Source organism: Chlorocebus sabaeus, chromosome 20 (genome assembly GCF_047675955.1).
Source record: "Chlorocebus sabaeus isolate Y175 chromosome 20, mChlSab1.0.hap1, whole genome shotgun sequence".
NCBI classification, from domain to species: Eukaryota; Metazoa; Chordata; class Mammalia; order Primates; family Cercopithecidae; genus Chlorocebus; species Chlorocebus sabaeus.
In genome coordinates, this window is record NC_132923.1 from 28,007,218 (window position 1) to 28,151,396 (window position 144,179).

A 144,179-nucleotide genomic window follows, 5' to 3' on the forward strand; every position below is an offset into this window, starting at 1 on the left:
AGTTTTGTACCTTCTGGTGGTTTCCTCTTGCTCATGAACATCCTTTTCTTTCAGACTGAAGAATTCACTTCAGCATTTCTCATAGGACAGGTCTGGTATTGATGAAATCTCTCAGCTTTTGTTTGTCTGGGAAGGTCTTTTTTTTCCTCCTTCATGCTTGAAGAATATTTTTGCTGAATGTAGTATTATAGGGTAGAAGTTTTTTTCCTTCAGCATTTTAAATGTGTCATGCCACTCTCCTTTGGCCTGTGAGGTTCCCACTGAAAAGTCTGCTTGCTGCCAGATGTATTGGAGCTCCATTGTATGTTGGTTTTTTGTTTCTTGCTGCTTTTAGAATCCTTTCTTTATCCTTAATGTTTGGGATTTGATTATTAAATGCCTTGAGGTAATCTTCTTTGAGTTAAAACTGCTTGGTATTCTATAATCTTGTACTTAAATGCTGATAACTTTCTCTAGGTTTGGGATGCTCTCTGATACTATTGCTTAGAATAAACTTTCTACCCCTGTCTCTTTCTCTACCTCTTCTTCAAGGCCATTAACCCTTAGATTTCCCCTTTTGAGGCTATTATCTAGATCTTGTAGGCATGCTTCATTGGTTTTTATTTCATCTTCTCTGTGTATTTTCAAATATCCTGTCTTCAAGCTCACTAATTTTTTTTTCCTAGTTGATCAGTTCTGCTATTAAGACACTGATGCATTCTTCAGTATGTCAATTGCACTTTTCAACTCTAGAATTTCTGCTTGATTTTAAAAAATTATCTTAATCTCTTTGTTATATTTATTTGATAGAATTCATAATTCCTTCTTGGTGTTATCTTGAATTTCTTTGAGTTTCCTCAAAACAGCTATTTTGAATTTTGTGTCTGCAGGTTAACATATCCTTCTCTCTCTAGAATTGGTCCCTAGTGCCTTATTTAGTTTGTTTGGTGAAATCATGTTTTCCTGAGTGACCTTGATGCTTGTAGATGTTTGTCAGTGTCTGGGCATTAGAGAATTAGGTATCTATTGTAATATTTGCAGTCTGGGCTTGTTTGTACCCACCCTTCTTGAGAAGGCATTCCAGGTATTTGAAGGGACTTGGGCCCCAAGCCGAATAAAGCTGTATTTCTTGCAGACTTATAGAGGTACTGCCTTGGTGGTCTTCGATAAGATCTGGAAGAATTTTCTGGATTACCAAGCAGAGACTCTTGTTCTCTTCCCTTACTTTCTCCCTGTGCTGAGCCACCTGAAACTGGTGGTGTAGTGATGCAAGCACCCCTGTGGTCACCACCACTGGGACTGCACTGTGTCAGACCTGAAGCCAGCACAGCTCTGGGTCTTGCCCAAGGCCCGCTGTAACCACTACCTGGCTACTACCTATGTTCACTCAAGGCCCTAGGGCTGTACAATCAGCAGGGGGCAAAGTCAGCTAGATTTGTGTCCTTCCCTTCGGAGCAGCAAGTTCCCCTAGGCAGGCCCAGAGATGAGCCAGGGACTGGAGTCAAAAACCTGATACATTTATCTCATATTCTAGTCTACTGTGGCTAAGCTGGCACTGAAACCATAATACGAAGTCCTTCCTGTTCCCTTCTCCACTTTACTTAGGCAGAAGAGCCTCTCCCTGTGGCCACCACCAGCCCAGAAGGGGGTTCTGCCAGGCCACTCCTGATTTTCACTTAAAGCCCAAGGGCTCTTCAGTCAGCTTGTAGTGAATGCTGAAAGGCTTGGGACTCACCTTTCAGGGCAGTGGGCTCCTCTCTGGCCCAAGGCAGGTCCAGAAATGCTGTCCAAGAGCCTAGGTCTAGACTTGGGAACTGCAAGAGCCTGTTTGTTGCTCTACCCAACTGTGGGCAAGCTTGTATCTAAGGGGCAAGACAAAGTCCCATTTACCTTTCCCTCTGCTTTTGTTAATCAGATGGAGTCTGTTGCCATAGCCACCACAGCTGGGAATATGTTGTGTCTCACCTGAAGTCAGCACATCTCAGAGCCCAAGGCCCATGATATCCCACCTGGGTATCATTTCTGGTTATACAGGGCCCAAGGGCTCTTTAGTCAGCAGGTAATGAATCCTGCCAGGACTGGGCCCTTCCCTTCAAGACAGTGGGTTCCCTTTCAGCCCAAGGTGTGTCTAGAAATGTCGTCCTTGAGCAAGGGCCTTTAACGGGGGCCTTGTGACTCTGTTCAGTGCCCTATCCTATTGCAGCTGAGCTGGTATGCAAGACAAAGTCCTCCTTACTCTTCATTCTTTTCTTCTTAAGCAGAAGGAAAGAGTCACTTTTGCCACTGTGAACTGCACTGCCTGGGGTTGTGAAAGCACTCCCTTAGACACCCTGCCTGGTGTCTCTCTAGGTCACATACTATCCTAGTCCACTGGCTCAGAGCCAAGCCCAGCATTAGGAAGTGCCTAGGAATTGCAGTCTTTGTGTCCTGCACTGCCTTTCAACTTTACTACGACCCCAGAGCACTTTGACTTGCAGTGGTCAGGCTTGCTAAGAAACTCAAGTTCTGACCACTGGGATGGGTGATTCCCTGCTGGCTAGGTCTGGTCCAAATGTTCCCTCTATGCACAGGCACTGCCTGATCCCAGCACAGCTTTGCTCTCCTCTCCACTATGACAGGGCAGCATTGAGTTCAATGTAAAGTCCCCCAGTCACTGTGCTCTCCCTCCCCCAAGTGCATAGACTCTCTGTGCCAGGGGATGAGGGAGGGGTGGTGTTGGCGATTCAGCACTGTCTTTCTGACCCTCTTCAATGCCTTTTTCAGTGATAGGAAGTTAAAATCAGGTACTGTGATAGCTCGTCTGAGTTTTGGTTCTTGTGATGGTGCTTTTCCGCATATAGATAGCTGTTAAAATTTGGTGTTTCTGCCAAGGTGCAAGGGGCAAACAGTGTAGGCTTCTGTTCCACTATCTTACTCCACCTTCTTATACAATATTTTAAATAATGTTGTGCTTGAAACAAAGTTCTAACTGCATTTTGGCTGCGACCCATCACATGAGGTCAGCTGTGGAATTTTCCACTTGTGGCATCATCTTGTGTGCTCAGAAGTTTCAGATTTTGGAGTTTTCAAATTAGGGATGCTCAACATGTACTTTTCTGAGGTAGAAATTTGTTGTTTGTAGACTTGAACACTCTCCCTACATTTCGGTAGTTTCCCACATAATGATATTCATCTTACCCAAATGGAAGCCTCATCCCCACCACCTAAAACATTTTACAACCCAAGACTCTTGAAGCTGGAAATAACCTAGGCTCAATCCATCAGATACATGGATTTGAGAATTAGATTCAGAAGCCAGTCATGGTGGTATGCATCTGTAATCCCAGCTACTTGGGAGGCTGAGGCAGGAGGATTGCTTGATCTCAGGAGTTTGAGACCAGACTGGGCAACAAAGGAAAACATCTCAATTTAAAAAATAAAATAATGAGTAGGGTTCTTTAGTTGTCTAAGAGATTGGGTGAGAGTTCAATAATAAATTATTTTTCGGCCAGGCACGGTGGCTCATGTCTGTAATCCCAGTGCTTTGGGAGACTGAGGTGGGTAGATTACCTGAGGTCAGCAGTTCGAGAACAGCCTGGTCAACATGGCTAAACTCCATCTCTACTAAAAATACAACAATTACCTGGGCATGGTGGTGAGCGCCTATGATCCCAGCTACTTGGGAGGCTGAGGGAGGAGAATTGCTTGAACCTGGGAGGCAGAGGCTGCAGTGAGCCAAGATCTCACCATTGCACTCCAGCTTGGGCAACAAGAGTGAAACTCTGTCTCAAAAAAAAAATTACTTTTCTACTTAAACCAGCTTGAGTTAATTCCATTGTTTGCAATTAAGAACCCTGACTGAATACATTTTTCTTTTCCCTTCCCTCCCTCCCTCCCTCCCTTCCTTCTTCCCTCCCTCCTTTCTTTTTCTCTCTTTCTCTGTCTCTGTCTTCCTCCCTCTCTCTCATTTTTATTTTTTTCTGGCACAAGTTATCCAGGCTGGAGTGCAGTGGTGTGATCATAGTTCACTGCAGCCTTGAACTCCTGAGCTTAAGTGATTGATTCTCCCACCTCAGCCTCCCATGTAGCTGGGACTATAGGCATGGACGACCACGCTGGCGAATTTTTAAATTTTCTGTAGAGATGGGGTCTTGTTACGTTGCCCAGGCTGGTTTCAAACTCCTGGCCTGAAGTGATCCTCCTGCACTGGCCTCCCAAAGTGCTGGGATTACAGGTATGAGCCACCATGCCCAGCCCGGATACACTTCTAAGTATACAAATGTCAGAAATCTTTTCTCTTCATTTCATCTACCCCATCTTTGTGATCAGACCATCAATTTGGTGTTAAAGATCATTTTAGTTTTAAAAAACAATGTTAATTTATACACTTCTTTACAATTTTTAATTTTTCACTTCTTTCACCAGAATGACCCCCTAAAGTTGGTAGGTCTTACTAATCCTCATTCTATAGATAAGAATACTGAGATGCAAGAAAAGTACTATATAGGTTAAAAAAAGAAAGCTCAGCATTTTGGGGCCTTCAATGTGCTCAACATATTTCCTCTCTGTATTAGTCCATTTTGTGTTGCTATAAACGAATACCTGAAACTGGGTGATTTATGAAGAAGTTTATTTGGCTCATGATTCCGCAGGCTGTGCATGAAGCATGGTAGTAGCCTCTGCTTCTGGTGAAGGCCTCAGGAAGCTTCCATTCATAGCAGAAGGTGAAGGGCGCAGTTGTGTCATATGGCAAGAGGGGGAGCAAAAGCAGGGAGGGAGGTCCCAGACCTGCCCTCAACATTGAACATCAAATTTCAACATGAGATTTATAGAGAACAAATATCCAAACTATATTACTCTCTAACCATTTATATCTGAGAAGTCCTGCTCTCCCGAGTCCAGAGAGGCAGCCCTAAGTCCCCTGTAAGCCCAACCCTTTCTCTAACCCTTACATGTGATTGAACTAGGAAAGGAGACTTGGTCGAAATTAGCCAATCAGATTCCCTCTTGAGAAGTGAGCCCTGGACCCACAGAACTACATGTGATAAGTGTGAGAGTACTGCTGTAGACTCCAGGGCTGAGGTTACCACCTGCCCAAGTCCCTGCCGACCTGTATTGGGAGAATGGAATTGTGATGGATAATTTTATGTGTTGTCTGAGCCATGGGACTTAGATATTTGGTTAAATATTCTAAATGTTTCTGTGAAGGTTATTTATTTTTTTTGTGGATGAAATTAATATTTAAATCAGTAAACTTTGATTTAATCTGCTGAGGAAATCAGCAGATTTCCCTCCATAATGTTACTGGGCCTCATCCAATCAGTTGAAGTCCTTAGTAGAGCAAAGCCTGACACCTCCCCTCTCCATCTACTCCTACTTCCCCAGTCTCACCAACACCCAGCAAGAGGGAATTCTTCCAACCGACTGACTTCGGACTTGAACTGAAACTCTTCTCTGGGTCTTCAGTCTGCCCATCTGCCTGCCCTACAGATTTTGGACTTGCACCTCCATAATTGCATGAGCCAATTCCTTAAGATAAGTCTTTTTTCACATATATACACATACCCTGTTGGCTCTGTTTCTCTGGAGAATGCTGACTGATGCAGGGATATCAGACTGGTTGTGCTACTGTGGAAGCAGTTTTCCTCTAGATGCTGATCTTGGCAGGGAAGATCCAGGTTTTGTGGGGCCTGAAGCTTATACAATGTCAGTACCTTCTATAAGAAAAAGCATAAAGAATTATGGATATGAAATTACAACTTTGCATGTCTGACAACTGGAAGAATTTTGCAGACTCTTTTGGAATTATGCATTTCCAATCTTATTTCTTCTCCACTACCCTCACGGGTTCAGAGCTGGCCCATAAGACACACTCACAGTATGATTCAACTTCTGGCCCTGCACCTTCCCATCAGGATGCCAGGCAGCTCAGTGGCCATTCTTACATGGAGACAGCCAGCAATAATTTCACTACTGTGCAGAAAAAATATCCAACACTTGGAAACAGATGATTTCACAGTATTTAACATTTTCTAAAAAAATTTTATTTGTAATTTTGGAGACAGGGGTCTTGCCCAGGCTAGTCTCAAACTCCTGGCCTCAAGCAATCCTCCTGCCTCAGCCTCCCAAAGAGCTGGGATTACAGGCACGAGCCACTGCACATGGCTGACATTTTAGTAACATGCCAGAGAATTAAGCCTGTCTCACAGGCATATGGGTCTCTTGGGGATTGTAACTTTCTCTGAGTCACTCCTTACAAACATGAGAGTCCGAACAGTTAACAACCCTGAGAAGTTAGAGGTTAACTTGTAGAATATTGATAAGGTGAGAGCATGTTTTTGTTTCTTGCTTGATAGAGAAGATGCTCCAAGTGTGCTATTATTGCTCCATAGGTTATTATTCAGTTATATACATCATTCAGTGTTATCAGTCTGCTTGGGTGGCCATAACAAAATACCACAGACTAGATGGCTTAAACAACAAAAAATTATTTTCTTACAGTTCTGGAGGCCAGAAGTCTGAGATCACAGAGCTGGACTTTTATACATCCACACCAGTTAGTCATTAGCAAAGCACTACCCAGGAAAACATAAATTTTCAGGCACTTCCAGCTCTCTGTACACATGGACAGGGCTGCTGTCTTTAGTCAGTTTAAATGGCTCACTGGGCCTGGAGGATTCACTTCCAACATGGCTCACTCACATGGCTGGCAAGACAAGGCAGTGCTGGCTGACAGCCTGGGATAGCGGGTGAGTGGGGATTGAGTTTTTCTCCATGTGGGCCTCTCCGTGGGTTCCCTTAGTCTTCTTCACAGAATGTCATTTGGGTTCCAAGAGTGGATGCGTTAAGAAACAGGAAGTAGAAGCTGCCAGTTTCCTAAGTCCTAGGCCCAGAAACTAGCAGAGGTATTCTATTCATTGGTGAAATCACAAAACCTACACAGATTCAAAAGGAAAAGAAATAGATCCCATTTCTCTCAATAGGTGAGAAGGAATTCGTGCATCTTAGTCTGTTATAGTCTTCCTTCTGGACACAAACTATTTACATTCTTCTTACATGGAATATACAATCACCCTCTTCCCAAGACTTCCAGATATTCTATCCTGTTAAGCATCAGGCTCAAGCTGGCATCCAGAGTAACTTAAAAAATTATTATTAGTCAGGCGCGATGGCTCACACCTGCAATTCCAACACTTTGGGAGGCTGAGGCAGGTGGATCACTTGAGGTCAGGAGTTCGAGACCAGCCTGGCCAACATAGTGAAACTGTGTCTCTACTACAAATACAAAAATTAGCTGGGATGGTGGTGCATGACTGTAATCCCAGCTGCTTGTGAGGCTGAGGCAGGAGAATCACTTGAACCTGGGAAGTGGAGGTTGCAGTGAGCCGAGATTGCGCCACTGCACTCCAACCTGGGTGACAAAATCAGACTCCGTCTCAAAAAAAAAAAAAAAAAAAATTTAAATTTTGAAATTAATTTTTGTTTTTTTTTAAGACAGGGTCTCATTCTGTTGCCCAGGCTGGAGCACAGTGGCATGATCATAGCTCACTGCAGCCTCAAATTCCCAGGCTCAAGCGATCCTCCTGCCTCAGCCTCCTGGGTACCTAGGAGTACAGGCACCTGCCAGCACAGCCAGATAATGTTTTTTTTTTCTTTGTAGAGACAGGTCTCAGTATGTTGCCCAGGCTGGTCTTGAACTCCTAGCCTCAAGCCATCCTCCTGCCTCAGCCTCCCAAACTGCTGGGATTACAGTCATGAGCCACCTCACTCAGTCCAGGATAACTCTTGATTACCTATGGTGTGCCAGACACCTACACCTGCTGGACTGTAAAAGCTACGAAAGCATTTTTATCTATCTTTTTAATTCAAACCAGTGCTTAATCCATAATAAATACTCTACACATTTACCAAATAAGTAATCATTTAACTCTCATTTTTCAACTTTAAAAAAACCCCTACCACTCAGAGAGGATGTCAACTTCCAAAGGTTATACAGGAATAGTAAAATCAGGATTTAATGCCTATTTGACTAAAATCCACTCTAAAAAGACATTACACGGTCTGTAACTCAGTAGGACTTACCTGGTGTATGAAGAAAAGATGAGTTATAATGACAAAATGAGACGACAAAGGCTAAGCTATTAGCTGTGGGAAGGAACAGATGGTAGATGACAGCTTGAAGAGGTCAAAATTTGGTGACTGTCCAAGTGTGGGAAGGACAGAAGTGGATAGAGCCAAGGATGATTTTTCAGACTGTAATAAGAGTAGGAGGCCAGGAGAATGATGAAATAGGCAAATTTGGAGAGGGAACTGGACCTGAGGAGTTCAAGTTGATAAATGGGTTGACCAGCAGGTGAGGCAAAAACCCTCGTTCCAGGAATGCTGTATACATAATTTAATAGCTTTTAAATTTTCCTTTAAACTTTTGAAACTGTGGTAAATATACATAAAGCCATCTTAACATTTTTTTAAGTTCAGTGGCATTCAGCGCAACCATCCTATCTACAAAACTTTTCCATCACCCATTAAACAACTCTCAATTCCCTCCTTCTCCCAGCCCGTAGAAACCACCATTCTACTTTGTCTCTATGAATTTGACCACTCTAAGTACCTCATATAAACTGAATCATGCAATATTTGTCCTTCTGTGACTGATTATATCACTTAGCATAATGTCAAGATTCATCCATGTGGCAGCAAATGTTAGAATTTTACTCCTTTTAAAGGTTGATTTTCCTGAAACTCTGTGATTGGAAAAATAAAGGCTGAATATTCCATCGTATGTTTATATCACATTTTGCTTATTCATTCATCCTTTAATGGACATTCGGGTTGTTTCCACATTTTGGCTACTGTGAATAATGCTGTTACGAACTTTGGTGTACAAATACCTGTTTGAATTCCTGCTTTGAGTACATACCCAGAAGCGAAATTATTATTTACTCTCAAACGTTCTCTTTTAAATTATATCCTGTAGTAAGGTGTACACTCCTTTAATGAAGACAGTCTGCTAAAACTAGGTTCCCCAAGTCAACAGGAATCTCTCAAACTGTAATGTGAAATTATCACTTGAGTTTTTTTTTTTTTCTTTTGAGGCATGGTCTGGTTCTGTCGCCCAGACTGGAGTGCAGTGGTGCAATCATAGTTCACTGCAGCCTCGGACTCCTGGGCTAAAGTGATCCTCTGGCCTCGGCCTCCCAAATAGTTGGGACCACAGGCAGGCGCCACCACGCCCAGTTAATTTCTTTTTTTTTGGGAGACGGGGTCTCACACTCCTGGGCTCAAGTGATCCGCCTGCCTCCCAAAGTGCTGGGATTACAGGCGGCAGCGACCAAGCTGGGCCTTATAATTGAATTTTTGAAGCTTATTGTTAGTTATGTACTTCTTTATCCATGACACTAGACCCCCAAATACCAAAAATAAGATTGGTGTAATTTATCACTGTGTTACCCTTAAGCTGTTAGCATAGTGCTTTGCTCATAGTAGGTGTTAAATGTTTGAAAATACAGTTCCAATATATCATTTATGGCATATTAATAGGTTATTAATTCAGTAGTAAAAACATCAGCTTTTGCATCTTTTAAAATATGTCAATCTTTTTTCCCTAAAGAAGGCAGCTTCGTCCCTCTCCTCACCCCCCAATACTCTTCCATCACACACAGGTAATAAAGTACTTATATATATTAAGTAGTCTGCAGAGGGAAGGATGGCAGGATACAATAACTTTTCTAAGAGATCTGACAGTTCTATCCACAACACTCGGGTAAAACTATTTCGGGGGTCGGGTGGCGGGGGTGGGGGACGGGGCGTTGGGAGCGGAAAGAACGTTTTTCTGAGCGCAGGTATCACTGGGCCAACTTCACCCAGCCTACATTCCTTTAAGGCTCCCGCGGACTGCTCTGGGATCAAAGCGGGGGCTGACTGGGACTCCATCCGCCGGCCGCCTCGCGTGGAGCCTTGCTCCTCCTCTTGCCGCCTTCCGCTGGCCGAGACCGTTTTTAGGCCTTTGCCACGCTTCGGGAGCGCCACGAACCCAACAGCCGCCCAAGCCGCCTCTCGGCTCGCGGTCTGCGGACATGCTCGGAGTCGGGGGCCTCCGCCAATAGCTGCCGTGCCGTGCCGGGTCGCAGCCGCACGCTAGCGGGGTCAACGGCGCGGCGGGCGCAGGGGTCCTCGCCGCCAAGGTTCGGACGAGGACCTTGAAAATGGCTTCCGGGCATACGCCACAGCGGCCGTTACCAGACGCAAAAGCGACGCCTCGGAGCCGAGAGGCTAGAGGGACACAGCTCGGCGCAGCATGGGGCTCCCGGGGCTCAAGGCCGACCGTGAGAGCGCACGAGGTTGGCGAGCCCCGCGAGGCAGCCCAAGCGCAGGTGTGGGCGCCGGGGTAGCCGCGGCAGTAGCGTCACGCAGCGAGGCCGCGCGTGCGCGGGCGTCAGGGCGGCTCTGAGTTGAGGACGCCGGCGGCACGGCGCCGAGCTTTGCTTTTTCGGTTGGGCATGTTTCTTACCGCAAGGTGATGGAAGCGACGGCCATTACAAAGACAGAAGCGTTGGCTTCAGTGAGCAGGGTTTCGTAATACAAGTTGGTGACTAACATGTTGCCTAGATTCGGGACTAAAGTCTAGTCGTTGGAGACACATGTGCAGTAGAGAACCAAAATTTAAATTCAAGTTCGTGAGAGAACTGGACAGATGTTGGAGCATCTCTAGTTTATCAAGGACACTTTTTTCCCCCTCGAAATTTCATTTTGACGATGTATGGAAAAATTCTTGAAAAAATTTGAAGTTGAGGGTCTTAGCAATGAAATGGGCAGAACTCCTAAGATTGCTCTGTTTCTAATTGAACTATTAATGATAGTAAAGGGAGAGGATGAGTGTTTTTGCTCTCAGTAGGGTTTGAGATAGTGAAAAGTTACGCTTTCTGAGCCTGTTTGCGAATGTCTGAAAAAATACTGGATACATTCTGTGGATTAAATGGTAGTCCACATTTAATCCACAGATTGGCTGCTGTGAATAATGCGGCTATGAACTTCGGTGTATAAATATCTGTTCCAGTCCTGCTTTCGTGTTTTTTTTTTTTTTCTTTTTTGAGTACCCAGAGGTGAATTCATTATTTACTTTTAAGTGTTCTATTTAAATTATATACTGCAGTAAGGAGTAAGAAAGAGGCTTTCCTTCTTCCTTACTGAACTAAGCAGCTATTTCCTTCAGGCAACTCCTTACAAAAACGGTTTTGTATTTATTACAGCTGAGTCAGTGTTGATTCTCTCAAATAGAGCCTGAAGGATAAATCTTCATTTTTGTTTCAACAAAACTTGGAAACAAAATGGAAGAAAATAATCTACAGGTAATGCCACCCTTCTTAGCTGTGTATTTGACTCTTAAGAATTATCACCTGGATGTATTGTGAGATAATTGCAAGCAAAATTGATCACGTTTAGGTCCTAGCATTTCCTGGGGTGCTGGTTGAGGTAAACAAGGGTATACATAGATGAAAGAGTCACACTTGGTGTATGTAAGTAAATGTTTTTATTTTTATCACTAGCTGTTAAAGTAGCAAAATCTATTTTAAAAACACTCTAAGTAGTGTTTCCCCAGTGTGATCGTGCATGTGGATCACCCAGGGATTTTGTTAAGCTGCAGATTCTGTTTAAGGAGGTCTAAGACGGGTGAGGCCCACACTTTTGTGTTTCTGAAGTTTCTAGGTGAAGATGCCACTCGTTTGGAAACCACATTGGGAGTATCTAGGGTGTAGCTCCCTGCTGTCCAGTAGCTACACATGGCAAGTGGGCATTTGAAATGTGGCTAGTGGAACTGAGGAACTGAACTTTAACTTTTTTTTTTTAAGACAGGGTCTTGCTCTGTTGCCCAGGCTGGAATGCACTGGCCCAGTCATGGCTCACTGCAGCGCTGAGCACCCGGTCTCATAACTTCATTTTTAATTTTAAGTTTAAAAATGGGTATTTGATTACATTATTGGAAAAAAGTATGGAATAACTTGGGTACGTGAATGTATATTTTAAATGTAAAGTTTTAAAATCGAATACAGACAAGTATTTCTGATGAAACTTTTGGAACTGAGATGCAGAAGTACAAAATATATAGCATACTGGATTTTGCAGACAATGTGAAAAACAAGAATCTAAAATCTCACTTTTATATTGATTTTATATGGAAATTATATTTTCGATATATTGGGTTAAATATTCCAATTCCAATTATAATTCCAATTATTGGGCTACAAGAAAGTTGCCTACTTGTATTTATCTATTGAACAGTGCTACACCAGATATCAAATACCCTTTGGACTACTTTTATAATACTGCTTTGTAGGAACAGTAACAGGTGTTACAGATTAATCTTATAAATCCTGTTTTTTTCTTGGGGTCATGGTAAAGAAAAAATTAGTCTGACTTTATTGAGGACTGTTGCAATAAGAAGATTGCGAGGATGAAGATTTGACCACATAGGGTGATCAGATAGCCGGGGTAGAAGATTCTGTCTAAAGTGACTTAGAAGTATTCTTATTAAAACTGGGTTAGGCAGCCCAAAGACAGGATTGGGGCCAGGTTTGAGGTCTATTCAAGAAGATGGCTCAGAGGAACCTGACTAAAGTTTGGTCAGGGAGAGAGAGTCTTTTGCTGGCGTGGTGGAATGTTCCTACAGATGTCCAACTACTCAGGAGGCCGAGGCAGGACGATTGCTTGAGCCTAGGAATTTTAAATTAGCCTGGGCAACATAGTGAGACCCCACCTCTCTTAAAAAGAGAGAGTGTTGGCCAGGGGTCTCACTTAAAAGAGAGAGTGTTGGCCAGGTGTGGTGGCTCACGCCTATAATCCCAGCATTTTGGGAGGTGGGCGGATCACAAGGTCAGGAGTTCAAGAAGAGCCTGCCCAACACTAAATACAAAAATTAGCCAGGCATAGTGGCATGTGCCTGTAATGTAATCCCAGCTACTCGGGAGGCTGAGGCAGGAGAATTGCTTGAACCTGGAGGGAGGCAGAGGTTGCATTGAGCTGAGATCACGCCACTGCACTCCAGCCTGGGTGACAGAGCAAGACTCTTGTCTTGGAGAAGGAAAGAAAAAAAAAAAATATATATATATATATATTTTTTTTCAGTCATTATAAATATTTTCCAGCCTCCTGCCTACTTGGACCACAGGCTTTGGCAACTCACTTCATAAAATGTCCCTTGTGGTTAGGAGTCTTCTAATTGTTTTCATTGAATACATTCATTAGTAATGTTCCCTTCAGCTGAAACTAAGCTATAGGGAGCATAGAGCCAGATTCTCACGTAATAAAAGGCATGAGGATGCTTAGATGAACTGTGGAGGAAATGCAGTGCTACCTAATGATTTTAGGACAAGGGGTATGTGAAGTCCAGTGTGTTTTTCAAAGTGATTGGGGGAAATAAAGGATTTTTTTTTCTTTGCCCCTTATTTCATTTCTGAAGTCATGCATGATTTAGAAACTGTCTTTTTTTGTTTGTGAACTTTAGTGCAGTAGTGTGGTTGACGGTAATTTTGAAGAAGTTCCCAGGGAGACGGCAATTCAGTTTAAACCTCCACTATACAGACAGCGGTACCAGTTCGTTAAAAATTTAGTGGATCAACATGAGCCTAAGAAGGTAGGTATTTGTCTTTCCAAACATTTAATTATTAAGACTAGTAGACTAGTCTTATGAGGTGTTTTGTCAAATGGATTAGTATGGAGAGACTTTTCACAGGGATTACTGCAATAGGGAGAATGCCGTAACCACAAGATCTGCAAGTGTCTTAAGAGTTAAGCAAAAGAGGTTTTTCTTTTACTGGAGAAGTGAACAAAGCTAGAAACTAGGGAGGTGGGATGAAAGGGTGGTTTGAAAGGACAGTAGAATGGGGAGCCTTAAGGAGAGGGCTGTTTCCTCAGGCTAAAGTTCAGGGCCCTGGGGAAGAAGGAAAGTTTGAATAAAGTATGGTTAAAAAAGGAATTTTCTTCCCATTGATCAGTGGGGACAAGTATTCATGATAATCATTTGAGGCAAAGAATGGAAACACAAGGAATCTTATCTAAGTTTTATGGAGGAGGGTCATTCTTTGGTTCTTTGCGGTGAGCCCTTTCCTGGAACACAAAGCATAGGTGGATTCCTTTAGCAGATACCAGAAACACAGGGCTCAGATAGAATTCAGCATTGTCAGGTTCAAATGTGAAGAAAATCTTGAGATTTTGTAGTTGGATATGATCCTGTAGGTACTGTATTTCTAGAGCATTTAGTTAGAATATCGGGCAAACTGGTATTGTAGCCACAGCTATTGTGGTTCTTTCAAAATTAGATGATAATGGGCCGAGTGTGATGGTTTACACCTGTAATTCCAGCACTTTGGGAGGCTGAGGCAGGTGGATAGCTTGAGACCAACCTGGCACCATAGTGAGACCCTGTGTCTACAAAAAATAAAATTAGCTGGGCATGGTGGTGCGTGCCTGTAGTCCCAGCTGCTCAGGAGGCTGACGTGGGAGGATCCCTTGAGCCCAAGGAATTGAGGCTGCAGTGAGCTGTTACCACCTGCACTCCAGCCTGGGCAACAGAGCAAGATCCCGTCTCAAAAAGAAAATCAGATCATAATGAGCCTACTCAGTTAACTTCAGAGGAAAGTCATAATTGCATACAATCTACATACATACATCCATACCTGGTTACTATACTAATGAATTGGATGTGAATTAGATGCGGGTAAGGTGAATTTCTAGATGAAAGCTTTCTTTTTCTGCTTAATATTGAAAACTTAGTGAAGATTCCTGTGTGTGAAGGTTTCCCTTAACTGCACCACTACTGTTTCTACATTTGCACACAAAGGCGCAGGTATTAGTTTATGTCTTTGTAGCCATCTATGCATGTGTATTCAGGTAAAGCATCTAAAATTGGCTTTTTGGCAGCTCAAAGTTCAGTATGGAATTTCAGATGGTTTGAGGTAATTGTTTAATCAAATAAATGTGTGGGGGTGAAAGCAAAGTTTTAGAAAGCTTTGTTTGCTGAAATATGCTGAGAATATTTAAGACTCCAAATTCTGATTCTGAATGGGAAAACTGTGTACCTAATTGTTTCTCATTAGTTCAATATAGACAGTAACAGTTGTTCTGGAATAGGAATGGACCTTTCTATTTTACTATGATCAAATAGAAATTTGCCTGTGGGCTTATAAAGTCTCAGGTTAATTTGTGTGTGTGTGTGTGTGTGTGTGTGTGTGTGTATGTATGTGTGTAGAATCTTCTGCCTAAAAGATCCTTCCATATAATACTTTTATTATTTTATTACTGATATATACTCCCCTCTCTCCTCCTCAAAAAAAAAAGTTTTTGATCATGCTTCTCTGGCTATAAATGTCTTTGAAATAACATTCTGTCTCATCTACAGGTTGCAGACCTGGGATGTGGTGATACTTCACTCTTAAGGCTGCTAAAAGTCAATCCATGCATTGAATTGCTTGTTGGAGTAGATATTAATGAGGATAAATTACGATGGAGAGGGTAATACCTACTTTCTGAAAGAATTATGCATTAATCTAAAACTAATGGCATTATTAATTGAGTTTAGAGAAAGTGTTGATTTTATACTTGTTTTAAAAGATTGGGGCTATTAGGGATTTTCATCTCACTGAATGATCAGGCTTTGCCATAACACTAAAAATACCTGCATTTTATTGCTACCGACTTAAAGTATAGCCTCAGTTAAATGATTATAATACTCAAAGCATTGCAAACTAAAATTCAGATAGCAGAATCTCATCCCACTTCAATGCTGGACACTGATAATTTATAGCAGAGAATTTAAAATGCCCCAGAACACTGAGGCCAAGGCTCCAGGCCACCACCTCCATTTTGAACCATAGCATTTCTCCTATCTCTTGTGCATATAGTATATATACATTAGATTTCCACAGATTGCTTGAAGAATATTCTTTTTCTAAAGAACAAAAATCTCAAAATCACTGAATCAAAGTAAGCTGGAAAACCAAAAGTATTACAAATGAAAACAATATAACAATATTAAATATTCAAAATCTTTTTTTCATTGGCCAGTAGCTTCCCACTGTGAGAGGAAGTTTCCCCATGACCTGGTGTTTAATATATCAAGACAAAGAAAACAGGCCATGGCAGACTTACATCAATAGAGGTAGAAGATAATTGTCAGAGGATCTGAGTTCTGTAGCTGGTGAGAATTTTCAAATAGATTGTATTTAGAAAGTTTCTTCAATAATTATTTTGCAGGGATTCGTTAGCTCCTTTCATGGGGGATTTTCTGAAACCTCGGGATCTGAATTTGACCATCATATTGTATCATGGCTCCGTCGTGGAAAGAGACTCTCGTTTGCTTGGATTTGACTTGATAACATGTATTGAATTGTAAGTTTTAAACTGATATACTGTATAACTGTTCATTTGCAAAACCTGAATAAGTCTCAGTGATCTTAGTGTCCTAAATATTTAGATCTTGATTATTGTACGGAAAACTGCTTATTGGTTGGGAATATCTTTTTACTCTGCTTTTCCAGCATTTTACTTAGAAATTTCAAGTATACAGATAAAAATTGCCATAAATACGCAGTACCAAGAATACCTATACCCCCCTTTATCCAGATGTTAACATCTTCCTCACTTTTTAAATAATTTGTACATTGCACCCTCCCTGTTCTGTTTCCCCCTCCTCCATCTCCCTTTAGAGTTTTTTTTTTTTTTTTCCCTGAATCAATTAAGGGTGTACCCATGGCCCTTTGCCTCTACTGAAAAATTCAGTTTAAAAGTTGGAGGCCTCACACTACTTGACTTGAAAATATACTACAAAGCAGTAGCAATAAAAACATTGTGGTTCTGGTATGAAAACAGAGACATAGACCAATGGAACAGAATAGAGAGAACCCAGAAATAAATCCATGCATTTACAGCCAACTGATTTCAACAAAGACACCAAGAACATACGTTGGTAAAAGGACACCCTTTTCGATAAATGGCACTGGGAAAACTCCATATCCCTATGCAGAGTGAAATTAGACCCCTATCTCTCACTTGATACAAACATCAACTCAAGATGGATTAAAGAGTTAATTGCAGACCCAAAACTATAAAAGTACTAGAAGAAAACAGGAAATGCTTCAGGACATTGGTCTAGGCAAAGATTTTGAGTAAGACTATAAAAGCGCAGGCTACAAACAGAAATACACAAATGGGACTATACGAAACTGAAATGTTTCTGCACAGCAAAGAATAGAGTGAACAGAACCTGTAGAATGGGAGAAAATATTTGCAAAGTATTCATCAAGGGATTAATATTTAGAATATACAAGAATCTCAACGGCAAAAAAATAACCCCAAATAATTAAAAAATGGGCAAAGGACCTGAATAGACATTTCTCAAAAGACATACAGATGGTTAACAAGTAGATGAAAAAATGCTCAACATCACTAATCATCAGGGAAATGCGACTCAAAACCATAGTGAGTTATCTCATCCCATTTAGAATGGCTGTTATTAAAAAGACAATAAATGCTGGCAAGGATGCAGAGAAAGGGAACTCATATAAATTGGTGTGAATGTAAATTAATACAGCCGTTATGGAAAACAGTGTGGAGGTTTTTCAAAAAACTGAAAATAGAACTGCCATGTGATCTAGCAATCCCACTACTGGGTATTTATCCAAAGGAAAGAAATCAGTTATATTGAAGAGAGATTTGCACCCCAGTGTTTATTGCAGCACAGTAGCCAGGATATGGAATCTACCTAAATGTCCCTCAGTAGATGAATGGATAAAGAAAATGTGGTATTTAGGCTGGGCGTGGTGGCTCACGCCTGTAATCCCAGCACTTTGGGAGCCCGAGGCAGGTGGATCACCTGAGGTCAGGAGTTCAAGACCAGCCTGGCCAACATGGTGAAACCCCATCTCTAGAAAAATACAAAACAATTAGCTGGGCGTGATGGTGGGTGCCTATAATCTCAGCTACTTGGGAGACTGAGGCAGGAGACTCACTTGAACCTGGGAGGTGGAGATTGCAGTGAGCTGAGATTGCACCATTGCACTCCAGCCTAGGCAACGAGCAAAACTCCGTCTCAAAAAAAAAAAAAAAAAAAAAAAAGGGATATATGCACAATGGAATACTATTCAGCTGTAAAAGGGAATGAAATTGTCATGGATGAACCTGGAGGGCATTAAGTGAAATAAGTCAGGCATAGAAAGATAAATACCACATGTTCTCATATCTGGGAACCTAAAAAATGAGCTTAAATTTAAGTGTAGAGTAGAATTATTGACTGGGAAGGGTAGCAAGGAGGAGAGGATAGGGAGTGATTGGTTAATGGATACAAAACTACAGCTAGATAGGAGGAATAAGTTTTATTGTTCTACAGCACTGTAGGGTGAATATAGTTAGCAGTTGTATATTTTCAAAGAGCTGGAAGAGGATTTTGAATGTTCGTAGCATGAAGAAATCATAAATGTTTGAGGTGATGGAGATCCTCATTACTGGGACTTGATCATTACACATTGTCTACATGTATCAAACTATCACTCTGCATCCTATAAATATGTACAGTTCAGCTTATTTCCAAGGCAAGGGGTGTTATGTAACCAGTCCCCTGTCCCCCATTTTTAAATAAGAATATTTTTTTATTTTGGGCTCCCATTGATTAGATTCAGCTTATGCATCTTTGGAATACTGCAGAATGCTGCAGAGGTTATTTGGGTCTTTCTCTTGGCCTCCCATCTGAAGCACATAATGTCCATCTGTCCCTCCTTGATGATACTAATTTTGATTCCCCGTCTCCTGCTCCCCGGTCAAGGTGTTTGCTCCACTGTGTAATTACTGTTTTGATTTTGCCTTTTTCTCTCAGGACTAATAGGGAGACATATTGAGACCATGTAGATACTTTGTCACACATTCGTATTTCCCCCTAGATTTAGCATCATCAGTGATTCTTTTCTGATCCAATCTTTATGACAGTGGAGGCAAATGATGTTTACTGTGATTCCAGTGCTACCTCTAGACATTTACCAGTCAACCCTTGGCATTTTACCGGGAGCAAGAACCCTCCCTCTCCCCACTTATTTATTTATCAATAAGTGAACTCATGAATTCTTACTTTTTGATGGTTTATGATTTATTACTGCACTTATTTTCTTATTCAAATTGTCCCAGGGTTGGCTAGTGGGGGCCCCACTGAGCTGGCTTCTGCGTCTTGAGATAGGTCTCGTTTTTGTAAGTACTCTCTGACATCCCAGATGTGCCAGGCCTCCCTCCTACTTTTCCTTCTCTGGTCCTGGAATAACTTATTTCTCAAAGGAGCTCTGTTTCCTTTAAATGGGGATTGGTATTTAGGAACCTAAGGTAGGTTCCTAAGATAGACTTTTAATAGTTAAAGGGCTTGCTCTGTGGTCAGTTTTGCCTGGTTGTGTGTTCAGGTTGATTTCTCATTTTTATTTATGTTTGTATGTATGCATTTATGTATTTTGAGACAGGGTCTCGCTCTGTCACCCAGACTGGAGTGTGGTGGCACGATCTTGGCTTACTGCAACCTCCACCTCCCAGCTTCAAGTGATTCTCTTGCCTCAGCCACCTGAGTAGCTGGGATTACAGGCACGTGCCACCACGTCCAGCTAATTTTTGTATTTTTAGTAGAGATGGGATTTTGCTATGTTGGCTAGACTGATCTCGAACTCCTGGCCTCATGTGGTCTGGCTGCCTCGGCCTCCCCAAGTGCTGGGATTATAGGCGTGAGCCACTGTGCCTGGCCTGATTTCTAATTTTTAGTAATATGTACTGCTCCTCCAAAGCAGAGAGTTTACTTTGTATTTTTTTTGTATTTTCTATTGCCTGGAACATATTAGTTATAGGAGACAAAATTGAATGAAAAACAAAGGAGCCATATATTAAGTTTACAACAGCAACTGGCAATAAGAAAATCTCCTCTTAGGTATTTTGGTCTCATTCATACTTAAATATATCCAGTTTGTCCTTCTTGAAGTTAGTGTTTCAGTTTCCCGTGTACCTCTTCTATTATTTTAATTTTTATTGTGGTAAAATACACATAACAGAATTTTCCATGTCAACCATTTTAAGTGTACAGTTCAGTGGCATTAAATACATTAGCATTGTCATGCTGCCACACTGCCATCCATCCACAGAACTTTCTGTCTTGCAAAACCAAAGCAATTACCAACCTGTTAACAACTCCCTGTTCCTGTCTCCCAGTAGCCACCATTCTATTTTCTGTCTCTATCAGTGGAATCAGGCATTATTTGTACTTTTGTGACTGGCTTATGCCACCTCTCACAATATCTTCAAGGTTCACCCATATGCTGTAGCATGTGCCAGAAATTCCTTCTTTTTAAGGCTGAATCATCCATGGTATATGTATATACCATAGGCTGTTTATGCATTTATCTGTTGATAGACACTTGGGTTGCTTCCACTTTTTGGCTATTGTAAAAAACGCTGTTCTGAACATGGTATACAAATATCCATTTGTGCTCTGCTTTCAATTATTTTGGGTATATATCCAGAATGGAAATGCTGGATCATATGGTAATTCTGTTTTTAATTTTTTTGAGGAACTACCATACTGTTTTATATTGTTTTCTGTAACAGCTGCACCATTTCACATTCACATTATGGACCAATAACTTACTAGTCTAAGAATGGCAGTGACTTGGCTCCTTGAAGTCACTAGGAACCAAATTCCTGTGTCTTGTTCTACCGTCCCCTGGAGTGTTAAACCTATCTGTGGTCATAGCTGGGTCACAGACATATTCTCCTGGTTAATAGGAGAGGGGAAAATCACAGAGGCATGTATGCTAAATATTTTAAGACCCAGAAGGGGAAAACATCTCTTCCATTCACCCTCTGTTTGTGAGAACTTAGGCTTGTGTTCACACCTGGCTGCAAAGGAGGCTGGAAATGGATCCTGTAAACAGGCAGCCATATGCCTGTGACAACTCTTCCTATGGAGGAAGAATAGAGTAGAATTTGGTGGACAGCTAGCAGCATCCACCACAGAAGTCCTTGCCAAACTGCCTTCCTTAGGAGTTGTACTGATTCACATGCCTATTGCTCATGTAGGAGGGTTTATTTTCCTACCCCTTCACCATATGACTTTTCCAGTGTTGTCTTTTCCTACTTGATCTTTGACAGTCTGCTAGGAGGAAAGTAATCTCAGTGTACTTTCAACTTATATTTTTCCTGTATCACATTTTCACCTGTTCCAGAGTTCAGAGCACTTCTCTGAACTATGTGTTTTTTTAATGAATTTTTCTTATTGGATTGTTAATATTTTTCTTACTAATTCATATGCTTTCTTTTTATGTTAGGGAAATTAGCCCAGTTAATATGATACACATAGCAGATATTTACCCCCACTTTGTTTTTTGACTTTATTTTTAATGACTTAAAAAAATAACATGTAAAATTGATGATTTTTAGGTGGTATAGTTGTGTGAATTTGAACACACATAGTTTAATGTAGCCATCACTATGGTCAGGGTACAGAACAGCCCATCACCCCAAACACCTATTTTGTACTACTCCTTTGCCATCATTTTCCTTTATTTTCCATCACTATAGTTTTGTCCTTTTGAGAATATATGACAATAGAATCATACAGTTGGTAACCTTTTTTTTTTTTTTTTTGAGATGCAGTCTTGCTCTGTCGCCCAGGCTGGAGTGCATGGAGTGCAGTGGCGCACCCTCGGCTCACCACAGCCTCTGCCTCCCAGGTTCAAGCCATTCTCCAGCCTCAGCCTCCCGAGTAGCTGGGATTACAGGAGCGTGCCACCGCGCCCGGCTAACTTTTGTATTTTGAGTACAGATGGGGTTTCACTATGTTGGCCAGGCTGGTCTTGAACTCCTGACCTCATGATCTACCCACCTTGGCCTCCCAAAGTGCTGGGATTACAGCCGTGAGCCACCATACCTGGCCACAGTTTGTAACCTTTGAGACAATCTTCATTTACTTTGTGATGGCTTTGAGAGTTTTCTAAGTTCTTCTGTGTGTCAGTAGTTGGTCCCTCATAATTTCTGAGTAGTATTCCATTGTATGGAAGCTCCACCTTTCATTCTTTACCCATTTAAAGATATTTGGATTGTTTCCCGTTGGAGTGATTATGAATAGAACAATTATAAACATTCACATACAGGTTTTGTGCAAAGATAAACTTCACTTCACTTGTGAGTGGGATTACTGGGTAGGTCGTAGGTTTAAGAGTCTGTGTATGTTTTGCTTTTACAAATTTCCCTCTGTGCTGGGCGTGGTGGCTCATGCCTCTAATCCCAGAACTTTGGGAGGCTGAGGTAGGCAGATTACCTGAGGTCAGGAGTTGAAGACTAGCCTGGCCAACATGATGAAACCCCATCTCTACTAAATATACAAAAATTAGCTAGGGGTGGTGGTGGGTACCTGTAATCTCAGGTACTCGGGAGGCTGAGGCAGGAGAATCGCTTGAACCCAGGAGGTGGAGGTTGCAGTGAGCTGAAATCATGCTATTGCACTCCAGCCTGGGCGACAAGAGTCTCAGTCTCTCTCTCTCTCTCTCTCTCTCTCTCTCTCTCTTTCTCTCTCTTTCTCTCTCTTTCTCTCTCCTCACACTCTCTCTCTCTCCCCTCACACACTCTCTCTCTCTCTCCTCACACTCTCTCTCTCTCCTCACACTCTTTCTCTGTTTCTCTCTTTCTCTCTTGACTGAGTTTTGCTTGTCGCCCAGGCTGGAGAGCAATGGTGCAATCTCGGCTTGCTGCAACCTCTGCCTCCTGGGTTCAAGCGATTCTCCTGCCTCAGCCTCCTGAGTAGCTGGGATCACTGGCGTGCGCTACCACACCCAGCAAAATTTTGTATTTTTAGTAGAGACAGGGTTTCATCATGTTGGCCAGGCTGGTCTTTAACTCTTGACCTCGCGTGATCCGTCCACCTTGGCCTTCCAAAGTGTTGGGATTACAGGCATGAGCCCCTGTGCTGGCCTGAAGAATTGTTCTTAGGTCATGTAAGCATTATTACATATTCAAAGAAGGGAGAAATCGATATACAGATGGAAATTGTTTTTGATAAATCAATTAGAAAAATATGTGCAAGTGAAGCTAAATTTTATTATGTCTTTCTCATTGACCGTTTTAGAATAGAACATTTGGACTCAGGTGATCTGGCCAGATTTCCTGAAGTGGTATTTGGGTACCTGTCTCCATCCATGATTGTCATCAGCACACCAAACTCTGAATTCAATCCCCTGTTTCCATCGGTGACTTTAAGGGATTCGGATCATAAATTTGAGTGGACCAGAATGGAGTTTCAGACCTGGTAAGTTCAGAAGGGTTTTTGTTTATTTGGGATCCTGTTGGAGTTTAAAATCTTAGGAAATAAATATTGATATACATACATTACCTAAATTGTTTTGTACTTTCTTCCAATAAAAATGATTCCAACGTGTGACTTAGTAGGTAATAAGATCACAAAGGAACCATTGCATTTGGGCAAGTATGGAAAGGGAGGAGGTGTAGTCACTGGGCACCTTTTATGTGAAGGCATCTGTAGTACTGGCATGGAGATGAGGAACAAAACAGAGGGAAGGTTTGGGGCAGTGAGAATGAGCCTCATGCCGCTCCCTGGGGTATCTCCTGAGGCTTAGTCATGTTTTCTGGTGTTGTTGCAAACCCAAATGGATAGTTGGGTTGAGCCCTTGTGGTCTCCTTGTCCACCCCTATACCCTGCCCATGATGTTCCTTTCCTCTTCCATATTCTTAGGGTAAATTGGAAACTGACACTATATCCTTGCCTTGATTTCTCATAGAAATAAATTAGGAATTTGTAACTTAGAAGTATTTATGTTAATTGTATTTTTCATGTTCTATTGTACTGCTGACCAGAAATGGTTCCTTATTTAACAGTAGCTCTACATTTAGAAAAATGATTGCTGTCCTTGTTTTGGTTTCAGGGCTTTATATGTGGCAAATCGCTATGATTACTCTGTGGAGTTTACTGGTGTTGGGGAACCACCAGCTGGAGCTGAAAATGTTGGATACTGTACCCAGATAGGAATCTTCCAGAAAAACAGAGGAAAGGCAACAGAAGCATGTGTTTCAGAGCAGCATGATCAGCATGTTTATAAAGCCGTGAGTATTCTTTGTGAGATATCTGTCAGGGCTAGAGGTACATTAGGATGGTGAACTTTTTTGGGGAGTAAGAATCCCCAAAGTAGAGATGAGTATAAATGACCTTGCTTTGTGGTTCACCCTAGGAGAATTCTTCAGGCCCATGACTTCTGTCCGAGTTAGCCTACGGTATCCTTTGAGACTGCCTGGCCCTTTGGTGTGTTTCAAGGCATGTTAAAGGGAATGATTGCTGGGGTTGTCTTAGAATACTTCAAAGTGGCTGGGTACAGTGGCTCACACCAGTGATCCTAGCACTTTGAGAGGCCAAGGCAGAAAGATTGCTTGAACCCAGGATTTCGAGTGCAGCCTGGACAACGTAGTGAGATCTCCATCTCTACATAAAAACACCCAGAATACTTCAAAGCAATACTTCAGCAATCTCTTTTTGTAATCTGTTAGGATTATCAGTAGTAAAAAGGAAAGCCAGCAGCAGTTTCTCCCCGGCTTGGCTTAGGACATTACTCTTTGAGCCTACAAACTTCTCAGACCCTTTTGGTTTAAAGAGAAGAAGAAGAAACACATCCTCCCCCTTTTTAAAAATTTATTTAATTAGGGGTCTTGTTCTGTCATCCAGGCTGGAGTGCACTGGCACAATCATGGCTCACTGTAACCTTGAATTCCTGGGCACAAGTGATCCTCCCATCTGAGCCTCCCAAGTAGCTAGGACTACAGGCGTGCACCACCATGCTCAGCATTTTTTTTTTTTTTTTCTTTTGTAGAGACAGGGTCTCACTATGTTGCCCAGGCTGGTCTTGATCTTCCATCCTCAAGCAATCCTCCTGCCCCACCTTCCTAAAATGCTGAGATTAAAGGTGTGAGCCACTGCATTTACCCACATTTTCCCTTTTAACTGAACCATTTTTCGTTTTTTTGCCCTTTCCCCTGTAATATCAAGTAGAAATACTGGGTTCGTGTGACTTGGTAGAAACCTGGCTGGGAGACATTGGGCATTAGCATTAGAAAGCAAATCAGATAGTTAATGTCTGTGTGTCAGTAGTTTGATTCCCATTATAATTGAGTCATTTACGATTAGTAGGATCTGACATATTTTCAATACGTACATTTATTCTTACATGGCAAAAAAGTTGTTGATGGCTTTGAAAATTTTTCCATGTATTTTCCATATAAGTGTTTTGTCTTTTCCCTTCAGGTTTTTACCACCTCATACCCGAGCTTACAGCAGGAAAGATTCTTTAAACTTGTGTTGGTTAATGAGGTATCCCAACAAGTGGAAAGCTTAAGAGTGAGCCACCTGCCAAGGCGGAAAGAACAGGATGGGGAACAGGGTGATAAGCCCAAAGACATTGGCGGCTCAAAGGCCCCTGTCCCATGCTTTGGACCAGTCTTCACAGAGGTTGAGAAGGCCAAGATCGAGAACTCTCCCAAACCCTTCTGTGTTGGAGATAAATTTTTCGTACCTCTGCAGAGACTCCTTGCTTATCCCAGGTTGAACCGCCTATGTGCTAATGAAGAGATGATGAGATCCGTCATTGCTGACTCAATTCCTCTGAGCAGTGATGGTTCTGCAGTGGTGACTGATCTGTGTAATTATTTTGATGAACAGTTTGAGTTTTGAACCATGTTTATTTCCTGAAATTTCAGGGTCTCAGTGATAGTTGTGCTCACTTAGAATTTAGGTTTTTTTTTTGTGTGTAATCCTAATTCAAGTAATGTTTTTAAAGTTTCACTGCAAAAGTCTGTGTTCCAAGCCATTGGACAGACCTGCTTGACATATGGCCAGACTGCAGTAAGCCCTGAGAAAGATATTAGGGTTTAACTAAAAACGGGTGCTTTCCTTTGATCTTGGACTTTTTTGTTTTCTCAAGAATAAAAAAGTTGGATGTGGTAATATGTTAATTTTGAACTTACCTATATTTTTTGTGTTAGAGCCATGAGTTGATTGTTGTTAGTCTCTTCTCACATTGCTGTGAAGAACTACCTGAGACTGGGTAATTTATAAACAAAAGAGGTTTAATTGACTTCCAGCTCTGCAGGCTGCACAGGAAGCATGCGGGAAGCTGGGGAGGCCTCAGGAAACTTCCAGTCTTGGTGGAAGGACTTTGAAGGGGAAGCAGGCACATGTTACATAGCTAGAGCCTGAGGAAGAGAACTTGGGGAGGTCTACACACTTCTAAACAACCAGGTTTAACAACAAGAATAGCAAGGGGGAAAATCCGCCCTGGTGACCCAGTCACCTCCCACCAGCCTGCTCCACCAACACTGGGGATTACAATTTGACATGAGATTTGGGCAAGGACAGAAATACAAACCATATCAATTGTGATATTAAAATTGAAAAGAAAGTTATCAAATATAGTATTCAGAACCTTTTCTTTGGGGTAAGAGTAGCTTTAAAATTTTTCTGGGATTCTCTGTCTCCTTTATGCCAAATTCTAACCTGTGTAATATTTAGCCTAGAACATTGATGAAACAGCAGTGCAGGTGGTTGGAGGGCATAGAAGCCTCTTCATGATGTAATTGCTATCCATGTTTTTTTTTTTTTTTTTTTTTTTTGATATACATAGAAAGATTTATTCTTTTATTTATTTATTTATTTATTATTTTTTTAAAATTTATTTATTATTATTATACTTGTAGGGTACATGTGCATAACGTGCAACACCAAAAGCAACAGCAGCAAAAGCCAAAATTGACAAATGGGATCTCATTAAACTAAAGAGCTTCTGCACAGCAAAAGAAACTACCATCAGAGTGAACAGGCAACCTACAGAATGGGAGAAAATTTTTGCAATCTACTCATCTGACAAAGGGCTAATATCTAGAACCTACAAAGAACTCAAACAAATTTACAAGAAAAAAACAACCCCATGTTTTTTTTTTTGTTGTTGTTGTTCTTTTTTTGAGACAGGGTCTTGTTCTGTTACCCAGGCTGGAGTGCAGTGGCATAATCACGGCTCACTGTAGCCTCAGCCTCTGGGCTAAAGTAATCCTCTTACCTCACCTTCTCCCCACCAGTAGCTTGAACTACTGGCATGTACCACCATGCCCAGCTAATTAAAAATTTGTAGAGATAGGGTCTCACTATGTTGCCCAGACTGGTCTTGAACTTCTGACCAGTCTGCCTCAGCTTCCCAAAATGCTGGGATTGTTTTTTGAGCACCCTATTCTCAGGATGGAATTGGGGTGGTAGTACTAATGGGAGAAAGAAACAGCTTCACCTCATGGGGGAAAACAGTAGTTTAAATGAGATGCTAGGCACAGGAGTCCAGAGGTAAGCCCCAGCATGGGGAGCTCTGCCACTTTAGGGACCCAGATGTCCATCTTGCATGTTGTGGCTACTTAGCATGCCACCCAGGAACAGAGAGATTTGAGCTCTGGCTACTATTTTCATATTCTAAAACAGCAGAAAGAAGTGAAGGGACAAAGGGCACACACAAGCTGTCTGGTAAGGCTTACTGTGGGTTGTTACACAACACGACTGCTTACTTCCTGTTGATCAGAAGGAAGTCTTCAGGCCACACAAAGGGAAGCTGATGTATTAGTCTATTCTTGCATTGCTGTAAAGAAATAGCAGAGACTGGGTAATAAAGAAAAGAGGTTTATTGGCTCATGGTTCTGCAGACTGTACAGGAAGCATAGTGGCTTGTGCTTCTGGGGAGGCCTCAGGAAACTTCCAATAATGGCAGAAGGCAAAGGGTTGGTTCGGGGTGAGGTGTCTCACATGGTGGGAGCAGGAGCAAGACAGAGTGAGGGGGTGGTGCTAAACACTTTTAAACAGATCTTGGGAGGACTCTGTGATGAGAACAGCACCAAGGGGATGGTGCTAAACCATTCACAAAGGATCCGCTCCCATGATCACTTCCCACCAGGCCCCACCTTCAACATCAGGGATTACAGTTTGACATGAGGTTTGAATGGGGACACAAATCCAAACCGTATCAGCTGGGAAATGTAGTTTTTATTCCAGGAGGTCATGTGTCCACTTGGTCTGCCAAGGAACAAGGGGAGAAGGAACATTGTGGCAAATAACCATCTGTGCCACAGCTGGGACATCCTGACCAGTCTGGAATGGGGGCTATGCCGACGCAGAGTTGGTGCCTGGGAGAGGGCTGGGGGGAGTAATTCTCAAGCTGAGTTTCCAAGGCTTAATAATTCAGCAGATGGGAAGGGGATTTGGTGAGGGGGGAGAGAATGAAGGGATTCTGATGAGAACCATCTTTTAATCACATTACGTTGGTAAACCAGCTGTTTTTTTCTGGGAATTTCTAATACTGCTATCAGACTTCCCTCATGAATGCTCAAAGGTGCACATGAACAAGAGATTTGTAGCCCCACCCTATTCCTGCTCTCAAAGGCCCTCTGTCTGTCCTTACCTTTCTAGTGAAAACCTCTGCAGTTTTCACTCTAGAGTTCCCTTCTCATCATTGGTCTTCTGTGGTAGAGCCAAGGTTTCTAGCCAAGACCAGCTCTTTCTCCGATCTTTCTTGAAAGTTCATCAGTTAACTTTGTTCAAGCCTAATCACTGGAGCCCCTACATGGAAATATTTTAAGTGCTCATGACTGCCATGGGGGCTGGAGCTACTCTTTCCCATGGCCTTCCCGCTCTCTCTACGACTTCTGTACCTACATTCTTCTTGAGAAGTGTGTCTTTCTCCTAGACTGGATACAGGCCTTTCTTTCACACTGAAAGACTCATTAATACTTGAGGTCAGGGGTTGCCAAACATGCTTTTAGGGCTAGATAGTAAATCTTTGCAGGCGATCCAGTCTCTGTCACAACTATTCAACTCTGCTTGAGTCAAAGCCATCACAGACAATGTGAAAACAAGTGGGCTCAGCAGGAGACAGAGTTTAATCTGCAGTCTTCTTTGAGAGAAGGTTCTCACTGCCACTGCCCACCTCCCAGACTAGATAGGAAATCTGCACTACCAGGTATTGAAACCTCCTTGGCCCTTGAGATCTGAATAGAATTTGCCTCCAACTCCTATTTCCATAGTCTGGGTAACTCCAAAACTCTGAGACTTCTATGATTTCCTGAAAGCTTAAGTTATCACAGCACTGCCTGCTTTCAAGTTCAGTTCCATACAAGTGAGATGTGAATCTCAGACCCTTCTATGCTGCCCTGAGGCTTCTCAAACATGTCCTGCCTTACCCTCCTCCTCACCCGGCAGCAGCTCCCAGCTAACCTTCCCCAGCTGCCCTCGCTTGCCCCACCCTCTCCCCTCCTCTCCTGTGACTGCCAACCTCCCGCTCCACTGCACGCCCAGCAGTTCAACTCCCTTCAAGTGTTCTCAGCCCTCAGTTCCGCCAGTGATTATCAAGGGAGAACTCCAAATAAAGCCAATTTCCTCAACTAGAGTTTGGGTGCCAAGAACATTAAATCTTTATCTCGTTATGCCTGGTCCCGTGGAGACTGTGTGTCGAGCAGTTGACAGGAAGTCAGGGACTGAGCATCGTCAGCAGTGGCAATGTGGTCTTTTGAAGACTGAGAACCATGGGTTTCTGCCTTCATGGAGAATGCTAGGTGCTAACTATGGCAAACATGACTTATCATTACATATGTGAACCTCTTAAAATTTGAGACAGGTCTCAGTTGATTTAGAAAGTTTATTTTGCCAAGGTTGAGGATGCGCTCCCATGACATGGTCTCAGGAGGTCCTGACGACATGTTCCCCAGGTGGTCGGGGCACAGCTTGGTTTTTATACATTTTAGGGAGACATGAGACATCAATCAATATATGTAAGATGTACATTGGTTCCATCCAGAAAGGCGGGGACAACTCAAAGCAAGGAGGGGGCTTCCAGGGCACAGGTAGAAGAGAGACAAATGGTTGCATTGAGTGTCTGATAAGCCTTTCCAAAGGAGGCAATCAGATATGCATCTATCTCAGTAAGCAGGGGAATGACTTTGAATAGAATGGGAGGCACGTTTGCCCTGAGCAGTTTCCAGTTTGAATTTTCCTTTCAGCTTAGTGATTTTAGGGGACCAAGATATTTTCCTTTCACATATATAATGCACATCCTTGGTGATATCTAGGCAAAGGGGACAGTTGGGAATATTGCTGAGGTCTAGCAAGCTGCTAGAAGCTGGCAGTCAGAAAGGTGTATAGTAAATGTTAAATACAAGCTTTTGAAGCCAGCAGCATGTATTATATACCTTTTATCTTGAAAGTTAACAATTCGTGTCCTCTATTTCTCCGTTGGGTTCTTACTGTTCCTGCTGAATTGTATATACTCTGCCTGCACACTTTTGCCTCCATTGCTGAAACAATCTCATTTCTTTCTACCTGCTCCACTTCATCCTGCGTGCTAGATTCAAGCTATAATTAGTCAGATTAAGCTGTGATCTGATTTTATTGTCTTACCCAACAACACGACTCCCTGCTCCCACACATCACCCTTGACCCATCAGAGCCTTTGCTTTCACTGAACAGGCTCTGTGTGTTCTCACTGCTGTGTCCCGCCTGGCCTTGTAAATATGTGCTTTACCATGCTGCCCAAGCAGTGCCTTTGGGTAGAAATCTTCATGGAACTGTACTTACAGAATTTTTCATTAATCCCACACCAAAGGAAACAATTTTACTTTATTTAAGCAAAATGTGCAATGCTTCAAAGTCTGTTGAAATTACTTCAAATTTTAAAAATTACTGAAAAGATACAAAATGTGTTTTTCCTTTGGTGTAAATTTCATGAAATATATGTGAAATAGAAGCAGACAGGATCACTTGAGACAGGTAGACTTGAACTGAATCATCAGACATTTAAGGCCAGAAGGTGGCACACTTTTCCTATTTTAAGTAGCTGCACATACTCGCTTTAAGAATTCTCCAACATAAGATTAAAAAAAAAAAGATGCCAAAAATCTTAGGCATGCCAACTTTCTGCAGAGGTTTGAGATTTTCTGCAATGCATACACTAAGGAAAAACAGTGTTGAAATGGTTTGAAGGTCTGCAGTGAAGTCAATTTCTTAAGAAATGGTTGAGGTGATACCTCAACCTAGCTGGGTAATAAATGCATGGGAAGGAGGTCTAAACATTCATTTGGTAAATTTTCTGACATTTCCTATTAAATAGGTTCACATGGAATAGAGATCACTGACCCAGGGAATGTCTAAATTTATGCCTGTTTAGGTTTCTTAATTTTTTTTTTTTTTTTTTAGACAGTCTCATTCTGTCGCCTAGGCTGGAGTGCAATGGCATGATCTCAGCTCACTGCAACTTCTGCCTCCCAGGTTAAAGCGAGTCTCCTGCCTCAGCCTCCCAAGTAGCTGGGAACACAGATATGTGCTGCCATGCCCAACTAATTTTTGCATTTTGGATAGAGACAGTGTTTCACCATGTTGCCCAGGCTGGTTTTGAACTCCTGAGCTCAAGCGATTTGCCTGCCTCCCAAAGTGCTGGGATTACAGGCGTGAGCCATTACAGGCACCCACCACCATGCCCAGCTATATATTTTTTTGTATTTTTAGTAGAGATGGGGTTTCACCACGCTGGTCAGACTGGCCACAAACTCCTGATCTCAGGTATCTACCCACCTCGGCCTCATAAAGTGCTGGGATTACAGGCATGAGCCACTGCGCCTGGCCTAGGTTTCTTAATTTTTTGTTACACTTTGTATAATGTGGAATGGATTAACTCCGCCAGTGATTTCCTACCTATCATACAAATGGAAGGAAAGATTTCATTATGTGCTGCTATGATAAGTGATGCATAGGTACAGGAAGCGAAGAAGTGAAAACTGGTGAAAGAGAAAGGGAAGGACAGACAGAGAAAGAGGAAGAAAATCACCAGGTGTCGAAGAAAGGTGGGCCAAGGTAAAACAAGAAGGCTAGGTCTGAGAATTCCATGCTGGAGATGTGGGCAGATCAGAGTCCTGCCAGGTTCTGCTATGATCTGGTACAAAGTTATTCTGGGTGATCCTCTGTACTGGGGAGGAGTGTGGAGGGTTTCCCATAGAGTGTACATACCCTACTCTCTCCTGACAAGAGACAGGGTGCTTTCTCTTTAGTCACATAACCTTTTAAAATCTGCACTGTCCAGGGAGGCCCTGACAATCTGCAGAGAAGAATCTGGGTTCAAACTGACATTAAACTATAGTTCTTTATCAATATTAAATTGCTATTATAATTTGAGTATCAGCAGAGGGACACTGTTGGCATTGTTTTTGCTCTCTGAGGACGTTCTGGTCTAAGGGAATAGAACAGTCTATACGAGGATATAGGTGACACTAAATACCATTTGTTAAGTGATGATCTTTAATAGTGAAAAAATGTCAAGGCTACAGTAACCAAAACAGCATGGTACTGGTACCAAAACAGAGATATAGACCAATGGAACAGAACAGAGTCCTCAGAAATAATACCACACATCTACAGCCATCTGATCTTTGACAAACCTGAGAGAAACAAGAAATGGGGAAAGGATTCCCTATTTAATAAATGGTGCTGGGAAAACTGGCTAGCCATAAGTAGAAAGCTGAAACTGGATCCTTTCCTTACTCCTTATACGAAAATTAATTCAAGATGGATTAGAGACTTAAATGTTAGACCTAATACCATAAAAATCCTAGAGGAAAACCTAGGTAGTACCATTCAGGACATAGGCATGGGCAAAGACTTCATGTCTAAAACACCAAAAGCAACGGCAGCAAAAGCCAAAATTGACAAATGGGATCTCATCAAACTAAAGAGCTTCTGCACAGCCAAAGAAACTACCATCAGAGTCAAAAGGCAACCTACAGAATGGGAGAAAATTTTTGCAATCTACTCATCTGACAAAGGGCTAATATCCAGAACCTACAAAGAACTCAAACAAATTTACAAGAAAAAAACAAACAACCCCATCCAAAAGTGGGCAAAGGATATGAACAGACATTTCTCAAAAGAAGACATTCATACAGCCAACAGACACATGAAAAAATGCTCATCATCACTGGCCATCAGAGAAATGCAAATCAAAACCACAATGAGATACCATCTCACACCAGTTAGAATGGCGATCATTCAAAAGTCAGGAAACAACAGGTGCTGGAGAGGATGTGGAGAAATAGGAACACTTTTACACTGTTGGTGGGATTGTAAACTAGTTCAACCATTATGGAAAACAGTATGGCGATTCCTCAAGGATCTAGAACTAGATGTACCATATGACCCAGCCATCCCATTACTGGGTATATACCCAAAGGATTATAAATTATGCTGCTATAAGGACACATGCACACGTATGTTTATTGCAGCACTATTCACAATAGCAAAGACTTGGAATCAACCCAAATGTCCATCAGTGACAGATTGGATTAAGAAAATGTGGCACATACACACCATGGAATACTATGCAGCCATAAAAAAGGATGAGTTTGTGTCCTTTGTAGGGACATGGATGCAGCTGGAAACCATCATTCTTAGCAAACTATCACAAGAACAGAAAACCAAACACCGCATGTTCTCACTCGTAGGTGGGAACTGAACAATGAGATCACTTGGACTCGGGAAGGGGAACACCACACACCGGGGCCTATCATGGGGAGGGGGGAGGGGGGAGGGATTGCATTGGGAGTTATACCTGATGTAAATGACGAGTTGATGGGTGCAGCACACCAACATGGCACAAGTATACATATGTAGCAAACCTGCACGTTGTGCACATGTACCCTACAACTTGAAGTTTAATAATAATAAATAAATTTAAAAAAAAAAATAGTGAAAAAATGTTTGTGGGTACATAATAGGTGTATATATTTATGGGGGGTATATGAGATATTTCGATACAGGCATGTAATGTGTAATAATCATATCAGGGTAAATGGGGTATCTGTTACTTCAAGCATTTATCCTTTGTGTTACAAACAATCCAATTATACTTTTTTTTTTGAGACGGAGTCTTGCTCTGTCGCCCAGGCTGGAGTGCAATGGTGCCATCTCGGCTCACTGCAACCTCTGTCTCCTGGGTTCAAGCGATTCTTCTGCCTCAGCCTCCTGAGTAGCTGGGATTACAGGCGTGTACTACCACACCCAACTAATTTTTGTATTTTTAGTAGAGATGGGGTTCCACCATGTTGGTCAGGCTGGTCTCGAACTCCTGATCTCCAGTGATCCGCCTGCCTCGGCCTCCCAAAGGGCTGGGATTGCAGGTGTGAGCCACTGCACCCGGCCCAATTATACTCTTAAAATGTACAATTAAATTATTTTTGACTATAGTCACCCTTTTTTTGCGAGCAAATGCTACGTCTTACTCATTCTTTTTTGTACCCATTAACCATGCCCACCTCTCACACCCTACCCCCCAACTACCCTTCCCAGCCTCTGGCAACTATCCTTCTACTCTCTATCTCCATGAGCTCAATTATTTTAATTTCTAGTTCCCACAAATAAGTAAGAACATGTGAAGTTTGTCTTTCTGTGCCTGGCCTATTTCATTTAACATAATGGTCTCCAGTTCCATCCATGTTGTTGCAAATGACAGGATCTCATTCTTTTTTATTGCTGAATAGTACTCTACTGCATTTATATACCACATTTTCTCTATGAATTCATCTAAGTGTTGATGGACACTTAGGTTGCTTCCAAACCTTGGGTATTGTGAGTAGTGCTGCAATAAACATAAAATTGCAGATATCTCTTCAATATACTTATTTCCTTTCTTTTGGGTATACACTAATAGTGGCACATTTAATAAGCATCTGTATGTCCAACACTAGAAATGAGTATATGTGTACAGATGCTATACAAAGGCAAATTTTGGCTTGACGGACCACTGAGTGCCTAGAAAGTAGCATACTCTTAACAATAATGCCCATGTCTTTCATTACAACCCAATAGAGTGTTGGTGTTATGTCTATCCTAGATTAGAAAATAGGTTCAGGCCAGGCGCATAGGCTCACACCTGTAATCCTAGCACTTTGGGAGGCCAAAGTGGGAGGATCACTTGAGCTCAGGAGTTTGAGGCCAGGTTCAGAGGGGAGTGCGTATTCAGACTCAGGTTTGTCTCACCCAAAGCCCAGGTGCATGCCACTGCATGGGCTGCCCCAGGGTTCAAAGAGAAGTCCGCCACAGGGGGCATTCAAATCTGTCCCATGCTCCCTGGTAATAAATAAAGAAACCCTCAGGGATAAGTTATTTTGGTCCTTTCATTTCTGTTTTCTTACCTTGGCACAATTTTCTGATGGAATCTTAACTGATATTTTAAAAGATAAAGAACATCTAAACTTTTAATATATGATTTTTATTGAACATGTTCACCTTTACATTATTACAAACATTTTACAGATAAAAAATGTTTTTGTAAAAAAAAAAAAAAAAAAAAAAAAAAGGAACGTTTCCTGGATTATCACTGTATAGTTGAAACAAAGAAATAAAATATATAAATATGAAGATCATTCTCCAAGTATTACAACAGAATACTGATGGAATCACTTCAACAAAGTTATTCATAAACATTTGCATGGTTACCCACACATTGTGTCATCTTCCAAAAAATCAAACACATGAGAGGAAGGGGAGCCTCAAATGAGATGTATCTAAATGTCTTTTCTCCATGGGATTCGGTCAATGCATATCAGTAAGATAATTTCTTTGCTATATATATAAGATAAACATTTGAAAATGCAGAATACATTGTGTAAATTAAAAATTTTGTCAGCTTTGTCGTATGGGAAGTAACTACATGGACCACCCACACAAATGTTTAAAATACACTGTGTATATATTATCTTACAAAAATCGCATATGTAAGGGAATAAGGCCTTTATTTCCAGAGCATCTTAACATAGGATTAATACAGGTATATTTATCTTTTATATTTTAGACTTCAAATTCTTTAACATCTCAGCTATTAACATTATGCATAGTACCTAAAACAACATATGAGTAGTGGCATAACACAATTTCAACTATAGTACTTGGTTGTATTCACATGACGTACCATCTAGAAGTGACCAAACAGAATTTCAGAACTGCCCAATTTAAAGACCTGTTAAGAAAATAAAATGCAACCCCGTCATATGAGCCCAGTTTGTCTCTCAGAGTGTTGCTACATACGCTGGAAGCCTGACACTTCGGAGTATGTACTTAAATGAAGTATTTGATAATAATGTCAGCTTCAGCTTGCAAAGTGTTCTAGTCAGCATAGAAATCTGAAAGCCTAAAATTACTTCTGTATGTTAATTAAAACTAACTGCTGTTTGAATTTGAGTATGTTTTATTTGGAGGCTAGCTGGAGATTTTTTTTCTCCCTTCTAGCAACCAATTGGCTACGTGGTCAACCTCTGTGGCTCACAGTTTTGTAAAAAAAAGCATATACAAAAGAAACTAGGCTGGGCACAGTGGCTCACGCCTGTAATCCTAGCACTTTGGGAGGCCAAGGTGGGAGGATCATTTGAGCCTGGGAGTTGGAGGCTGTAGTGAGCAACGATTGCGCCACTACACTCCAGCCTAGGTGACCGAGCAAGACCCTGTCTCTCTTAAAAAAGGAAAAAAAAAAAAAAAAGTGAAAAAGAAAAAAGAATCCAGAGTTTGGATATTATTCTGATAGTGTTAAGCTGGAATGGGATGGTGGAGTGGTGGAGTTTAGGACTCTTGGTCAAGACTTTTTCAAGATCATAAGCACTAATCCACATTAGCTGTTGGTATAAGCAGCCTTCAAAAACACCACAAAGGGGAGTCAACCATTCGAGTGTAAACTGATGGCCCAAGGCCTTCTCTGCCCTCTACTAGCCTTCATGACCTGTTGGGTCTCAGTGAGCAGCTCACGGCGCAGGAGGTGGGTCTCCTGACTGGCCTGTGCATTCTCCCAAACAAGATATTTAAGACTCTTCTTTATCTCGTCACAAATACACAGCTTTGAAATACCATTAGTCTTTTTCTCTAGGATATAATTAGAAAAAGTATTGTATACATCTGCAAATTCTTCAACACTGGGTGATTTGAAATTTGACTTTAATATTTAAAAATACATTTATTAATCTAAATTTTCAAGTCAAATTTTCTAAACTCAAAACATAAACAGAAGTGGACTTATTATTTAATAAACAGATTTTTTCAACGGCTACATGGTTAAGATGTTCTTAACCATGCTCTCAGAAAAGGAAAATCAGAGCGTAAGGCAGACACTTAGGCAACCCTTAGCAAGTATTTTGAAAGGACTGCACTGAAATTTGAATACAAAGTGTGCCAATGGAACACAAAATGGAATAAAATGGATCCAGACTTTTGATGACTACAGAAGACATAGACATTAGTTCTTTTTTCTTCCTAATCAGTGTTTCTATTTATTAAAATATGTTATATTTACTACTACATAAATCAAGATGTATCTGATGGCTGCTAAGATTATAAAGGCATGATTTTTATGCTTTTCAAAATCTCTCTACTTTTTAAAAAGAATTCTGTACCATTTAAAATACTGAGAACCAGTCTTGTATAGAGAGGTGTCGGACCAAGGGCAGTCAAGGATGAGTAAGATGGGCACCGCCCTGACTGCAGCACCTCTTACATGTCTAATGAATGTTCTCACTAAACCCCACTTACAATCTAGTTTTATCATTTTCAAAACTGCAAAATCATCTGCACAGCACCAATAAAAATATAGCCTAGAAATAATATTTTGAAAATAGAAAAATATGTTTTTAAAAAATGTCATAATAAATATCTCTCTAAATAATATCTTCATATCTCTATAAAAAACTTTCTTTGATTTTTCCCATAATATATAATGAATGGATCAGTTCACGTGAAGACAGAATGCAAGTCTTTACCACCTAAGTCCCTTGGTTAGGCTAAAATGTTCAGGTCATTGTTTTATCCTTAAAAATAAATCTTAAAAAATAAAAAGTATAATAACTCAGAACATTCTCTCTCTCAGAGTCTCTCTACATTCAAAATATAAAACAGGGTATCATCTTTTAAAAAATTCCAGAATCTCTTGGTTAATATAGTATTGGATTAATGCAGAATACCCAATCCTTGAAATATAAAAAACAGCAACAAAAGTCCTAATATTAACTATTCAAAATTTTCCAAACCTTTAAATTTGGATATTAAAATAATATAATTTCCTCCTTATTTTTGCCAACGTGAAAACACCTAGACCAAAGTCATTCTATTCTGACATATTGTCTTTCCTGGATATGACTCTGAAAGTAAGAATTGGGGAATTACTGGTTATACAGATTCTACATTTTTCTTCACTAACAGTGATTCCAAGAAAGTTTAGATCTTTCCACGTGGAAACTGTCATGAAAGGACAGAAAAACTCTAAGGTTTATCTGCTGTGCTGCTCAACTGGATCCAGACCAGGTATTCTTATTTTAAAAGCTATATTTGATGTATGTTATATTCTACTCTTGCCTCAAAACAACTAACTTTTGACACAGTGGAGAAGAAAATAGTACTTACAGAGAACTAAAATGGAAACCCACCAGTTCGCATCAGTCACGGCAAGCAGCTGTCATGCTGCTACCCACCACCACTTTGGAAAACTGTTAGCCTCAGATAAATCTGAATTTACACGGAAAAGGCTTCTCTGTTTCTGACCAGATTACAATTCTCCTCTTTTTCTACATTTTGACTCCTGAAACCAGTAGACCTTACTATTCAGTGAGTTAAGACAGCTCTTCTGTTAGGGTGCCCAACACAGTGGGTGTTAAACTTATTTTGAGCCTTTTATGTAGTGCTTGGGGGTGATTCTGCAGCTCATCTAATATTAATGACAATTAACAATATATACTGCATAAAAACGGCATTACATCCATTCACGTATCTCAGACTGAAATGCACTTGTTATTTCATTTATGACTGATACACTGAGAATTATGAATAAGCACATCACATGTTTCAATTGTAGTCTAACATTTTCTCAAAGCATGAACACCCACGCTTTATACAATGCTGTAGGTAGTACAATAGGGAAGATTTCCAGAACAGGAATTGTGCCTATCTTGACAAAATCTATACGGTTTAAGTTATATTCATGTACTGTCTCTCAAACTAAAAAAAACAAACCATAGAGCCCAAATCTATTGAGCATCTTGATCACAGATTTTTACACTTGAATCCTAAAATGATACTCTGATGGGTATAATGCTGTTTTCTCCACTGGGGTGTTCTATAAGACAAAGCAGGCTTTTCATTATCATGTGCAGTGACCACAGAAGCCAGGTGCTTCCAAGGCACACAGCAGCACGGTGCCTGGAGACTGCCATGCAGATGTTCCCCTTTGGTGGCTGGTACAGGACGGTGGTGGGTCCTTCCAGAGAAGAAATCAGCATTGGCTTTCCTCTTGATAGTTGAGGTTCATTTTCTATTAAGTGCTTGAATAAAATGCCTTGATACATCAACTACTCACATCTTAAATCCACAGGGAAATGTTTTCACCGGCTTGACTTCTAGCGTTTGATCACAACTTGTTCATAAGCTCCAGACCCCACCCTAAAACAGTAGAGGAAAAAAACTTCAAAATTTTGAGCTGTAGTGTTTGAAACCGTTTCAAGTAACCTTGTCCCTGGAGAGATGGGGCATTAGGTATTTTTCTACTAGATTTGATTTCCACAAGGTTTAAAGGCATCGTGGATAGAAACTATGTGAGATATTAAATGTTTATAATTAATACATTGGATTAGTGTAGATCCTGATTCTCTTGCACTTATTCCCAAAATAATCTATTAGAATTTCCCAATTCTTGACCAATCAACAAACGGTGGCAAGAAATGCTCCTCAAACATGTTTATCTATCCATTCTAAAATCGGTCTCATCCAAGAGCATATGTTGACTCTGGCAGTGCATCAGGACTCCCACTGAGTTAATGATGATGGTCTTCAGCTGTCATAATATTGTGGCGTTTTCATGACAGGGTTTCATTCTGTTGCCCAGATGGAAGTGCAGTGGTGTGATTAAAGCTCACTGCAACAAGAACTCCTGGGCTCAAGCAATCCTCCTAACTCAGCCTTCCAAAGTGCTGGATTACAGGCATGAGCCACATGCCTGGCCCATTACTGCCTAAAGTTATCACCAGGTACCCATTTCCCAATTTGTCAAGATGTCAGGGTATACCTTACTACTGGTCATTTCACCCTGAGTGTGCCTGAGTTTAGTAAGCCCAGAAGCAACCACCATGACTAGTGTCTCCCTTAATGACATTTTAAGAGGAAATTCTAAACAATGGAAGTAAGGTAGCAGTGATTACTAGCCCACCATGGACTTGACTGGACTTCTCAGTTGACTGCCCAGAAACTCCTTTTCTCATAGATTCATTCTACAGAAGAAGTAGGAACTTCCTCAACAGAATGCCAGTGAGCACCCATTCATACCTACAGAAAATCACAATTTGAAGAAACCATGGTGGGCAGCACGGCACACTGGCTTTTAGATGCCCTTTTAAAAATGTTCTGCCTCTGGCCATGATGAAGTAACAGGAACCAGACTTTCCCTCCTGCCTTATATAATTAGAAAACTGGATAGAATAAGTGAAATGACAGTTTGCACATACTAGACAACAGGCAGTGCAGGACTGTGGTCCCAAGAAACAAGAAATAAATGAAGAGAGCCCAACAACCGCCCCAGCTAGCTGCCTGAAGCAGTTTCCTTCAGGATCCTCCGAGCCTGCAGTGCAGAGAGGAAGACCCCAAATACAGCCTGCTGGTCTCTCTGAGTGGAGGAGTCAGAGGTCAAAGCTCAGAGGGGCTGGGGATTAGAATTTGTAGATCAGAATAACAGAAGGAGGGGTTGGGGAAAACAATGGCTTGAGAATTCCAAATTTGATGAAAACTGTAAACCCATAGATGGAAAAGCTTGATGAACCCCAAGCAGAATAAACACAAGGAAAAACATACCAAGGCACATCATAGCCAAAGTGCTAAAAACCAGTAATAAACAGAAAATCTTAAAAGCAGCCAGATACATATAAAAGACAAATCACATATGGAAGAATAAAATAAAAATACAGACAGACTTCTTGTCAGAAAAAATTTAATGTCCCTAAAGACAAGCAGGCAGGTGCACGCAGGTCCCAGTAAGAAAATCCAAGTGGGCCAGGCTGTATCCTGGGCAACACAGCAAGACCTCGTCTCCACACAAAGTTAAAAAAGAAAAGCTGGGCGTGGTGGCTCACACCTGTAGTCCTAGCTACTCAGGAGGCTGAGGCAGGAGGATCACTTGAGTGCAGGAATTGGAGGCTGCAGTGAACTGTAATCACATCACTGCATGCCAGCCTGGGCAACAGAGTGAGACCCTGTCTTTCAAAGATGAAAACCAAAAAACTTTACATAAGTCATCTAATTTAATCTTACATCCTATGAGTTCAGTATCTTATTTATCACTCTCATTTTACAGGCAAGGAAACTGAGACTTACAGAGGTCAATAATATCAATCAATAGTGGAAGAGCTAGGACTTGACCCCAGGCAGTCTGATAAGACAGTCCATGCTTTTGATCATTTACTATTTAAATTCCTCTTGGTTGAAGGCTTGGCACAACAGCTCATGCCTGTAATCCTAGCACTTTGAGAGGCTGTAGTGGGAGGATCACTTGAGGCCAGGAGTTTGAGACCAGCCTGGACAACACAGCGAGATTCTGTCTCTACAGAAAAAAAAAAAAAAATGCCGGGTGTAGTGGTACCTGCCTGTAGTCCTAGCTACTCAGCCGGCTGAGCCTGGGGTTGAAGACTGCAGTGAGCCGAGAGTGCGTCACTGCACTCCAGCCTGGTGACAGGATGAGACCCTATCTCTTAGAAAAAAATACCATTTGGTTGGAACTATATTTTCTGCTGTTCCTCTACTTAAATTAATAAAGACCGGGTTTACTGAGTATATTATGTCATTTGCCCTTTAAAATTACTCCATGAGATAGGCATGGTTATTCCTACTTTTCAGCAGAGATAACTAAAATTATACTGAAGTTAAGTGATTTACTCAGGCCCCAAAAGTGGTCTGGCTAGGATGTGAACCCAAGTCTCTAACTCAAAAACACATGTTCTCTCCATCCTTCATACCACTGTCCTTATAAATGTTACTTTTCTACCTGGTTCCCCCTGCTACTGGTCTCTCCTTGCTCTGATCTACCCTTCAAATAATAGCCAGTTATTTTTCTAAAATGCCAATCTGATAGGTCACTTCCCTGCAAGGACAGCCAATGGCTCCCCACTGTGAACATGAGAGTAAGAAACTTTGTTATGGCAAGTGAGGCCCTTTACAGCCTAGCTCAGAGATGCTTGCCAGCCTCATGTCCCTAAATACCTGTTCACAACCCCCTCTCCTCAGAAGAACCTGAACTATGTTATATTATTAATGAGTCAGTAAGATATAGTGGTTAAGTACAATGGGATTTGGACTCAAAGAGACATGAGTTTTAATCTTGGTTTTACCACTTAATAGTTTTAAGGCCTTGGGCAAATTACTTCTTCTTCTTCTTCTTTTTTTTTTTTTTGAGACAGTCTCATTCTGTCTGTTGCCCAGGCTGGAGTGCAGTGGTACAATCTTGGCTCACCACAGCGTCCACCTCCTGGGTTCAAGTGAGTCTCCTGCCTCAGCCTCCCAAGTAGCTGGGATTACAGGTGCCCACCACCACGCCCAGCTAATTTTTGTATTTTTAGTAGAGACGAGATTTTGCCATGTTGGCCAGGCTGGTCTTGAACTCCTGATCTCAAGTGATCCACCCGCCTCAGCCTCCCAAAGTGCTGGGATTACAGGTGTGAGCCACCACATCCAGCCTAAAATTACTTCTTTGTATCTTTGTTTCCATTAAAAAAACACCAAACTAATTGTAGTATGTTGTGAGCACTGAAAGATACTATATAAGAATTGGATAAAAAAAATATATGTACCTGTGCTTGGCATAGAACTAATAAATGCTCAATGCTACCTATAATTGCTATATGTTTATTATAATTATATATAATAATTACTGTACTTATAAACTCATTCTATTTGTTCCCATTACCAGGAGTATTCATATTCATCATATTCACCTTATAAGCCCCCCACTTATTTTTTATTCTTCCAAAGTCTCTCTTCAAGTGTGAACTCTGAGGTCCCGTTTCTGTTCTCTCAAACTTCCCTCTACTTCTCTCTATTACAGTATTTATTATAATGTTACGATTTTTAGTTTGTCCATCTCATCTGTAAGAAAGAGTCAGACAGTAAATATTGTAGGCTTTGTGGGCCAGAGTGTCTGCGGCACCACTCAGCTCTGCTACTGTAATGCATCAAAGCAGCCATAAACACTACATAAATAAACAGGCATAGTTGTGTTCCAATGAAACTTTGTAAATGCAGGCAGTGGGCCAATTTGGCCTATGAGTTATAGCCTGCCAGCCCCATGTGCTAGACCATAAGTCGGCAGAGGGTAAGAGCTTGGTCTTTTCTACTTGCATCCTTACCCAGAAATTGGCCCAAGAAACAGTTACTGAATTTAATGAGCAGATGAGTCAATCAAAGATCTAAATAGTGTTACATTTTCTGTAAATCCTTTTTCACATTACTCCCTGGAAGTAGCTTTATATGTCTCTCTCTTACCTACCTATGATATCTGATTGTAGTTAATTATTGATGTAGGTTTTTGCTGTTAGTCTATTTTTGAGCCTTGTAATGTGCTGGACAAATAGGAGGTACTCATTAAAATATTAGTAAAAGAAATGAATGCAAAATTCTTTTAGGTTTTGAGCATGAGAGAATAAAATAACTGTCTTGGTCCAAGGGGTTCCCCCCTGAAACTGTGACTCACTCTGTAGTTTTGCAGGGACCCCACATAAATACAACATGGAATGGAATTAGGGGTGCACAGAAGTGTGGGGAGCAGGTTGTAAGGAGCAAGGGAGTGATTAGAATTCCTACACTGTCCTCGGTGTCTGTGCTCACTGTTATCTGCCGCAGTGCTTATAATGAGTGGTAAGTCTGGCAGGTGACTTTTCTTCATCTGCATCTGGATAACTAGCAAAACAGTATTTGGTTTTCAGAACTTTTCTTAATATGTATGGCAGTGGGGTAGAGAAAAGGAGAGTACAAGAAAGGTTAACAGCAGCTTAAGTTGCTCAGTGGCTGTGTAACTGCTCAGAAAAGATAACACCATTGACTGAAAATGTAATTTTGCTTTGCTCTTCCTAAAATATCAGACTAGTGATGCACAGTGGCACATGCCTATGGTCCCAGCTACTGAAGAGGCTAAGGCAGGAGGATCACTTGAGCTGAGGAGTTTGAGGCTACAGTGATCTATGATTGCACCACTGCATTCCAGCCTGGGAAACAGTAATGTCTCTAGAAAATAAATTAATAAAAAATTAATGTTTTAAAAGACTAAGAACTCTTTTCTAAATGTCCTTTTATATCGCAACTTTCCCAATGGCCTACTGGTCCTTGACTAATACACTTTAAAAATACTTCTAAGGAAATTAAAAACTAATTTATAAAATATAATGTCAAACATATCCAGAATAAAGGAAACTGAGAGTTACACTAAGAGCTGTAACTCTTCTCAGGTAACTACTACTGCGTTTCCTAGCTTCAGCCTAATACAAACTTTGCAACCATCATCCTCTACTCATGATTAAAAAAAAAAAATGAGTCTATGTTTTAATAAGACACTATTTGTACTACTTACCTATTTGGAAGATGATGACTGCCAAAGGTTGTACTTCCCCCAGGGCCCACAAATAGCCTTAGTCCTTCTTCTGCAATACACATTTAAAATGTTTGTTACATGTACAATTATTAGACTATAGTCAAATAGTATTGATATTGTAATAATCCATATTTTACAATTCAGTTTATTAAAGAAATAAACAACTTAAAAACCAAAGTTACATATGTGTTTTAAAATAGGCAATTTAAAAGATACTCTAAAGGTTATTTCTCACCAACTTTTCTAAAGCTCTTTCTCTTTCAACTGAGTAATGGAGATAGCTCTTCCTACAAATTTCCGTAAGTAAGGTTTAATTATTTCTCTTTACACCCAGCTACATAATGAAAACAAGTCCATTGTTAAGTGCTTTCTATTCACATCAACATGAGTAATTATATCTTTCAAATTGGTGGCATACAAATTTTCAGTTTCAGTGAAAATTCTAAGGAGGGAATGAAGGATTCCATTATTCACTATTATTGTTCTAAGACCACCTCCAAATTACAACAGTGGCTTAAAGCACTTATAACAAAAGCAGATGTAGATACCTATCATTAGGTATACAAACGTAGACATCTGGGCATAATTAAAAACACAATACATGTTTTATTTAAAATTGATCACTTTTAACTAAAAAGTGTTCTTTTTCTAAATTCAATATTCATTCTCATTAATAAATGAGCTACAAAGTTATCTTGAGATTTTTATAGGCATGAAATTTACTATATAAATATGCGACAGTCATATCATGATGTTCTGAGCCTCTTTACCGCTGACTACACAGATTAGAAAAACCTGGATTACAGGAATCTATGCTTAACAGTTATCTACACACCTTCGGCACTGGAATCAAGGCTGAAGTCTTGACTTTGTAATATTTTCTCCACAATGTCATCTGCATCCACTCTGGTGTCATCAACTCGCTTCAGCTGAGATTCTACAGAATCTTGTTTCACTGGGCATCTTTGAAAAGAATTACATTTTTTCCTTTTTATTATGTTATGAAAACAAAGTTTTTTTAAAATTAAAATTTATTCTTTAAACTAAAAGGATACCTGTTGAGTTTTTCTGAAGCTGTATCTTCTTTATCAGCTGTATCAAGATTTGGCTCAGTGATTTTCTGCTCGATTTCATCACATGGCTCTAGAATACTTTCAACTCCTGTTGATGTGCTTCCCACTGAGGTATTTCTTCTGTGGCAGAGCTCAGAGAAACTAGATGACCGGGAGTGACATGTGCTATACCCTGTCAGAGAAAATCACCTTGGATATCATACTCATATCAAACACTCTGCAATCTGACATCCTTCCCCCACACCACAGCAGTTTCAAGTCCCTTTGGAACAATAAGGAATTCAACTTCACTGTTAGCCTCTACCTGATACTTTTGACTGCTGGCTTGCATAGCTTGATGTTCTAGAATGTCCACAGGCACCAAGTTCGTCTGGAACAGAGGCACTCTTTGCTGAAAGATCTGTAATATGTCATAACATGATGTCATTCTTATTGCCAAAAAGTTAACGGTCAACTTGTATTCTAATCTGCAGACTTTATAAACTCTGCCAAGTTCATTATCAAAACAATAAGCTACAAAATGAGAGATATCCTCTTAAGTCAGTACAATGGAAATAACTGTATTGCAAGAAATACAAAGTATTTAAATACCTTAGTATTATATTTTTCATAACATTAAAAAAATTATTTCGGTCCTTATTAGTTCAGTCCATGCAATAAACTCCTGTTTTTCAAAACATTTAACAGCACTCTATCTTAAAACTGCTATAGTTTCAGTGTTCAGTATTCTCCAATAAAAACAACTCTGATGTATTCTTCTTTTTTTTTTTTTTTTTTTTTTGAGACGGAGTCTCGCTCTGTCACCCGGGCTGGAGTGCAGTGGCCGGATCTCAGCTCACTGCAAGCTCCGCCTCCCGGGTTTACGCCATTCTCCTGCCTCAGCCTCCCGAGTAGCTGGGACTACAGGCGCCCACCACCTCACCTGGCTAGTTTTTTTGTATTTTTTAGTAGAGACGGGGTTTCACCGTGTTAAACAGGATGGTCTTGATCTCCTGACATTGTGATCTGCCTGTCTCGGCCTCCCAAAGTGCTGGGATTGCAGGCTTGAGCCACCATGCCCAGCCTGATGTATTCTTATAAATATTCACAAAATTGGTAGGTTTTAGTGTGGTTTCTAAGCAAATACTGCTTCCTTAAAAATCCATCACAACAACAAGCTAAAGAGTACTCTATTACTTTAATGTTAGTGTTGCTAGTGCTAGGCTATAATTTGGGCAATGTCTGTGGCTTAAATCAACACAGCATGGGATGTTGCACTGAGAATAAAAGTTCTTAAGAAAGTGATTATAGTATTTAGATTCAAAGTAAATGTACAAAAGGCAGTGTCAAAGCCATTTCTAATAGTTTCTGATCATGCATATATTCCAGGTGCCAATTATATATTTTCAGAACCAGGCTTCTTCCAGAGAATGCAGAATTGTGACCATTTTCCCTAGGGCACAATCATATTTGGAAACCAGAACTGTTTTTAACATAGAAGCAGAAGGAAAGCAACTGAGTAACATAGCAATTATAGCAACCATTCTATAAATGATACTGCATGCAGTTGGACCAACAAATGCTGCAAAACAAGGAAGCTACTGGAGTAACTTGGTCCTTCTGCAAAGGTTTGTCATTTCTGGACAGAGTATAAGTGGCCCAAGCATCTCTACAGTGGTCCAAACCCAAACATGCAGCAAAATCTGAACTCAAAAAGTTAGTTCATATCAAGAGTTATGCAGCGCTCTTTACTTCTGGGTTTGGCTCAGATCGTAAGTCATCCACATATCTTCTGGTTTTCAAAATTTATTCATTCAATCAATATTTATTACTATTTTATCAAGTCAGGTGCCTAATACTGTACAAGGTATAGGAAGTACAAAATAAGTAAGACAAAATACAAGCTTAGAGTTTAGAGGTAGAAGCAAAACTTATACAATGTGGTAAGTACAAAAATACAAGCACCAAAAGGAAGCTGTTAAGAGCTCCAAAGGACAGTGCATCTGACACAACCTGGTAATGGGGGAAAGACCTCACAGAGGAGGTTAACCCCAGGACTTGAGCAATGTTTGGGAACTTCTGAGCAAGGAAAGGCACCAAGAAGAGCATGCCTTGTTTGTAGGGAAGCAGATTGGTAAAGTTGGCATATAGGGTAGTGTAGTATAACAACTGAGGGCAAAGAGGCTAGAAAGATGAGTAGATGCCTGTTGATGAAGAGCTTTCTATGAGTTTAAAGAAGGAAACAGTTCAATGGCTTCAAGGAAGGGTGTGATATGATCAGATCTACATTTTGGGAAGAACACTTTGGCAACAGGATAAACGGGGGGCATATGAGTGAAGGTTTTCATAGTAATCCGGCTGAGAGTGAGAGATGTTTCATAGGTACAAAGAGCAGGACTCAATAACAAAGCAGAAGTTTGTGTCAGGAAAACTGAGGTAGAAAAGACAGGAGGAAAAGGTAGGAAGACTTGTGCTAGATATGCGGAATTAGACACCTAAGGATGCCTATTCAACAGTCACTCAACATCTACTGTGTCCCGGGCCTTCTGCTGGAGATACAGAGATAAGTAAGACCTGACCATGAAAAACTTAAGAGTCTGGCTGGGGAGAAAGAGAAACAGATGGATTTCAGTGTAACATTTGGTATGAAGTGGACCTTTCCCCAAAGCATTTGATCACATTTACATCAAACAATCACGTTTACATTTATGTGACAGATAAAGCCAAGGGTATAGATGGCATTGCTCAAGGAAGTGAGGGGACCAAACCCTGTGGAACATCAATATGTAAAGGGAAGTCGGAGGAAGATGAAGAAGACTCTAAGAAGCTAGATAAGGAAAGGTCAGAGAGGAGCCGAGGGAAGAGAAAGCGTCAAGAAAGAATAACTGGCCATCAGATGAGACCAGAACAAATATCCACAGGAGTTGACAATCATGTATCTGGGGATAGCATCAAGAGAGGGCAGACAATGGAAGCTAGATGGCTACTGTGTTTAGGAATAAATGGACAGTATATTCTTTCTAGAAGTTTGGCTATAAGAAATGTGCAGTACATGTATCATCTCTTGCTGATCTCTCTCTCTCTCTCTCCACACACACACAGACAGACAGAGAGAGAGAGAGAGAGAGAGGTCTCTATATATTTGGGCTAGGGTGAGGAAAGACACAGAGCATGTGAGCACATGTGCCAGCCTGCTGGAGCCTAAGGGAGAGCAGTAGATAGAGAAGGATGTAGGGCTAAGGAGTTTTTGTTTTTATTTTTTCAATATGAGAAAGAATTCAGAGTATTTACATGCTGAAGAAAAGGAGCTAATGGAATGGTTACAAGTTCCCAAAAGATCCACTGATCCCAAAACAAGACATTTCAGAGTCACCATTATTTATAAGAAACCATATATTTGCATATTTTAAAAGGTAGTGAAAGGGTTAATTATATCACTTCACCTTTCTTTCCCTTCTTTCCAACAATACATCCTGTTCCCGTAATACTGAAGACAGAGGGAAGCTCCAAAGTCCTTTTCCTCCTGTGACCTTGACATTTTTCCCCACCACGCTTTTACTTCTGGAGCAGATTCTGACTGCTGCCAGAAGTGTGCCTGGAAATGTGGATCTCAAGGTGTGGTGAGGGACTAGCAGCATCAGGGTCTTGTGGGAATGTCTTAGTAATACACAACTTCAGGCTCTAAGCCAGATCTACTGAATCAAACACTCCGGCTGCTGCGCCAGCAACCTGTGTTTTCACAAGCCCTCCAGGTGACTCTGATGCACACTAGGGCTTGAGAACCACTGACAGAGGGAAAGCTATTCATGGAAGAGGAGCAACACCTGAGAGGCAGAAGTTGCTTTACAGAAGTTGCAGGGTAATGGAATGGGAAAAATGAAAAAAATCCTGTAGTATTCTGTTGTACTTGTGGGGGGTAGATGCATACAGTGATGATCGGAGTGTCATTGTAACATCTAGTTTTTAATCTGTCAGAGCACAATACTTTAGACTAAATAAAGCACTGGACCAACCAAGAATTACATAATTAAAAGTGCTGATTCTTATTGGCCTGTTTCAAGTCAAATATCCACACAATTTTAAATCTGGAAGGGCTTTGGGAATTTTTAGGGCATCAAGTAGTCTCTCACAAATTACAAAACCAGTAAGCCACACATCCATACCTGCTATTCCAAGATGCACTTTGAGAGTCTCTCCACCTTTTCTATCTTCTTGCAAAGATTCAGATTCGCCAGCAATTGGTATAGACATTGAAGTGGAGGGAGGCCTGTAAAAAACATTTGCAAACTGGAGTTGTGGGGGAGCCTCAAAGTTGGCAACACTGTCATTGATTGGTAAGCTGAGGAAGCCCTGGCATAAACTGCTGGGTAATGTTACCCCTTTGAGGGTGAAAGTCATAAAGATCAGCAGATAACGTATAAGCATCTTTTCAAACTTGAATAAAATTCATAAGAGAAAAAGGTTTTTTTTTTACATAACAAGAAAAGGGCATTGTCTCCATAGAGTCCTAAAAAGGGAGGCCTCTGTCAGTGTGAACCTGGCACTGATCAAGGGAGTGTTGCTCTAACTGTCAACTCAGGACGGCACCTTTCAGCTGAGGAAGGCAGTGCCAAGCCCTTTTGAATCAGGCTGGGAGGAGAATGCCTCGTGCCTCCTGCTTCAGAGCCTGTGCTCCCTGGCTGGCTCCACTCGCTTCTTGAATAGTATCCACAGTTTTATCTTCTACCTTCATCTCTGTAAACAGTTCATCTGCCCAGGGAGAGTCTACAGAGAGGCCCAGTTGTTTAGATTTGCTTTTTGGATTGGATTCTCTGGGAGTAGTAATGGATCTGTTTTCATTGGTTAATTCAAACTCCTATTCCACGTAAAAGCTGTGAAGCAAGGAGGGGTAAGTTTAATTTCGAACAGTTTTTTTTCTGTAAAAAATTTTGGCCAGGTGTAGTGGCTCACGCCTGTAATCCCAGCACTTTGGGAGGCCGAGGCGGGTGGATCACCTGAGGTCAGGAGTTCCAGACCAGCCTGGCCAACATGGTGAAACCCACTCTCAACTAAAAACACAAAAATTAGCCAGGCATGGTGGCGTGCATCTGTAATTCCAGCTACGTAGGAGGCTGAGGCAGGAGAATCACTTGAACCCAGGAGGCAGAGGTTGCAGTGAGCCGAGATCGTGCCACTGCACTCCAGCTTGGGCGACAGCGAGACTCTGTCTCAAAAAAAATTTATTTTTTATTTTTTTATTTTTGTAGATACATAGTAGGTATATATATTTATGGGTTACATGAGATATTTTGATACAGGCATGCCATGCATAATAATCACATTAGGGTAAATGGGGTATCCATCACCTCAAGCATGTATCCTTTCTTACAAACAGTCCAATTATACTCTTATTTTTTACTTATTTATTTTGAGACAGGGTCTCGCTCTATCACCCAGGTTGGAGTGCAGTGGTGCAATCATGGCTCACTGCAGCCTCCACTTCTTCAGCTCAAGTAATCCTTCTGCCTTAGTTCCCCAATTAGTGGGGACTATAGGCACACAGAACCATGCCTGGCTTTTTTTTTTTTTTTATATTTAGTAGAGACTTTAAATTTTTTTTGTAGAGATAGGGGGTCTCCCTATGTTGTCCAGGCTGGTCTCGAACTCCTGGGTTCAAGCAATCCATATGCCTCAGCCTCTCAAAGTGCTGGGATGACAGATGTGAGCCATGGCACCCAGACTCTTTCAGTTATTTTAAAATGTACAGTAAATTATTGTTGACTGTCGTCATCCCATTGTGTTTTCTTTTTATCATAGGGATTTTTATTAGAAAACATACCTAACCTTATAAAAACTTTTTTTTTTTTTTGGTAGAGACAGGGTCTTGTTATGTTGCCCAGGCTGGTCTCTAACTCTTGGCCTCAAGTGATCCTCCCACCTTGACCTCCTGAAGTACTGGGATTACAGGTATGAGCTACCATGCCCAGCCAATCCCTAACCTTTTGAGGCTGATATTGCAGAGGAAAACCACATCTTCCTAGAAACTATCCCTCGGTGACCTGAGATAAAACAGGGAGGTGGTTGAAGGAATAATGAAGCTGACCTGCTTTATGGCAATTCTTAAATTCTTACCCTGTTATCTTAATGGAGTTCTCAGGCTACTCGGATTCTTGGGGATAGAGACATTTAAGATTGCTATTAAATCTACTGCATTTATGGACTATTTCCAGCCTAGGATCTCCTAAATTCTAGACTTAGATATCCTATTGAGACACTTTCAAGTATTTGTCCTTGAAACTCATATATATAAAACTCAATATATACCCAACTAAACTCATATTTCCCAAAACCTGCTTTCTTCTTTTACTCTCTCTGTAAATGTCACTGTAATCCACAAAGTCACCAAAACTAGAATTATGGATATCACCTCTGCCTCCTTCCTAATAACATTTTCCCATATCCAATCAGTTTCCAAATCCCAGATCCTCATTTAGTATTTTTCCTACTTATCATCTCGTTTCCATCTTCACTAATTACTTGAGTTTTGGCCTTTGTACCTTTCTCCTGGCTGACTGCAAGGGTCTCCTTGCTGGTCTGCCAACCTCTACTCCATGCTACTGTCACTGTGGTCTTTCTGAAACATGCCTCTGAACATGTTACTCTCTTATTTAAAACCCTTCCATAGCTTCTTTGGCATAAAACTCAAATCCCTTAGAATTTGCAGTCTGGCCTAGACCTGCCTCTTGGATTACCAACAGCTATCTTTTCTTTTTTCTTTTTTTTTTTTTTGAGACGGAGTTTCACTCTTGTTTCCCAGGCTGGAGTGCAATGGCCCGATCTTGGCTCACTGCAGCCTCTGCCTCCTGGGTTGAAGCGATTCTCCTGCCTCAGCCTCCCGAGTAGCTGGGATTACAGGTGCCCGTCACCATGCCTAGCTAATTTTTGTATTTTTATTAGAGACAAGGTTTCGCCACGTTGGCCTGGCTGGTCTCGAACTCCTGGCCTCAGGTGATCCGCCCACCCCGGCCTCCCAAAGTGTTGGGATTATAGGCATGAGCCACCATGCCCAGCCTGTATTTTCAAATAATGTAAAATAGCTTTGTGGAAAAACAAAACAAAACAAAACACACTGCATTAAATATTTCATGGGAAAAACTAATACAAAGAAGAAACACAAAGAACGGAGCCTTAGTCATAGTCATTAATCATTGACAGCTGACTCATGCCTGCATGTCTAAAAATTCTTACCTTTTTAATGCCAGTTTCTTTCACAGGTGACCTGATTACAGTGTCTCTATCCCCTCTGTGTCTTACACCTGTTTTCCAGCCCTCAGCCCTCCCAAACATTGGCCCCTTCCCTCTCTATTCCCCTCTGGCTCCATTCTCCCTTCCAGCCTGACTCCACAGCCACAACTCTTTAAGCAACACCTTCAATTTGGCACCCCTTGTTCTGCGGCCTCAAGTTGAAGAACTGCAACCCTTGATAATATCAGCCATCTGTACTAACTGCTCCATTACTGGGGCAACTAAGCACTATGGAGAAAATTCATTGGCTATGGTGACTGATAGTAAAGCAAATTTAGAATCCAAAATCTTAGCTGGGCCTTGGCAGCTCTCTTAGCTACCTGGACAACTCAGTCTTGTTGAATAAATAATCACTGAGTGCTTGCCATGTGCCAGTTTTTATTCTATTACCTCTTTTGTTCTGAAAATGCTTTTATATCCGTCATCTGAAATCACTTAATGTAGATCAAGTACAGAAAAAGAGATGGGATTAATTTGACTGCATTATAGTAATGTTAAGAATGTGTGAAAAATGACCTCATAAAATGACAATATTACCTACTTGACACTTCTTAAATATTCAATGTCCTGTAATGATGGCATAAACTTGTGCAAACTGTTTTCTGTCCTGGGGTGTCCCTACCTACCTCCTGTGCTTAGTAAATTCCTAGTCATCCCTTAAACTTAGCTCAGCATCCCCTTCTCAGTAAAGATTTCCCTGGTTTCTAAGGAATTGTGGCTAGGGATCCTATCCTGTGTGCCCCAGTGACATTGTATGCTGTTTGCCTGTCTCCCACATAATCAATGAATCCCTTCAGAGCAGGGGCTGGTCTTTTCTAGCTTGTTAAGTCTTGGCATGTGGCAGGCAATCAATACACATGTACTGAATGAATGACTGCATCCTGGGACCCTGGAAGAAATAATTCCTTAACCTCCTAGTCTCAATGTCCTTACTCAAAAACATGGATATTTACATTACAGAGTTGTTTTAAAAATTGAGAGACTGTAACATTCATGAAATCATTTTCACAAATGATAATTTCCTTCCTTTTGGAATATGAACACGTCAGAACCTTGCTATTCGAGAGACTTATATCACCCCTAGATCTGCTTTGCCACCAGATTCCCAAATGCCAGCAGAGTATACAATTTCTCTCTTAAAATATCTTTTTTCTTTATCAGCACTTTTCAGAGTGAGTTTCATTCTTTTACAAGAGTTGGTGGATATTTGATGAGTTGTAGAGAACTATGAAATAAAGTTTAGGGTAGGTGGTTAGGCTGACTTACCAGCTGTCTTCTTCATAAATTCTGATCTTACAGTATAAAATTGGTGCTTCAAAAGAATTATACAATCTATGTCACAGATCTTCTGCTCAGAAAATATTAAAACTAGGATTTAAACTTGAGACTAAGGATCTGCTGTACTCTTGTTTCTCAAGTAAATTAAAAAAATTTATATCATGAAAAATTTAAAGATAGACAAAAGCAGAGAATAGTAGAATGAAGCCCTCCAGCAGTTATTTATATCTTCGTTCTGGACAAAGATACTCAGTAAAGTCACTCAATTGCTCTGTGCCTCAGTTTCCTCATCTGTACAATAAGAACTTGGATTACAGCAATACTTTTAAAACTGGTTTCATGATATCTTTTAGGGTCTTGTAGAAACAGACAGGGGAGAGTGCCCAGTAGAAAATTTATTCTCATCTTACCTAAGTTGGAGGGGATATAGAGTAAAATTTTATATACTAGGATTCATAATATATTTGCTTTATTTTTTGAGACAGGTCTCACTCTGTCACCCAGCCTGGAGTGCAGTGGCATGATCTTAGCTCACTGCAACCTCTGCTTCCTGGGCTCAAGTGATCCTCCCACCTCAGACTCCTGAGTAGCTGGGACTACAGGTGCACCACCATGCCCGGCTAATTTTTAAATTTATTTTTTGGTAGGGACAGGGTTTCACCATGTTGCCCAGGCTGGTCGTGAACTCCTAAGCTCAAGTGACCCACCTGCCTTGGCCTCCCAAAGTGTGGGATTACAGGCATAAGCCACCATGCCTGGCCTCATATTATATTGAGGATTTTGTAGCTAAATAATCTGAAACAAAAAATCACTGGATTAGACAACTTCCAACATTCTTTTCAGCTCTAAAGTAATGTGATTTTACATATTTGATATATATTTAAATATAACCTGATAAAATGAATTTACTTTTTACATCAGTAGCTAAAATGTTTTTTCTCTTCAGTACATATTCAGGATGTGCAAGTATATGAATGTGTTAGAATTTCCCCTTTTTCAATGACATTTGAACAATTTCAAGGAGAAAAGAAAAACTATTGAGGATTTGATTCTCGAAAAATACTTTTAGGTATTTGGAATTAGGTAATGTCTGCTTATTTTTATGAATTATAAAAGTCTTTCTCTGTAAACTCCAGATTGTCAGAATTAAATTTATGGAGATAATAGAAAACATTAGATGATCTATTTTCAAGTTCTTCAATATGTGAGTTTAAGTAGAGAGAGAAAAGAGCAGAGAAAGGGCAAGAAAGGGAATATCCATAAAAAGTTCATGAGAAGGAATGATCAATTTATTTTCTTCTGCTAAGTTTTGCTGCTCATTCTCTTATTTTACCCTAAATCCTACTCCACTAGAAAAACAAACTGTTACCCGAGACACCAAAAATAGTATAGCAAAATTGGTTTGATCCCAAGAAAGCAGAAAATAAAGGAGTCAGGAAACCATGGTTTCTGAGAAGACAGCATAGGAAGGCTAAGTTATAGGAAGATGTGTGGTTTTAATCAAGAATTGATTTTTTTTTTTTTTGAAACAGGGGCTTGCTCTGTCGCCCAGGCTGGTGTATAGTGGTGCAATCTCGGCTCACTGCAACCTCCACTTCCCAGGCTCAAGCAATACTCCCCTTAGCCTCCCAAGTAGCTGGGACCACAGGCGTGCATCACCATGCCTGATTTTTGTATTTTTTGTAGAGTGATCCTCCTGCCTCAGCCTGCCAAAGTACTGGGATTACAGGTATGAGCCGCCGCGCCCGGCTAGGTGTTGCTTTCTAAGTTACAGCTATTAAAAACATGAAGTTGATATACAGGGAGGTAATGTTTTCTTTAGTTTTCTATGTGTATTTTTCTGATATTTCAATGATATCAATGAACTTTCATTTTTAATCATTAAGTGTCCCCAAGGCTGCTGAGAAGCAATCCTGCATTTCCCATTCCGTTCATGCTGACACTCTGTGAGACTTCTGCATACCTTCTCCTTTCTTCAAACCCCTTCCTCTATCTTCCCTGTCCTTGCTCTTCAATGAGCACCTTGTTTCCTACTGCACTAAGAAATCAGAAGCAATTAGAAAAGAACTTCTATATGCTTCCATTTCTCCTCTACCTGCGTCAGTAGCTACGTTCTCAGCCTTCCTCCCTTCCAACAATGCAAGGATGCTGTTCTAGCAACAGTCCCTTTTCTGGATCATCAGTTTCTCCCTCTTACTGAGCCAATACTATTGGTACTCAAATATGCTATACCATCTTCCATCTTAAAAATGAATAAAACCTGCCCTACTCCAAATCCTCTCTTTACTTACGACTCCATTTTTCTGTTTCTTTTTTACAGCAAAGCCCCTCATAAGAACTGTTTATACTCACTGTCTCCAATTTTTCTCCTCCCAAAGTCTCTTTAACCCACGCTCAAAAGGCTTTAGTCTAAGGGCATTCTACCAAAGTGCCTGCCAAAGTCATCAACAGTCTCTGCACTGCAAATTCCAAGGGTCAATCCTCAGTCCTCATTTTCTGAAACCCACTACAGCAGCGTGTGACGCAGGTGCTTATTCCTGCCTTTCTGAGGCCATTTCTTCATTTGGTTTTCAGGACAGGACTCTGCTTTGCTTTCTTCCTCCGATCACACTCATGGTTTCTTTGCTCCTTCTTCTTCCCAGTCTCCCTGACCTCTAACACGCTGGGGTGTCCCCACCTCAGTCTTTGGTCCTTTTCCATTTCTACTCGTTCCCTCTAGTTATTTATTCAAGTCTGATGGCTTTAATTACTACCTGTATGCGAATGATGTAATAATTTCCACACTTCTATCTCCTGCCCAGATCTCCCTACTGGACTCTAGTTGATCTATCCAATTGCCTACTTGACATGCCCCGCTGGATGTTAAATAGGGATCTCAAATTTAAAATGTCTGACACCCAAACTCCCAACTTGTTATCTCATCTCAACAAATGAAAGTGCCATTTGTCCAGTTACTCAGGCTCAAAACCTTGGATTACTGAAATAGCCTTTTATCTACTTATTTGTGCCCCTGTCCCCTTTGTTACTCCTACAGATTGTCTATTCCCTATCCAGCAGCCACAAGTCAGAAAATTTTACTTCTCTGCTCAAAACTTTCAATAGCTTTTCTATCTCAGAGTGTTAGTGGCAGTCCTTTTTATAATGGTCACAAGACTCCTTATCATCTGACCTCATCTCCTGTCACCCGCCTCTTTATTCACCCTGCTTTAGACCTGCTGCTCTCCAGGCAGCTACTTGAACGTGCCAAGAACACTTCTCCCTCAAGGTCTTTGTCCTTGTTTCTTCTACCTCAAATACTCTTTCCCCTAATGCCGGTGTGACTTGCCTCCCACCTCTTTCAGGTCTCTACTCAAATATCATCTTTACCAGGGGGGCCTCCCTTGACTACTATATATGGAATAGCGACAATTCTCTTCACCATGGCCCTCCCATCCTTTTTCTCCAAAGTGCTTATGACCATCGGTGTATTATGTATTTACTTGTTAGCTTATTGTCCATTTTCCTCTTAGAATATAAGCTCCAGGATGGCAAGGACTTAACCTATTTTGTTCATTGCTGTTTCTCTAGTATCTAGAATACGGCTTAACACCTGGTAAGGCACTTAATAGGTATTTACTGAAGAAATGAATATGTTCACAGAAGCTGTATTAAAAATTTTTGTTTATATAATTTTACTCAAAACCTGAAGATGATAAAAGACCTACAGCATTAATAATTTAGAGTATGGAGAATTCATTTGGTAATAGGTAAACATAACTTCTAAGAGGGTCAGGTCAGTCTCCCATGGAAGAAACTATCTCTTAACTAGTATTTTCCCATAAGCACTATAAAATATTAGTGTAAAAATTTAAACAAATAAATCATCCTTATACTTTTAGATACATAATCCACTTATTGGGTATCAACTTACGTTTTAAAACATGGGTCACCAGACATCAGTTGCATACTGATCAAAACCTAAACATAAAACAAGAAACATCAAGATTATAAAAAATTATAAAATGCTTCCTTCACAGCACCTAGTCCGATATTTTCTATTGGGAAAGCATTAAATAAAATGATTGTTGAATTGGGTTATATCCATGGGAGGCTAAGGCAGGAGGATTGTTTGAGCCCAGGAGTTTCAGGTTATAGTGAGCTATGGTTATGCCACTATATTCCAGCCTGGGCAACAGAGCAAGACCCTGTCTCTATTAAAAAAAAAAAAAAGAAGTGGGTTATATTCAATATTAAATTACTGCTCCATATAGATTAAAATAATTTTTAACATTCAAAACCTCAAAACTGCAAAAATCAGAACGGAAATAATGGAAACAAATAGCAATAATAATTCACCAGTAATAATCCTGTGGGTGTGTGGCCATGCTAATCTATCTGTCTTTACTCCCAAATTCCTGTGGTGCCTAAGTGTCTGGTAATGTTTTTCTTCAAGTTGCCATGTTGATGTTTCAAGGGATGCTGGCTGGTGGCTTCTAAGAGTAAAAAGCTTCTGGCCTTTGTTCCAGCTTTAGATCAGAATTTAAAGTTTTTTTTAATTTTTAAATTCTTGAGATAAGGTCTTGCTCTGTCACCCAGGCTGAAGTGCAGTGGTGCTATCACAGATCACTGTAGTCTTAAACTTCTGGGCTCACGATCTTCCTGTCTCAGCCTTCTGAGTAGCTGGGACTATAGGTGCATGCCACGCCTGGTGAATTCTTTTCTTTTTTTTTTTCCTTTGTAGAGATGGGGCTTGCTTATGTTGTCCAAGCCGATCTTGAACTCCTGGCCTCAAGTGATCCTACCATCTTGGCCTCCCAAAGTGCTAGGATTATAGGTGTAAGCCACTGTGCCCAGTCAGGATTTAAAGCTTTTCTAATACTTTCTAAGATGCTGCTATTCTCTAGTTGCTGACTACCTTTAACAGTCAGTCATAGGACCTCTTTATATTCTTATGGGAGTAATAATGATAATGGTAATAGTAACAACAACATTAACAACAATCATGATTTGAGAATTCATTATGTGCCAGGCATAAGCTATGTGTTTAATATGCATTATTTCCTTTAATTTTCAGTATTCCTATGAGAGAACAATATTTTCATTTTAACCTCAGGAGATTAAGTGATATTTTAAAAACCAGAAAACTAGTAAAGGGCAGAGCTGAGATGTGATCCCAGGGCTGCACACAGCAAAATTCATAGTCTTAGTGAATAACATGATATGTACATTGTTGTATGTTCTCCAGCTAATGGCTGACATGTATCTTATATAACCTTATTTCATTCCTATCTCCTCACCCCAGCACCTCCATGACTATTCTTTTTCTCTTTAAATGGCAAATCTATCCTACTGCACTGATTTCCTCATCATCTCTTCTTTCATAGAACCCTGAGGTCTGCTTTCCAACTCCATCAAAACTGCACTGTTGAATATCATGGATGTCTCAGAAAGGAGATGGAGGTGGCACATACAGCTTTTAAGGAACTGAATAGTGAAGTAGAACAGAGATGTGAGACAGTAGTTGGAGAAGATGAGAGATTAATTTTTGTCCTTTTTTAAAATAAATATGGGAGATAGTGGAGCTGTTTCTTTACATGTTGATGAAGATGGTTCATTTGAGGTAGAGATGATGAGAAGAGGGGATAATCTAAGGGGTAAAGCTCTTGGTTAGGCAAACTTTGGATTCCAGAAGCCAAGAGGAAGGACTGATTTCTAATAGGAGAGGGGACATGCCATCCATTGTAACAGGAGACAAAAAGGATAAGGCAGGAGAGGCAAGTAAAGTCTGTGATGGGAAGATGAGGGAATTCGAGTTTAATGGCTTCTGTTTTCTCAATAGGATAAGGCAAGGCCAGTATCTGAGAGCAAGAATAGTGTGTTGGGATACGAGGAGAAAAAAGGTATGAGATAGAATATCTAAAACTGAGAAAGGAAGCATATGAAGGAAGTAGAGTATGACTGCCAGATGGCAGTGGGCACGGCTTCAGTAATGACAGCTAGTCTGGTTGTGTGATTCTCTTCAGCAATGCTCAGCATGCAAGGATAGATATTTAATAACCGAGTTCAACAAAAGTTGGGGATTATTCAGACAATGCAGGGAGACAGGGACAGAGGAGCCAGGATTATTATTATTATTTTTTTTAGAGATGGGGTTCTCACTATGTTGCCCAGATTGGTCTTGAACTCCTGGTCTTACGGACCATGAAATTTAAGCTGGATAAAGAGGGAAGTGGAAGCAAGTCAGGGCTGATGGATAGTAGGAAAGTGGTAAGGTTAAAGACAGCTAAGTGAGACTAAGAGGACTGGAAACAGATAGTGTAGGAGGAAGAAAACTTTAAATTGAAATTTTTTGGGGGGTGCAGTTTCTAGGAGTAAAAAGGTCTAGACTCTAGAGTGTGACCATGGGAGTAGGAACTGAGATGATGAGGAGGAAAATATTGCCGGAGATAAGGAGTTTAAGGAACTGAGAAGCCTTAGACTCATAGATGATCAGCTATCAGGAAAGAAAATACAGATAAGATAGTCCACAAGGCTAGCTCGCCTGCACAGATGGTGAAGCCATGGAAAAATGATGACCTGAGAAGAGATATAGAGAAAAACTGTGAGCCATGAGCTAAGTCATCAATGGATAGGAGCGAGAAGGTACCTAAGGGGTCAGGAGATGGCAGAGATTAGGAAAGGAGAGAGTGTTATGACTGAATGGTATAATCTTCAAAAAGTATGTTTTTTTCGTAGGACAAAGTGGGAGAGATGGTGTGGAAGGATGAATGGGAAGCCAGAAGGAAACTACTCCATGAGTTGGCTCTTAGGAATGTGAGGGTCTGAAATTAAAAAGTTATTTCAATTTCCAATGAAAACACTGCCATTCAGAGAAGAATTATCCATCTTTTCATATAAGAAATATGAGGAAATAAGACCCCTGACCAGGCAGCAGAAGATATGTGCTGTGGTCCCAGCTCTGCCACTGACTACTTTTGTGAGATACTTTAGTCTCAGCTCTTCATCTATAAAACGTGAATAACAATCTATCCTCATCTGTCTAAACCTGTTCATCTCATGGAGATATGGGCAAGTGCTTTGAAAACTTCTTAGAGTTATAAAACCACAAAGCTATACAATCAACATGATGTGTACAGAAGTTTATACTGTGATACTTTTCTAATTTCTTCCTTGTCTTCTGAACATTTTCCTTCCCATACCAACTTGCTATCCCACCTTTCTTTCCAGCTGCTAAATTCGTGTGAGAGTTACAAAAACCATTTTATGCATTGGACTGGCTATAATAACCATTTTACACATTTTCATATGTGCAGAGCTTAAGATTGGCTGCAAAAAAAGTTTGAAAACTGTACAGTATTTCTTTGCTTCACTAACTTCTGAACATCTAGTTTTAATTCAGAATTATTTTCCTTCCTTATTAGATAACTTACCATCATGGGGTAACCTAACTGAAACACTGCAAAAGGTTTATCTAGTGGGGTTTCCTAGGTGCAAAGTACTTTACAAATATTTTCTCAATTAATCTCATTTAATACTACAATTAACTCTATGAAGTATACATTCGCACTCATCACTAGAGTACATGGCTCCTGATGGTACTTGGAAAAAGCCAGGCAGATGCCCAGAAGTGGGTTCCATCTGTCACTTCACTAGTTTACAAGAGAACCCAGTGGCTTCTATGTACCTATCACAGCTGCTCTGTAAATCACCTTATGGGAGCTACAAACATTTTAAGGTATTCATTAATTCATCCTGCTCCTTCCTCCCAATGAGCTCTTATGTTGTAGTGGTGTATGTATTCTCTGAATGCTCAAAACATCAAAGAAAAACACCTTAGGACCATGAAGGTGAACATTTGTTACTTTTCACTGCTTTTGTGACTTAGATGGGGTTTTTCCCTAGGTGATGAATACTTCAGTGGCATGGTCAGTTTATCATATCAGCATTGATTCACATCTTGTCCTTGACAATATATACATATGCTTATTTAAAGGCAGATAATCTTATTTCTTGACAAGTAAATCCTGAAACGTGCTTACTTTAAGAATGGAATTATCCTGTCTTGTATTTTTGGTATCATAGCCTTCCAGTAAACAGCGGCGAGTGGTATTTCCTGATCCAGCAAACTCTGCCAGGTTTAGATCTGCAAAGCCCAGCTATGAAAAGAAAGAGAATTATATTAATAGACTATCTAGTAGGCTTCTATCATATGCTCCTTAAAATAAATATTCAACTCGTACCCTAGACAGGTTTTCTCAAACTTCATTTATTTGTAATTTTTGACATCTTAATACCTGCTCTATTATTTGCTTTGTGTTTTTAAATTGGTTCACCTTTTATATGAATTTATTTATTTATTCTATTCTTGTCTTCAGCAACAGGATCTCTGAAATCAGAATGGATGCAGTAAATACATTTTTTCTATATACATTAAAAATATATATTACTGTTAAAGTAAAAATAATGTATATCAAACAGCTAAAATCATTGCAAGTAATGGTATTCACACCACCCTGTGGGAAATACTAGCAAACCAAGAGTGATAATTTGCATACACATAGAAAAGAATGATTAGACTCTCCTCTCCCTATGCTAGGTCAGGCTCTATCCCAAGTTAACCAATGGTGAAGGCAGATCGTTGCAGGTTAAGTTTTCACTCCCCATGCAAGAACTGGAGTGACTTAAGTGAATCACCTATTTTCTTTGGTACCAGTGTCTTCTTGTTGATCATCCTTGAACTGAATCTCTCTTTATGAAACCTAATTTATTCCTTTCTCAGAGCTCTGCCCCACATCAACCCTCTTTGCTGCTGTGTACAAGTTCAGCTCAAATCTGTTCCTTTTTGTTATTACTGCCCAGGTTCAGTCCCCATTTTCTGCAACTGCCAAAGGTTGCCGTATAGTCTTTCCTCTGATGTTGCTCAACCCTGTTTCTCATTTCCATGTGGTACAACAAATCAACCCCATTTTATCATTATATCATTTTGTGAGCAAGCTAAGTCTACATGACTAAGTGTATATACAGTCTTTTTATTAACAACAAAAAATGAATTGAGTTGCAATTTATTAAGCATGTTTCCATAAATATACAACAAAAAGTATTATACATTTCACAGTATTATACATTTCAAAAACTGCTGTGATTCTAAGTTGTTTGCCTTAGGGTTTTAAAACACACAGTGGGAACATATAAATCACATTCGAGATGAATATTTTAATTGCAGGCTGGAGCATTATTTTAACACCTTTTAACTGATACGAAAAGAATGAAGAATAAGAACCCAGAGAGCAGTCGAAGGACCACAAACCCCAAATGCAGTAAGTCAAACACACATCAAGCAGCAGTAATACCCACCTAATTCGCACATGGTTACTCTAGTCTTATTGCCTTTTTTTTTTTTTTTTTGAGATGGAGTCTCACTCTGTCGCCCAGGCTAGAGTGTAGTGGCATGATCTTGGTTCACTGCAAGCTCCGCCTCCCGGGTTCAAGCCATTCTCCTGCCTCAGCCTCCTGAGTAGCTGGGACTACAGGCGCCCGCCACCATGCCCGGCTAATTTTTTTTTTTTTTTTGTATTTTCCATGCCCGGCTAATTTTTTATTTTTGTATTTTCAGTAGAGACGGGATTTCAGCATGTTAGCCAGGATGGTCTCGATCTCCTGACCTCGTGATCCACCCGCCTTAGCCTCCCAAAGGGCTGGGATTACAGGCGTGAGCCACTGTGCCCAGCTGTCTTATTGCCTCTCTTGGAGGGGCAAAAGATCAGCAGAAAAAGCCTGGATATGTCCAGGACAAAGCCATATCCAACCAGGCATGTGAAGACTCACATGACTGATCACACATTATCAGTGCACCCTATTTCACACATTATCCTTCTCCTTGACCCTCCAACACTGCTTTCTCATCCTCACTTTCTGCTGATGACCTTACTGCCTATTTCAATCAGAAAATTAAAGCAATCAAAAGAGCACTTAACTTCCACAAGCTTTTACTGCCAGTGACATCCACTCACCTACCTGCATCTGTGCCCACATACTTGCTTTCCCACTTACAGTACTGTCTGAGGTCAACCACTCTCCTCTTGCCCACTCAAGTTAATCACTTCAGTTATTCTTTCTGCTCTTGTGCATTCTAAAATTTCCCTTCTCTGTTGGATCATTCCCAAAAGCACACAAACATGCTGGATTTTCTCCTACTTTAATGAACAAAATAAAACCAAACCAAACCTCACCCTACATCTCTCTCCAGGCTATTGAACCATTTTTTTTTCTGGCCCTCTTTACAGCAAAACTTCTTGTAAGAGGTTTTTTGTTGTTTTTTTTTTTTTTTAAATTTTATTTTAAGTTCCAGGGTACATGTGTAGGACATGCATGTTTATCACATAGTTTGCCATGGTGATTTACTGCACCTATCAACCCATCGCCTAGGTATTAAGTCCAGCAAGCAAGAGCTATTTTTCCTGATGCTCTTGCTCCCCCCGCCCCCTCCCGATAGGCCCCAGTGTGTGCTAATCCCCTCCCTGTGTCCACGTGATCACATTTGTTCAGCTTGCACTTATAAGTGAGAACATGCAGTGTTTGATTTTCTGTTCCTGCATACGTTTGCTGAGGATAATGGATTCCAGCTCTATCAATGTCCCTGAAAAGGACATGATCTCGTTCCTCTTGAAAGAGTTTTCTCTGCAGTGTCCTATTGCTCTGTGCCTGGCTACCTGACCAACTTCATTTCCTCCTTTTCCTCATTTACTCTGGCAGCCACAATGTCCTGTTTCTTGAAAATGCCAAGATCACTTCAAGGCCTTTAGCACTTACTGTTCTTTTGCTGGAAATGCTGTCTCTCAGATTTTCTTATAGCTTTCTCCTTTACTCCATTCAGGTCAATGTTGAAAAGTCATCTCTCTAAAGGGGCCTTCCCTGACCATCCTATATCACATCCCTCTTCCCTCCCTTACCCTGTAGTTACTGCCTTCCTCCCCTTACCTGCTCTATTTTTCTCCTTAGTAGTTATCATCACATCATGTACACACATATTTCATATTTGCTTATTGTCTGTCCTTCCAATGACCCCTGCTCCCATTAGTACGTAAGCTCCACAAATGCAGGGGTTTTTGTCTGTCTTGTTCACTGCTGTATCTCCAGTACTTAGAACAGTACCAAGAACAGTGTCTGGCACTTAATACATATTTGTTGAATAAAAGACTACTCCATTGACTTACCATCTACTGTTGTAATGTTGGTATATTACAATGTCGTTAAGTTAAAAAAGGGGAGAATCTGATTAGTGCCTCTGAGGCCTGCATGTTTATGTTCCCCCAAAATTCATATGTTGAAACCCTAACCCCCTAAAGGGTGGTATTAGGTGGCAGGGCCTATGAGAGGTAATTAGGTCACGAGAGTGGAGTCCTCAAGAATGGATTAATGCCCTTTTAAAAAGACACAAGAGAGCTTGCTTCCTTTTTCTCTGCTCTCTGCCATTTGAGGACACCACGAGATGACAGACATCTGCAAAGCAGAAAGCAGGCCCTCACCAGACTGGATCCACCAGCACCTTGATCTTGGACTTCCCAGCCTCCAGAACTGTGGGAAATAAATGTTGTTTAAATCACCTAATCTATGGTAATCTGCTATAGCATCCCAAACTAACTAAGACAGCCCCTATTAAGAAAGTATATTAAAAGGTGGGGCATGTCAATGTGATATTTCAGGCTAACAGTTACTAATGAGTGAAGTCAATATTATCAAGCATCGTTTATATGACAGGCCCAGTTGTAGACACTGGGAAACAGTGATGAATAGGACATCTACTCTGCTTTCAAAGAGCTTATATTCTAGTGAAGAACCAGAAAGTCTATGTTTCCTTATGACTTTTTCTTTGGCTTCACTGAGTAACTGTCTCATGAAATGGCATATATACATAAACACTAGCTGTATTTGTCACAGATATTAATTCATTCATGAAATAATCTTCAGCATCTACATTTCAGGTAAATGGAAGTCATTCCTACTCTTACAGTTTAATAGGGGAGGACAGAAAAGTGAACAGATTCCTTAATGCAGTGTGAAAGTACTGTGATAGAGGGAGACAGTTACAAGAAACAGAGGAAAAGAAAAGTTCTTAGTGGGGAGGGATGACTAAGCTAAGTCTTTAATGATACATGAGTTGACAGGACAAGAGGAGGGAGAAATATAAAAATGGTAGGAAAAGACATCAAGTTACAAAGCAAAAGGATAAGATAGCATGGGATACTCCAGGAGGTTTGTGAGGGTGGTATGTGTGAGGCATAAGGATGAGTGTATGAGTGTGTATGTGTGTGTTCATGTGCAGATGACAGTAGAGATGACAAGATGTGTCTTACACGCCAGGTTAAGAAATTTTCATTTTCCTTTATAAGCAATGAATAGCTGCTAAAGGACTAAAAATGGGGGAATGATATGATCACGTTTTAATTTTAGAAAGATGACTTTGGCAATAATATGGAGGATGGAGGGAGATAACAGAGACAGAGAGACTAGACAGAAGGCCAGTGAAGGCTGTAAATAAAAAATAAGGAAGGCATAACCTGAGGCAGTGGCCCTGGGAATGGAGAGAAGGTATGGTTTCAAGACTTTTTAGAGGGCAAAAATGAAGAAGACAGGTCAACTACAGCAGACCTTGTTGTCTGCCTAGCCCAGAATCAATGCCCTCCTATTCCTTGATAGCAAAGCCTTGATTTATTTTTAATTAGTTAATTAATTAATTATTTATTTACTGAGACAGGGTCTCACCATGTTGTCCAGGGTGGTCATGAATGCCTGGGCTCAAGTGATCCTCCCACCATGGCCTTCCAAAGTGCTGGGATTACAGGCATGAGCCACCACGCCCAGTCACAAAACCCTGGTTTTATTCAGGTGTCCAGTCTCAGTTCATCCATGTGTGCAAGGAAGGAAACCCAAACCCTAGCTCATTGTTAGACTGTGATTAGTTTAAGCTAACCATGGCAATCCATTCTGATTGCCCACAACCAGTTTAGGGTGGGCATATAATCCAGTTCCAGCCAATGAAAGGTATGGGAAAACCCTCTGAGGGTCATCTAGAAAATGTTTCCTCACTCAAAAAAATGTAATACAGGGAGAAGCAGCTGGATTTTTGTCATATGTGAATGTGTTAACTTAAAATTAAGCAGCCAGCCACCTGGTGTCCAGAAGGGGAGCTGGCCAAGAACAAAGTCGTCACATAGAGAATGGCAGAATGGAAAGAGAAAAATAATGAGTTCTTGATGATGTTCTTCAGTCAGCGGATTGACCAGTTCTGGAGCAAGTCTATCTCACATCTCCTTGTTTCGTAATATTAAAAAAATCTCTAGTTGAGGAAGGTTTTCTATTACTTTAACAAAGAACATCCTGGCATTGCAACCAACTAGATTTAGGGTGTTCAGTAAATATGGAGGTTAAAACCAATGTACAGGGGCCAGGCAAGGTGGTTAATGCCTGTAATCTCAGCACTTCGGGAGGCCAAGTCAGGAGGATCACTTGAGGCCAGGAGTTCGAGACCAGCCTGGGTAACATAGCAAGACCCCATGTCTACAAAAATAAAAAACAAAATTTAAAAAGTTAGGGGAAAAAAAGACTAGTGTACAATCTCTCAGTTCAGGTGACTGGATTGATGGAGGTACCATTCACAGAGACTGGAAGTAAAAAAGGACTATGTGAGTTTCTGGTAATGTTGTTACTAAATCCTTCTAGTCAGCAAACAGGTGAGCACATCCATTAGTAATTCCACAGAGCTAGCAAAAGTAAAAACCAGCAGTACTTATCATGTATACACAGAGTGCTAAGACAGCAAAAAGGACAGGTCCTCTTACAGTGGGAGGAGGTGGGCCTGGCCACACTTCCCAGGTGAGATCCTTTGAATTATCACATGCTATGGCTTAATGCAAACTAGAGATCATCCTCTAGAGCAGGGAGGCTGAATCTAAAGAATAACATCCCATAATCAGCATTTAGAAAGAATATGCCTATAATTTACTGTTAGATCCAACTGTTCAATCTCCAAGTTGCTTTATATACAAAGAGACAAGCTTGAACAGATATTAGAAGAGTAAACAATTTAATTTTTAAGCCTATAAATAGCAATAAGCAACATTACACGTTCCAAAGCAGTTAAAGAACATCTGCTTACCTTTGCATAAGCTTTTCCACCTTTTAATTCCTGCCAAAGACATAAAATACTGTAAGGATATCATATAATAAAAGATTTAAAAATAAATATGGCAAATAATTCTGAAGTAGACATATATATGCTGGAAAATATCATAGACAGTAAAATTCTGATGATCTTAAATCCAACTATTTAAGACTCCCACAAGCCCCCCAAATGACCAGAATTTTTATTTAGCATTTCACTTTAATCTAAATGAGACAAATGGTGAGAACATAAGCTAATATTTTATCTATTTGCTGAAGAAGAAATGGTCAAAAAGTGTTGTGGACTCACTGCAAAAACCTGAATCACCAAAGAAAGGTTAAATTATTTACTCAGTTAAGCATACTAATATGGTATAGAAAGATTTCAACAGGACTTGAAACCACCCCCCAGGGACAACTAGTTTTTATGAATCACTGAAGAGATACTCTATGCATGTAAAAGTGTACATTTAGTATAGTACAAACCCTCTTACCTAAGGTGAACAAGGTTGACCAAAGTGAAAATAATAAAAAAAATAGATACATGTCTTTTTTAACTTAAAATATGTCACTGTACATAAATTTGTCAAATCTTTAGACTTGTTTTCGTACAGCTGTGAGAATTAAGTGTAAAACACTCAGGACAATACCTAGCGCATGGTATGTGTTTGTATATATGTCTTTGTCATTATTAGGGCCAAACTCCCCACTCCCTACCTACTTTTAAAAATGCATCTGCTGGATGGTGTTGTCTCATCTTTTTTGCATAAATCAGATACATAATGCATTATCTATCATTTCCATCTTTCAAGCGGTGAATACAAATATGTTAAGGAACAATCTATGATAAACTCTATTATCATTCATGAATATTTGCTGTTCCTCCCCTTCCCTGCTTCACTGATTTCAGGTGTGGCCATGCTACTACATCTACCCCATTATGAATGATTGCATTTTCATTAGGTGACTGTCATATTCTTTAATAGTGTCTTTCCTTAAGAAAACAAAATTTTCTCCAGATGATCCTTGTTTCTGCTAGCTAATTCTTTTATTTGCTCCCCTCTATAGCCAAACTCATCAAAAGACTTATCTATATTTGCTATATCCTACTCTCTATTCAACCCACTCCAACTGGGCTTTCATCCTTATTTTCCCTCTGCAATAGTTCTTTTTCATTTTTTATTTATTTTATTTCTTAGAGACAGGGTCTCTCTCTGTCAACCAGGCTGGAGTGCAGTGGGATGACCATAGCTCAGTGAAACCTCAAACTCTTGAGCTCAGGAGATCCTCCCACCTTAGCCTTCTGAGTAGCTAAGCCTACAGGTGCATGCCACCCTACCCAGCTAATTTTTTTTCTTTTTTTTTTTTTTTTTGGAGAGATGGGGTCTTGCCATGTTGCCTAGTTTTGTCTCAAACTTCTGGTCTTAAGCAGTCCTCATTCCTCGGCCTCCCAAATTGCTGGGATTATAGGTGTGATTATAGGTGTGCTCAGCCCTTTGTAATAGCTCTTAAGATTACCAATGATCTTCATTTTGTTAAAGCCAAAGGCTCCCGGTCTTCATCTTATTCAACATCTCAGCGGTAGGTGACAGGCTTGGCCACTCCACCTCCTTTGCTGCATCATTTTCTTTGCTAAACTTTCACAGTACCACAATCGCCTGGTTTTATTCCTACCTCGTTGGCAACTCCTCACTCTTGTTTGCTGGACCTATTCCTTCACTCAACCTCTGTAGAAAGAATGCTAGTCAATCCCAATCATCCATTTCCGCCCACTCCATAGTAACAGAATCCTCTATTTTTAGTTGGATATCTGGCTGCACAATAATGACCATTTATATGTTGTAACTCTATGTCAAAACATAAGCACTTCTCCCTTCAACTATCAAAAAACACATAAGTGGTCTCTGTGATGCATCTAACACAGCAGCAAAAGTGATCTTACAGAAGATGATGTCTCTCCTTTTTAAAATCCTCCAATACTTCCAATTATAATTAGATCTAAACTTTTCATAAGCCCCAGCCTGATCTAGTGCATCCAATCCCACTACCAAGAACTTTGCCTCTCTGTTTCCCACGCCGCAGCTAGGCTGGTCTTGTCATTTAAACATGCCAGACTTGCTGTTTACACTGCATAGGGTTCACAGTACTTCTGAATCTATGGTTTGATATCTTTGATCAGTTTTAGAAGATTCTCAGTCACACGCACTTGTGTCTCCTCCTAGGGCTTATACAGTTAGACCTTTCTACTGTCTCCTACATGTCTTACCTTCTTTCTTGTGTATTCCACCCTTGTTCTCTCTGTGATTTCGCCTGAATATTTTCTTCTGTCTTATTTTCCAATTTACCAATGCTCTCTTCAGTTATGGTAAACCTGCTGTTAAATCCATCTGTTGAAGTTTTATTCATTTACTTAGCTTTAAATTTTAGTTAATGTACTTTTCAGTTTTAGAATTTGCTGCTTTTTTTTAAAACAATTTTAGCTCTCTGATGAAATTCTCCATCTTGTTCACTAATTATAGTTATTGTAAAAGTTTGTCTTTGATCTTTCCAAAATCTGTATCTTCCATAGGTCGCTTTTTATCATATACTCTTCTTTTTGATTTTTGGTCATGTAGTCATGTCTCTTTATATGCTTGATAACTGTGTATGAAAACTTGAAGAAATAATTTGAGGTTCAGAGTGATGTGATATAGGAGAAGGCATACATTTGCTTTTGGTAAGTAGTAAGGAAGAGGCAGATCACCTTCATCTAAGAAGGGATTGAGCTGACTGGAGGCTGGGTTTCAGTCTTTGTAAGGCTGATCTGTATGTGTTACACTCTTCCTAGTAGGCTGAAACTCTTAGAGAGTGAGTCCCAACTGAAAACCTGAGGTGTTTACCAAGGCCCCTCCTCCCTGGTGGTCCCCAGATTCCAGTTTTTGTTCCTTTAGACCTGTAAGATTGCTGCAATCTCAACTTAGTGTCTTCACTGCTCATTCTTTTGTGTGCAGCTTCTTTGCCACTACTTGCAAATCAAAAAATGCTTTGAGGGTAAAAGCAATGCCAAATGTCAGGCTTATCTCTATGCTTCCCTTCCCTATGGATTCTAAGCCCCTCAAGTCCTGACTACCTCAGTAGCTTCCGATGCCTTCAAGCAGCTGTTTTGGATATTCTGTCTAGCTTTTCTAATAGTTTTTAGAGGGAGCGGTGGTCTGCAACAAGCTAGTCCATTAATTTCAGAAGTATTAAAATAATCTCCATGTTTATTATACTGTAGGGCCTGGTATGGGTTGAATTATGTCCCCCGTCTCCCTAATCCAAAAAAAGACATGAAGCCCTTACTTCAGAATGTTACCTTATTTGGAAGTAGGGTCTTCTTTTTTTTTTTTTTTTTTTTGAGACAGGTTATGGCTCTGTCATCCAGGCTGGAGTACAGTGGCATGATCACGGCTCACTGCAGCCTTCTGGGCTCAGGTGATCCTCCCACCTCTGCCTCACAAGTAGCAGGGACTACAACTGCGTGCCACCACACCTGATTAAGTTTTGTATTCTTTGTGGAGATGGGATTTCTCCATGTGACCCAGGCTGGTCTTGAAATCCTGGGCTCAAGCAATCTGCCTGCCTCAGCCTCCCAAACTTCAAGGATTACAGGTGTGAGCCACCATGCCTGGCCAGATATAGGGTCTTCATACAGGTACTCAAGTTAAAATGAGGTCCTAATCCGATATGACTGGTATCCTTATAAAAACAGGAAATTTTGACAGAGAAACAGACATGCACAGAGGGAAAATGATGTGAAGACACAAAGGGAGAAAACAATCATGTGAATGGAATAACGTATCCACAAGTCAAGGAATGAATGCCTGAGGCTGCTGGACGTTAGGCAAGAGGTGTGAGTTTCTCCCCCAGCACCTCCAGAGGGAGCATGGCCCTGCTGACACCTTGACTTTGAACTTCTGTTGTCCACAACTCAGACAATAAGTTTCTGTTGTTTAAAGCCACCCAGAGTGTGCTATTTAGTGATAGCAGTCCTAGGAAACTAATACAGGGACTTCTTGCTTTCAGGTCCTACTCCTTTAGAATGGCCTTTCCCTAGACCTTTACATGGTTGCCTCTTCTTCAAATGTTCTTTCAGAGAAGTCTTCATTGACTCCTGCCTCAGTTCTCTAAAATAATCTCCTTTGCCCAAGCTATTCTCCATTACTGAATTGTTTCCTACACATAAAACTTATCATGACCTCAAATAATCTTATTTGGCTACATGTTTACGGTCTCTGTCTTTCCTATCACACCTCCCCCAACTCCATCCAGAAAGTAAAGTCCTTGGGGGCAGAAACTCATTCCAGTTCACCACTGTCCTCCCAGTGCCTGCAATAGTACCATTGGCTGGTCACTGATTGCTTCCCTGTGTCCTAGGCAACAGAGTGCACTATCAAACTTTTTTATTTTTGTCAACTTTATAGGTAAAAAATGGTATCTAATTTGTAGTTTTAATTTGTGTCAGATTCAGCATATTTTTATGTTTAAAAGCTATTTACCGTTTTTTGTGAAGTGTTTATTCTGCCCCTTGCCTATTTTTTTAAAGGGTTGTTGATTTTTAAAATTAATTTATTTGAAGGTGCTCTTTCTATACTAAAGAAAGTCGTCCTTTGTCACAATTTGTGACTATTTTCCCCTAATTTAAGACTTTGTTTATGTTATATTTTGCAATGCATAAAGTGTTTATATGGTTGAGTTTACTAATTTTTCTTTTATGGCTTCTTTTATATAATACTTAAAATATTATTTAGTATATCATATTAAGTATTTCATATAATACTTAAAATACCATGGCAAGGGTATTCTGATACAGAAGGATGTAGAACTGGCGTCCTTCTGGCGTGGAAAACAGCAAGGCCAGAGACTCTTGCTTTCATTCTAAATCTTTCTTCTCTATTTAATTTTTGACCATTATATGTATTATTTTGGTAAGTAAAACATATGCATACATACATACACACACACACAAAGTTGAACCATATGAAATTACCATTTTTTTAGATTATTGGTAATTTGCTTCAACCTAACACTGGGAAAGACAATATACAGGAAAGAAAACAAACTTGGAATCAGAAAACTCTGTTTGAGTCTCTACTTTGCCGTTTATTAACTATGTAAATTTGGGCAAGTAACTTCTCTGAGCGCTGGTTTTCCTGAAAATGGAGAAAATAACACCTAATTTCAGGGTTACTGGATATATTACACATAAAGTTCCCAGAACAATGCCTAATAAAAACTAGGTATTTAACAAACAGTGGATATAGATATATATAGTCCCCAAACTAATACAAATAAGATTAATACTTATATGTATAGTGAGATGAAGATTCTTGAATAATAATTGTAATTTATAACCTCAGATTCTTCATCATATTTGCCACGGTATTTTAATTACTACAGCAAGTGTGAAGTGAAACTGCATATATAGTTCTAATGAAAAAGATAAAGCAGAGCTAAACAAAGCAAGCTAGTGACTATGGAACTAATTATGGTTCCCGAAAGGGAAGAAGTAATAGGCTATTTTTATACCTTCCTCACAGACACTCTGTAGATACAAGGATCTAGGATGCCTGTGGCAGCACTTGCACTCATTTTGCACATAAATGAGAACTTCTTTCTCCAGCGAACACAGTTTGCTTGTACCACCTCCCTGAAGGAAAGAAAAAAAGAGCCAATCAATTAACTATTATTGGTGACATGTTAAAAAACACACCCATACTTTCACTCAAGTCTAACATGCAAAAGTAATGTGCTAAAAGCCAGTATTTGTAAATAGTGTAACAGGAAGGAAGCAAATTCCTAACAATGTGATCTGAAAATCTTTGGAAGGTTTTAATTATCCACAGGAAGCTGGAAAAAAAGTGAATTTACTTTATCAATTCAATCAATATATATTAGGCTACATCATTCATTCATTCAACACATAATGTACATTTACTTTATATGTTGCGCATGTGGTACGTGTTTAAAACATAAAGATGAGGACAGAGTTCCTGACCTTGTAGGGCTTATATTCATAGTTAATGCAAGAGGCATAAATATGAACAAATGCTTATTCTAGGAATAAGTAAATCCTTATTTTAAGAGGAACTACTGTTATAGTTTTACTCCAGCCATAACAGCAAGAACAGTTACCATTTATTGAGAGCTTACCATATGCTGTGAAACCTCCCAATAACCTTGTGAAGTAGCTGGCATTTTCTTCACTTTATTTATTTATTTATTTATTTATTTATTTATTTATTTATTTATTTTGAGACGGAATCTTGCTCTGTCACCCAGACTGGAGTGCAGTGATGTGATCTCCACTCACTGCAACCTCTGCCTCCTGGATTCAAGCTATTCTCCTGCCTCACTCAGCCTCCTGAGTAGCTGGGATTATAGGTGCCTGCCACCACGCCAGGCTAATTTTTTTGTGTGTTTTTAAGAGACGGGGTTTGGCCATGTTGTCCAGGCTGGTCTCAAACTCCTGACCTCAGGTAATCCACCTGCCTTGGCCTCCCAAAGTGCTGAGATTATAGGTGTGAGCCTCATCACTTTAAAGATAAGGAAAATGAAGTGTGATGAGAGAAGTGAACCCAAGGTCGTTTAAGTAGGAGGTAGTACAGAAGAACTGGCATTCAAACCAGGCCTGTTTAACTCTAAAGCCCACTTGTCCACAAAGGAAAATCTGTATTTTCCCACAACTTTGCTCTTTCAAGCTCCCAGGCCTTTGTACATACTGTTCTCTCTGCTATCGTGTGTAGGTATTGGGGTGGGGGGTGCTCAGCCTAAGAAAATGAAAACCATTCCTCTAACATAGGAAGGAGACAAAGATAACGGATGAAATAAAGAGAAAACTAGAGAAGGCAAAAGAGAATGGCAAGAGAGCCCAGGTTGAATAGTTTTGATTTTCTTAGGGGAGTAATAAGTAATGTCTATGGAGTGATAGGACTGGCAGGTGAGTTGAAAATTTAGATAAAGGCTTAGAGACAGGAAAACCGCTGTGGTGAATGTGACAGGCAGTCAAACTTACAGCTGCCTCAGGGAATAAAATAGATTTTTATTAGGATCTATCAGTTATTTTTTGTTGTTGTTGTTGTTTTTGAGACAGGGTCTCACTCTGTCACCCAGGCTGGAGTGCAGTGGTGCGGTCACAACTCACTGCAGCCTTGACCTCTCAGGTCAAAGACATCTTCCCACCTCGGCCTCCCAAGTAGCTGGGACCATAGGCATGCACCATTAAACTCGACTAATTTTTGTAATTTTTGGTAAAGATGGGTCTTCCTATGTTATCCAGGCTGGTCTCAAACTTCTGGGCTCAAGCGATCCTCCTGGCTCAGCCTCCCAAAGTGCTAGGATTACAGGTGTTAGCCACCTGGCCTGGTTTTTCTGATTTCTCCATCAATACACAGAAATCCAAGAACAGGAATTACAAAAAAACCAAACATAATTTAAAAATCAAGTATGTATTTGTGTGTCATACGTGTATGCGTGTTTACTTTTATATACTAAACAGACACACAAATGGGAGAGGAGGGAATGCATTTTACCATCAGTTCTACTATGATAACTTTGGCCATTTTTTTCCTTAGGAACCCTTAAGTGATTTAAGGAATCATGATATGAAGAATGTATGTGTAGGTTCACAGTGGAATCTCCCTTGAAATCCAGGCAGGGTGTAATTTATTGGTACAGTCACAATGCAGGCGAGATGAGTGTTATTTGACAAAGGATGGACCTGGAGGTACTTGTCAGGCAGCTGGAGGACTCCTTGGTAAGGAGGGCAGTTGCTAACCTGTATACTCAAAAATAAATACATTAAAAAAACTGTGAATAGTAATAAAAATAAGCAAGAAAAAAAATCCAGAATTTTTTTTTTTTTTTCTTGGACACAGAGTCTTGCTCTGTTGCCCAAGCCAGAGTGCAGTGGTATGATCTTGGCTCACTGCACCCTCCGCCTCCCGGGCTCAAGCAATTCCCATGCCTCAGCCTCCTGAATAGTAGCTGGGATTACAGGTGTGCAGCACCACACCTGGGTAATGTTTGTATTTTTGTAGAGACAAGGTTTCACCATGTTGGCCAGACTGGTCTCAAACTCCTGGCCTCAAGCGATCTGGCCATCTCGATCTCCCAAATTGTTGGGATTACACGCGTGAGCCACTGTGTCCGGCCTAAAATTTTTTATTATTGTTTCTCTCCCAACATCTCTTGGCCTCAAGACTTGCTGGAGCCATCAGCTATGGTGTCTGGTGCTCCCAACAAGGAGATATAGATAGAAACACTGATGTCCTGGACCCTTCAAGGTCCACTGAGCATCAAGGCGCTTGGTTGTTGCTGTCACTGAGACCACTGATATATGATCAGATATCAATAAATAACATTTACAATAAAACTCTTACTTTTCTTACAAAATTATATACAAATTTATAGTTAAACATGGCAGGTTAATTGCATGTATTAGCCTCTGCTCCTTCCCCAAACCTCCTAAAATAAAAACAAGTAAAGGCATTATCTCACAGGCACAAAGAGAACTAGAGACAAAAATAAGTGGCCACAGACAGACAAGTGATAACTAATTTAGCATACTGAGGATATTTGAACCTTACACTGGTAATAGTAAAAGCCAAGAGTAGGAAACTTAAACAGGCTTTGAAGTCGAATGAAGGAGGGACACAGCAGAGGATTGATCAAAAGTTGTTTTAGAAATAGACTGCAGACTTCTCCTTCCCTGACTCCTGCGGATGACTAAGATGTATTCCCCTGATAAGATGAAACAGAAGGATCTCTGGACAGCCTGAAGTGAGGGCAAGTATCAGAAACAGCACAAAGAGCACAAAGGCACGCTGGCTGGGGTTATGAAAGATGACTTAATGCTGAGACTTCCAACCTTCTTCCCCTAACCTGGCTTCTCACAATGCCAGAACCAGGCACCTGTTCTTCAAGATGTGGGAAGAATATTCTCTGGGGAATCCAACCAGCCTCAAAGAAAAGATTTTATGAGACGGATGTTGAGGGTTCCCAATGACACAGCCAGTCAAATCAGCCTACGATAAAAATCTGAGATGACAAGCACCCGCCACATACACAAAGCTCCTAATCAACTTTTAGTGCTTCACAGTTAAATATGGGCAGATAAGTGAGGAAAGTCTCTTAATATGAAAGAAACCAAGATGAATAGAAAAAAAACTAACTTGGCTGGTTGCAGGGGCTCATGCCTGTATTTCCAGCACTTTGGAAGGCTAAGGTGGAAGGGTCGCTTGAGCCAGGAGTTTGAGACCAGCCTAGGCAACAACAGGAGACCCTGTTTCAATAAAAAATTTAAAACTTAGCTGGGTATGGTGGCGTGCACCTGTAGTCCCAGCTACTTGAAAGGTTGAGGCAGAAGGATCACTTGAGCCCAAGAGTTCAAGGCTGTAGTGAGCCATGAGTGTGCCACACTGCACTCCAGTCTGGGTGACAGAGCAAGACTCAGTCTTAAAGAAAAAAAAAAATAAGAGAAAAATAGCAACTTGAACAAAACAGAGTCTGTGTTTGAAGAAGAAAAAAAATTCTGAGTGATATAAAAAAGAAACTGCATCTACCATACAGGAATAGGATGCTATATTTAAAAAAAAAAGCATACAGGAAATTAAAGTGCTCATGGAAATCCAAACTACTGGGCTTGATATTTTGTCATTCCAGAATCACTCTACCCTTCTCTGTGGTCCAGGAGGCCAGTCTTATGAACTACATCAATCAGGCTCCCTTGCCCTCTACCTTCGATTGTGCTAAAGTGACAAACACTGCAAGGATAGAGGGCAGGAGGAGAGGGAAGCTGATGCATTTATTCTCCTGGCTTCTTCCCTGTTGGGCCATGTGAGAAAGAGGTGGTGGTTGGGGACTGTGCTGTTCCATAATATGCCTTGTAGGACTTAGACTCTAAATTATTTGTATTTATGACTTTGTTAAAATAAAAACTTCTTCAGCATAGCATTCTAAATATGGGCAGGTAATTAGAATTACAGTGTAAAATAGAGATAGAGAACTGGTTTTCATACAGCAAGTGTCTTTTAATCTTAAGGGAAAAAATACACTTCCCACAATTCCACGTCCTCATCTACTTACTATCACTCTGCCTTCAGGTCCAAGCTCCCTGAAGATGATGATACTAAGGATAACGATAACAGCATTTATTGAGTGCTTATTATTGAGTGCTTATTATCACAGGCCTTGTTGTAAATACACATATTAAAAATTATACCTATTAACTACTAAATCCTCAAAGCGACTATATGGGGAGGGTACTACTAACTCCATTTTATAGATAAAGGAACTAAGATACACAGAAATTATGTGACTTGTCAAAGGTCACTCAGCAGGAAAGGCTGGAACTGAAATTTGAAGAACTGTCTCTACAGTATAGACATTTTCCATCTCCTCACCTCCCAGTTACTTTTCAGTCCCTCTTAATCGGGCTTCTACCCCCCTCAATTCCATTGAAACTGCTCACCAGTGTGTAACTAATTGCCAAATCCAAGGGTAATTTTTTTAGTATCATACTTGACCCTTCTATAAATTCTTGCAATAGTCTTGTTCTTGCTATTTATGTGACTATTTCTTTGCAGTTTCTTGTTCCTCTGTCTCCTTAAAATGTTGATGTCCACCAAGCTTCTATCCTTGGCTTTCTCTTTTTTTTTTTTTTTCACTCTAATGGACTTAACTATTACGCATGTACTGAGAACTTAAAAATCTAAATCTTCAGGCTGGGCGCAGTGGCTCACGCCTGTAATCCCAGCACTGTGGGAGACCAAGGCAGGCAGATTGCCTGAGCTCAGGAGTTCGAGACTAGCCTGGGCAATATGGCAAAACCTCATCTCTACAAAAAAATATAACAATTAGTCGAGTGTGGTGGTGTATGCCTGTAGTCCCAGCTTCTCGGGCGGCTGAGGTGGGAGGACTGCTTGAGCCCAGGAGGTTGAAGCTGCAGTGAGCCGAGACTGTGCCAGTGCACTCCAGCCCGGGCAACAGAGTGAGGCTTTATCTAAAAAAACAACAACAACAAAATAAACAAAAGAAAACAAACAAATGAACAAAACTAAGTCGTCTTCTTTAGTCCTCAGATTCATGTATCAACATGTTAACTGGTGAACTCACCTAGTAGTCCTAGCCTCTAGATAAGGCTTTAGGTCTCTGACATCTGTTTATCATGGTACTTGCCAGCAGGCTAGTAAGTAAGCTAGCAGCTTGACTAGTCAAATGGTTTGCCCAGGAATGTATGTGGCAAAGACTGTCAGTTACTTATCCAATATGCAGTCTCTCTTCTTCCTTAAAATGAGAACCCTGATTTTACTCAACTGGCAATATGTCCAGTTAAAAGACTGCATTTTCCTACCCTCCCTTGCAGCTACAGGGTAGGCATGGGATGGAGTACAAGCTAATGAGATATAAATGGAGGTTATTTGGTATAACTTCTGGAAAGGTAAAGTAAAAGAGGGATAGTTGAAATGTACCCTTTTACCTTTTATTCTTTCCTCTGCCTGGAAAATTCATGATGATGATTAGATTCTCAACAGTCATTTTGGACCTCGAGGTTACCCTCAGGAAAAGTCACGTGATGATGGTGCAGAGCCAGAAGGAAGGTGGGTCTTTAATAAACATGTAGCCCTAGACTGTCTCCCTCCAAACTCCTTTATTTATTTATTTATTTATTTATTTATTTTTGAGACAGAGTCTCACTCTGTCACACAGGCTGAGTGCAGTGGTGCAATCTCAGCTCACTGCAAACTCCACCTCTCAGTTTCAAGCAAATTTCCTGTCTCAGTCTCCCGAGTAGCTGGGACTACAGGTGTGCGCCACCACGCCTGGCTAATTTTTTTATTTTTTGTAGAGACAGGGTTTCACCATGTTGGCCAGGCTTATCTCAAACACCTAGGCTCAAGTGACCCACCCACCTTGGCTTCTCAAAGTGCTGGGATTACAGGTGTGAGCCACCGTGCCTGGCCAAGTCACCACACCCGGCCCAAACTTCTTAAATCTCATTATTTAAAATGCTTATTTTGGGTTTTGTTATATGCAGCTGAACTAAATCCTAACTGACATAGACTAAGTCTTACCATTTCCAATAAATCTGTAAAGTTCAAATGTTATTCACCTTGTTGTAGATGGTCCATTCCAGAGTCCTGTTCCCCTCATTTAAGATTAAGTATATGAATGAAATACATTGGAACCTATTGTACATATTTTTCATGACCTGTAGAGTCCCACCCAATGAAGACACAAATAAACTCCAATTTACTTGCCGGGCAAGAAGCCCCTATCCAAACACACAGATACTGCCTCCCAAGTAGTAAACTGACAAATGTGCTAGGACTCTGAAACAGGTTCTTATGTAAGAAAGTCAAATAAGCCAAGACAAGAGATCAGGTTGGGAGGAACTAGAGCTGTGCAATGTGCACTTGTCTATTAATTACCTCATGATGTGCAAACAAAGACTCCTTAATGGAGAAGAAACCCAGAAATGATGAAGGTGGGAAAGAGTACAGCATAACACTAACCATTTGCCAAACACAGTAAACAATAAAGATTTGTTGACCAAATGAATAACTGAAGTCACGCATGGGCCACAAATGACTGATTCCAGGTACCAATTCTTGCCTGTGTTACTTCCTAACTCTTTGTAAATTAAGCCCTTTCCTGTGTCTAGCGCCTACTACAATTCAGACTCTCAATATCGTTTCCCTCAAGCATGGCAACAGTCTCCTTAATGGTCCCCGCGCAGATCTATCTTCCTCATTGCTACCAGAGAAGTCTTTTAAAAATACAAACTTGAAAATGTCATTTCTGTTTAAAATCCTTCACTGCTTCCTCTTATAGGATTAGGTTCAACCTCCTTAACGCGGCCTCTTTATGTTAAGGCCCTGCCTGTCTTTAGTCTTATCTCTTGACCCTTTCTTTCTGTCTCATACTGTTTGTCATTCCCATTTACTTCACACTGTTTCTCATTTGTATGCCTTTGTTCATGACTTTTTCTTTCCCTTCTATTCCATCCACTCTCCTTTCAACTTCCCGCACTCACCAGTTTAATTCTAACTCACCTAGTTTTGCCATTACCTCCTCTAGAAATCTCTCTGCAACTCGGTGTCCCATATGACCAGGCCTGCCTTGGTTCCCTTCTCAGTGTCTTCTTTTCCTTACCCTACAGCACTGTTCCCAGGGGCAGGGTGGGGAAGAGCTGGCTGCCTCCACTTCTTCCATCATTCACTCAGTCTTCAGTGTCCCAAGACAGTGTCCTCATTTCCCTTTCTCTCTGCCTTGTTTCTGGCAGAGTCTTCTATGATTGATATATTTTAAGTAAACAAATACTATAAATGAATTTTTTAAATGTATGGGCTTAGAAATTGCTGACTGTACCCTTTCTTAATAGGAATTGAAGTAGAAAGATACGTTAAGTAACCTTTATAGTTTTGTAACATCAAAATCATAGTCTTGAATTCTTAAACAATCTCTCTAAAAAAAAGTTTTGTTTGTGCAACTAAGGCAATTACTCAGACTTTTTTTGTGTGTGATAATCTTTAATGTGTACATACAGGCACATACACAGCTGTCAGAAAGCTGTCCAAACGAAACAAACAACCAAAAAAGTAGCAAAGTTAGTTTGCGACCATTTGTTATACTGATGGGTTACCATGGAAACAAACTCAGACTACTTGGCATGGGAGACAAAAGTCACATTAGTAAATGCTTTCCGTTATGTGAGTCATTAATTTCCTATGACTTTTATACAGTTGCTTAACCACTTTCCAGAAACAAAGCAACAGAATATGATTTGTGTTGATCCTGTGAAAACCCAAGCTTTTCTAAGATAAAGTGATACAGCTGCTGACATAAAATAAGCAGAGGACTCAGAAGAAGATAATGTTACAATGGTCTTGTGTTTCAAAGGAGTCGAAGAAAATCTAGAAAGTCTTTAAAAAATAAAAGTAATATAAAAGCAAAATTATGGATCCATTTTTTTGTGACTAATTACTGTACCAGCAAAATGCATTACTTATTCTCAGAATAACTTGCATATGTATACCCTAGGTACACATTTAAAATTATGCCATGTCTTGGTAATTCTGTGTATTTTTAACTTTTTAAAAAACAGTGATAAGAAACTGCTATGAAGAATGCAAACCATTTGCCAGACAGTACTGCATGGAGGTTAAGAGCTTAGATCCAGAGCCAGGCTGCTTGTGTTCAAATCCTGTCTCTGCTCTCTGCCAACTGTCACTCTGGACACGTTCCTAACCTCTCTGTCTGTATTCTGCATTTCCTCCTCTGTGAAACAGGATGTAACAATACCTACAACTCATGGGAATTTGGGGAAACCAAATGAATTACTACACACAGAGTTTAGAACAGTGCCTGGCTTACAGTGTATCTCAGTAATAAATGTTGCAAGTTATTATAAAGGATGTATATAGTCCACCTGAATTTGCCCACCAGAGTGAAATGGTCAAATTTATAAGGAAAGTTTTTTTTCAATGTTAATGAAGACTTCTACTTCTTAAAAGATACAGACTCTTGAGAAAAAAGAAACCTGTGAGAACAGAGGCAAAAACAAGTATTTTAACACTCCAAGGATAAATCAGATCTACAAAATTGTAACTTTTAATTACAACACTAAGGATAAATGAACATCTCAGACATCAGAGATATTTTTGGTTTGAGTAAATGGGTGAAAAGTAACATCAATTCATCGGGAAGAATTGGACAGAAGAATATTTTGTTTTATTTATTTCTTATTTATTCACTCATTCATTTTGCTAGTGGGATTAGGGAGTGAGGGAAATGATAATCCAGTTTTGGACATTTTGAGGTTGAGGAGCCTGTGGGTCCCCTATTTGGAAATGTCTAGGAGGCAGACAGATACACAGATCTAGAACTCAAAGGTGGTCAGGGCTAAAAATACAAATGTAAAAGACTGGCTGCACATGATGGCTCAAACCTATAATCCTAGCTACTTGGGAGGCTGAGGTGGGAGGACTGCTTAAGCCTGGGAGTTTGAGGCTGCAGTGAGCTGTGACTGCATCACTGCACTCCAGCCTGGGTGACAGAGTGAGACCGTGTCTCAAAAAAAAAAAAAAAAAAAAAAAAAAAAGGACAAAAGACTTCAGCATGTAAATAGTCACTGAAGCTATGGATGAGGCCATTCAGGGAGAGTGGGTAGAGGAGAAAGGGAAGAAGGCAGAGTTTGGAACTCCAAGGAACACGAACACTTAGGGTATAGGAGAAGAAGGGGTACAGGCAAAGGAGGCTAACACGTCAACAGTGGGAGAAGCAAAGGAGATTACGTTGTCACCAAAGCCAAGGGGAAAACCTTTAAAGAAAGAATTGTTGAACTATCAAATGTGGCAGAGAGATCAGGTAAGATAAAGGCTTTAAAAATATTAGCAATAAAGAATTCACTAATAACACTAGCAAGTGTAGTTTCAGTAAAAGGAGGGATGGAAGCCAGATTACTATGAGGAGTGGAGACAGGGAACACAGACATTTCAAATATTTTAGTAATAAAGTGGAGAAAATTAGGGTGGCAGCGAAATGGGGATATGCATAAAGGGAGGATTTCATTTTAACATGTAAGAAGAGACTTAAGCATGGTTTAGTGCTGATAGTAAAGAACCTGCCAGCACTAACGGTGAGGAGAAAAGATTTGAGAGGGTATGAGTAATGGTGCCAGAGGAGGTCTATCCTTGAGAATGCCAGAGAGGATGTGATCCAGGTGACAGCTAGGGGGACTGGCCCTGAACAGGAGAAGAGGCTCCTCTTCCATCATGAGGAGACAAAAAGAAAAGAGTGAGCTTTAATACAGGGAAGTCTGTCAGCAGACAACTGTTCATTGTCTAGAACTGTTCATATGAGAAATTTCATATAAAAATACAGCACTAATTGGCACACAGTAGGTCCTCAAATGAATACTTGTTTATAATCTTCTATATTACAGAAAGTCTTATAGCTTCATGCAGGGTTTTTATTCAGTGACTGACAGATGTCTTGATGAAAAATTTCATTAAAAAACATATGTCCCCTACAGAGGGGAGCAAATATTTACAAACCATATAGCTGATAAAGGGTTAATATCCCAAATATATAAGAAACTCATACAACTCAATAGCAAAAAAAAAAAAAAAAAAAAAAAAAAAATCAAATAACCTGATTAAAAAATGAGCTATGGACCCGAATACAGATTTCTCAAAAGAAGACAAACACTAAGAGAGTAAATTTCAAATGTTACCACAAAAACTCATAAATTATGACATCTCTTTTTATACCATAACTTACACAATTACAAATTGTCGATTTGCAATAAAAAAAGAAGACATACAAATGGCCAAGAAGTATGTGAAAAGATGCTCAACTAATCATCAGAGAAATACAAATCAAAACCGCAAGGAGTTAACACTTCCTATCAATTACAATGGATATTATCAAAAAGACAAAAGACAAAGTGTTGGTGAGGATATGGAGAAAAGGGAACCCTTGCACACTGCTGGTGAGAATGTCAACTGGTACAGTTGGAAAGCAGTATGGATGTTCCTCAAAAAATAAAAAATAGAACCATGATATAACCTAGCAATTCCACCTCTGTAATATATCCAAAGGAAATTAAATTAGTATTTTGAAGAGATATCTGCACCCCCATGTTCATTTCATCATTATTCACAAGAGACAAAATACGGAAACAACATAAATATCCATTAACAGATGAATGGATAAAGAAAATGTGGGGTGTATATACATACAATGGAATATTATTTAGCCTTAAAAAAGAAGGAAATCCTGCAATTTGTGACAACATAGATAAACCTGGAGGATATTATGCTAAGTGAAATAACCTAGGCACAGAAAGACAAATATCACATAATCTCACTTATATGTGGAACCTAAAAAACTCAAACTCAACAGAATTTATTTTGCTCTAACTACACAAATTCTACATAGCATCACCTCTCCACTTTCTAGAAAGAACAATACAGATGCAGAGGACACAATAAAAATGAAATAACAGGAGAAAAAATATTCCTAGATTAATTTAAGGAAAGACTTCATACTGAAAATTTCAGAATACACATCATAGCCCGGGAAATTTGATGAAAACTACACAAAATTTTCCTACCAATAAGGTAAAAATCCTGTGAGGATATAGGTAATTAAAATTAGCTTATGAACTATGACATACTGGAAAAGGCAAAACTACAGATAGTAAAAGAATCAGTGATTGCCAGGGGTTGGGAGTAGGAGGGATGAATAAGTGGAGCACAGAGGATTTTTAGGGCAGTGAAACTTCTCTGTATGATGCTATGATGGTGGATACATGTCATTATACATTTGTCAAAATACGGAATGGACAACACCAAGTGTGAAGCCTAATGTAAACTTTAAAGTACTTTAGATGATGCTGCATCAAGGAAGGTTCATCAGCGTTAACAAATGCACCACTCTGGTTAGGAATATTAATAGCTGGGGATACTGTATGTGGGGACAGAGGGTATAGGAGACATTTCTGTACCTTCCACTCAATTTCTCTGTGATGCTAAAACTGCTTTAAAAAATGGTCTATTCAAAATCAGATTATGCACATAGAGATGAAAATATGTTCTCCAAAACTCTTAAAAACAAGGACACAGGGAATAAATAACTTCACAAAACCCAGAAGTTGATGTGAACTATGTATTCTATAACCAGCCCAAACTAAGCATTGTGTAGGAAGGAAAAAGAAAGATAACTCTTAGGCAAAAAACTATCACCCAAGTACCCTTTCTGAATAAAACACTTGAAGAAATGAAAAATGAATTACAAGTTAGATCTTAGGAAACAGGAAAAGGTACATTGGTGTTGTATAGGAAAAAGAAAAGGCAAGAAACCAAACTAGTAGGTTACTTGTTCTTCCAAAAAGACTTTACTTTTGAACAAAAAGACTTTTTATTCTTTCTAAATATTCTAAAAAGGTGTGGGAAAATAATAAGCTGTAAACAGTTTCTTCAATTACAGATCCAATCAGCCAGTTTCCAGATCAATAAACTTATGGCTTCTTATGTATGTACATGAAAAACCAAACTCTTCAGCTAGTATTCAGTCTTCTCCCTTCAACCTCTCAAATCTGCATCCCTACAGTTCTTCACTATTTTCTGCCCTGGCACTATGCACCTGCATGTCTGCCTTCTTGGCTTTCCCATCCTTTAGGATGCCCTCCCAAATGTCTTCTTATCCTTTCCTAGTATACAGCCTCACCCACATGGTAAAAAGAGGAGGGAACAAGTTTTAGACTCAGCAGATCTGAGCTCAAGTTTAATTTCAACACTGAATGGATGGTGAAAGTAATTTGTAATTATTGTCCTCTGCTTAAATTTCCTCTTATAAAATGTTTTATAGTCAGGTACAAATTGGTAAACATATGTTGTCTGAATCTAAAATGCTTATAAAAACTTACTAAATTAAATGGCATTACACACACACACACACACACACACACCCCACTGTGTAAACCACCAAGTGTTATAATTCAAGACACTGCTCAAAAGCTCTTCCTACGATGCATTTCCTGAGTCCTTGGGTAAAATGATTCTTTGGTTCCTATAAACTCCTGGAGTCTTCTGCATGCATGTCTGGAGTAGCTTCCTTGCAAACGAAAGCTACTGAGAGTAAGGGAAATAGGAGTTTAATGAGATTTCTGTTATGTATTACTAGTTTTGCCATCCTCCAGTACTGTGAAAAATATTGCCACATATTATGAAAGTATTCCTCTGTTGGTATTTTCACAAGTATAATTATCAAAAGGGAACTCTATAGTATCAGAGGAGTAAAATGTATCAGTTTTCTGGAACAGGAATATTAAGCAGTAAGTTCAAAAGAATATGTTTGGGTCACCAAGACATACTTGGAAATATAGGTAAGGAGATGGCAGGGTGTTTACATTCTTATGATCAAGAGAGAAATGAGCCAACGACATGGCCAGGGTATGACAAAACAGCACAAAGAGTTAGTACAAATTGTACCATGAAGGCTCTGCTCTGGTTGTTTTGCTTATCCTTATACTAATGATATTACAATAATTCAGAAATTATGCAGATGAAGTAACTTATAATCAAAGGCACAGCAGCACAGCCTACTATTAATATAGCTCTACTTTGAAGGAAAGTCTGGGGAGATGGAAGGGATCATATGCATTGGTGAAAGGACGAGATTATAGATGGCTGTATATAAAAGGACTGTAGTGAGCATACATGCTGGGACATTCCTTGAGTGGCACAGACCTGCTGAGGTATCTCCTGCTGATATTGATCGCAGCCAGTGTAAACAGACTTCATGTTTATGCCTTACATTGTGTTTCTTGACTTATCTGACACCACTCCTCACATAGAAGAAAACCCCAGAGGGAGCAGGGTAGGCGAGTTAGAGAAACTCTAACAAACAGTTAACCAGCTTCTTAATTATTTTGAATGCTGGATTGATGTTCCTTTGAAGGCAATACAGTACCAGCAGAGAGTCATGTGGCAGCTAGGGCTTATATAAGTTATCTTAGCAAAAATAGCTCTTGAATTCATTTTGACTTACTACCAGTTGGTAATAATTTTCAGTTTCTTGAATGAGCAAGTAAGCGCTAATGCTGCAGTTATTACTGAGTTCCTAGTTGCTTCAGGAAGGCTTACACTTGATTAGCATAATGACGGAAGTTACTGTTTTCAATTGTGTATAATTACAAATGCATATTATCTATATTACTAGTCTGATGATTATGTTTACTTTTCTATTAATAGAAATTATAAAGGTAATTTATGATTGCTTATAAGAGATTATTAATTTAGCTTAAAGCAAAATCTTGCAACCAATTACCTTTTTTGGAAGGACTATGAATAATCTTTTCTAACTACTTCCTGAGGCTATTTCTAAAACTGTTTTCTGCCTCATACATAAAGGAAATAGTGATGTCCACAGAACTGCCCACGTAAGATACTCAGGTGCATTTCCTGTAAGTCATTTCTTAACCATAAAGGTGCCTTGGATGGTACACAGAGGTGATACTTTAACAATACAAAACCTTACGGTAACCTGAACTGGCCTCAAAAAGGTAACAACAGAAGATAAACTGTTAATAACTTTATATTTAGACACCAGCACTAGAGAATTCTCAGAAATTGCCATTGAAAAGTGGTTGCAATCTGTGAACAAGGAAATACAGAACATGTTAACTAGAAATAAAATGTCACTAAATGCGTTTATTCTCATGCTATGTTAGCAATGACTCACTTAAATAAAACAAAGCAAACATACAAAGCCCAAAATCAATACTATGGGTAGTTCCTCATTTCAGTAAGATAAAGTAAGTCTCGGGTGTAAGCCAGTTTTTAAGCCACAATGCTTGGAAATAGCATTTGATTAGGAAAAGCCTGGGAATTTCTTCTTAAACTAGTAATCAGGTTTTAAGACAGAAAAAAAAATATTTTTTTTAAGAAAGCATACAGACTCTCAATCATGAGTTTGTTTTTAATATTTGTATCACTATTTTCATTTACAGTAATCCTTTGCCTCAAAATATAATCAAGTTCAAGTCCCTCTCCTAAAAATAAATAAAATATTGCTGTTTATTCTTGTCTCTTTTATCCAATTGCATTTTTCTCCTTTTCTTCATTAACAAGGCTTCCAAAAGAAGTTACACTCCATGCTTCTGCTCCTTCACCACCTGCTCACTCTCTAACCCCTTAAAACCTGGTTTCTGCTCCTACAACTCCATTGAAACTTTTCTCTCAGAATTCACTGAAGACTTGCTGATTGCCAAATAAACAGAGCATCTCTCATATTACCCCAACTCTCCATACTATGGCAGAGCTGAACACCCTCTCCTCTAATGTACTTTCCATAGTTAGCTTTGCTGATTGCCAAATAAACAGAGCATTTCTCATATGACCCCATCTCTTCACACTATGGCAGAGCTGAACACCCTCTCCTCTAACGTACTTTCCATAGTTAGCTTCTGCGATACCACATACCTCCCCAATGTTTGGTCTCATTGGCCCCAATTAGGTCTTTTCTACCAAGGTTCTGTCCTCTGGCCCTTGTGTTTTGTTCTGCACACTATCCTTGGCTTTATTATCTTGTCCCGGTGGATTTTCTTAAAATCTAGGTCTGCAACCCTAACTATTTTGCAATCCTAACAGTTTATGTCGGTTTTCAGACTTAAATTTTCAGCCACCTACCACATACTGTCATATACCTTGCTTCTTATACTCAACTGTTTAAGGGAAACAGTTCAGAATTAGCAATAAAGGGAATACACAGGAAACAACAGTAATAACCAAACTGTTACTTAATTTACACTCCATCCATGAAAGAATATGTATAGTATTATTGAAATAAATACACTAAACTTTTTAGTAACATGGGACATGCTTATATTACAGTGTTCAGTTAAAAAAAAAAAAAAAAAAAGCAGGAGGGTTAGACATGATTGCTCATTCCTATCCCGGCACTTTGGGAGGCCGAGGTAGGTGGATTGCTTGAGCTCAGGAGTTCAAGACCAGCCTGGACAACGTGGCGAAACTCCATCTCTACAAAAAATACAGTATTAGCAGGTGTGGTGGTGTGCACCTGTAGTCTTAGCTACTCAGGAGGATCACCTAAGCCCGGGGAGGACAAGGGTGCAGTGAGCTATAACTGTGCCACTGCACTCCAGCCTGGATGACAGAGTGAGATCCTGTCTCAGGGGAAAAAAAAAGAAAAAAAAGCAGGATAAAAAATTATGTATGTAATGTGGTTTCAACTGTGTAAAACACAAACTGCAAGAAACTGGAAAGCTATATTCCAAGATATTAGCAGTGATTACCTCTTATAGGCAACATATTCTTCTAATTTTATATATTTTCTACATTTTGTATGCTGATCAGGAAAAAGTGTGTGTGTGGGGATTCAAATCATATTACCTAAAGAATAAAATCCAATCTTCAAATCCAAGAATAAAATCCATCCAAGGCCTGCCAAATTTTGGTTCCCAAAGGACTTTTCCAGTCTTGTCCTTCACTGTATCCCCCAAGTATGCTCTACTCTGCTCCCCAACTCAGCCACTATATTCTCTGCAATGTATCTTTCCATGTGCTTTTCAAGTCTGTTTCTGTCCTACCCCAAAGCAGGACATTTCTATCCTGAATATCTTTGCTGCCTAAACCCTGCTACAGAGCTGGAGGGCAATGCTCAAAATTCTCTCTTGGATTTGCTTAAGAAAGAAAAAAATTCTGTAAGTCTTTTATCCAATCCATGATGATTATTAGTGGTAGTAATAACAAACATAAAACTCACTGGCTAAAATGACATGATAGCATTTGCTCTTGACTATAAATTGCCACAAAAAAATTAAAAATTCTTAACAGAATTTAGGTATGTAAAATCTAGTCCTGAAAAACTGAATTTAATAAAAATTATAGCCATTATATATATTATGGCAGATTAATACAAATTAGGATATTACAATCTTTATACTTTGTGCAGATAAGATAATAAACACTAAAAAATAATCTCATAATGTAAAAAAATTGCAGTGAAGAATAATATAAATAGTTCAATGGCCTGGAATATAGGCATATATCAGGGATATTATGGGTTCATTTCCAGACCAACACAATGAAGCAAATATCACTATAAAGTGAGTCACATTAATTTTCTGGTTTCCCAGTGCATAAAAAAGTTATGTCTATACTATATTGTAGTCTATTAAGTGTATAACAGCATTATGTCTAAAAAATGTATATACTTAATTTAAAAATACATTATTGCTAAAAAAATGCCAACAATCATCTCAGCTTTAAGTAAGTAGTAATCTTTTTGTTGGTAGCAAACCTCGATGTTGATGGTTACTGACTGACAGGGTGGTGGTTGTTAAGGGCTGGGGTGGTTGTGGCAATTTCTTAAAATAAAAGAACAAGGAAGTTTGCTGCATCAATTGACTTCCTTTCATAAAATATTTCTCTGTAGCATGTGATGTTTGACAGGATTTTACCCACAGTAGAACTTCTCTCAAAATTAAAAATCCCCTCAAACCCTGCTGCTTTATTAACTAAGTTTATGGTTTATGAACTATTCTAAATCCTTTGCTGTGAGTTTAACAATTTTTACAATATCTTCACTAGGAATAGATACCATCTCAATAAACCACATTGTTTGCTCATATGTAGAGAAGCACTTCATTGTCCATTCAAGTTTTATCATGAGATTGCAGCAATTCAGTCACATCTTCAGGGTCCAATTCTAATTCTTGTTCCCTTGCTATTTTCACCACATGTGCAGCCAGTGAAGTCTTGAACCCCTCAAAGTCATCCATGAGGGCTGAAATCAACTTCTTCCAAACTCCATTAATGTTGGTATTTTGACCTCCTCCCATAAATCACAAACAAGCTTAATGGCATCTAGAATGGTAAATCCTTTCCAGAAGGTTTTCAATTTAATTTTTTCAGGTCCATCAGAGGAATCACTATCTAAGGCAGCAACAGCCTTACAAAATGTATTTCTTAAATAACAAGACTTGAAAGTTGAAATTACTTTTTGACCCACAGGCTGCAGAATGCATGTTGTTTTGGCAGGTGTGAAAACAGTATTTATCTTACACATGTTCATTAGAGCTCTTGGGGACTAGGTGTATTGCCAATGATTTGAAAGTATTTTGAAAGGAATCTTTTTTTTTTTTTTTTTCTGAGCAGTAGGTCTCAACAGTGGGCTTAAAATATTCAGTAAACTATGCTGTAAATAGATGTGCTGTCATCCAGGCTTTGTTCTTCCACTTATAGAGCACAGGCAGAGTAGACTTAGCATCATTCTTAAGGGCCCTAGGATTTTCACACTGATAAGTGACCACTGGCTTCAACTGAAAGTCACTAGTTGCATTAGCTCCTAACAAGAGAGTGAGCCTATCATTTGAAGTTCTGAAGCCAGGCACTGACTTCTCTCTAGCTACGAAAATCTTAGATGGCATTGCCTTCCAATAGAAGGCTGTTTTATCTACATTGAAAATCTGTTGTTTAGCATAGCCCCCTTCATCAATGATCTTAGCAAGATCTTCTTGATAAGTTGCTGCGCTTTTACTTTAGCATTTGCCGCTTCCCCTTGCACTTTTATGTTATGGAAATGCCTTCTTTCCTTAAACTCCGTGAAATCAACCTACGCCAGTTTCAAACTTTTCTTTTGCATTTCCCTCACCTTTTAGACTTCATAGAATTGAGGAGAGTCAGGGAATAGGTTTTGGTTTAAGGAAATATTGTGGCTGGTGTGATCTTCTGTCCAACCACTAAAATTTTCTCCATATCAGCAATAAGGCTGTTTCACTTTCTTATCATTCATGTGTTCACTGGAGTAGCACTTTTAATTTCCTTCAAGAACTTTTCCTTTGCATTCACAGCTTGGCTAAATGTTTGGTGCAAGACGCCTAGCTTTTGGCCTATCCCAGCTTTTGACATGCCTTCCTCACTAAGCCTAATCATTGCTAGCTTTTGACTGAAAGTGAGAGATGCGCAACTCTTCCTTTCACTTGAACATTTAGAGGCCACTGTAGGGCTAATTAGCCTAATTTTAATATTCTTTTGTCTCAGGGAATAGAGAGGTCCCAGAAGCGGAAGAGAGATGAGGGAACAGCCAGTGAGTAGAGCAGTCAGAGCACACACAACACTCACTAAGTTTACCACCTTCTCTGGGTGCAGTTCATGGCTCCCCAAAACAATTACAACAGTAACATCAAAGATCACTAATCACAGATCATCATAAGAGCTATAACAATAATGAGAAAGTTTGAAATGTTGTGAAAACTACCAAAAAGTGGCCTAGAGATATGAAGTGAGCTCATGCTGTTGGAAAAATAGCACTGAGCCAGGCACAGTGGCTCACACTTTGTAATCTCAGCACTTTGGGAGGCTTAGGTGAGAGGATGGCTTGAAGCCAAGTGCTCGAGACCAGCCCAGGCAACATAGCAAGACCTTGTCTCAACAGAAAAATGAAAAATTATCTGGGGGTGGTGGCATCCACCTATAGTCTCAGCTACTCAGTATAGAAGCAGAATAAAACAATATATTACCTAGGCAGGTATTTGCTAAATTAAAAAATGAATTGCCCAGGAATTGTATTAGTTTAGGGGAATTTTGTCAAAAAATGCTTTTTTAAAAAAAGCTTTTTTAGGAGCCAGGCACAGTGGTGCGTGCATGTGGTCCCAGCCACTTGGAAGGCTGAGGCGAGTAGATTGCTTGAACCCAGGAGTTTGAGAACAGCCTGGGCAAATAGTGACACCTCCATCTCACACACACATACACAAAACAAATAACATTAAAATGGAAAAGCCTGTTTTACTGAGATGTAATTCACATATATCATCCACATATCGTATCTCATTTTAAGTGTACAAATTCATTGCTTTTAGTATATTCAGTTTGTGAAACCATCGCCACAGTCAATTTTAGAACATTTTCATCACCTCCAAAAGAAACCTCATATCCACTAGCAGTCACTGCCCATTTCCCTCCAGTCCCTCAGCCCTAGCCAACCACTAATTTACTTTCTGTCTCTGTAGATTTTTGCTTATTCCAGATGTTTTATATCAATCGAATCACAGAATATGTGTTTTTTTGTGACTGGCTTCCTTACTGATCATGATGTTTTCAAGCTTCATCCATGTTGTTGCATCTAGCAGTACTTCATTTCATCTTATTGCTGAGTAACATTCCATGCTATGGATACATCACGTTTCATTTATCCATTCATCAGTTGATGGACACTGGGGTTGTTTCAACTTTTTGGCTGTTATGAACAATGGTGCTAAGAAAATTCATGTACACATTTTTGTGTGACATATTTTCTTTTCTCTTGAATACAGAATTTCATTCCACCTAGGAGTGGAATTGCTGAGTCATATGGTAACTGTTTCCCTTTTCTGTTTAAGTCCCACCAATCCCTGAAAGTTCCCAGAAGGAACGGAGCTATTAATTTTAGCTGAGAAATTAGGGAAGACTCCTTAGAAGAGATGGCATCTATGAGCTTTAAAGGATTAGTAGGACTTAACGAGGAAGGGAGAAAGTGGGATAATAGAATGTCAGACATTTTGACTCTAATAACATTTTGACTTGTGCTTATTGTGAAAAACCACTTTAAAGAGTGCTATAGCAACCCTGAATCTTCATCAGGAAACCATTTCGCAGTGTAGCCTCTTTGAAAAACAGTCTGGCAATTCCTCTGATGGTAAACAGTTATCATCTGACAGAGGGATTTTTCTAAAACTGTTAAATAAAAATCAATTACTGTTTAAGCCCATATGTGAATATTCTACTAAATCACATTAGTTGGTAGAATGATTGCATGAACTCATCATTGTTACTGCAGAAAAATTCATAATAAAATGTTCCTAAATTATGAAGTTTAAAAATCAGAAAACTTTTTTTTAAAATACAAGTCTACATTAGTTGAATATATTAATGTACAAATAATTGGTTTGGCTTAATAAAAATTTGGGGGGGTGAAATATTTATTCATTTAAAAAATTGTGGTAAAATACTCATAAAATTGACCATTTAACCCCCCACCCCCTTTTTGTTTGAGATGAAGTCTAGCTTTTGGCATCCAGGCTGGAGTGCAGTGGTGTGATCTCAGCTCACTGCAACCTCTGCCTCCTGGGTTCAAGCGGTTCTCCTCCCTTAGCCTCCCGAATAGCTGGGATTACAGGCGCCCACCACCGCCCAGCTAATTTCCGTATTTTTAGTAGAGATGGGGTTTCACCATGTTGGCCAGGCTGGTCTTGAACTCCTGACCTGAGGCGATCTGCCCGCCTTGGACTCCCAAAGTGCTGGGATTACAGGCATGAGCCACCATGCCCGGCCCATCTTAATCATTTTGAAGTGTACAGTTCAGTAGTGTTAAGTACATTCACATTGTTGTGCATTCAATCTCCAGAACTCTTTTTATCTTGCAAAACCAAAACTCCATATCCATTACACTCTCCATTTTTCCCTACCCCAGCCTCTGGCAACCACCATTCTATTTTCTATCTCTATGACTCTGATTACTTTTGGTAACTCATTTAAGCAGAATTACAGAGTATTTGTCTTTTTTTTTTTTTGGTGATTGGATTATTTAGCATAATGTCCTCAACCTTCACCCATGTTGTAGCATGTGTTGGCATTTCCTTCATTTTTTAAGGCTGAATAATATTCCACTGTATGTATATACCACATTTTGTTTATCCATTCATCCTGTGATGGACACTTAGTTTTCTTCCACCTTTCAGTTACTTAGAATAATGCTGCTATGAACATAGGTATCCAAATATTTAAGTCCCTGCTTTTAATTCTTTGAGTATACATCCAGAAGAATTGCTGTTTTAAAGTTTTTTGAGGGACCACCATACTGTTTTCCACAATGGCTGCCCCATTTTACATTCCCAACAATGCAAAAGGGTTCTAATTTCTCCACATCGTTGCCAATACTTGTTAATTTTTTGTTTTTGTTTTTTGTTTTTGATAGTTGCCATCCTAATGAGTGAGAGGTGATACCTCACTGTGGTTTTGATTTGCATTTCCCTAATGATAAGTGATGTTGTGTACCTTTTCTTGTGCTTTTGGCCATTTGTATAACTTCTCTGGAGAAATGTCTATTCAAGTCCTTTGTCCACTTTTTATTGGGTTGTTTGGTGTTTTTGTTGTTATTGAGTTATAGGAGTTCTTTATTCTTGATATCAATCCCTTATGAAGTACATGATTTGCAAATATTTTCTGAGTTGCCTTTTCACTCTTGGCCTAATACATTGTAAATACAAACAAATTCTTGGATTTATGGGAGACTCTAATATCCTCATCACTAAAGGCCCTAGCAAAGACTATAGTTACTTTTCCAGCCTATTCCCTTTCCCAGCCAAGGCTATACGAGGTACTGTAGTTTTTCAAGGATTGTGTAGAAGTTTTTGGCCTGGACCTCCAGGTAAGAAATGTAAACTCTATTTCTCTGTTATGTAATAAAGAGGTCACATAAGATAATGAAAAAGTCTTGGATGAGTCAGCAGGAATCTTGAATTTTAGACCTGCTCTATCACTTACTACTAGTATAATGTTGGGTAAATCATTTGCCTTTTCTGATCTTTTTTTTTTTTTTTTTTTTTGAGACGGAGTCTCAAAAAAATTTGCAAAGTCGAATCCTAATAATTGCCCTCCTTGCCTCACAGATCCTGTAAAGCCTTTAAAGATGGGTGGGCAATACTCTTCTAATATGACCCAGCAGTCGTGCTCCTCAGTGTTTAACCAAATAAGGCGAAAACTTATGTCCACACAAAAACATGCACACACATGTGTATGGCAACTTTATTCATAATTGCCAAAACTTGGAAGCAACTAAGATATGTAGATGAATGGATAGACCACAGTATATCCAGATAATTACTATTGTTCAGTGCTAAAAAGAAATGAATTACGAGGCCATGAAGGAAGAGGAACCTTAAATGCATATTACTAAGCGAAAGAAGCCAATATGAAAAAGTTACATACTGCATGATTCCAACTATATGACACTCTGGAAAAGGCAAAACCATGGTGAAAGCCCATCTGTACTAAACACACACAAAAAAATTAGCCAGGTGTGGTGGTGCGCTCCTGTAATCCCAGCTACTTGGGAGGCTGAGGCAGGAGAATCGCTTGAACCCGGGAGGTGGAGGTTGCAGTGAGCCAAGATCGCACCATTGCAAATGCACTCCAGCCTGGGCAACAGGGCAAGACTCCATCTCAAAATAAATAAATAAATAAATAAATAAATAAATAAATAAATAACATAAATCAAGGATTAGAGGAAAAAGAGGAATGAAAAGGTGGAACACAGAAGATTTTTAGGGCAGTGAAACTATTCTGTATGACACTAGATTGGTGAATACATGTTATTAGATACTTGCCAACCCCCTAGAATGTACAACACCAAGAGTAAACCCTAAGGTAGGCTGTGAACTTTGGGTGATAATGATGTGTCAATGTAGGTTCTCTACTGGCAAAAATGTACGACCGTGTGGCAGGATGTTGCTAGTGGGGGAGGCTATGTGAGCAGGAGGCAGTGGGCATATGGAAACTCTGTGTATTTTCCATTCAATTTTGCTCTGAAAATAAAGTCTACAAAAAAAGGGCAGGCAGAAGAAGTGCCTTCAAGCAATTCAGAGAAGGAATTAGAGATATGAAGAATAGGATTCATGGAAGTCAAGATAGTCAAGTTTCAAGAAACAGGTAATTTTCAGAGTGTTTCAAACAGTACAAAGGTACAAATGAGAAAATACTGACTAGACATGGCAATCAGGGATGACTGATGGTATTAGCAAAAACAGTTTTAGTTGAGTGCTGGATCAGCAGTCAGAGTACAAGATTGAGGGGAGAGCACAAATGCTTAAGAGACAGGAAATGTAGATACATTTCTCATGAAGTTTGTATCAGAATTGTATAGAGAAGGAGAACGAAGGTAAACAAGGATAGGATCAAAGATACAGAGAAATGGCAAGGAACAGGAGGAAGAATAGTTCATCCTCTGAAATGATAGTTAAAAGATTGGTGAGGATGAAGATTAAGTTTGTCAGTAGAGGGGTGTGAGACAGTAAGAAATAAGGCACAACTTCCTAGGCAGTGGGTGGCAGGACCTAACGCAACCTCATTTTTACACTCCAAGAAGTAGCAGCTGGAGAAACTGTCTTGTATCACTTTTAACTGAAAACTGAAAATTTTAAGGCCAGTCAGTTCAAATTATACCTTTCATTCCTGGAATCTGTACGAAAAATCTAAGATGAAAGTCTTGGTCACCTAGTCTCCCTAAATCCTCAATCTGCTCTGTCCTACTGTTCTGTTCTTCCTCACTCCGACTTATTCTCTTGCTCCTCTCTCTCCCAACTCATTCCATGATACCACCTGAAACCTCTGTTCCAGGATTAAACACACCCTCATACTCTCAGCCTCTTCACAGAACACTCCTCTGATTGCCTAACTGAAACCTGGCTATCTCACGAGGACACTAGCTGTATTGTATCCCCTACAGCAGAGGCGATGTTTATTCTCCACCCCCATCTTCCACAGGTCCAGAGGCAGTGCCAGCACTCTCCGAACAATTCATTGCCACATGCAGGCTGTAACTCTTCTAGTTTTAAGCTTAGGGCTTAAAAGCTTGAGGCACATGATGTCTGGCTTATGTCACACTCTTCCAGGTTGATGAGACACTGAAGTAGCTGTTTTGCAGTCTTTTTCTCTTCAATCCAACACCTGCAATCATTCTGGCTATCTTAATACCATGCAAACAACATGCCCTAGACTCAGGGTTTTTTGCCCTATGCCATTCTTCACACCATCTCAGCAACATCCATACCAACACCCAACTGTGGACTGCTCTACTGAAATAATCACAAGCATTAATATCCCACTCTGAGCACAGCCCCTCCCCACCACCTAATTCTGCACAGCGTCTTTCCTTCCACACATATCTTCCTTTAACATCACTGAGGCCTTCATCCTCCAACTGTTCCATATTTTCCTTATTTATTCCTGGCCTGGTTTTGCTCCTTATGAAATCTGGACTCCATTACCAATTCTTTAGATTCCTTTTTCACCAGTACTCCCAATTGCCTTAGGCCTTTCCACATACCTATAAACCTCCAAACCTGAATCAATTCTACTACCCACTGCCTCCTATCCTAATGTACAAGTCCTGCTGGAGAAAACTGCATGAATGCGTATACTGCTATCATTAAAATTCATGTTTTTAAATTTCGGTTGGGACTTTTGGACTTGTCTTTGGTCAGCTGCCTCTCCCATTCCTTTTGGAAGCTTTTCTGATCTTTCATCATGATCCTCATATCCCTTACTCTACCTTTCTTGGTTGCTACTGAGAAAGCTAAGGTCATGTGTCAGATGAGAATTCTCTTCAATTCCAACCCTAAACCAAACCACTAACTTTGCATATCACTCCCTGCTTTTGGCTCCCTAAAAACAGCACAGAACCAAGTCTAGGCTCCTTGAAATGACCACTTCCTCTCCCTCCCTCTATGTGGCAGCAGCTATACACCACTCTACCCACTGTGCCCTCAACACAACACTGCTTCATGTCACCGTGTCTTCTGTTCCCTTTATCACTCCGTTTTCCCCTCCAGCTAGACTTTTAAAAAAACCCTGCTAAGGAATTCTCTTCCATGACACTTCCCCTGATCCCACCCCCACAAAAAAACTCCCAGTTAAACACTTTCACCTTTCTACCTATTCTTGAATTTGTTTTTATTACTGCAAATTGTACACCGTATGGTAATTTTTCATGAAGGTAACTAAAAGAGTAAATTTGGTGTGAAATGACTGGTAGCAACAAGAACTGTAAGAATTGAGTGAGAAGTGAAATCACAGTGGGATGGTAAGAAAAGTTTTCATTCATTCAACAAGTAACGAACATTAATTAAGGGTACAGTATGTATAGTAATGTTAGGAGCAGTGGGTGGACTGTAGGTTGGACACGTATGGGTATAAAACTGAGAAGGTATCTGATTTAGATCTTAAAGAATGGCTGAAATATAGATTGACTAAAAGAAGGGTGAAGGAGAGGATATCAAGGAGACACAAATGCATATATAATTGGCTGATATAAGCTGTACAGACCCAGCTATAATGAAAGGATTAGGAAGAGTAGTATTAAAAGACAAAATGGAAAGCTTAATCATAGAATTTTGGAGTTAGAAAGAGCCTTAAGAATCATTTAAGTGAGGCTAGGTACAGTGACTTACACCTGTAATCCCAGCACTTTAGGCGGCTGAGGCAGGAGGATTGCTTGAGGCCAGGAATTTGAGACCAGCCTGGGCAACATAGCAAGAACACATCTCTACAAAAATAGAAAATTTAGCATGTTCCTGTGGCACACACCTGTAGCCCCAGCTACTTGGGAGGCTGAGGAGAGAGGATCGCTTGAGCCCAGGAATTCAAGGCTGCAGTGAGCTATGATCGTGCCACTGCACTCAAGCCTGTCTAGCCTGGGCAACAGAGTAAGACTCTGTCTGTAAAAAGAATAATCAGCATCATCATCTAGATGACCCATCCTCCTAATGATGAATAACATTCCTGATAAAAGGGTGAGGTCATTCAACTGTTGGTAGTACTGAGGTAGCCTACTCACTATTGTACTCTCCTAAATGTTATAACTTATTCGTTTTAATATTATCTGAATAGAAACATGCCTTCTTTAACATCTCCCCACTGGTCCTAGTTCTATCCTCAGCTGCACCCAGCATAAGTCTATTCCCTCTTTATGGGACAATTTTTCAAATATCTTTCATTAGTTGGTATGTGACTTTGAACAAATTATTTTCTAAGGATCAACTTTCTCATGTCTAAAAGAGCGATATGACAGAGGCTAATTATCCTGATATCTGTCCTCTCCTCCCTTTATTCTAAGTGAGTGTTTTGCTAGGCATATAGGCACCCAGCAAAGACTACATTTCTCAACCTTGGGGCTGGATGTGGCATGGTGCTGATGTTCTGGTCAATGGACTGTGAGCACAAGGGACCTCCCCTTCCCCTCTCCTCCTTCCCAGTGGCTGGAATTCGGATGTGGGGTAAGCCAAGTTAGTCCCTGTGGATGAGAACAATATCCTGAGAGCAACAAGACAAAAAGATTCCAGGCCCCTGACAACTGGACAGAGCACAGCTACCACACTAGCTTGGACTTCATATGAAAAAGAAGTAAACTTCTATCTTGGTTAAGCCACTTGTTACTTTTTAAAAATATCTTGTTATAGCACCTGATATTCATCCTAAACCAAAAACAGGTGACAATGGTTTTCTACTTCTATTAAAGGGGTTTTGTAAGAATCAAATAAAATTAGGAATGTAAAATATACATATATACAAGTCAATTTTTTAGTATTTGAAGACCATTATCTTCTCTCAAGACTAACCCCAGTCTCCTGCTATTAGCATAACTCAAGATTCTTAAGAATCCCAATACCTTCCTTGGACCTCCGTTTGATAACCCTCAAAGACCTACACCCCAAACTGAACATAATTTTTCATAAGCTGTGTAGATAAAACAGGATATACTTCCCCCGTATATTTAGTTTAGTGATCTCTGCATATGTGTCATCTTTAGCAAAACCACAAACAGATCTTTTCTCCAAATATTTGCTTTCTTTCAATATTTACAAAATGCCTGCTATGCAAGGCTCAGTGACACAATGGTGAATATTAACTTATGGGTGTAAAATGGCATTAATACTATTTTTATAAGATATGACTATCCAATAATGTGACTAAATTTTGTGAACTTGGTTGTACAAAGCCACATCTTGAAAAAAAAAGTAGAATGAGTACCATTTTTGTTTTCTTTTTTCTTTATTTCTTTTTTTTTTTGAGACAGAGTCCTGCTCCATCACCCAGGCTGGAGTGCAGTGATGCAATCATGGCTCATTGCAGCTTCAATCTCCCAAGCTCAAGCGATTCTCCCACCTCATTCTCCCTGAGTAGCTGGGAACTCAGGTGCATGCCACGACACCCCGCTAATTTTTAAATTTTCTTCAAAGACAGGGTCTCACTACGTTGCCCAGGCTGTTCTTGAATTTCTGGGCTCAAGTCACCCACCTGCTTCAGTCTTCCAAAGTGCTGGGATTACAGGCATGAGCCCACAAAAATGCCCAGCTGCACTTTACTTAGCTTTCAAATACAACTGCCTCAAATCGAAAGGGGCCAGGTCTTGTAACCTGTTTAATGATGTCACATATTGGAACCAGTTTTCTGAAACTAACATTCAGAAAAAGTTATAGTATATCTATATATTTATCTACCATTTTTATAAAACATAAAAATGAGAAAGCATACAACACAAAGCCTGAAAGGCAGTAGAATTTAGTGATTAACAGTGGTCCTTGGAGCTAGAATGCCTCTTAGCTCTACCACTTACTAGCTGAGTAACTTTCAGCATCCCTTTGTGCTTCTGTTCCCCCAGGTATAAAATGAGAGTAACAGCAGCAATAATAATGGCAAGGGTACTCATAATGGTAATGACGTAATAATAGCACCTTCCTCACAGGAATATCTTGAAGATTAAATGTAAAGGCTTAGAAAAGTTCCTGATGCACTGGGAAAGTGCTCAAATAAGTGTCAGTTGCTATTATTCTTGGTATTTTAATAATGTGAATTGATGACTCCATTTCTGGTCAGGGTATAAGGAACTTTTTAAATTAAAATTTTTAAATTTTAATTACTTATCTATATTAAAATATAGTTGAAAAATAAAAATTGTATCTACTCACTGTGTACTATGTAATGTTTTGATATGTGTATATATTGTGAAATAGTTAAATCAAGCCAATTAACATATCCATCAACTCACACACTTATTTTTTTGCTGTTGGAGAACACTTATGATCTGTTCTCTTAGCAATTTTCAAGTATAATACATTATTATTAACTATAGTCACCAGTTTGTACAACAGATCTGAACACATTCATCCCATCTGTACCCTACGACCAATAGTTCCCCATCTCTCTGTTCCCTCACCCACTATGAGTTCACCTTTTTTATATCCCACATATATGTGAGATGATGCAGTATTTGTCTTTCTGTGCCTGGCTTATTTCACTTTAAAACAAAAGTCCTCCAGGTTCATCCATGTTGTCATAAATGACATGATTTCCTTTTTTTTTTTTTAAAGGCTGAATAATTTCCATTGTATATACCACATTTTCTTTATCCATTCATCTGTTTACAGACACTTAAGTTGTTTCAATAACTTGGCTATTGTAAATAATGCTGCAAAGACAATGAGAGCACAGAATTCTCTTCAACATACTTATTTCAATTCCTTCAAATGTATACCTAGGAGAGGGGTTGCTGGATTTAGGGTATAAAGAATTCTGTGCCATATGGTCAGATAGTACTTTCTACTGCTAGTAACTTTTGATAATTTGCTGCTTGTTAGTGATTACTGATCTTAAAAAATCAATTTAATGCACTGAAGAGCAAGTTGAAAATATATATCAAAACCCTTAAAAATCTGCACACCCTGTGACTCTATAATTCCATTTCTAAGTGTTAATCCTAAATAAATAATAATAGATGTATACCAAACTTGGTTATAAGGATGTTTATTGTAGTTTATTTATAAAACTATTAATAAAAAAGAAAGGAAAGGAGAAAGACTTTAAAAGTGACTTGGTTCAATAAATGATGGAAACTCATACAATAGAATAATATGCATCTATTAAAATAATTTTGTAATTGAATATTTAATGATATGAAAAGATATATGAAGTAAAAAACTGTACTAAGTATAGTATAATCTCATTTTGGCTTAAAAAGGATATGTGATAGTCATGTGGGGGAGTGTGGGTATATATGTATGTGTACGGATCAATAAAGGCTCCTCATTTCTATACTAAAATATTTATAATAGTGATTATCCCTGGGTGGTTCATTTATGGGCAATTTTTGTTCCTTTCTTTTTGTCTTTCTATTTTCTAAAATTTCCACATGAATCTGTATTACTTTTTCAACAAGAAATGTTTACTAAAAACAAACACACAATGTGCAGTGAACTAAAATCTTGAAAACAGAAGGATGTACTCTGGCCAAAAGAAAGAAATTCTTTCCGCTTGTTTACAAAGTAAAAGGTCCAGTACACAGATGTGCTCATCGGCTTCCCGGACACTCCCCAAATTCACATGTGTTTCTGCCACAGCCTCATGTGAAACTTAGAAAACTATTTGGCTATCAGCACTAAAGAAAGATGAACAAAATAAGGCAAACTAGGGAATTCTAAAAGATATAGGAAAAATGTCTTCCAATTATTCCTTTAAGTAGGCCACAATCAAACCTGCCCTGACAGTTTTAATAAACCTCAAAAGTGATTTAAATGCTTTTGCAGAGGAAGTACTGTGAAAATATTTAAATAAAATATTGTCCTTTTGAAACATCTTCAGAAATACAGTCATGTACTGCATGAGGACATCTTGGTCAACAACAGACCAAATATACAACGTGGGCAGAGCAACAGGCTATACGATATAGCCTAAGCACGTAGTAGGCTATACCATCTAGGTTTATGTAAGTACACTCTGACTTTTGCACAATGATGAAATCGCCTAAGGATGCGCTCCTCAGAACAGATCCTCATTGTTAAGGGATACATGACTATATTTTATTAGGCAACAATTTAGCCTCAGTTGAATAGACCACTATAATTGTACAATGTATTTTCCAAATATTTTATTAACTATGGCATGTAAAAATCTGACAATTTACCCTGATCATTTTAACAACATTTATCACAAATAATTACCTTTTAGTCTTTATATTTTTCCAATCTCTTCATTGAAAACAATACTGAGAAAAACTGGATTCTAAAATTAATTTTCACTAATAATCTTTATTTTTATTTATTTATTTTTGAGATAGGGTCTTACTCTGTTGCCCAGGCTGGAGTGCAGTGCTGGTGATCTCGGCTCACTGCAACCTCTGCCTCCCGGGTTCAAGTGATCCTCCCACCTCAGCCTCCTGAGTAGCCGGCACTACAGGTGCCCATCACCACATCTAGCTAATCTTTTGGTATATTTTTTGTAGAAATGGGGTTTTGCCATGTTGTCCAGGCTGGTCTCAAACTCCTGAGCTCAACGAATCTGCCCACCTCGGCCTCCGAAAGTGCTGGGATTTACAGGCATGAGCCACTATGCCTGGCCTTTTTTCAGTAATAATCTTTAAAAGGGTAAAAACAATGTAAGGAAATTCCAAATAAGTTTAGTAAGCAGTCCTATATGGCTCCAACAGACAACATCTAAGAAATCCACATACCATAATAAATGCCTCCAACTACTCATCAGGCTCACTGTCACCTCAAATGTAGAGTGCTAAGCATGCAACTTAACCCACCATATCTTCCACCACCATATGCAATATTCCCCTTAAACAAAACAAATTATTTTCCTGACTTCTTTACTTCTGTCGTGGCATCAAGGCATCTGTCATAACATTATCATTTATCAGTCACTTACATGAGACAACTCCGAGTTCAGGTTCTCATTAGCTCCTGCTTGGGTTATTTTAATAGCTTCCTAATTTGTCTCCCTATCTCTAATTTCCCCCCCACCCAACCTTGAATACAAATAGCATCAGCCTATCAGCCAGGTTAAACACCACTTTAATCACACAACTCAGTTCAAGAATCTTGGGTTTAATTTTACCCTATGAGCAGTAGAAAGCAACTCTCATTTGTAGAAAGAGAGTAGAAAGAAACTCTTTACAATGGTATTCAGTGTTTCTCTAATCTGATCTGCTTCTGTTCAGCGTGAACGCTCTGCAATCAGGCTGATCTATCATCAACTCCTATTAATGACTTGCTCAAGCTGTCCTCCCACCCTCACTTTGTTAATGCAAATTCATCCTCCCAGCGTGCTCCACTGAAATGCCAATGTGGTTGTCAGTAACCATTACAGTTGTAAATAAACTCTTTTGCTTTAGAATTTCAACAACACTCATATATTGTCTGATCCATTGATTGGGCACTAAGTCACACAGTCTTCTACTGTCAAGCAATTATACATCTATGATCTAATTTCATTAGAAGTAATTCCCTTGTGGGTCCTTATATTTGTTGTACTTCTCACAATCCCAGATGGAGAGCTATTAATAGAAACCTGGTAAATGCTCAACTAATATTTGGTGAACAATAAATGATCTGCATGTTTAGTTGTTGTACAAAGCCAAATATATTAATATATATATCAAATGTATATGACCTATATATATTTGGGTCTATTTATATCTATATCTATATATGTAATTTTCTGTGTGCCTCTAAGGCTTTTCTGTAGCAAGATGAGTATTATTTTATATAGGTTCATCCATCGGGGAGTCTCCAAGACTAATCCTGAATTTGGTGATTCATTAGGACTCATAGGACTCAGCATACAGTCCTACTCATGGCTAAGATTTACTACAATGTAAAGATACAAAGTTGAATCATCACACACTTAATTTCCCTAGCATTAAATTGTGATGTGCTGTCTTAACAGGGAAACTCATAAGAGACTCAATGCCCAAAATTCGTCTTAGGGCCAGTCATGCAGGCTGCCTAGCAAGAACCAAAATTCCAGACGGAATTTAGCATAAACCACTCTGTACAGTGTAGGCACAGTAAGCCACTCTTATCATTTAGGTAAAGTTTTATATCATGTATGGAACCATTTACCATTCAAGCTCCCAGATGCCAGCCAAGGGCCAGCCATGTACATAGGCCTTTCTAAGAACAGCAGTCTTCAGCCTGCTATGTTACCTCGTTTCTATGTAATTCATTTCATATTTTTACAGGAGAAATGTTACAGTGTTAACTATACCTGACTTTTAAGGGGCACATACAGTAATTTTTTAAAAGTTAAAATCTAGCGTTCAATTACAGATGCACTGCCTTGACTGGCACCCACTAATTAAAAGTTCTGTGATTTTGAAATAATTCACTTCCTTTAGATATTTCAGATTTTCTTTCTTTCTTTCTTTCTTTCTTTCTTTCTTTCTTTCTTTCTTTCTTTCTCTCTCTCTCTCTCTCTCTCTCTCTCTCTCTCTTTCTTTCTTTCTTTCTTTCTTTCTTTTTCTTGTAAAACAAGGCCTCCTTCTCAAACCAACAGTTTTGTAGTTGTTAGGATAAAGGAATCAAATATAACATCTAAAGCAATTGGACCTTCTTGGACAAGTCCCTGGTCTCCTCTTTAAATGCCAACTGGATGCTAAAGCACTGTTTAGGTGTTTGGGGCACATCATCTCACTAAATCCTCACACCACCACATGTCAGTGATGGTGTCTATTTCACATACAGAGGTTTTGGGACTCTAAGTAACCCATCCAGGTTTACCACAGTGGAACTGGGGTTTAAGCTTAGACCCACCACATTCCAAACCCTTGCTCTTAGCTTTACACCAACTATCTCTACCTAATGTCAAAGGCACAGGCTCCTTATTATGAGTCATTTCCCTCACACTATATGGCTTTTTGGTTTGGCTATACAGAGCACTATTCCTAATCTTACTTAAAATCAAATTGATCAAAGTCAAATTTCAGTTGGAAGAAAAAGGCGTGAGTTTAACCCAAGATACTCAACTTTTTCATTCTAAATCTTGCGGAGTATCCTTTTGCTCATTAAAGTCATTAGGAAGCTCCCTATTCAGAAACTTTCATATATGGCACACGATTTACTCCTTTATCTGGCATCACCCTGTTTGAAGTTACACAGACCTGATCAGAATCTTGGCATCGCACTTACCAGCTGAGGGGACCTTAGGAAAGTGACTTATGCTTTCTGAGCCTCGGTTTATTTATCTACAAAATGGGACCCCTACCTTATAGACTTGCTGTGAGAATTAAATAAGATAATATATTTAGAAGCCAACATATATTGGCTGAATAAATGACTGCCTACAACGAAAGAATAACTGACTTGTGGGAAGTAAGCCAAATCAACATAACTGAGGTAGGAAGGAGGCCCCGTAGACAAATGCCCTGACCACCAGGTGTCACCATTGGCCCAGGAGGGCCAGTCTAACTGCCTGACATAGGGGGTGGGACCCTGCAGAAAAACAGTCTAGGCCTCAGGGTAAGACTGTCACCTGCACCAACAGGACCTGCACGAATTGGCTTAGGCTTTTTCACAACTAAGAGACCGTCCAATATTTTTTTTTTTGCACCAAAATAGGTTACATTCTTCTCTAACAGGTGTTTAAAATACTTAGCTGAATATCCACTGACGTGTCACCACAGTTTAATTTTAAAAACTGTCTTCAGCAAACTATTAATTTCATATATTCTTTGGTTTAGCCAACTAGACATTTTCTGGCTTCCATAGCCTTCAATATGGCCCCAGAAGACAAATTTCTGGCCCCAGTTCCACAATCCAGTGACATTATTTCCTTTACATTATAAATGCGATGACTGAATTTTTTTTAAGTAGAATATCTTTAGGGCAAAAATAAAGTCTAAGACCGGTATATATGGGCAAAATAAACATTAACTTTTAACCCTTCTTGATCTCAGGAACTCAAAAGTTCATTAAAAAAATTGTTTTCTCTCTATATACATATTTAAAGAAAGCACCTTAGGGTACATCTGTCAACCTGTGAGTAGCTCTGAAATTACTCAAAAAACACTGCCACTCCTATCATTAATGCCACACCTATTATTTAATAGCTTCATTCTGTAACCTGATAATGCCTCTCTCTGGGAGTGCCCAGGGGCTCATTTTAAAATGAGGGCTGGGCCTGGGCTCCCCGTCTGGCTCTAAGCTCTCCATAAGGAGATCCACTAGTGGCCGCTTCAAGACTAATTCATCCAGCAATAGCGTCTAACTGGAGACGCCGCTCTCTGATGAGGCACAGACCGTTGTCTCGTCTGCCAGGAGCACTTGACTCAAGTCAAGCCCGGCCAGGCCTACTCCAGTCTCAGACTGGGTGGCCAAGTCCCCGTGTAACCTACAAGGGAGAAAGAATTGTGCTAAGCCTAGGTTTCTGTTCAGAGCTGGGCTCTTGGAACTCCAGCAGTTTGTGTTATTTCTGTTTTTAACAGCTCAAGTTCTACTTTGCATTTCACAAATATGGACATGTCTTAAGAGAAACCAGAAGCATCCTCTCTCTCCGGCCATTGCTCCCATTTCTAGAGGATTTGGGAGGGAAGAGCAGATACCAGGCACCATCTGGAGTCAGGAGCGCAGGAGCCAAGGCCAGCTGAGAAGAACCCATTTGCAAAGCACTTTGCAGATCAATACATTCTACTGATTTCAGAGCGGTCCCTAGGGAAAGGCGAGCAAATGGGCCAAGGAGAGATGCTGCCTATCCAACAAGCCCTGGCCAAGCAGACACGGGCGAGGAGGCGCGGGAGGCGAGTTACCTGGAGGACTCGGCGGTGAAGCTGCCGCCGTCCAGCAGCCGCATCTTGCAGAAGAGGACCCCATTGACGAAGGGCACTGAGGAGAGCTCCTCGAGCTCGAAGTCCACCTTAAACTTAAACTTCTTCTTCTTCATCATCGTGAGAGCCAGGCGCCTGCAAGCTGGGCGCACGGCCGGGCGCCGCCGCCTCAGCTTGGCCGAGCCCTGGATCCGCCCAGCCCCATGGCCGGGGCCGCGAGCTGCGCGCGGGGGCGCGGCCGGGGGGCGCCGCAGGCCGGCCGCAGCCGGGGCCGCTGCCGCCGCCTCTCGCGGCAGCCTGGGCCGGAGCGCGGCGGCAGCTGCGGCGCGGACCCCGACCGCCCGCGGGGAGCGGTCGTACTGCAGCTCGCCCGGAGAGGTGAGCGCCCTTTCGGTGCGCAGCTCGCCGCCGCCTCCGCCGCCGCTGCCTCCCGTCTGGGAGTAGGGAGAGGCGAGGCTCGAGGAACCGCCGCCTCAGCGCCTCGGGGGTCGGGGGCGCCCCCAGCGGCCGCGGCCTGCAGCGCACGGCGGGGCGGAAGCGGGAGGACGGGCGGGGACTTTGTGGGCGGGCGCGGGCTTAGCCGCGGACTCTAACCCGCGACGGCAGTTAGCACGTCACGCCTTTCTGGGGTTAAAAAAAGACAAACCCGACCGAGAAAGCTTCCTTCTACCGCTTCCTCTCCGGCTTTCTTTTGGGTTTTTGCACCGCCTCCTTTCTCCCCACCCCCTCCAGTGGTTTCTTTCCTTTGGGGTTGAGAGTCATGGGTTAATAGAGGCAATTAAAATCTCAGCGTTGTTTTGGTCAAATTGAAATCCTAAAACTAAAATTTCCTTTAGGTACTCTAAATTCACGAGTCTTCAAATATAAAAGGAAGATAAGGTAAGAAAAGGGAAAATGATGTATTGAGGGCCTATCAAGTGCCCAGGCACAATACTGCTGCAGGCGCTTTCTTTCGGGTATAGCTTAGCTAGTTCCTGTCACCCAGGACAAAAGATAAAAGAGCAAAGAAGCAGTTAAAATAATACCTTCCCTTTAAAAATTTGTCTGTCTATACTGAGAACTGAAATGCTTAAAATCAAATTCTGCAGGGAACCTGGCGTGGTGTCGCGCGCCTGTAGTCCCAGCTACTCCGGAGGCTGAGGAGGGAGGTTAGCCTGAGCCGGGAAGCGGAGCTTGCAGTCATCCAATATGGCACCACTGCACTCTAGCTTGGGCAGCAGAACGAGACCTGGTCTTAAAAACAAAACAAAATCATCAGGGCAGGCTTAAACACACACACACACACACACACACACACACAACCCCCCAAAAAACCTCCCTAGATGAATAACAATTACCTGCCTTCTATAATCATGCATATATTGTTACAATGAATGTTGTAAAGTTGGTTACCTGATGTTCATGTTTTTAAACTGAGTTATTGTCATTTTCACTAAGATTCTGTCACAGTAATCTCTGAAAGGGTTTAATTGAAAAGATTTTCTTTCTCAGTTTACTCATTTACTCATTCATTCTTATAAAAAATTTTAAAAATTGCCTAAAATGTCAATCATTGGCTAGACTCAATAACCAAAAGCCAGTAACTGCCCTCAAAAATTTTACAATCTAGTGAGGAAGATATGTTTAGACAGGTGATTAAAAAAACAAAACCTAGCACCAAGTTATGTAGAACTCAGAGAAACAATTGATTGAAATTAATCAGTTTTTTGAATTTCAAAGGATGAAAATGATTTGGGACAAAGTAGGGTAAGGTGTTCCAGGAGAAAGAAATAAAAAAATAAAGACTCAGAGGCAGAAAGACTCAGAGGCAGGTTCGGGGGTGGGGATTTGGTAATGGATAAAGCTTCTTACCCTGCAGGACAGGGGGCAAAGACAGTGAGATGCATTAGGGGACTTTGAGGTTTGTCATTTAGAGCACTGGATGAATGTTAATTTCATTGACTGAACATTGAAAGCAGGAGGAGGGCAGGTTGGGAATGGAAGAGATAATGAGTCTTTATGGGATTTGCTTGTAGTACATGTAGAAAGAGAGAGGCAGCCTTAGCTCATAAAAATGCATTGGGAATTGAAAATACACGTTTGGAAATTGAGGTAATCACTGATAGCTGAAGCCCAAAAGGTGGATAAGGATGAGTTCCTCTGAAGAATAGTTAAAGGGTAGACAAAGAGGAGGTTGTGAAGGTGCCTAAGAACAAGCAGTTAAGAGAAAAAGGAGATGAAGAAAGAGATGGCCTGGAAGCCCAGAGAGTTTTAATCATGTAACATTTGTAGTTACAAAGTTCTGTTGTGTGCCAGGCACTATGCTGTTTACTAGAGATGCAAATGAATAAGACATAGGAGCTTATAAAGGAATGGAGAAAAACAGATATGCAAACAGATCAACTAAAGTGTGTGCGTGTGTGTGTGTGTGTGTGTGAGAGAGAGAGAGTGAGAGAGAGAGAGAGCGCGGGTGATCTATGATTCATGCAGGATAGAGGATCATTTCAAGAGAGTGCTGCAGAGCAGTCCCAGAGGATTTGAACTGAAAAGAAGCTACTGAATTGAAGGTCTAGGAGGTCATTGGTCTTCCTCCTTGGTCGTTGGTAATCTTGGCAAGAGAAGTCATCATAAAAGATAGTGACAAAGTGAGATGAAAAGTGACAAAGTAAGTGAAAAGATGATAGTGAAAAGTATGATAGTGACAAAGTAAGGTGGGTAAATAAAAATTATATTTTTATTAATATTTTTCTGACTTTTTTGTCAGTGAATGAAAAGAGAGAGAGAGAATGGTGACCAGAGGAGGACAGTTCAAGCTTTTTCAATAACATTCAGAAACTATCCAATATTTATTGAGTGTCTGTTAGGTGCCAAGCACCTTAATAGGTCCTATGGATCTGAGATGCAGTCCCTATCTTAGATCTCATGGTCTACTGGAGGACACAGAGAAGTAAGCAGGCAGTTGCAGTACAATGTAACACTGAGTGCTCTCTGTGTATGATGGTGAATGGAGGCTGCTGTGGGAGACTATAAAAGCATCTAACAGGGATAAGTAGTAGGTTTATGGAATGCTTTCTGGGGTAATTGAAGCCTGAATTCAGGCCTTTGAGCTGAGGCCTGAATAATAAGCATGGGTGGGGAGCAGTTTCCAGGAAGGAGGCTGTGCAGAGGCTCAGAGGAAAGGAGACCATGTTGCAGAGGGAACTGAAATTAGTTCTGTCTGGCTACAACTTAGAGTCGGGTACAGTGATAGGGGTTAACAAAGAGCCATTGAAGTTTTAAAGCAGAGGAATGATATATTCAGATTTGCATTTTATAAAACTCTTCTACTTTATAAAATGGAAGATAGGAGACAGTCTGTTACTCTTTTTTAGACTCATGGTTTATTATTAAACACCTGATAGGAGTCATAGGCAAGGCAGGAAACAGATATCATGTTAAATGTGTTTAAATGAGGAAAGTTTAATGAAAGGACTGTTCACAGAGTTGATAGGGTAAGGGACCCACAGTCTGGTGAGAAGTTGAAAGGAAGAAGGGTACATATCCTGATTTCTCTCACCTCCTACTTTCTGATCTCTTGGTGGTGCCTCCTGTGATCCAAAAACCAAGCAAGGCCAGAGGGTAGAGGGGCCCGAAACATGCTGTTCATAGAGGACAGACTCCTGGGGCACAAAGTAGGGCACTGAAAGGTAGAGAATGGATGGAGGTAAGGGGACAGAAAGCCACCAGCACACAAATGATACAGGCAGGGTTCACTGTAGGAAGCTGAAACTACTCTGGATATTTAAAAACAAAAAAAACACAAAAAACAAAGGGCTTTCATCCAAGCAATTCACTGCTTCTGAAATCTGTGGAAGGGCTGGAGAAGTTGAGGTCAGCAGGCTGCTGAATTCAAAGTCACATGCTTTGTGGTGAACATTACCAGTATTCACTAGTATCTGGTCCTCCTTGACTTCTGAGCATATGGGAGTTTACAGTTCCTAGTTCCCTTGCAGTTAGGTGGGGCCTTGTGATGAGTTCTAGCCAATAAAATGCGAGAAGTGACGTGTCACTTCCAGGATGAGACAGTGAAAAGCCTTTGGGCAGTTCTCTAGACTACCTCTTCCCTGCCGCAATAGTTATAGAGGAGACCTTGGGTTAAGATGTAGCAACCACAAGATTGAAACAGCCCAAATCTCTTAAGTCAGCACATGGAGAGCAACTGCCCACACCTGCAGGAAGCATTTTGACTGTGAGAAAGAAACTTTTATTATATTAAGCCACTGAGATTTTGGAGGATGCTTGTGACTACAGCATAAGGCTAGTTTATTCTGACTAACATACACTGTAGCTGGGATGGGAAGCTAACACTGGAACACTGCTACTGCTGCTGCCAGCACCAATGGCTCTCACACCCGTTAAGACTATGAGGAGTCTGAATGCCACAGACATGTCATCACATCTTGCTTGCAAGTGACATAGCAGCAAGAAGACAGCCTCCATTTCACTTGCACCTGTGTTTTCATGTGGACATTTATTTGGCAGGCCTTATTTGCACCCAAAAATTGAGTGGCAAGGGAGTCTGAGAAATGTAATTTTCAGCTTTCCAACTTCTTCAGATAGGATGGTGGAATGAATGTTGAGGCAGCAGGTCTAAGTATCTACTCCAGTACTTACAATGCAAGATTCTCAAAGGCAGGGGTGGTTTGCTGATCATCTTTGTATCTTTTTTGAATAGCCCAGTACCTAGTGGGTATTCAATACATGTTTCTTGAAATGATCTGAATTTATAGACCTATCCTAAGTGTTTTAACTCTCAGGTAAAACAATAGAGTGAATAGACTGCTTGCTGCCAGAGGTGTGACAGTTCTTATAGGCTTATTCAATTCCCTTGAAAAGCATTTACTACCCCTTAAAATTTCATACACTCCCCCTTTACCTATCCCCTACAAAGAGGATATTTAAGTCTCAACCCTCTGGTCTTTCTTTGAGTCTCATATTTGCAGGACTACTCTGTCCATGTGCACTAATAAATTTGTATGCCTTTTCTCCTGTTAATCTGTCTATTGTCAGTCATTTCAGCAAAGCTTCAGAAGGCAGAAGGGAAGCTTTCCCATCAACCTTATACCTACAATAATTTGGAAAGAAAGTAAGATACCTATAAAACCCTTAGTTCTATAAGAGGTTGAAAAATGGAATGTTAGTAGGTTATATTTATTGGCTGCTTTCAGTAAGATATTGGAAATATAAGATGAACTCATGCAATAATTAGGAGGTTTGGAAGCATAAATTAAAAGGAATATAGACAGTCCAGAAATTTGGAGCCTCAAGGGATTGGAAAAACTAACTGCTCTATACCTCAAAGAACAAGAAATAAGATTGAAAAAGCTCTTGAGCAACAAGGACCCATTAAGACTCAGCCATGAAACAAAGGTTATGTTTAGGGTGTGGTCTTCACATTTAAGTTTGATGGTTTCAAAGTAGCCTCCTTAAATAGAAAGGAAGAGAGGCATGGAGTGAAGAAGCAAAGAAATAATCAGGATTGAGAATTTTCTCTAGGAAACCTTAGTGTTGCTGGCATATGGAACTGACTGGAAGCAGAAAGATCAAAGACTTTTCAGTTTTTGAGGTACTGTATTGCTAAAGAAATGGTGAGCCGGCATTAAAAGTTGTACTCTCCTCAAGAAAGTCATGTTCCTCAACACTCATTTTAAATGTGGGCTTAGAGGGAAAATTTCCAGAGGGCAGAGCCAGGGACCACAAAGGACAACAGATAAGCAGATTCTTCACAGAGAATGGAAACAGGGTCTAGCTGAGAAACAGCTGCCACTGCCAGCTCAGAGCCTTCACAATGCCTCCCTGCAAAATTTCATTTTTGTGATGGGCCAGGGTCCCACTTTTCCCCCTTTCCTACCTGGAAGTATTTACTATATTTGTTATATCACTATATATTGGATGTGAGTGAGGGAAGATATTTTATCAGATAATAGGCCACAGCTCTAATTGAAATGTTAAACTGGACAATTCTTTGCAGTGGGGCTGTCCTGTGTATTGTACAAGGTTTAGCATTTTCCCTGGCCCCTACCCATTAGTTGCCAATATCATCCCCCTCACTCCCAGTTGTGTCAATCAAAAATATCTTCAGACATTGCCTAATATCTCCTGGAGGACAAAATCATTCTTAGTTAAGAATAACTGGGTCACAGTACATTGTGGAATTATGTTCAGATCTGACGGAGAATTCTGTGCATTACGTGGAAATCCTGCACTTTGAACTTGACAGTGACTGGGTGGATTTTAGGTTATCTCATTTGGTGACGATAATGAGTGTATCGTTTATTTGGGAAGAAGAGTGAAATGGCTTTTTTTGGTGATCAAATGGATGGACTATGGCATAGATTACTAGGTCATCACCAAACCTGTTTTCTTGAGTACACAGTTCCACTATCTTTTCCAGTCTCACTTGCAATTAGGTGCTGCTGCAAGACTGACTTCCAGCCAGTAGAATGTGTGCAACTTCCAGGCCTGACCCATAAAAACCTCTTACATGTGACCCTTTCATTCTTCTCCCATCTGATAGCTGGATGTTGACGTCAAGGATGATGCTGGACGCCAGATGTGGAAGATGGAGAAGACTCTACCTGCCTGGTTCTCTACTGGCAATTTATAACCAGGAAATCGGTCTGTGAGGTAAGTGAGAAATTAGCATTTAATTTGCTGTGTGTGGTTTTAAACATTACTATTTTTAAAAGATTGTGGAAAAATACATATGACATATGTTAACCATTTTTAAGTGCACATTTCTGTGGCATTAAGTATAGTCACACTGTTGTGCAACCATCACCACCATCCTTTTCCAGAACTGTTTTCATCTTGCAAAACTGAGATTCTGTACCCATTTAACAATAACTCCCCATTCCCTGGAAACCACTCCTTTACCTTGAGTCTCTATGAATGGAATCACACAATATTTGTCCTTCTGTAACTGGCTTATTCACTTAAACGTTTAATCTTTTAAGCCACTGAAATTTGGGATGTGTTTGTTATAACAGCTAGAATTACATACTGTGTGCCTAGAAAAGAGTAGATCCTCAAAAAAATGTTTGCTGAGTAAGTGAACATTCAAATATTGTTAATTTGAAACGTATGTTTAGGACATTACATTGTATTTAATTTATAAATTTATATTGTTTTATAATGATATAAAAGTTATAAGATGTTTAATTTTATGTGTAATATACATTTAGGTAACATTATAATTACAATAATTTAAATCAACATCAGGAGTCCATGACTTTTTACCCCTATACATCATTTATTTTTGGGAAAAACTGCTATATTGGGTTGTTTAAAAATGCATATATTCTAAGAAAATTGAATCGAGTACTTGCTTTAATTTTCCATTGCCTAAAACCAAACTCGACTAGAGTTGTTGAGGATTGATTATCAGAGAATGACATAGGAGCTTGAATAATTACATTCCCAGGCAAGCAAAAAGTTTTTTTTTTTTTTTTTTTTTTTTTTTTATGTTGTTACCTTTTTTTTTTTTTTTTTAATTTATTTATTATTATTAAACTTCAAGTTGTAGGGTACATGTGCACAACGTGCAGGTTTGCTACATATGTATACTTGTACCATGTTGGTGTGCTGCACCCATCAACTCGTCATTTACATCAGGTATAACTCCCAATGCAATCCCTCCCCCCCTCCCCCCTCCCCATGATAGGCCCCGGTGTGTGATGTTCCCCTTCCCGAGTCCAAGTGATCTCATTGTTCAGTTCCCACCTACGAGTGAGAACATGCGGTGTTTGGTTTTCTGTTCTTGTGATAGTTTGCTAAGAATGATGGTTTCCAGCTGCATCCATGTCCCTACAAAGGACACAAACTCATCCTTTTTTATGGCTGCATAGTATTCCATGGTATATATGTGCCACATTTTCTTAATCCAATCTGTCACTGATGGACATTTGGGTTGATTCCAAGTCTTTGCTATTGTGAATAGTGCTGCAATAAACATACGTGTGCATGTGTCCTTATAGCAGCATAATTTATAATCCTTTGGGTATATACCCAGTAATGGGATGGCTGGGTCATATGGTACATCTAGTTCTAGATCCTTGAGGAATCGCCATACTGTTTTCCATAATGGTTGAACTAGTTTACAATCCCACCAACAGTGTAAAAGTGTTCCTATTTCTCCACATCCTCTCCAGCACCTGTTGTTTCCTGACTTTTTAATGATCGCCATTCTAACTGGTGTGAGATGGTATCTCATTGTGGTTTTGATTTGCATTTCTCTGATGGCCAGTGATGATGAGCATTTTTTCATGTGTCTGTTGGCTGTATGAATGTCTTCTTTTGAGAAATGTCTGTTCATATCCTTTGCCCACTTTTGGATGGGGTTGTTTGTTTTTTTCTTGTAAATTTGTTTGAGTTCTTCAAAGAGAATAAAATACCTAGGAATCCAACTTACAAGGGATGTAAAGGACCTCTTCAAGGAGAACTACAAACCACTGCTCAGTGAAATAAAAGAGGACACAAACAAATGGAAGAACATACCATGCTCATGGATAGGAAGAATCAATATCGTGAAAATGGCCATACTGCCCAAGGTAATTTATAGATTCAATGCCATCCCCATCAAGCTACCAATGAGCTTCTTCACAGAATTGGAAAAAACTGCTTTAAAGTTCATATGGAACCAAAAAAGAGCCCGCATCTCCAAGACAATCCTAAGTCAAAAGAACAAAGCTGGAGGCATCACGCTACCTGACTTCAAACTATACTACAAGGCTACAGTAACCAAAACAGCATGGTACTGGTACCAAAACAGAGATATAGACCAATGGAACAGAACAGAGTCCTCAGAAATAATACCACACATCTACAGCCATCTGATCTTTGACAAACCTGAGAGAAACAAGAAATGGGGAAAGGATTCCCTATTTAATAAATGGTGCTGGGAAAACTGGCTAGCCATAAGTAGAAAGCTGAAACTGGATCCTTTCCTTACTCCTTATACGAAAATTAATTCAAGATGGATTAGAGACTTAAATGTTAGACCTAATACCATAAAAATCCTAGAGGAAAACCTAGGTAGTACCATTCAGGACATAGGCATGGGCAAAGACTTCATGTCTAAAACACCAAAAGCAACGGCAGCAAAAGCCAAAATTGACAAATGGGATCTCATCAAACTAAAGAGCTTCTGCACAGCCAAAGAAACTACCATCAGAGTGAACAGACAACCTACAGAATGGGAGAAAATTTTTGCAATCTACTCATCTGACAAAGGGCTAATATCCAGAACCTACAAAGAACGCAAAAAGTTTTTTAGTTTACATCAAAGGAAATATGACAGTTAAAAAAAAAACAGCAGCAACAACAAAAAAAACTTCTCTCTTTGGCCTATGGTTGAATAGGGATGCTATTGATACCTAAGTACTGACATTTTATCATCTTGATTACTAGTCTGTCTGACAGGAGAATAAAGGCTTTCAAGGAAAGAACCAGATACTTTCTGAGGCACCTCCTTTAATTCTAAAACTTGATCTCTTTCATAACTAGTTCTTTTTCATCTAATTTTCAAATTTCTATGGAAAGATGGCAAATTGCCTTTGTAATTCTTAAAAGTAACACAAGATTATATACTTTTCTATCAGAAACCACAATATTTATTCAATAACTTCTTTCCAGTCAAGACATATCTAGAGTGGATCAAAAAGTGTTCTTTGAGCAATTGTAATATCCCTAAGAACCCTAGACTGATAGCATGCAGGTGATCTCAACTCCAATTTTGCCCCCTCTTCCTTGCCTCCTTCACATTCTAATGTTAGGATAGCTATGGGGATGATCACTTCCTGACCTCATATAATTATTCCTGTCCCACCAGGCAGAACTGGATTTCTCTTTCTGGGAAATACTAAATACTAATTTTATGAAACACACATTTATGGAAGTTGTGGAAAATAAGGCTCTTTCTCTAAGAAAGAGCATTTTAGAAAATACTGATACTTTCTAAAACAGTTGCGAAAATCTTTTAAGAATTTAAACCGAACACACCTTAAATTCCAAATCTGGAAAATCTTAGTAATTTGTTGATTTACTTTGCTTATATAACCTGTACATATGTGTATGTGGAAATGGTTGGGAGGTGTGTGTTTTTCTCCAGTTAGTCTGGTTCCCATCTCCTTAGAGGTGCACTATATCATGTTTTCTGTTATTGTTAAGACCAATTTTCTTGCAGTTCTTTGGTATGCAGTCACATATCTGGTGATATTGTATTAAAATACAGCCTTTGTTTTCAATTTTTAAAAATCCCCTTTGTTTTTTGAAAAAAGTAACCTATTGATTTGGATCCAAATAATTTTCAAAAATTAATAAACCAAAGAGGAATGCTTTTAAAAAACCAAAGCAAAAAGCACATTCAACCAGAGCCTACGCTATGCATTTTCTAAGTAAATTGTCACAAGACCAGAATACTATAATATTTTATTTAGCTAGATACCTGGAAAGTATTTCCAAAATTAGCATTATTTTTTTTCTTTTTATACCAGAGGTACAGAAGTTCCAGGTACATTTTTATACCTGTTATGTATATTTTTATCAAACATGCAAATTGATCGAGTAAAATACAAAAATAAAATCGCTTCTATGACAATCATAAGACAAAGACGATGTTTTCCCTAGTATCATACCATAAGCTCATATGGAGCTTTAAGTTAAGGCTACATACAGTTAGAATTCTGAAATGAATCAGAAGTATGACTCAACAACAGTGGCTATTGATCTAGGAGTTCCCAGTTTTAATCTCAGTTCTGCTTCTGATGGTTTAATTTTGAGCAAGTGATAACTTCCCTGAGCTCATTCTCTTCTGCAAAGTGAGGGAAATAGTCTAGATCAACACTGTCCAATAGAACTTTCTGCAATAATGGAATATTCTCTGCTCTGTCCAATATAGTAGTCACTAGCCACATGTAGTGACTGAACACTTGAAATGCAATAGGTGTGACTAGATAACTGAATTTAAAATTTTGTTTAATTCTAACTAATTTAAATAGCCACATGTGGCTAATGGCTATATTGGATAGCAGAGGTCTAGATTCACTCTCATTCACTCACTTAGCAAGCATTCAAGTGCCTACAATCTGCCAAGCAAGCATCTGGCTAGGTGGGGAAGGACATCACAACATCTTTGTCTTGAAGGACTTAACTTGAAGAAAACTAAGTACTTGCTAGTACCTGTGCTTCAATAAGCATATGCAAAAAGCTCTGTGTACTCATAGAGGAGAGAGCAATAACCAGAAGGTATATCATCTCTAAGGTCCTCTCCAGCTCTAAAATTAAATAACTATAGATACATATGTATCTATATATCTACAGATATATATCTATATATGTATATCTATGTATATATTAGATAGATACATATTTAGATAGATTTAAATGGATATATATTCATAAATATCTATGAATATACCTCTGCTATCCAATATTCTAATATATAAATATATTTAAATATATACATATATGAATATATAAATGTAAATATATATTAAAATGTATAGAGATATATATACATATCTATGTGTATCTATATCTATGTATACATTTTAGATAGATCTAAAATGATCTATCTAAAATGTATACATAGATATACATATGTACATATGTATCTATCTGTATATTTTAATATATATTTATATATATTCATATAGTTATATATTTAAACCTATTTATATATTAAAATATTGTATAGCAGAGGTATATCCATATATATTTATGAATATATTCATAAATGGTCTTGAACTCTGTATATATTAAAATATACAGAGATAGATACATCTTATATATTTATATATATTTATATATTTAATATATTTATATATTTGTACATTTAATATATAAATATATAAATTTATACATTCAAATATATATTTTAATATTATATGTATTTATGAATCTCTATGTATATGATATCTATCTATTTATCTATCTATCTTTAAAATTAGAGAAGGAGATCTCACTATATTGCCCAGGCTGGTTTTGAACTCGGGGCTTCAAGTGATTCTCCTGCCTCAGCCTCCCAAAGTGCTGGGATTAGAGGCATGAACCACTGTGACTGGCCAGCCCTAAAATTATATGAATTAAACTCAACAAAAATTTACTGAGCACCTGTTTTTGTGCAGCTGTTTATCAGCTCAATGTATTGGTGCGGGATTATCACTCAGAGGGTAGTAGCTACACTCCTATCAGCACTCTTGTTGATTTGTTGATTGATTCATTTAATATTTGGTGAGTGTTTATGGACCAAGCACTTCACTAGGCACACATGAAAAAAAATGAATTTTATGATGATTTCCAAGGTTCATAGTGAAACATCGACTTTAACTCTATTTTTCAGGAAATGAATTACCAGATTCTGGGTTCACTTTGGCCATATTTAAAATTGATGATGTTTCAAATGTTATTTCAACTTTCTAGAGCCAAATCATCAGCATTTCCTAGTATTAGTAATAAATAAAGTGAAAATGAAAGAATTGGGTATATTTGGTCGTTAAAAACTATGCACATGCTTTACAATAGAATATATTGATTAAAGTAAATACTCCGAGATCTTTCTTAGAAAAGATTCTTTTATGCTGTTACCTAGGTATAAATATTTATTCCTTTTCAATGTACTTGTTTTTTGCTGATGTCTAGCTACAGTATCAAGTACAGTATTTTTCTATGTGTTAGATCATGTCTTCTTTTACATAAAACTGATGCGATGTTGTCTCCTGTTGGATATACACATATTTATTTCTTCAACTATTATTTATTTAGTTGACCAGCATGCAAATATTGCTGTGCTATTTTGCACTATCAGAGTGCTATTCAATTAGAGAATACAAAAGCAAATAAGAGTTGGATCGTCTTCTTAAGGAGTTGGTAAAGAAAATAAGAAACAGAAGAAAGTTGAGAAAGAGGCTTTTTCAAAATGTCCTCCAGAGTACTTTGAAGGTGGAAGCAGTTACTTCCAAATGAGACATTAAGAAAAGGCTTTGCAGAGGATGTGGCACTGAGCTAGACCTTGAGCCTTGAAGGAAGTGTAGAATCTGCAACAGCAGAGAAGGAAGGAAAGGCCATTTCCAAGGCAGGAAAGCACGAAATTAGGGAGGAGAAGAATGTGAGTTAAAACAAAGGAAAAAATAGCTGTGAAAAAGTAGAGGAAAATCTGATTTTAAACATAGTTTGTGGCTGGATCCTGCTTTTAAATGCTAGGCTGGGGAGTCTAGACTTTATGTAAGGCGTTTGCGCAAGGGGATGAAAAATCAGAGTTGTTCATTAGGAAAACTAATCTGGCAGAAGTATTTAAGTTATGTTGGGGTAGGGAGAGGCTAAATGCAGGGACCAGTTATTAGGCTACTTATTACAGCCATGCAGATGATAGGTTGCTATGAGGCCCTGAATTAGGATACTACCAGGAGATTAGAGAGGAGGGGGCTCACGAGGGGTTATTGTAAAAGTAGAATCAATAAGACCTGGCAACTTATGGCATATAGTGATAGAATAAGGAAAAGAAGAAGTAAAAATGTCTCCAATATTGTACATCTTCATAAAAGAGGAGGAAGAGAAACAGATTTAGATTGATGTAGAAAATATACTCTGTAGGGAAGAAAAATATTTTACGTTCTGGTTGAACATGTATATATATATATATTCAACTAACTTTAACTAATGCTAGTGATGAAAATGTGAAGTGCACTGGGGATATCTTGAATTTTTGCACTGTGATAGTAATCTGAGTAGCTGGGTTACTTATATTCAATGTTGTGTCTTTTATTATTTAAGTATATTTATGTTCTCTGATGAGTTGGATAAATCCCTCTTGTAACCTTAACCTGACCTTGGTTTAGCCAAGTGTCTGAAGTATATAGATTTTCTTACTGCATTCAAGATCTTTCAATGAGGAGATTCTTAAAATAGCACAAAAGATCTTTATCTTTAACAACAAAAAGTTTCCATCCATGGATGGCCTTGATTTAAGCTTTTAGCTTATACGCTTTTTGAACACTTAAATTGAAGAGCTTTCTAGATTAAATCTGATGTGGTTAATATATTTAAAACAAATAGCCTGCAGACAATTACCGTCATAAAATGAAATATAATTTCTCAGTTGGAAAGCATAATTTTTATTCAACCTTTCTAAGAAGGAACATTCAGGTTTCAGTAGAATTGGTTAAAACAATTTTTTTAAGGGTTTAACAGTTGTTTTACTGGAGCATTTTCTCCAATAGGTGGATAGAGAAGATTTGTTATTACCAGTGAGTCTGTAAAAGGCATAATGTCTCAAGCAGTACTTTACTCCACATCTATGGTTTTTCATTTTCAGTCTAAAAAGAATTACAGTAGGAATATGCAGTAGGCCTATTTAGTATGATAATTATAATGGCATATTTAACTTTACTAATTTTTAACTCTCCTTTATATCTTAAGAGCCATCTTTCTAAAAGGCTATCAGAGTGCTAAACTAAAGAGTGCTGTGCAGAAGCTCTTTAGTTTAATTAGATCCCATTTGTCTATTTTGGCTTTTGTTGCCATTGCATTTGGCGTTTTAGTCATGAAGTCCTTACCCATGCCTATGTCCTGTATATGTATATGTATACATACACACACACACTTTTAAGTTCTAGGGTGCATGTGCACAACTGCACAACTTGCAGGTTTGTTACATAGGTATACATGTGCCATGTTCGTTTGCTGCACCCATTAACTCGTCATTTACATTAGGTATTTCTTCTAATGCTATCCCTCCCCCAGTCCCCCACCCTACGACAGGCCCCGGTGTGTGATGTTCCCCGCCCTGTGTCCAAGTGTTCTCATTGTTCAATTTCCACCTATGAATGAGAACATGCAGTATTTGGTTTTCTGTCCTTGTGGTAGTTTGTTCAGAATGATGGTTTCCAGCTTCATCCATGTCCCTGCAAAGGACATGAACTCATCCTTTTTTATGGCTGCATAGTATTCCATGGTATATATGTGCCACATTTTCTTAATCCAGTCTATCATTGATGGACATTTGGGTTGGTTCAAAGTCTTTGCTATTGTGAATAGTGCTGCAATAAACATACATGTGCATGTGTCTTTATAGTCACATGATTTATAATCCTTTGGGTATATACCCAGTAATAGGATGGCTGGGTCAAGTGGTATTTCTAGTTCTAGATCCTTGAGGAATCACCACACTGTCTTCCACAATGGTTGAACTAGTTTACACTCCAACCAACAGTGTAAAAGCATTCCTATTTCTCCACATCCTCTCCAGCATCTGTTGTTTCCTGGCTTTTTGATGATTGCCATTCTAACTGGTCTGAGATGGTATCTCATTGTGGTTTTGATTTGCATTTCTCTGATGACCAGTGATGATGAACATTTTTTCATGTGTCTGTTGGCTGCATAAATGTCTTCTTTAGAGAAGTGTCTGTTCATATCCTTCACCCACTTTTTGAGGGGGTTGTTTTTTTTCTTGGAAATTTGTTTAAGTTCTTTGTAGATTCTGGATATTAGCCCTTTATTAGATGAGTAGATTGCAAAAATGTTCTCCCATTCTGTAGGTTGCCTATTCACTCTGATGGTCATTTCTTTTGCTGTGCAGAAGCTCTTTAGTTTAATTAGATCCCATTTGTCTATTTTGGCTTTTGTTGCCATTGCATTTGGCATTTTAGTCATGAAGTCCTTACCCATGCCTATGTCCTGAATGGTATTGCCTAAGTTTTCTTCTAGGGTTTTTATGGTTTTAGGTCTAACATTTAAGTCTTTAATCCATCTTGAATTAATTTTTGTATAAGGTGCATGGAGGGGATCCAGTTTCAGCTTTCTACGTATGGCTAGCCTATTTTCCCAACACCATTTATTAAATAGGGAATCCTTTCCCCATTTTTTATTTTTGTCACGTTTGTCAAAGATCAGATGGTTGTGGATGTGTGGTGTTATTTCTGAGGCCTCTGTTCTGTTCCATTGGTCTATATCTGTTTTAGTACTAGTACCATGCTGTTTTGGTTACTATAGCCTTGTAGTATAGTTTGAAGTCAGATACTGTGATGCCTCCAGCCTTGTTCTTTTTACTTAGGATTGTCTTGGCAATGCGGGCTCTTTTTTGGTTCCATATGAGCTTTAGTTTTTCCAATTCTGTGAAGAATGTCATTGTTAGCTTGATGGGGATGGCATTGAATCTGTAAACTACCTTGGGCAGTATGGCTATTTTCACAATATTGATTCTTTCTATCCATGAGCATTGAATGTTCTTCCATTTGTTTGTATCCTCCTTTATTTCGTTGAGCAGTGGTTTGTAGTTCTCCTTGAAGAGGTCCTTCACATCCCTTGTAAGTTGGATTCCTAGATATTTTATTGTCTTTGTAGCTATTGTGAATGGGAGTTCACTCATGATTTGGCTCTCTGTTTGTCTGTTATTGGTCTATAGGGATACTTGTGATTTTTGCACATTGATTTTGTACTATGAGTTGCTTCTCAGCTTAAGGAGATTTTGGGCTGAGATGATGGGGTTTTCTAAATGAACAGTCATGTCATCTGCAAATAGGGACAATTTGACTTCCTCTTTTCCTAATTGAATACCTTTTATTTCATTCTCTTGCCTGATTTCCCTGGCCAGAACTTCCAACCCTATGTTGAATAGGAGTGGTGAGAGAGGGCATCCCTGTCTTGTGCCAGTTGTCAAAGGGAATGCTTCCAGCTTTTGCCTATTCAATATGATGTTGGCTGTGGGTTTGTCATAAATAGCTCTTATTATTTTGAGATATGTTCCATCAATACCTAGTTTATTGAGAGTTTTTAGTGTGGAGGGCTGTTGAATTTTGTCAAAGGCCTTTTCTGCATCTATTGAGATAATCATGTGGTTTTTTATCATTGATTCTGTTTATGTGATGGATTACCTTTATTGATTTGTGTATGTTTAACCAGCTTTGCATCCCAGGGATAAAGCTGACTGAATCGTGGTGGATAAGCTTTTTGATGTGCTGCTGGATTCAGTTTGCCAGTATTTTATGGAGGATTTTCATACCGATGTTCATCAGGGATATTGGTCTAAAATTATCTTTTTTTTGTTGTGTCTCTGTCAGGCTTTGGTATCAGGATGATGCTGACCTCATAAAATGAGTTAGGGAGGATTCCCTCTTTTTCTATTGATTAGAATATTTTCAGAAGGAATGGTACCAGCTCCTCTTTGTACCTCTGGTAGAATTTGACTGTGAATCTGTCTGATCCTAGACTTTTTTTGGTTGGTAGGCTATTGATTATTGCCTCAATTTCAGAGCCTGTTATTGGTGTATTCAGAGATTCAACTTCTTCCTCGTTTAGTCTTGGGAGGGTGTATGTGTCCAGGAATTTATCAATTTCTTCTAGATTTTCTACTTTATTTGCATAGAGGTATTTACATTATTCTCTGATGGTAGTTTGTATTTCTGTGGGACCAGTGGTGATATCCCCTTTATCATTTTTTATTGCATCTATTTGATTCTTCTCTCCTTTCTTCTTTATTAGTCTTGCTAGCGGTCTGCCGAATTTTCTTGATCTTTTCCAAAAACCAGCTCCTGGATTTGTTGATGTTTTGAGGGTTTTTTTGTGTCTCTATCTCCTTCAGTTCTGCTCTGATCTTAGGTATTTCTTGCCTTCTGCTAGCCTTTGAATTTGTTTGCTCTTGCTTCTCTAGTTCTTTTAATTGTGTTAAGGTGTCGATTTTAGACCTTTCCTGCTTTCTCTTGTGGGCATTTAGTGCTATAAATTTCCCTCTATACACGGCTTTAAATGTGTCCCAGAAATTCTGGTACATTGTGTCTTTGTTCTCATTGGTTTCAAAGAACATCTTTATTTCTGCCTTCATTTCGTGATTTACCAGTGGTCATTCAGGAGCCGGTTGTTCAGTTTCCATGTAGTTGTGTGGTTTTGAATGAGTTTCTTAATCCTGAGTTCTAATTTGATTGCAGTGTGGTCTGAGAGACAGTTTGTTGTGATTTCTGTTCTTTTACCTTTGCTGAGGAGTGTTTTACTTCCAACTGTGTGGTCAATTTTGGAATAAGTGTGATGTGGTGCTGAGAAGAATGTATATTCTGTTGATTTGGGGTGGAGAGTTCTGTAGATGTCTATTAGGTCCACTTGGTGCAGAGCTGAGTTCAAGTCCTGGATATCCTTGTTAACCTTCTGTCTCGTTGACCTGTCTAATATTGACAGTGGGGTATTAAATTCTCCCATTATTATTGTATAGGAGTCTAAGTCTCTTTGTAGGTCTCTAAGGACTTACTTTATGAATGTGGGTTCTCCTGTGTTGGGTGCATATATGTTTAGGATAGTTAGCTCTTCTTGTTGAATTGATCCCTTTACCATTATTTAATGGCCTTTCTGTCTCTTTTGATCTTTGTTGGTTTAAAGTCTGTTTTATCAGAGACTAGGATTGCAACCCCTGCTTTTTGTTGCTTTCCATTTGCTTGGTAGATCTTCCTCCATCTCTTTATTTTGAGCCTGTGTGTGTCTCTGCATGTGACATGGGTCTCCAGAATACAGCACACTGATGCGTCTTGACTCTTTATCCAATTTGCCAGTTTGTGTCTTTTAATTGGGGCAGTTAGCCTGTTTACATTTAAGGTTAATATTGTTATGTGTGAATTTGATCTTGACATTATGATGTTAGCTGGTTATTTTGCCTGTTAGTTTATGCAGTTTCTTCGTAACATCGATGGTCTTTACAATTTGGCATGTTTTTACAGTGGCTGGTACCAGTTGTTCCTTTCCATGTTTAGTGCTTCCTTTAGGAGCTCTTGTAAGGCAGGCCTGGTGGTGACAAAATCTCTCAGCATTTGCTTAACTGTAAAGGATTTTATTTCTCCTTCACTTATGAAACTTAGTTTAGCTGGATATGAAATTCTGGGTTGAAAATTCTTTTCTTTAAGAATGTTGAATATTGGCCCCCACTCTCTTCTGGCTTACAGAGTTTCTACCAAGAGACTACTGTTAATCTGATGGGCTTCCCTTTGTGGGTAACCCGACCTTTGTCTCCGGCTGCCCTTAACGTTTTTTCCTTCATTTCAACCTTGGTGAATCTGACAATTACGTGTCTTGGGGTTGCTCTTCTCGAGGAGTATCTTTGTGGTATTCTCTGTATTTTCTGAATTTGAATGTTGGCCTGCCTTGCTAGGCTGGGGAATCTCTTCTGGATAATATCCTTAAATGTGTTTTCCAACTTGGTTCCATTCTCCCCATCACTTTCAGGTACACCAATCAGATGTAGATTTGGTCTTTTCACATAGTCCCATATTTCTTGGAGGCTTTGTTCATTTCTTTTTACTCTTTTTTCTCTAAACTTCTCTTCTTGCTTTATTTCATTAATTTGATCTTCAGTCACTGATACTCTTTCTTCCACTTGATCAAATTGGCTACTGAAGCTTGTGGATGAGTCACATAGTTCTCGTGCCATGGTTTTCAGCTCCATTAGGTAATTGAAGGTCTTCTTAACACTGTTTATTCTAGTTAGCCATTCGTCTAATTTTTTTTTCAAGGTTTTTAACTTCATTGCAATGGGTTCGAACATCTTTGTTTAGCTCAGAGAAGTTTATTATTACCAACCTTCTGAAGCCTAATTCTGTCAACTTGTCAAAGTCATTCTCTGTCCAGCTTTGTTTTGTTGCTGGAGAGGAGCTGCAATCCTTTGGAGGAGAAGAGGTGCTCTGGTTTTCAGAATTTTCAGTTTTTCTGCTCTGGTTTCTCCCCATTTTTGTGGTTTTATCTACCTTTGGTCTTTGATATTGGTGACATACAGATGGGGTTTTGGTGGATGTCCTTGTTGTTGATGTTGATGCTGTTCCTTTCTGTTAGTTTTCCTTCTAACAGTCAGGTCCCTCAGCTGCATGTCTGTTGGAGTTTGCTGGAGGTCCACTCCAGACCCTGTTTGCCTGGGTATCACCAGCAGAGGCTACAGAACAGCAAATATTGCAGAACAGCAAATATTGCTGCCTTATTCTTTATCTGGAAGCTTCGTCCCAGAGGGTAACCTGCCTTTATGAGGTGTCAGTCGGCCCCTACTGAGAGGTGTCTCCCAGTTAGGCTACACGGGGGTTAGGGACCCATTTTAGGAGGCAGTCTGTCTGTTCTCAGAGCTCATACGCCATGCTGGGATAACCATTGCTCTCTTCAGAGTTGTCTGACAGGGATGTTTAAGTCTGCAGAAGTTTCTGCTGTCTTTTGTTCAGCTATGGCTTGCTCCCAGAGGTGGAATCAACAGAGGCAATAGGCCTTGCTGAGCTGTGGTGGGCTCTGTAAAAGGCTATGTTTTGTTTGTTAGGTTGTTTGAGGGACAGGAGGGCCAAATCTTAAGGTATGTTGAGACACCCAGTATCATTTTCTTGCTTTGGCATGCTTCCAAATACTAAGAAAAGATGGGAGGTTGCTATGTGGGAACAGGAAGACTGCTGCATGCTTGGCAAGTAAGTTTGGCCAAAGGAGATTGTAGCAGAATCTCACCCTGATGCTTTTAATCCATCAGGATGCAAGTAAAGCAAGAAAGCAAATGAACAGACAAACCAACACAACAACAAAATGTCAGAACAATAATTGTGGATGATAAAAAGAGGAAAAATTCCTCTCAGTGATGTGTAGGAAATGAAGCTGAGATAAATGCAGAAACAACTTACTTAAAAGCAAGTTTTATCAAAATTATTCAGTGTTTGGCTTCAATTTTTGGCTTTACTTTTAGTGCAGAAGTGATTTCTTAACATGTAGCTTAGCTAATCAAGCACCTTCATTTGTGGAACCCCGTTTTCAGGCTAAGTATTTTGGTCTTGCCCTAATATGATAAGCCTGGGCTATAGTATGAATCATGTTGCTGCCTTCAAGATAGAAGTTGTTAGTAAGAGAAGGATATAGTGGTTATGTGGAGTAGAGGGGGCAAGGGCAGGAGGAAAAGGCTCCATCTGTCTTTGCTGATTATAGTGACATTAAGTATTGAAGAATTCAGCTGTCCTTTAATTTACCCTGTAGGTATATTCCTGAAAAGTTGTATATAAACTGATTTATTTTGGTTGTTAATCAAATCTGAATGACTACATCGTATTTTCAGAATTATTTTTATTTCATATTGATTTGTAATTGGAAGCGGTTTTTAATACTTTCATTCTGAGTTTCTCTGTTATTTCTTACCTCTCATGCAGTTAAGGCCTGATTTGTAAATACCAATACATATTTATTGGTTATGACTTTAAAAATTCCTTTAATGTGAAAAATGGCCCTTTACTTTCTTAAAACACTGAAAATCTGGAATTCTGTAATAATAATAATGTAGCAAATATTTATTGAGTACCTACAATGTATTATACTATGCATTGTTCTAGTCTAAGAACTTCATGTATTCATTTATTTAAGCCTCGCACTCTATGAAACAGATGATATTATTCTTCCATTATACAGATGAAAAAACGGAGGTACAGAGAGATCAGGCATCTCTCCCAAGATTACCCAGTCAATAAATGACAGAATGCTTGTATGTCAGGGTTTCCTAAATGTGGCTCATAACCGTGATTGAGTCGAACTTGGAAGGTTTTATGGTCACTTGTTTATAATCCATTAATCAATTTGTTTATTTAACAAATACGTATTGAGTTCCCACTCATTGGTAATGACTCTTCTATGCACTGAAGAAACAGCAATGGACAAGGCAAACAAAATTCCTGCATTCATGAAGCTTCCATTCTGGCAAGTGAGATGATATTTAAACAAAGAAGCAAATATGTAATATCAAATAGTAATAACTTCAATGAAAAAAATAAAATAGAGTAAGAGTCAGGGCAGGGACAGTGGGAGGAGGCAAGGTGCTAGTTTTGATAGACTGGACAAGCCTTCTCAAGGACATCTGAATGAAGTGTAGCACAAAGCCATAAGTAGATGGTAGAACAGAGTTCCAAGCAGGGAAATAGCAAATACAAAGGCCCTGAGTCAGGAATGAGCTTGCTTCTTTCAAGGAGCAATAAGAAGATTTGAGAAGAGTGTGCAATGGAAAGTGTGGTAGAAAAGGAAGTCAGAGCAGCCAAGAAGCAGGAGGCCATGAAAAAATGTTTGAATTTTTTTGAGTGTATTGGAGTGTACAAAGGTTTTGAACAGGGAAGTGGCATTATTTGATTTGAATTTTAAAAAGTTCACTCACCCTAGATGTTGTGTGAAGAACTCATTATATGGACATCAGCTATCACTGGATGAGATATGATGGTGGCTTAGATTCATCTGCTCACATGTGGAAGACTGTGGGAGGAGGTTTTTAGAGAGAAATAAAGAGTTCTGTTGTGTACATGTTAAACTTAAGGAATTTTTAGACAGCCAAGTAGAGACTTTGAGGAGGCAGTTGAATATAGAAATCCAGAACTTCACTGGAATTAATAGCTCTGGAGATAAAAATGTGGAAGTTGTCAATGGTTAGATGTATTAAAAGCCTGGGACCAAATGTGATCATCTGGAGGTGAATATAAATTGAAAAGAGTCCAATATTCCTATCAAACTACTAACTTCATTTTTCACAGAAATAAAAAAAGTTATTCTAAAATTTGTATGGAACCAGAAAAGAGCTCACATAGCCAAAGCATCCTAAGCAAAAAGAACAAAGCCAGAGACATCACATTACCTGACTTCAAACTGTACTGCAAGGCTACGGTAACTAAAAAAAGCATGATACTGGTACAAAAATAGAAAATCGCCAATGGAAGGAACAGAATAGAGAACCCAGAAATAAAGCCACACATCTACAGCTAGTAAGCAATGGGAAAAGGACTCTATTAAATAAATGGTGTTGGGATAACTGGCTGTCCATATGCAGAAGAATGAATCTGGACCCCTATCCCTTACCATATACAAAGATTAACTCAAGATGGATTAAAGACTTAAATGTAAGACCTGAAACTATTATAGAAGAAAACCTAGGAAATATCCTTCTCAACATCAGCCTTGGCAAAGAATTTATGGCTAAGTCCTCAAAAGCAATTGCAATTAAAGCAAAAATTGACAAGTGGGACCTAACTAAACCAAGGAGCTTCTGAATAGAAAGAGAAACTAACAACAGAGTAAATAGATGACCTAGGGAATGGCAGAAAATATTTGCAAGCTATGTATCTGACAAAGGTCTAATATTCAGAATCTATAAGGAACTTAAATTAACAAGCAAAAAACAACCCCATTAAAAATGGGCAAAGGACAGGAACAGACACTTCTTAAAAAATATATACAAGCAGCCAATGAACATGAAAAAATGCTCATCACTAATGTCAGAGAAATACAAATCAAATCTACGATGAGATACCATCTCACACCTGTCAGAATGGGTTTGGTTAAAACGCCAAAAAATATCAGATATTGGTGGGGCTATGGAGAAAAGGGAATGCTTATACATTGTTGCTGGGAATGCAAATTTGTTCAGCCTCTGGGGAGAGCAGTTTGGAGATTTCTCATAGAAATAAAAGTTGAACTACTATTCAATCAAGCAATCACATTACTGAGTTTATACCCAAAGGAAAATAAATCATTCTACCAAAAAGACACATGCACCTGTATGTTCATTGCAGCACTGTTCACAATAGCAAAGACATGGACCCCACCCAGGTGCCTATCAACAGTGGATTGGATAAAGAAAATGTGGCATTAATACTAATATACCATGGAGTACCATGCAGCCATAAAAAAGAATGAAACCATGTTCTTTGCAGCAACATGGATGCAGCTGAAGTAATGCAGAAACAGAAAATCAAATAACACATGTTCTCACAAGTCGGAGCTAAACATGGGGTACACATGGACATAAAGAGGAGAACAATAGACACTTAGAAATACAAGAATGGGAAAGGAGGGGGGCAAGGGTTGAAAAAATGCCTATTGGGTTCTATGCTCACTTCCTGGGTGATGGGTTTAATCATACTCCAAACCCCAACATCATGCAATATGCCTTTCTAACAAACCTGTGTGTGTACCCTGGAATCTAAAATAAAAATTGAAAAAACAAAAGAAGGAAAAGAGAGCCCAGGATGTAATGAAATATATTTAATATCTGTGAATATTCTCAAAGCTTCCTCTTCCCATCACAAATAATAGCCATTGATGATCATTGTCTAGATTCGTGAATTCATTAGGGTTTAATATAGTGGTAATCTAATTCTGTCATTCTTTCTTCAATTTACTTGCTTGAATACTTCTATAAGAGAAAATTCAATGACTTAACCTAATAAAAGTTTGTTTTTTTGCTCAAACAATAGTCCAGTGAGGCTGCTGCTGATGTCTTGACTATACTGGACTCTCCCCTCTAAGCACTAACTCAGATCACTTTCCTCTTGTGATTCTATGCTCTTCTGGGCCTTTTGAATCTTCTCTATTAAGTTGGTGAATGGAAAAAAAGAATGGGGGATCAGACATGGCAAGATTTTACAGGCCAGGCCTAGAAGTGTTCTTTTTCTACCTACATTCCATTGACTACAACAGTCAGATGGCTGTACCTAACTACAAGGGAGGCTGGGATATGTAGTTCAACTGTATGTCCAGGAGGAAAGCAGAAATAATTTGGTAAATCATTAACCAGTCTCTGGCCATATGGCCATAAACTTGAAAATACACAATCACATATTTACAATTTGTGGTAAATGCTGTAAAGTAAAATAATATATATGAATGAGAATAGTTGGCTGGGGGTGGAGAGCTATAATACTTCAGGAAAGTCCTTTGCTATGAGATAATATTTAAGCTGAGACCTAACAAATGAGGACAAGAGTGGTAGGAGAAAGAATGTTCTAGGCATGTATGAAGGTCCTGAGGTAGGAAAGAGCTTAGAGAATCCAAGGACCTGCAAGAAGACCCATGCAGCTGAAGCTGGAAAAGAGAGTTATGAAACAAGGCTAGACAGGTAGGCAAGGCCCATATCATGCAGTGCTACAAAGAACATGGTAAAGAGTTAGCATTTAATAGCAATAGCAGTGGAAGGACATAGTATGATTAATGTTTTTTTAGCATTTAATGCTAATGGCAATGGAAAGGCATGATGTGGTTAGTATTTCTAACAGAATGTTAAAATAGGACTCTTCCTGACTCACTGCAGCTGAGGGCCTAATTACCCCCACATTTCAAAGTGCAGTGAGTCGGATCATCTATAGCAGAACTATGGAAGAGATGCTGAAACCACTTCTGTGGATCTTCATTCTTTTGCCTATCTTAAGGCTATATAGGAACTAAAATTGAAAAGGCCAAGGAGATAGTTGAGATTTGAAAATTCCCATTGAGAGAATCTCCAATGCATCGTGTCTTCCCTACAACCCCATGAAAGATTGGTAGGACAGGTATTTTTACCTTGCCTCAGGTGTGCTAGTGAGGGATGCTCCAAGGAGACCATATGGAAGGTTTGATTTGTAGCCTATGGAGTCCATGGGTCACAGAAATACCTAGTAAATAGCTTACTGTCATCAAAGTAAGAAACTGCATTTGGAAAGTTAACTGGTATTGAGAGTTTCATTGGCAGCTCCAAGGTATGAAATCCTTGGCAGGAATATATACATGTGGTCATTTAAAAGGGAATCATGCTTAAGAGACCTTCTGCCCACACCAGACAACCTTAGCAGAAAGAGGCTGCAGATGTCTTCAGATTCAGTTCACATGTCAAGCTGAACGTGGGGCTGGAGTGGATGTGTAAGCATCCAGCTAAGGTCGAGGCTTTGCCTATTTCAGTGAGCTCCAATCAGAGGAATTTACAGGGACTATCTAGGCTGCGTTTAAAAAAAATAAAGGAGATCGAGACCATCCTGGTTAACATGGTGAAACCCCGTCTCTACTAAAAAATACAAAAAATTAGCCAGGTGTGGTGGCGGGCGCCTATAGTCCCAGCTACTCGGGAGCCTGAGGCAGGAGAATGGCATGAACCCAGGAGGCAGAGCTTGCAGTTGAGCCGACGCACCACTGCACTCCAGCCTGGGTGACAAAGCGAGACTCTGTCTAAAAAAAAAAAGGTCCTGAGAGCAAGAGTCAGCTTTAAACACCTGCCACCTGCCACGGCCACCTGCAATGGCCAGAGTCTAAAAAAAAAAAAAGTCCTGAGAGCAAGAGTCAGCTTTAAACACCTGCCACTGCCACAGCCAACCTTGGCTGGCTGAAAGGGCTGAGACAATGAAGAGGAGGAGGCCAGGAGAGAGGAGCCAACCCCACCACAAAGGCTGCCAGCCCAAGCAGGTTTGGGATTTGGATGGGTGGTGGGGAGAAAGTATTAACTGTAATGAAGTTCAGAAGTTCAACCAACACATTGAACTAGGCATTTTTATTATTGAAATGAGACTATTTGTGACTAAAAGAGAATTTGTATTAACTGAGAGCACCAAAAAAATGTCAAGGGACTTGCCCCAGGCGCCAGGAAAGAACCTGTCCTGCAGAGCCGGTTTGATCAGGCTCTTGGGAAGAAAAGAATAGAAGTTGTTTTCTGTTCTCACTTCAAGGTTTCTGGTTCTGTATAAAAGTCACTTGTTTAAACAATCACACTGGTTGCTGTGTGGAAATCAGACCAGAGGATGGCAGGTGTGAATTCAAAGGGTCAGTGAGGAGGGGACAGCTGGCTTCTCCACTTGCTAGCTGTGTGATGTTGGGAAAGTCAGTTAAATTCTCTGTGCATCAGTTTCTTCATCTTAAAGTGGTGCTAGAATGCTTTATAGGGTTATTGAGAAGAATAAATCAGCTAATGCATTTAAAGCACTTAGAGGGGTACCTGACCCATAATAAGGATTATAAGGTGTTTGCTACTATTTTTATTTAAAAATTCTGATTGTAGCATTGTAAGCCCCAATGTAAGCCCCAATGTAAGACAGTGTTGACTTGGACTACCTTTAACCAGAGAGTGTGAAAAAGCTCATGATGTATTTTAGAATGATATTCAACAGGGCTTTGTGGGGGATGATTTGATACGGAGACCGAGCTAGAGGGAGAGGACAAAAATCACTCCCAGGGTTCTGGTTTGGATGTCTGGATGGAATTGAGATGACTGAGGTTGAGGGGGACAAGAATGGTATGCAATCTTAATAGAGATTCCTGGTTACTGATGCTTTAAAAGCTATGCATTTTATTTTATTTTTTAGAGACAGTGTTATCTGGGCTGTTATCTGTTATCTGGGCTGGAGTGCAGTGATGCAATCATGGTTCACTGTAGCCTCAAGCTCCTGGGCTCAAGTGATCCTGCCACCTCACCCTCTAGAGTAGCTGGGACTACCAGTGTGTGCACATGTCTGGCTAATTTTTGCATTTTTTAAATTGTAGAGATGGGTTCTCACTATGTTGCCAGGCTGATCTTGAACTTCTGGACTCAAGCCATCCTCCCGCCTCGGCCTCCCAAAGTGTTGGAATTACAGGCATGAGCCACTGTGCCTGGCCAAAAGTCTGTGGTTTAATAGCATTGAAAGCTCTGAGCATCACGGGAGTGATTTTTCTGAAATGTAAAGGCTCTAAAACAAAGTACTTGTTTTGCTTGGTCACCTTCTGATCCTTTGTCCCACTCTTTTAGATAATGGTGTGGGGGGAGTCTAGGTAATTATAGGCAATCAGTCCTTGCATAATAAACACTGTTAGAAAATAAATGGCATAATGTTAACAGTTCTAAAACTAAAGTTATTGTATTTGACAGATGTCTTCTAAAATTGTTGTATGTCTAATAAATTTAGTAAAAAATATATTTATCCAGTGGGGACTGCAATACAGGCCTTTTTTTTCAAAAGCACACACATACATGTACGGATAAAATTTTAGTACTTATGTTTTAAATACCTTGAATGACTTGTCACCTTACCTTTGCTATTGTAAGTTGATCTTTGAAACTAGGTAACAGCCTGATTCCCATCCTAAAGATATGCTGTGGAGATATAGAAACACTGTCCTTTGGTATTAATTCCCTGTTTTCTTCCCTACCCTCCTGGGATAGAGTGTTGAGAATCAGAATTTCTCTTTCACCTGAGGTCTTGCCAAAAGCTGTCTTTATTACCCACTCCTGGCTTGCTAGGGATTGTGGAAGAGCATTTATATTAGATGGGCTGACCAATGAATAAGTGGCTGAGGGCCATTTTTAGTCTCAGTCTTTAAATTTTGTAGAAACTATAAAAGTGACTCAAATAACTCGTTGTAGATTTGCATATCCCCTCATCAGAACTTTCCTCTTAGTTGTCTTTTTTGACAGCACTCCACTAGGAAAGGCTGGGTCCTTCAGGGCTCTGTGATTGGGAAGAGCAGGGTGTTCTCTGAGACCTTGGTGTCCGTGGTCACACCATCCACCTGGCCTGGGGCCTCATCTGGCTTAATGACTACAGTATTCTTGATGTAGCAAGTATTCTTTTAGGTAAAAATAATAAATCTGCAGTTTAGTGACAGATGTTTGGTTTGGCATGTTACTCTTGCTTTTGGCAAACTCATACAATGGCGAAGCCAATCCACACGATCCAGAAGGGAGAAAATAAGATCAAATGTTAAAATACTATACTAATCCCCTGGCAGATAACAGATGGATGGGAGAGGAGGCCTTGGCTTTCAAACAGTGACTATCTTAGGTAATAGAGGAAAAATTTGAAATCCATACAGGTACATATCAGGGAGTTAAAGTGCCTAAAACCAAATGTTTAATGTTATTATATCTCCTTTTATTTTTATAGCCATAGTGATCAACTGGTAACATCAGCTTTGAAATTTCCAAGGCCAACGTCATCTCAGTTATAAGGTATGGTACTTTGGGGAATCTATTGGATGTTTGTTTACGTACTAGAGTGAACCTAGAACTGCTTATTCCTTTGCTTCTTTAAAAATGTGTTTTCTAAAGTCAGCTGATTAGCAAAAAAAAGAAATAAAATTTATTGTCTTTTAATTTTCATCAAAGTAATATGTATACATAGTAAAAATAAGGTAGTGCTGAGGAGTTTATACTGAAAAACAACAGCTGTCTGCCACACTTCCCAATCCCACTTTTCAGAGGAAAACCACCTCCCTTTTTTGATTAAAAAAAAATTGCATTTTTTTTTGAGACAGGGTTTTACTCTGTTGCCCAGACTGGAGTGCAGTAGTGTGACCATGGCTCACTATAGCCTTGACCTTCCAAGCTCAATGGATCCTCCCACCTCGGCCTTCTGGGTACTGGGACTACAGGAGTGTGCCCCTGTGCCTGGCTAATTTTTTCATTTTTTGTAGACACAGGGTTTCACTGTGTTGCCTAGGCTGGTCTTGAACTCGTGGGTTCAAGCGATCCTCCCACTTCTGCCTCCCAAAGTGCCAGGATTATAGGCATGAGCCACCGTGCCTGGCCAAGATTAAAATTTTAATCACTGATTTTTATCCCTTTATTCCTTTAAACTGCCTCCTGCAAAGTTACAACTGCAAGTAATTTGGTGTGTATCTTTCAAGACTTTATTTCTATGTGTTGTACTTATTCTCTATAATAAAAACAAGGATTTAGCTACCCTCTCCCAGTTTTTGATAGTTATTATTATAGTTTTATTCTTGGTTGCTTTTATACCTTTAAATAATACACTGAAACCTCTAGTTTTTGTCCCATCAGCCATATATAATACCTCTTGACGCCCAAGCTGTATTTATATAATCATGATTATTTATTGGGTACTTACTATGGTGACAGGCACTGTTCTAAGTGCTCAGTGAACGAAACAGAGCTCTCAGGCTCATTGGCGCTTACATGGTAGTTGGGGGTAGGGTTGTTCAGATACAGAAATTATATAGTAGACATCGATACATTCAACATAGAAAAAAAGGAAGACAGGAAAAGATAGTTCAGGAGTCTGGAAAGTGGGGATAATAATTTTAAATCGGGTGGTCAGATTTAACTTCACTGAGAGATGACGTTTGAGGAGACACAAAGGCAAGGAGGATATTATTCACGCGAGCATTTTAGGGAAGAGAGTTCCAGGCAGAGGCAACAGCAAAGGCCCCAAGGAAAGAGTGTGCCTGGCACATTCAAGGATTGCAGGTGGCTAGTAGGGCTAGAATAGAGTGAGCAAAGGGCAGCGTGGTGGAGGATGAGGTCAGAGAGATAACAGGGTGAGATGATATAGGGCCATGTGGATCAATATAAAGAATTTTTGCTTTTACTTTGGGTACAATGAGAAGCCATTGCAAAGTTTTGAGCAGAGGAGTGACACGGTCTTACTTGTGGATTTGTATAGCTTCCATGCTGAGAACTGTAGGAAGGCATAGGGGGAGGTAGGGGAGTAGTCGGAGGCTCTTACAGTCATGAAGACAGAGACACGGGTAGTACTGATCAGGAGGTACTCGTGGAGTTGGTGAGAAGAGGTCACATTCTGGAGATACGCTGATGAGACTATTGGCCCTTTTCTCCTTTCTTCCACCTTCTACCCTTCCACCTACCATAATATTCTGTCAAGTATATATATATATATTTTACTTTTGAAACAGAGTCTTGCTTTATAACCCAGGCTGGAGTACAGTGGCACGATCTTGGCTTACTGCAACCTTCACCTCCTGGGCTCAAGCAATCCTCCTGCCTCAGATTCCCAAATAGCTGGGACTACAGGCAAGTTCCACCATGCCTGGTTAATTTTTGTATTTTGTATAGAGATGAGGTTTCAGCATGTTGCCCAGGCTGGTCTTGAACTCCTGAGCTCAAGTGATCCGCCCACCCTGGCCTCCCAAAGTGTTGGGATTCCAGGCATGAGCCATCAGGTCTGGCCTAGACTTTTGTTTTTATGTTTTCAGAGTTAATGCTAACTTCTTTCTTTATTGTAACCCATCTTTTATGTATTGCTTAGTTTGATTCTGGGAGTTAAAAATCAACATAACCCCCCAATTTATGTTATTATGACTATTTAATTAATATTCATTTCATAGGCAAATAATATGCCAAAATTACACTTCTTTTTTTATAGGTCCAAGACCATGACCTCTGGGTTCTTTGAAGAAAAATATTCTAGAGTCTAAATTAAATAAATTCTCTTTTATAATTACAGAAATTGCTGAAAATTGTGCCATATTTTAGCTGGCTTCATATTTTTATCTTGACTTTTCTATATAATTCTTGTTTTTTTTCCCCTGAATTTCCAATTATCTTTCTTTAATCTTGCTGAGAGAAGAAACATGTTTTCTTCGCCATGTCACTGATATCATCTATTTCCACGGTCATGCTATTTTTTTGTGTAAACTACATTTCATTTTTCTTCCTGAAGATAGTATCAATGTTATACTTGAGACCCACTGACTCCCTCTTCTGATTTAGATTGTTCTGTAAACCCCATGCACAGCTGTTATTCCGAAATGACTTTTCATTCTACTTCTGAGCGAGTTCTACTCTTTCTTGTATTCCATATCTTCCTTTTTGTTGGTTTGCACTTCACTTCTCTGGAATATCTCCGAAAGTATCTTCATCAGAAAAAACAGATGGGAGATGAAATTTCTGAGTACTTGAAAATCTGAAAATGTCTTTAGTATGCCTTCACATTGATTTATAGTTAGGTGGAGTACAACATTCTATATTCAAACATTTTTTCCCTTAAGAACTGTGAAGGAATTGTTCCACTGTCTTTAGCATGGAGTATTACTAATAAGAAGCTTGGGCCGGGCACGGTGGCTCACGCCTATAATCCCAGCACTTTGGGAGACTGAGGTGAAAGCATCACTTGAGCCCAGGAGTTCACAACCAGCCTGGGCAACATGGCAAAATCCTATCTTTACAAAAAATACCAAAACTGGGTGTTGTGGCTCATGCTTGTAGTCCTAGCTGTGCAGGAAGCTGAGGTGAGCAAGACCCTGTCTTGGCAGAAAAAATAAAAAGAAGCAGCAGCTTGATGCTGGTGTATTATTGTTCCTTGGTAGGTGACCTTTGTTCTCTTCCTCTCTAGAGTCTTCCCATGTTCATTGCAACACTATTCACAATAGCCTAGATATGGAAACAACCTACATGTCCATTGATAGATAAATGGATCAAGAAACTTTGGTATATACATAAAATGGAATATTATTCAGTCATGAGAAAGGAAATCCAGTCATTCGTGACAACACGGATGAATCTGGAGGACGTTACACTAAGTGAAATAAGCTAGTTGTCCATTTCTATGGCAGGGAGTAGAATGGTGGCTGCCAGGGACTGAGGGAGGGGGAAATGGAGAGGGCTGTCCAGTGGGTGTAAAGGTTCGGTTATGCAAGATGATTAAGTTCTAGAGGTCTGCTGTATAGCATTGTGTTTACAGTTAATAGTACTGTAAACTTAAACTTTTTTCAGAAGGTAGGTCTTATGTGTTCTTACCACAGTAAAGAAATTAATTAATTAACTTAAAAATCTCTTAATATTTAATGTTCCAAGATTTCATAATGTGGTGTCTAGTTGATCTTTTTTTCATTCATTTTGCCTGGCACTCATTTACACCCTTCACTGGTAATAGTTACATCTTTCTTTAACTCTTGATGAGACATATATATATATATATATATATATATATATATATAGTGTGTGTGTGTGTGTGTGTGTACCCACATACGTACTATAGCTTTAAAAGATATTTCATTCCTTGTTTTTTTCTTTTTGGAACTTCTATTTGCTGGATATAGGATCTTCTGGATTTATTCTCTTTGTTTCATCTTTCTTCTGACGTTTTCTCTCTTTTCATCTTTTGCTTTATGTTGTAGGAGAGGTTCTAGGCTGTCTTTCAACCCTTCTGATTTTTAAAATGTCAGCAATTATATGCTTAATTTCCAAGAACTCTTTCTTCTTTTGGATTTTTATTTTGGTTTGTGTGTGTGAAGTCAGGATAGGGTGTAGGAGTATCCAGTCGTAGTTTCTTGGAAGCAGTATCTTTTCAAATGTCTCCGAGATCACTAATTAAAAATTTAATTTTTTCTATTCCATAGATAATCTCTGTTCTTTTCTTAGGACGAATACTGTTTATCTTGGTCTTTCTCTTTTATGTTGCTTGTTTTCTTTCTTGTGATCTTTAGTTGTCCATCATATTTCAGAATGAGACTTCTAAGTAACTTTTAGGAGTTTCTTACTGTGATATATACAAGTCTGTTTTCCCATGGGATATCTGCCAGTAGTTGGGAGCTCTGTGTACATGGGCGGTGGACCCGGGGTGGCGGGGGGATTGGTGCAGATAATTGATTGTGGTAATGCTAGTTATATAAATTTCAATGGCTTTACATAACAGATGTTTGTTTCTCATCTGTATTGTGGTCCAGTGCTTGATTGGCAGGTGGCTTCTTGCATGTGGTGACTCAGAGACCCAGGCTTTTTCCCCTGGCACTACTAGCATCTCTGCAGGTTTTGGTGCCTTCTGCCTCTGGCTGGCAGAAGAGTAAATAAGAAAGTGCAAAGGCACATCTACTTTCTTAAAAGCCCTGGCCTGGAAGTGATACATATCACTTCTACTTATATCCCATGTAGTTAAATGATTACATTGGAATGCAAGCGAGACTGGAAAATATAGTCCCTGGCCTGGAAGTTACCTCCCACAAGAGGCATCACAGTAAGGAATGAGGAACACAAATTTTTGTCACTCACTTCTAGCCATTGCTTTTGAAAATAGACTTATCCACTAGTCGTGTTCATTTTAGGGTTAGAATGCTGGAGCCTTTTAGTTTTTGTGGGGAGGAATGGTGTTACAAACCAGTTTACTCAATTTTTCAAGAAAAGAAACTTTTTTTTTTTTTTTTTTGTGGCCAGGATTCTATACTAGTTGGTATTCTGTGTATTTAGGAGTGGGAGAGGAGGGTTGGGAGTGTAGGTAGGTGTCTGGTGTAGACTGTGCACTAGGCACACTTTCAATTAACCCTTCTATTTTTACCTCTCCTCTGCCCCTGCCCTCTGAGGCACCTGCCAGCTCAGCTCTGGGCTTTTGTGGGTTTCTGCCATAGAGACAGACCCACTCTGACATTAAAACCCTTTACTGCACATTCTAGGCTGCTGGTTCTCTCTTATCTAGTCATAGACTTCTAGTCTCTTTCTGTCTTCCGTTGTTTTAAACTCATCCACTGGTGACCCTCTTACTGTTCTCTTTACTGTTCTTAGTTAACCTGTATGTTATCCTTAGGTCTCAGAAGGTAGAGAAGAAAAAACTTTGTGCTGGGTCTACTGTATTGGACTTGAAGGCCCCAGAACCTTTTCATGAGGAAATCCCGTTTCCCTGCAGGAACCATTCAGGTATTTGTCTAGAGTTGTATTTTGACAGGCTAGTGACTTCATTTTTCTTTTGTAGAGGCAGGATCTCACTATGTTGCCCAGGCTGCATTTTTATTTCATTGTCTTAGAAATGTAACTTTTCTAAACAATTCTAAAATTCATATGCAACCAAAAAAGAGCCCACATAGCAAAAGCATCCTAAGCAAAAAGAACAAAGCCAGAGACATCACATTACCTGACTTCAAACTATACTACTAGGCTATAGTCACCAAAACAGCATGATACTGGTGCAAGAATAGACACAGATGAATGGAACAGAATAGATAACCCAGAAATAAAGCCATATAGCTACAACCATCTGATCTTGAACAAAGTTGACAGAAATAAACAATGGAGGAAGGACTCCTTATTCAATAAATGGTGCTGGGAAAACTGACTAACCACATACAGAAGAATCAAACCAGACCCTTATCTGTAACTATATATAAAAATTAACTCAAGATGGATTAAAGGCTTAAAAGTAAGATCTGAAACTACAAACATCCTAGCAGAAAACTTTGAAAAACTCTTCTGGATATTGGTCTAGGCAAAGAATTTATGACTAAGAACTCAAAAGCAAATACAATGAAAACAAAAATAGACAAATAATTAAATGAATGAGCTTCTGCACAGTGAAAGAAACAACAGAATAAATTAAGACAACCTACAGAGTGGGAGTGATATGGTTTG

The 144,179-nt window shown here is 39.6% G+C and overlaps 2 protein-coding genes across 4 annotated transcripts; one reads left to right on the top strand and one right to left on the bottom strand.

Annotated features, from left to right (window-relative positions):
* The first annotated feature begins 9,906 nt into the window (after positions 1-9,906).
* On the top strand, positions 9,907-25,969 carry HENMT1 (HEN methyltransferase 1). 3 transcript variants are annotated; one of them, XM_007977760.3, is made up of 8 exons: positions 9,907-10,474; positions 11,208-11,306; positions 13,460-13,588; positions 15,353-15,465; positions 16,207-16,341; positions 23,090-23,269; positions 23,904-24,081; positions 25,271-25,969. In XM_007977760.3, exons 2-8 carry the CDS (start codon positions 11,286-11,288, stop codon positions 25,694-25,696), a joined length of 1,182 nt encoding a protein of 393 aa, XP_007975951.2. In that variant the 5' UTR covers positions 9,907-10,474; positions 11,208-11,285; the 3' UTR covers positions 25,697-25,969. The 3 variants fall into 3 exon arrangements, with proteins under 3 accessions (XP_007975951.2, XP_037854065.1, XP_007975953.2); XM_037998137.2 differs by having other exon boundaries at positions 9,907-10,331; XM_007977762.3 differs by having other exon boundaries at positions 9,907-10,298.
* A 9,761-nt stretch (positions 25,970-35,730) lies between these two features.
* EEIG2 (EEIG family member 2) lies at positions 35,731-109,576 on the bottom strand. Its single transcript, XM_007977764.3, has 11 exons — positions 109,322-109,576; positions 73,985-74,105; positions 68,433-68,462; positions 62,317-62,433; positions 58,209-58,255; positions 49,900-50,003; positions 46,062-46,157; positions 45,740-45,929; positions 45,520-45,647; positions 44,664-44,733; positions 35,731-39,502 (listed from the first exon to the last, which is right to left on the bottom strand). Exons 1-11 carry the CDS (start codon positions 109,456-109,458, stop codon positions 39,460-39,462), a joined length of 1,083 nt encoding a protein of 360 aa, XP_007975955.1. The 5' UTR covers positions 109,459-109,576; the 3' UTR covers positions 35,731-39,459.
* Positions 109,577-144,179: the final 34,603 nt, after the last annotated feature.

What these genes read in the sequence shown, in the direction of transcription:
- HENMT1 (XM_007977760.3), top strand. Translation starts at nt 11,286, where the DNA reads ATGGAAGAAAATAATCTACAG. An exon ending in GATAAATTACGATGGAGAGG is followed by an intron (nt 15,466 to 16,206) that starts GTAATACCTACT and finishes ATTATTTTGCAG; the next exon opens with GGATTCGTTAGCTCCTTTCA. An exon ending in TTGATAACATGTATTGAATT is followed by an intron (nt 16,342 to 23,089) that starts GTAAGTTTTAAA and finishes TGACCGTTTTAG; the next exon opens with AATAGAACATTTGGACTCAG.
- EEIG2 (XM_007977764.3), bottom strand. Translation starts at nt 109,458, where the DNA reads ATGATGAAGAAGAAGAAGTTTAAGTTTAAGGTGGACTTCGAGCTCGAG. An exon ending in GTGGAAAAGCTTATGCAAAG is followed by an intron (nt 62,434 to 68,432) that starts GTAAGCAGATGT and finishes TTCTTTTCATAG; the next exon opens with CTGGGCTTTGCAGATCTAAA. An exon ending in GGTGACCCATGTTTTAAAAC is followed by an intron (nt 50,004 to 58,208) that starts GTAAGTTGATAC and finishes TGTTTTTTACAG; the next exon opens with GCCTCCCTCCACTTCAATGT.